This window comes from Hemitrygon akajei, chromosome 21 (genome assembly GCF_048418815.1).
Source record: "Hemitrygon akajei chromosome 21, sHemAka1.3, whole genome shotgun sequence".
Classification (NCBI taxonomy): domain Eukaryota; kingdom Metazoa; phylum Chordata; class Chondrichthyes; order Myliobatiformes; family Dasyatidae; genus Hemitrygon; species Hemitrygon akajei.
The window spans coordinates 7,975,698-8,119,876 of record NC_133144.1 but is presented as its reverse complement, the minus strand read 5'-3'; positions in this window follow the sequence as shown (position 1 = coordinate 8,119,876).

The following is a 144,179-nucleotide window of genomic DNA, read 5'->3' as shown; positions in this document are numbered from 1 at the left end:
GCAGGACTGTCCCCTCCGACAGCGCAGGACTGTCCCCTCCGGCAGCACAGGACAGTCCCCTCCGGCAGCACAGGACAGTCCCCTCCAACAGCACAGGACAGTTCCCTCCGGCAGTACAGGACTGTCCCCTCCGACAGCGCAGGACTGTCCCCTCCGGCAGCGCAGGACTGTCCCCTCCGGCAGCACAGGACAGTCCCCTCCGGCAGCACAGGACTGTTCCCTCTGGCAGCACAGGACTGTTCCCTCTGGCAGCACAGGACTGTCCCCTCAGGCAGCACAGGACTGTCCCCTCTGGCAGCGCAGGACAGTCCCCTCCGGCAGCACAGGACTGTCCCCTCCGGCAGCGCAGGACAGTCCCCTCCGGCAGCACAGGACTGTCCCCTCCGGCAGCTCAGGACAGTCCCCTCCGGCAGCGCAGGACAGTCCCCTCCGGCAGCACAGGACAATCCCCTCCGGCAGCACAGGACAGTCCCCTCCAACAGCACAGGACAGTTCCCTCTGGCAGCACAGGACAGTCCCCTCCGGCAGCACAGGACTGTTCCCTCTGGCAGCACAGGACTGTCCCCTCAGGCAGCACAGGACTGTCCCCTCTGGCAGCGCAGGACAGTCCCCTCCGGCAGCACAGGACTGTCCCCTCCGGCAGCGCAGGACAGTCCCCTCCGGCAGTACAGGACTGTCCCCTCTGGCAGCACAGGACAGTCCCCTCCGGCAGCACAGGACTGTCCCCTCTGGCAGAGCAGGACTGTCCCCTCTGGCAGCGCAAGACTGTCCCCTCTGGCAGCGCAAGACTGTCCCCTCTGGCAGTGCAGGACTGTCCCCTCTGGCAGCGCAAGACTGTCCCCTCTGGCAGTGCAGGACTGTCCCCTCCGGCAGCACAGGACTGTCCCCTCTGGCAGCACAGGACTGTCCCCTCTGGCAGAGCAGGACTGTCCCCTCTGGCAGCACAGGACAGTCCCCTCCGGCAGCACAGGACTGTCCCCTCTGGCAGTGCAGGACTGTCCCCTCTGGCAGCACAGGACTGTCCCCTCTGGCAGCGCAGGACAGTCCCCTCCGGCAGCGCAGGACAGTCCCCTCCGGCAGCGCAGGACTGTCCCCTCCGGCAGCACAGGACTGTCCCCTCCGGCAGCACAGGACTGTCCCCTCCGGCAGCGCAGGACAGTCCCCTCCGGCATCACAGGACTGTCCCCTCCGGCAGCACAGGACAGTCCCCGTTGGCAGTACAGGACTGTCCCCTACGGCAGCGCAGGACTGTCCCCTCCGGCAGCGCAGGACTGTCCCCTCCGGCAGCACAGGACTGTCCCCTCCGGCAGCGCAGGACTGTCCCCTCCGGCAGCACAGGACTGTCCCCTCTGGCAGCACAGGACTGTCCCCTCTGGCAGCACAGGACAGTTCCCTCCGGCAGCACAGGACTGACCCCTCCGGCAGCACAGGACAGACCCCTCTGGCAGCACAGGACAGACCCCTCCGGCAGCACAGGACTGTCCCCTCTGGCAGCACAGGACAGACCCCTCCGGCAGCACAGGACAGACCCCTCCGGCAGCACAGGACTGTCCCCTCTGGCAGTGCAGGACTGTCCCCTCTGGCAGCACAGGACTGTCCCCTCTGGCAGCGCAGGACAGTCCCCTCCGGCAGCACAGGACAGTCCCCTCAGGCAGCGCAGGACAGTCCCCTCCGGCAGCACAGGACTGTCCCCTCCGGCATCACAGGACTGTCCCCTCCGGCAGCGCAGGACAGTCCCCTCCGGCAGCACAGGACAGTCCCCTCAGGCAGCGCAGGACAGTCCCCTCCGGCAGCACAGGACTGTCCCCTCCGGCATCACAGGACTGTCCCCTCCGGCAGCGCAGGACAGTCCCCTCCGGCATCACAGGACTGTCCCCTCCGGCAGCGCAGGACAGTCCCCTCCGGCATCACAGGACAGTCCCCGTTGGCAGTACAGGACTGTCCCCTCTGGCAGCACAGGACTGTCCCCTACGACAGCACAGGACTGTCCCCTCCGGCAGCGCAGGACTGTCCCCTCCGGCAGCACAGGACTGTCCCCTCCGGCAGGACAGGACAGTCCCCTCCGGCAGCACAGGACTGACCCCTCTGGCAGCACAGGACAGACCCCTCCGGCAGCACAGGACTGACCCCTCCGGCAGCACAGGACAGTCCCCTCCGGCATCACAGGACAGTCCCCGTTGGCAGTACAGGACTGTCCCCTCCGGCAGCACAGGACTGTCCCCTCCGGCAGCGCAGGACAGTCCCCTCCGGCATCACAGGACAGTCCCCGTTGGCAGCACAGGACTGTCCCCTACGGCAGCGCAGGACTGTCCCCTCCGGCAGCGCAGGACTGTCCCCTCCGGCAGCACAGGACTGTCCCCTCCGGCAGCGCAGGACTGTCCCCTCTGGCAGCACAGGACTGTCCCCTCTGGCAGCACAGGACTGTCCCCTCCGGCAGCGCAGGACTGTCCCCTCCGGCAGCACAGGACTGTCCCCTCCGTCAGCACAGGACTGTCCCCTCTGGCAGCACAGGACTGTCCCCTCTGGCAGCACAGGACTGTCCCCTCTGGCAGCACAGGACAGTCCCCTCCGGCAGCGCAGGACTGTCCCCTCTGGCAGCACAGGACTGTCCCCTCTGGCAGCACAGTACAGTCCCCTCCGGCAGCACAGGACTGTCCCCTCTGGCAGCACAGGACAGTCCCCTCCGGCAGCGCAGGACTGTCCCCTCCGGCAGCGCAGGACTGTCCCCTCCGGCAGCGCAGGACAGTCCCCTCTGGCAGCACAGGACTGTCCCCTCCGGCAGCGCAGGACTGTCCCCTCTGGCAGCACAGGACTGTCCCCTCTGGCAGTGCAGGACTGTCCCCTCTGGCAGCACAGGACTGTCCCCTCTGGCAGCGCAGGACAGTCCCCTCCGGCAGCGCAGGACAGTCCCCTCCGGCATCACAGGACTGTCCCCTCCGGCAGCGCAGGACAGTCCCCTCCGGCATCACAGGACAGTCCCCGTTGGCAGTACAGGACTGTCCCCTCTGGCAGCACAGGACTGTCCCCTACGGCAGCGCAGGACTGTCCCCTCCGGCAGCGCAGGACTGTCCCCTCCGGCAGCACAGGACTGTCCCCTCTGGCAGCACAGGACTGTCCCCTCTGGCAGCACAGGACAGTCCCCTCAGGCAGCGCAGGAGAGTCCCCTCCGGCAGCACAGGACAGTCCCCTCCGGCAGCGCAGGACAGTCCCCTCTGGCAGCGCAGGACTGTCCCCTCTGGCAGTACAGGACAGTCCCCTCTGGCAGCACAGGACTGTCCCCTCAGGCAGCGCAGGAGAGTCCCCTCCGGCAGCACAGGACAGTCCCCTCCGGCAGCGCAGGACAGTCCCCTCTGGCAGCACAGGACTGTCCCCTCCGGCAGCCCAGGACTGTCCCCTCCGGCAGCCCAGGACAGTCCCCTCCGGCAGCGCAGGACAGTCCCCTCTGGCAGCTCAGGACAGTCCCCTCCGGCAGCGCAGGACAGTCCCCTCTGGCAGCACAGGACTGTCCCCTCCGGCAGCCCAGGACTGTCCCCTCTGGCAGCACAGGACTGTCCCCTCCAACAGCCCAGGACTGTCCCCTCTGGCAGCACAGGACTGTCCCCTCCAACAGCGCAGGACAGTCCCCTCCAACAGCGCAGGACTGTCCCCTCCGGCAGCACAGGACTGTCCCCTCCGGCAGCGCAGGACTGTCCCCTCCGGCAGCACAGGACTGTCCCCTCCGGCAGCACAGGACAGTCCCCTCCGGCAGCACAGGACAGTCCCCTCCGGCAGCACAGGACTGTCCCTTCCGGCAGCACAGGACTGTCCCCTCAGGCAGCACAGGACTGTCCCCTCTGGCAGCACAGGACTGTCCCCTCCGGCAGCACAGGACTGTCCCCTCCGGCAGCGCAGGACTGTCCCCTCTGGCAGCGCAAGACTGTCCCCTCCGGCAGCACAGGACAGTCCCCGTTGGCAGTACAGGACAGTCCCCTCCGTCAGCGAAGGACAATCCCCTCCGGCAGCGAAGGACAATCCCCTCCGGCAGCGAAGGACAATCCCCTCCGGCAGCACAGGACTGTCCCCTCCGGCAGCGCAGGACTGTCCCCTCCGGCAGCACAGGACAGTCCCCTCTGGCAGCGCAGGACTGTCCCCTCCGGCAGCACAGGACTGTCCCCTCCGGCAGCGCAGGAGAGTCCCCTCCGGCAGCGCAGGACTGTCCCCTCCGACAGCGCAGGACTGTCCCCTCCGGCAGCACAGGACAGTCCCCTCCGGCAGCACAGGACAGTCCCCTCCAACAGCACAGGACAGTTCCCTCCGGCAGTACAGGACTGTCCCCTCCGACAGCGCAGGACTGTCCCCTCCGGCAGCACAGGACAGTCCCCTCCGGCAGCACAGGACAGTCCCCTCCAACAGCACAGGACAGTTCCCTCTGGCAGCACAGGACAGTCCCCTCCGGCAGCACAGGACTGTTCCCTCTGGCAGCACAGGACTGTCCCCTCAGGCAGCACAGGACTGTCCCCTCTGGCAGCGCAGGACAGTCCCCTCCGGCAGCACAGGACTGTCCCCTCCGGCAGCGCAGGACAGTCCCCTCCGGCAGCACAGGACTGTCCCCTCCGGCAGCTCAGGACAGTCCCCTCCGGCAGCGCAGGACAGTCCCCTCCGGCAGCACAGGACAATCCCCTCCGGCAGCACAGGACAGTCCCCTCCAACAGCACAGGACAGTTCCCTCTGGCAGCACAGGACAGTCCCCTCCGGCAGCACAGGACTGTTCCCTCTGGCAGCACAGGACTGTCCCCTCAGGCAGCACAGGACTGTCCCCTCTGGCAGCGCAGGACAGTCCCCTCCGGCAGCACAGGACTGTCCCCTTCGGCAGCGCAGGACAGTCCCCTCCGGCAGTACAGGACTGTCCCCTCTGGCAGCACAGGACAGTCCCCTCCGGCAGCACAGGACTGTCCCCTCTGGCAGAGCAGGACTGTCCCCTCTGGCAGCGCAAGACTGTCCCCTCTGGCAGCGCAAGACTGTCCCCTCTGGCAGTGCAGGACTGTCCCCTCTGGCAGCGCAAGACTGTCCCCTCTGGCAGTGCAGGACTGTCCCCTCCGGCAGCACAGGACTGTCCCCTCTGGCAGCACAGGACTGTCCCCTCTGGCAGAGCAGGACTGTCCCCTCTGGCAGCACAGGACAGTCCCCTCCGGCAGCACAGGACTGTCCCCTCTGGCAGTGCAGGACTGTCCCCTCTGGCAGCACAGGACTGTCCCCTCTGGCAGCACAGGACTGTCCCCTCAGGCAGCGCAGGAGAGTCCCCTCCGGCAGTACAGGACAGTCCCCTCCGGCAGCGCAGGACAGTCCCCTCTGGCAGCGCAGGACTGTCCCCTCTGGCAGTACAGGACAGTCCCCTCTGGCAGCACAGGACTGTCCCCTCAGGCAGCGCAGGACAGTCCCCTCTGGCAGCGCAGGACTGTCCCCTCAGGCAGCACAGGACTGTCCCCTCAGGCAGCGCAGGAGAGTCCCCTCTGGCAGCACAGGACTGTCCCCTCCGGCAGCCCAGGACTGTCCGCTCCGGCAGCACAGGACTGTCCCCTCTGGCAGCACAGGACTGTCCCCTCTGGCAGCACAGGACTGTCCCCTCCGGCAGCGCAGGACTGTCCCCTCCGGCAGCACAGGACTGTCCCCTCTGGCAGCACAGGACTGTCCCCTCAGGCAGCAAAGGACTGACCCCTCCGGCAGCGGAGGACTGTCCCCTCTAGCAGCACAGGACTGTCCCCTCAGGCAGCAAAGGACTGACCCCTCCGGCAGCGGAGGACTGTCCCCTCTAGCAGCACAGGACTGTCCCCTCAGGCAGCACAGGACTGTCCCCTCAGGCAGCAAAGGACTGACCCCTCCGGCAGCGGAGGACTGTCCCCTCTAGCAGCACAGGACTGTCCCCTCAGGCAGCAAAGGACTGACCCCTCCGGCAGCGGAGGACAGTCCCCTCAGGCAGCACAGGACTGTCCCCTCAGGCAGCAAAAGACTGACCCCTCCGGCAGCGGAGGACTGTCCCCTCTAGCAGCACAGGACTGTCCCCTCAGGCAGCACAGGACTGTCCCTTCTGGCAGCACAGGACTGTCCCCTCCGGCAGCGCAGGACAGTCCCCTCTGGCAGCAAAGGACTGACCCCTCCGGCAGCGGAGGACAGTCCCCTCAGGCAGCACAGGACTGTCCCCTCAGGCAGCAAAGGACTGACCCCTCCGGCAGCGGAGGACAGTCCCCTCAGGCAGCACAGGACTGTCCCCTCCGGCAGTACAGGACTGTCCCCTCCGGCAGCGCAGGACAGTCCCCTCTGGCAGCACAGGACAGTCCCCTCCGGCAGCACAGGACTGTCCCCTCTGGCAGCGCAGGACTGTCCCCTCTGGCAGCACAGGACTGTCCCCTCAGGCAGCAAAGGACTGACCCCTCCGGCAGCGGAGGACAGTCCCCTCAGGCAGCACAGGACTGTCCCCTCCGGCAGCGCAGGACAGTCCCCTCTGGCAGCACAGGACAGTCCCCTCCGGCAGCACAGGACTCTCCCCTCTGGCAGCGCAGGACTGTCCCCTCTGGCAGCACAGGACAGTCCCCGTTTGCAGTACAGGACTGTCCCCTCCGGCAGCGCTGGACTGTCCCCTCCGGCAGCGCAGGACAATCCCCTCCGGCAGCACAGGACTGTCCCCTCCGGCAGCGCAGGACTGTCCCCTCTGGCAGCGCAGGACTGTCCCCTCCGGCAGCGCAGGACAATCCCCTCCGGCAGCGCAGGACTGTCCCCTCCGGCAGCGCAGGACTGTCCCCTCCGGCAGCGCAGGACTGTCCCCTCTGGCAGCACAGGACAGTCCCCTCCGGCAGCACAGGACAGTCCCCTCCGGCAGCACAGGACTGTCCACTCCGGCAGCACAGGACTGTCCCCTCAGGCAGCACAGGACTGTCCCCTCCGGCAGCACAGGACAGTCCCCTCCGGCAGCACAGGACTGTCCCCTCAGGCAGCACAGGACTGTCCCCTCTGGCAGCACAGGACTGTCCCCTCCGGCAGCACAGGACTGTCCCCTCTGGCAGCGCAGGACTGTCCCCTCTGGCAGTACAGGACAGTCCCCTACGGCAGCACAGGACTGTCCCCTGCGGCAGCGCAGGACTGTCCCCTCCGGCAGCGCAGGACTGTCCCCTCCGGCAGCACAGGACTGTCCCCTCCGGCAGCGCAGGACTGTCCCCTCTGGCAGCGCAGGAGAGTCCCCTCCGGCAGCACAGGACAGACCCCTCCCCCAGCGCAGGACTGTCCCCTCCGGCAGCACAGGACTGTCCCCTCAGGCAGCGCAGGAGAGTCCCCTCCGGCAGCACAGGACAGTCCCCTCCGGCAGCGCAGGACAGTCCCCTCTGGCAGCGCAGGACTGTCCCCTCTGGCAGTACAGGACAGTCCCCTCTGGCAGCACAGGACTGTCCCCTCAGGCAGCGCAGGAGAGTCCCCTCCGGCAGCACAGGACAGTCCCCTCCGGCAGCGCAGGACAGTCCCCTCTGGCAGCACAGGACTGTCCCCTCCGGCAGCCCAGGACTGTCCCCTCCGGCAGCCCAGGACAGTCCCCTCCGGCAGCGCAGGACAGTCCCCTCTGGCAGCTCAGGACAGTCCCCTCCGGCAGCGCAGGACAGTCCCCTCTGGCAGCACAGGACTGTCCCCTCCGGCAGCCCAGGACTGTCCCCTCTGGCAGCACAGGACTGTCCCCTCCAACAGCCCAGGACTGTCCCCTCTGGCAGCACAGGACTGTCCCCTCCAACAGCGCAGGACAGTCCCCTCCAACAGCGCAGGACTGTCCCCTCCGGCAGCACAGGACTGTCCCCTCCGGCAGCGCAGGACTGTCCCCTCCGGCAGCACAGGACTGTCCCCTCCGGCAGCACAGGACAGTCCCCTCCGGCAGCACAGGACAGTCCCCTCCGGCAGCACAGGACTGTCCCTTCCGGCAGCACAGGACTGTCCCCTCAGGCAGCACAGGACTGTCCCCTCTGGCAGCACAGGACAGTCCCTTCCGGCAGCACAGGACAGTCCCCTCCGGCAGCACAGGACTGTCCCCTCCGGCAGCACAGGACAGTCCCCTCCGGCAGCACAGGACAGTCCCCTCCGGCAGCGCAGGACTGTCCCCTCCGGCAGCACAGGACTGTCCCTTCCGGCAGCACAGGACTGTCCCCTCAGGCAGCACAGGACTGTCCCCTCTGGCAGCACAGGACAGTCCCTTCCGGCAGCACAGGACTGTCCCCTCCGGCAGCGCAGGACAGTCCCCTCTGGCAGCACAGGACTGTCCCCTCCGGCAGCACTGGACTGTCCCCTCCGGCAGCGCAGGACTGTCCCCTCTGGCAGCGCAAGACTGTCCCCTCCGGCAGCACAGGACAGTCCCCGTTGGCAGTACAGGACAGTCCCCTCCGTCAGCGAAGGACAATCCCCTCCGGCAGCGAAGGACAATCCCCTCCGGCAGCGAAGGACAATCCCCTCCGGCAGCACAGGACTGTCCCCTCCGGCAGCACAGGACAGTCCCCTCCGGCAGCACAGGACTGTCCCCTCCGGCAGCGCAGGACTGTCCCCTCCGGCAGCACAGGACAGTCCCCTCTGGCAGCGCAGGACTGTCCCCTCCGGCAGCACAGGACTGTCCCCTCCGGCAGCGCAGGAGAGTCCCCTCCGGCAGCGCAGGACTGTCCCCTCCGACAGCGCAGGACTGTCCCCTCCGGCAGCACAGGACAGTCCCCTCCGGCAGCACAGGACAGTCCCCTCCAACAGCACAGGACAGTTCCCTCCGGCAGTACAGGACTGTCCCCTCCGACAGCGCAGGACTGTCCCCTCCGGCAGCACAGGACAGTCCCCTCCGGCAGCACAGGACAGTCCCCTCCAACAGCACAGGACAGTTCCCTCTGGCAGCACAGGACAGTCCCCTCCGGCAGCACAGGACTGTTCCCTCTGGCAGCACAGGACTGTCCCCTCAGGCAGCACAGGACTGTCCCCTCTGGCAGCGCAGGACAGTCCCCTCCGGCAGCACAGGACTGTCCCCTCCGGCAGCGCAGGACAGTCCCCTCCGGCAGCACAGGACTGTCCCCTCCGGCAGCTCAGGACAGTCCCCTCCGGCAGCGCAGGACAGTCCCCTCCGGCAGCACAGGACAATCCCCTCCGGCAGCACAGGACAGTCCCCTCCAACAGCACAGGACAGTTCCCTCTGGCAGCACAGGACAGTCCCCTCCGGCAGCACAGGACTGTTCCCTCTGGCAGCACAGGACTGTCCCCTCAGGCAGCACAGGACTGTCCCCTCTGGCAGCGCAGGACAGTCCCCTCCGGCAGCACAGGACTGTCCCCTCCGGCAGCGCAGGACAGTCCCCTCCGGCAGTACAGGACTGTCCCCTCTGGCAGCACAGGACAGTCCCCTCCGGCAGCACAGGACTGTCCCCTCTGGCAGAGCAGGACTGTCCCCTCTGGCAGCGCAAGACTGTCCCCTCTGGCAGCGCAAGACTGTCCCCTCTGGCAGTGCAGGACTGTCCCCTCTGGCAGCGCAAGACTGTCCCCTCTGGCAGTGCAGGACTGTCCCCTCCGGCAGCACAGGACTGTCCCCTCTGGCAGCACAGGACTGTCCCCTCTGGCAGAGCAGGACTGTCCCCTCTGGCAGCACAGGACAGTCCCCTCCGGCAGCACAGGACTGTCCCCTCTGGCAGTGCAGGACTGTCCCCTCTGGCAGCACAGGACTGTCCCCTCTGGCAGCGCAGGACAGTCCCCTCCGGCAGCGCAGGACAGTCCCCTCCGGCAGCGCAGGACTGTCCCCTCCGGCAGCACAGGACTGTCCCCTCCGGCAGCACAGGACTGTCCCCTCCGGCAGCGCAGGACAGTCCCCTCCGGCATCACAGGACTGTCCCCTCCGGCAGCACAGGACAGTCCCCGTTGGCAGTACAGGACTGTCCCCTACGGCAGCGCAGGACTGTCCCCTCCGGCAGCGCAGGACTGTCCCCTCCGGCAGCACAGGACTGTCCCCTCCGGCAGCGCAGGACTGTCCCCTCCGGCAGCACAGGACTGTCCCCTCTGGCAGCACAGGACTGTCCCCTCTGGCAGCACAGGACAGTTCCCTCCGGCAGCACAGGACTGACCCCTCCGGCAGCACAGGACAGACCCCTCTGGCAGCACAGGACAGACCCCTCCGGCAGCACAGGACTGTCCCCTCTGGCAGCACAGGACAGACCCCTCCGGCAGCACAGGACAGACCCCTCCGGCAGCACAGGACTGTCCCCTCTGGCAGTGCAGGACTGTCCCCTCTGGCAGCACAGGACTGTCCCCTCTGGCAGCGCAGGACAGTCCCCTCCGGCAGCACAGGACAGTCCCCTCAGGCAGCGCAGGACAGTCCCCTCCGGCAGCACAGGACTGTCCCCTCCGGCATCACAGGACTGTCCCCTCCGGCAGCGCAGGACAGTCCCCTCCGGCAGCACAGGACAGTCCCCTCAGGCAGCGCAGGACAGTCCCCTCCGGCAGCACAGGACTGTCCCCTCCGGCATCACAGGACTGTCCCCTCCGGCAGCGCAGGACAGTCCCCTCCGGCATCACAGGACTGTCCCCTCCGGCAGCGCAGGACAGTCCCCTCCGGCATCACAGGACAGTCCCCGTTGGCAGTACAGGACTGTCCCCTCTGGCAGCACAGGACTGTCCCCTACGACAGCACAGGACTGTCCCCTCCGGCAGCGCAGGACTGTCCCCTCCGGCAGCACAGGACTGTCCCCTCCGGCAGGACAGGACAGTCCCCTCCGGCAGCACAGGACTGACCCCTCTGGCAGCACAGGACAGACCCCTCCGGCAGCACAGGACTGACCCCTCCGGCAGCACAGGACAGTCCCCTCCGGCATCACAGGACAGTCCCCGTTGGCAGTACAGGACTGTCCCCTCCGGCAGCACAGGACTGTCCCCTCCGGCAGCGCAGGACAGTCCCCTCCGGCATCACAGGACAGTCCCCGTTGGCAGCACAGGACTGTCCCCTACGGCAGCGCAGGACTGTCCCCTCCGGCAGCGCAGGACTGTCCCCTCCGGCAGCACAGGACTGTCCCCTCCGGCAGCGCAGGACTGTCCCCTCTGGCAGCACAGGACTGTCCCCTCTGGCAGCACAGGACTGTCCCCTCCGGCAGCGCAGGACTGTCCCCTCCGGCAGCACAGGACTGTCCCCTCCGTCAGCACAGGACTGTCCCCTCTGGCAGCACAGGACTGTCCCCTCTGGCAGCACAGGACTGTCCCCTCTGGCAGCACAGGACTGTCCCCTCTGGCAGCACAGGACAGTCCCCTCCGGCAGCGCAGGACTGTCCCCTCTGGCAGCACAGGACTGTCCCCTCTGGCAGCACAGTACAGTCCCCTCCGGCAGCACAGGACTGTCCCCTCTGGCAGCACAGGACAGTCCCCTCCGGCAGCGCAGGACTGTCCCCTCCGGCAGCGCAGGACTGTCCCCTCCGGCAGCGCAGGACAGTCCCCTCTGGCAGCACAGGACTGTCCCCTCCGGCAGCGCAGGACTGTCCCCTCTGGCAGCACAGGACTGTCCCCTCTGGCAGTGCAGGACTGTCCCCTCTGGCAGCACAGGACTGTCCCCTCTGGCAGCGCAGGACAGTCCCCTCCGGCAGCGCAGGACAGTCCCCTCCGGCATCACAGGACTGTCCCCTCCGGCAGCGCAGGACAGTCCCCTCCGGCATCACAGGACAGTCCCCGTTGGCAGTACAGGACTGTCCCCTCTGGCAGCACAGGACTGTCCCCTACGGCAGCGCAGGACTGTCCCCTCCGGCAGCGCAGGACTGTCCCCTCCGGCAGCACAGGACTGTCCCCTCTGGCAGCACAGGACTGTCCCCTCTGGCAGCACAGGACAGTCCCCTCCGGCAGCACAGGACTGACACCTCTGGCAGCACAGGACAGACCCCTCCGGCAGCACAGGACTGACCCCTCCGGCAGCACAGGACAGTCCCCTCCGGCATCATAGGACAGTCCCCTCCGGCAGCGCAGGACAGTCCCCTCCGGCAGCGCAGGACAGTCCCCTCCGGCAGCGCAGGACAATCCCCTCTGGCAGCACAGGACAGTCCCCTCTGGCAGCGCAGGACAGTCCCCTCCGGCAGCACAGGACAGTCCCCTCCGGCAGCGCAGGACAGTCCCCTCTGGCAGCACAGGACAGTCCCCTCCGGCAGCGCAGGACAGTCACCTCTGGCAGCACAGGACAGTCCCCTCTGGCAGCGCAGGACAGTCCCCTCTGGCAGCACAGGACAATCCCCTCTGGCAGCACAGGACAGTCCCCTCCGGCAGCGCAGGACTGTCCCCTCCGGCAGCACAGGACTGTCCCCTCCGGCAGCGTAGGACAGTCCCCTCCGGCAGCACAGGACAGTCCCCTCTGGCAGCGCAGGACAGTCCCCTCCGGCAGCACAGGACAGTCCCCTCCGGCAGCGCAGGACTGTCCCCTCCGGCAGCGTAGGACAGTCCCCTCCGGCAGCGCAGGACAATCCCCTCCGGCAGCACAGGACAGTCCCCTCCGGCAGCGCAGGACTGTCCCCTCCGGCAGCGCAGGACAGTCCCCTCCGGCAGCGCAGGACTGTCCCCTCTGGCAGTACAGGACAATCCCCTCCGGCAGCACCGGACAGTCCCCTCCGGCAGCGCAGGACTGTCCCCTCCGGCAGCACAGGACAGTCCCCTCTGGCAGCGCAGGACTGTCCCCTCCGGCAGCGTAGGACTGTCCCCTCCGGCAGCGCAGGACAGTCCCCTCCGGCAGCGCAGGACAATCCCCTCCGGCAGCACAGGACAGTCCCCTCCGGCAGCGCAGGACTGTCCCCTCCGGCAGCGCAGGACTGTCCCCTCCGGCAGCGCAGGACTGTCCCCTCTGGCAGTACAGGACAATCCCCTCCGGCAGCACCGGACAGTCCCCTCCGGCAGCGCAGGACTGTCCCCTCCGGCAGCACAGGACTGTCCCCTCCGGCAGCGCAGGACTGTCCCCTCCGGAAGCGCAGGACTGTCCCCTCCGGCAGCACAGGACTGTCCCCTCCGGCAGCACAGGTCTGTCCCCTCCGGCAGCGCAGGACTGTCCCCTCCGGAAGCGCAGGACTGTCCCCTCCGGCAGCACAGGACTGTCCCCTCCGGCAGCGCAGGACTGTCCCCTACGGCAGCGCAGGACTGTCCCCTCCGACAGTGCAGGTCTGTCCCTTCCGGCATCCCAGGACTGTCCTCTCCGGCAGCGCAGGACTGTCCCCTCCAGCAGCCCAGGACAGTACCCTCCGGCAGCACAGGACAGTCCCCTCCGGCAGAGCAGGACAGTCCCCTCTGGCAGCACAGGACAGTCCCCTCCGGCAGCACAGGACTGTCCCCTCAGGCAGCGCAGGACAGTCCCCTCCGGCAGCGCAGGACTCTCCCCTCCGGCAGCACAGGACTCTCCCCTCCGGCAGCGCAGGACAGTCCCCTCCGGCAGCGCAGGACAGTCCCCTCCGGCAGCGCAGGACTGTCCCCTCCGGCAGCACAGGACTGTCCCCTCCGGCAGCGCAGGACTGTCCCCTCTGGCAGCACAGGACAGTCCCCTCTGGCAGCACAGGACTGTCCCCTCTGGCAGCACAGGACTGTCCCCTCCGGCAGCACAGGACAGTCCCCTCCGGCAGCACAGGACAGTCCCCTCCGGCAGCGCAGGACTGTCCCCTCCGGCAGCGCAGGACTGTCCCCTCCGGCAGCGCAGGACTGTCCCTTCGGCAGCGCAGGACAGTTCCCTCCAGCAGCACAGGACTGTCCCCTCCGGCAGCGCAGGAATGTCCCCTCCGGCAGCGCAGGACTGTCCCCTCCGGCAGCACAGGACTGTCCCCTCCGGCAGCACAGGACTGTCCCCTCTGGCAGCACAGGACTGTCCCCTCTGGCAGCACAGGACTGTCCCCTCCGGCATCACAGGACAGTCCCCGTTGTCAGTACAGGACTGTCCCCTCCAGCAGTACAGGACAGTCCCGTCCGGCAGCACAGGACAGTCCCTTCCGGCAGCACAGGACTGTCCCCTCTGGCAGCACAGGACTGTCCCTTCTGGCAACGCAGGACTGTCCCCTCCGGCAGCACAGGACAGTCCCCTCTGGCAGCGCAGGACTGTCCCCTCCGGCAGCACAGGTCTGTCCCCTTCGGCAGCACAGGACAGTCCCCTCTGGCAGCACAGGACTGTCCCCTCTGGCAGCACAGGACTGTCCCCTCTGGCAACACAGGACTGTCCCTTCTGGCAGCACAGGACTGTCCCCTCTGGCAAAACAGGACTGTCCCTTCTGGCAGCACAGGACTGTCCCCTCTGGCAGCACAGGACTGTCCCCTCTGGCAACACAGGACTGTCCCTTCTGGCAGCGCAGTATTGTCCCCTCCGGCAGCACAGGACAGTCCCCCCGGCAGCACAGGACTGTCCCCTCTGGCAGCACAGGACTGTCCCCTCAGGCAGCAAAGGACTGTCCCCTCAGGCAGCAAAGGACTGTCCCCTCCGGCAACGGAGGACAGTCCCCTCAGGCAGCACAGGACTGTCCCCTCTGGCAGCGCAGGACTGTCCCCTCTGGCAGCACAGGACAGTCCCCTCTGGCAGCACAGGACTGTCCCCTCCGGCAGCACAGGACTGTCCCCTCCGGCAGCGCAGGACAGTCCCCTCTGGCAGCACAGGACAGTCCCCTCCGGCAGCACAGGACTGTCCCCTCTGGCAGCGCAGGACTGTCCCCTCTGGCAGCACAGGACAGTCCCCTCCGGCAGCACAGGACTGTCCCCTCCGGCAGCACAGGACTGTCCCCTCCGGCAGCGCAGGACTGTCCCCTCCGGCAGCACAGGACAGTCCCCTCCGGCAGCACAGGACAATCCCCACCGGCAGCGCAGGACTGTCCCCTCCGGCAGCGCAGGACTGTCCCCTCCGGCAGCGCAGGACTGTCCCCTCCGGCAGCACAGGACAGTCCCCACCAGCAGCGCAGGACAATCCCCTCCGGCAGCACAGGACTGTCCCCTCCGGCAGCGCAGGACTGTCCCCTCCGGCAGCGCAGGACTGTACCTTCGGCAGCGCAGGACAGTTCCCTCCGGCAGCACAGGACTGTCCCCTCCGGCAGCGCAGGAATGTCCCCTCCGGCAGCGCAGGACTGTCCCCTCTGGCAGCACAGGGCTGTCCCCTCTGGCAGCACAGGACTGTCCCCTCCGGCAGCACAGGACAGTCCCCTCCGGCAGCGCAGGACTGTCCCCTCTGGCAGCACAGGACTGTCCCCTCTGGCAGCACAGGACTGTCCCCTCCGGCATCACAGGACAGTCCCCGTTGTCAGTACAGGACTGTCCCCTCCAGCAGTACAGGACAGTCCCGTCCGGCAGCACAGGACAGTCCCCTCCGGCAGCACAGGACTGTCCCTTCTGGCAACGCAGGACTGTCCCCTCTGGCAGCACAGGACTGTCCCTTCTGGCAGCACAGGACAGTCCCCTCCGGCAGCGAAGGACAATCCCCTCCGGCATCACAGGACAGTCCCCGTTGGCAGTACAGGACTGTCCCCTCCAGCAGTACAGGACAGTCCCGTCCGGCAGCACAGGACTGTCCCTTCTCGCAACGCAGGACTGTCCCCTCTGGCAGCACAGGACTGTCCCTTCTGGCAGCACAGGACAGTCCCCTCCGGCAGCACAGGACCGTCCCCTCTGGCAGCGCAGGACTGTCCCCTCCGGCAGCACAGGACTGTCCCCTCCGGCATCACAGGACAGTCCCCGTTGGCAGTACAGGACTGTCCCCTCCAGCAGTACAGGACAGTCCCTTCCGGCAGCACAGGACTGTCCCCTCTGGCAGCACAGGACTGTCCCCTCCGGCAGCACAGGACAGTCCCCTCCGGCAGCGCAGGACTGTCCCCTCTGGCAGCGCAGGACAGTCCCCTCCGGCATCACAGGACAGTCCCCGTTGGCAGTACAGGACTGTCCCCTCCGGCAGCACAGGACAGTCCCTTCCGGCAGCACAGGACTGTCCCCTCTGGCAGCACAGGACAGTCCCCTCCGGCAGCGCAGGAATGTCCCCTCTGGCAGCGCAGGACAGTCCCCTCCGGCATCACAGGACAGTCCCCGTTGGCAGTACAGGACTGTCCCCTCCGGCAGCACAAGACTGTCCCCTCTGGCAGCACAGGACTGTCCCCTCCGGCAGCGCAGGACTGTCCCCTCCGGCAGCGCAGGACTGTCCCCTCCGGCAGCGCAGGACTGTCCCCTCTGGCAGCACAAGACTGTCCCCTCTGGCAGCACAGGACTGTCCCCTCTGGCAGCGCAGGACTGTCCCCTCAGGCAGCACAAGACTGTCCCCTCTGGCAGCACAGGACAGTCCCCTCTGGCAGCACAGGACTGTCCCCTCCGGCAGCACAGGACTGTCCCCTCCGGCAGCACAGGACTGTCCCCTCTGGCAGCACAGGACTTTCCCCTCCGGCAGCGCAGGACTGTCCCCTCCGGCAGCACAGGACTTTCCCCTCCGGCAGCACAGGACTGTCCCCTCCGGCAGCACAGGACTGTCCCCTCCGGCAGCGCAGGACTGTCCCCTCTGGCAGCACAGGACTGTCCCCTCCGGTAGCGCAGGACTGTCCCCTCCGGCAGCACAGGACTTTCCCCTCCGGCAGCGCAGGATAGTCCCCTCCGGCAGCACAGGACTGTCCCCTCCGGCAGCACAGGACTGTCCCCTCTGGCAGCGCAGGACAGTCCCCGTTGGCAGTACAGGACTGTCCCCTCCGGCAGCACAGGACAGTCCCCTCCGGCAGCACAGGACAGTCCCCTCCGGCAGCGAAGGACAGTCCCCTCCGGCAGCGAAGGACAATCCCCTCTGGCAGCACAGGACAGTCCCCTCCGGCAGCGCAGGACTGTCCCCTCCGGCAGCGCAGGACAGTCCCCTCCGGCAGCGCAGGACAATCCCCTCCGGCAGCACAGGACAGTCCCCTCCGGCAGCGCAGGACTGTCCCCACCGGCAGCGCAGGACTGTCCCCTCTGGCAGCGCAGGACAGTTCCCTCCGGCAGCACAGGACTGACCCCTCCGGCAGCACAGGACTGTCCCCTCCGGCAGCACAGGACTGTCCCCTCCGGCAGCACAGGACTGTCCCCTCTGGCAGCACAGGACAGTCCCCTCTGTCAGCACAGGACAGTCCCCTCCGGCAGCACAGGACTGTCCCCTCCGGCAGCGCAGGACTGTCCCCTCTGGCAGCACAGGACTGTCCCCTCCGGCAGCGCAGGACTGTCCCCTCCGGCAGCACAGGACTGTCCCCTCTGGCAGCACAGGACAGTCCCCTCTGTCAGCACAGGACAGTCCCCTCCGGCAGCACAGGACAGTCCCCTCCGGCAGCGCAGGACAATCCCCTCTGGCAGCACAGGACTGTCCCCTCCGGCAGCACAGGACTGTCCCCTCCGGCAGCGCAGGACTGTCCCTTCCGGCAGCGCAGGACAGTTCCCTCCGGCAGCACAGGACTGACCCCTCCGGCAGCGCAGGACTGTCCCCTCCGGCAGCGCAGGACTGTCCCCTCTGGCAGCACAGGACTGTCCCCCTCCGGCAGCCCAGGACTGTCCCCTCCGGCAGCGCAGGACTGTCCCCTCCGGCAGCGCAGGACTGTCCCCTCTGGCAGCACAGGACTCTCCCCTCCGGCAGCACAGGACAGTCCCCTCCGTCAGAACAGGACTGTCCCCTCCGGCAGCACAGGACGGTCCACTCCGGCAGCGCAGGACTGTCCCCTCCGGCAGCACAGGACAGTCCCATCCGGCAGCACAGGACAGTCCCCTCCGGCAGCACAGGACAGCCCCCTCCGGCAGCGCAGGACTGTCCCCTCCGGCAGCACAGGACAGTCCCCTCCGGCAGCACAGGACAGTCCCCTCTGGCAGCGCAGGACTGTCCCCTCCGGCAGCACAGGGCAGTCCCCTCCGACAGCGCAGGACAGTCCCCTCCGGCAGCGCAGGACATTCCCCTCCGACAGCGCAGGACTGTCCCCTCCGGCAGCGCAGGACTGTCCCCTCCGGCAGCGCAGGACAGTCCCCTCCGACAGCGCAGGACAGTCCCCTCCGACATCGCAGGACTGTCCCCTCCGGCAGCGCAGGACAGTCCCCTCCGACAGCGCAGGACAGTCCCCTCCGGCAGCGCAGGACAGTCCCCTCCGACAGCGCAGGACTGTCCCCTCCGGCAGCGCAGGACTGTCCCCTCCGGCAGCGCAGGACAGTCCCTTCCAGCAGCGCAGGACAATCCCCTCCGGCAGCACAGGACAGTCCCCGTTGGCAGCACAGGACTGTCCCCTCCGGCAACGCAGGACAGTCCCCTCTGGCATCACAGGACTGTCCCCTCTGGCAACACAGGACTGTCCCCTCCGGCAGCGCAGGACTGTCGCCTCCGGCAGCACAGCACAGTCCCCTCCGGCAGCACAGGACTGTCCCCTCCGGCAGCACAGGACAGTCCCCTCCGGCAGCACAGGACTGACCCCCTCCGGCAGCGCAGGACTGTCCCCTCCGGCAGCGCAGGACTGTCCCCTCCGGCAGCGCAGGACTGTCCCCTCAGGCAGCACAGGACTGTCCCTTCTGGCAGCGCAGGACTGTCCCCTCCGGCAGCGCAGGACAGTCCCCTCCGGCAGCACAGGACAGTCCCCTCCGGCAGCACAGGACTGACCCCTCCGGCAGCGCAGGACTGTCCCCTCCGGCTGCGCAGGACTGTCCCCTCCGGCAGCGCAGGACTGTCCCCTCAGGCAGCACAGGACTGTCCCTTCTGGCAGCGCAGGACTGTCCCCTCCGGCAGCGCAGGACAGTCCCCTCCGGCAGCACAGGACAGTCCCCTCCGGCAGCACAGGACTGTCCCCTCTGGCAGCACTGGACAGTCCCCTCCGGCAGCACAGGACTGTCCCCTCAGGCAGCACAGGACAGTCCCCTCTGGCAGCACAGGACAGTCCCCTCCGGCAGCACAGGACTGTCCCCTCTGGCAGCACTGGACAGTCCCCTCCGGCAGCACAGGACAGTCCCCTCCGTCAGCACAGGACAGTCCCCTCCGGCAGCACAGGACTGTCCCCTCCGGCAGCACAGGACAGTCCCCTCCGGCAGCGCAGGACAGTCCCCTCCGGCAGCACAGGACTGTCCCCTCAGGCAGCACAGGACAGTCCCCTCTGGCAGCATAGGACAGTCCCCTCCGGCATCACAGGACTGTCCCTTCCGGCAGCACTGGACAGTCCCCTCCGGCAGCACAGGACTGTCCCCTCCGGCAGCACAGGACAGTCCCCTCTGGCAGCACAGGACTGTCCCTTCCGGCAGCACTGGACAGTCCCCTCAGGCAGCACAGGACAGTCCCCTCCGGCAGCACAGGACTGTCCCCTCCGGCAGCACAGGACAGTCCCCTCCGGCAGCACAGGACTGTCCCCTCCGGCAGCACAGGACAGTCCCCTCCGGCAGCACAGGACAGTTCCCTCCGGCAGCACAGGACTGTCCCCTCCGGCAGCAAAGGACTGTCCCCTCCGGCAGCACAGGACTGTCCCCTCCGGCAGCAAAGGACTGTCCCCTCTGGCAGCACAGGACTGTCCCCTCCGGCAGCAAAGGACTGTCCCCTCTGGCAGCACAGGACTGTCCCCTCTGGCAGCACAGGACTGTCCCCTCCGGCAGCACAGGACTGTCCCCTCCGGCAGCACAGGACTGTCCCTTCTGGCAGCACAGGACTGTCCCCTCCGGCAGCACAGGACTGTCCCCTCAGGCAGCACAGGACAGTCCCCTCCGGCAGCACAGGACTGTCCCTTCTGGCAGCACAGGACTGGCCCCTCTGGCAGCACAGGACAGTCCACTCCGGCAGCACAGGACTGTCCCTTCAGGCAGCACAGGACTGGCCCCTCTGGCAGCAAAGGACTGTCCCCTCCGGCAGCGCAGGACAGTCCCCTCCGGCAGCACAGGACTGTCCCTTCAGGCAGCACAGGACTGGCCCCTCTGGCAGCAAAGGACTGTCCCCTCCGGCAGCGCAGGACAGTCCCCTCCGGCAGCACAGGACTGTCCCCTCCGGCAGCACAGGACAGTCCCCTCCAACAGCACAGGACTGTCCCCTCCGGCAGCACAGGACAGTCCCCTCCTGCAGCACAGGACTGTCCCCTCCGGCAGCACAGGACAGTCCCCTCCGGCAGCACAGGACTGTCCCTTCCGGCAGCACAGGACTGTCCCTTCCGGCAGCACAGGACTGTCCCCTCCGGCAGCACAGGACTGTCCCTTCCGGCAGCACAGGACTGTCCCTTCTGGCAGCACAGGACTGTCCCCTCTGGCAGCGCAGGACTGTCCCTTCTGGCAGCACAGGACTGTCCCCTCTGGCAGCACAGGACTGTCCCTTCCGGCAGCGCAGGACTGTCCCTTCTGGCAGCACAGGACTGTCCCTTCCGGCAGCACAGGACTGCCCCTTCTGGCAGCACAGGACTGTCCCCTCTGGCAGCGCAGGACTGTCCCTTCTGGCAGCACAGGACAGTCCACTCCGGCAGCACAGGACTGTCCCTTCTGGCAGCACAGGACTGTCCCCTCCGGCAGCAAAGGACTGTCCCCTCCGGCAGCGCAGGACTGTCCCCTCCGGCAGCGCAGGACTGTCCCTTCTGACATCGCAGGACAGTCCCCTCCGGCAGGACAGGACAGTCCCCTCCGGCAGCACAGGACTGTCCCCTCCGGCAGGACAGGACAGTCCCCTCCGGCAGCGCAGGACTGTCCCTTCCGGCAGCGCAGGACTGTCCCTTCTGACATCGCAGGACAGTCCCCTCCGGCAGGACAGGACAGTCCCCTCCGGCAGCACAGGACTGTCCCCTCCGGCAGGACAGGACAGTCCCCTCCGGCAGCGCAGGACTGTCCCCTCCGGCAGCGCAGGACTGTCCCTTCTGACATCGCAGGACAGTCCCCTCCGGCAGGACAGGACAGTCCCCTCCGGCAGCACAGGACTGTCCCCTCCGGCAGCACAGGACAATCCCCTCCGGCAGCACAGGACTGTCCCCTCCGGCAGCACAGGACTGTCCCCTCCGGCAGCACAGGACAGTCCCCTCCGGCAGCACAGGACAGTCCCCTCCGGCAGCACAGGACTGTCCCTTATGGCAGCGCAGGACTGTCCCCTCCGGCAGGACAGGACAGTCCCCTCCGGCAGCCCAGGATTGTCCCCTCCTGCAGCGCAGGACTGTCCCCTCCGGCAGCGCAGGACTGTCCCCTCCGGCAGGACAGGACAGTCCCCTCCGGCAGCCCAGGACTGTCCCCTCCGGCAGCACAGGACAGTCCCCTCCGGCAGCACAGGACTGTCCCCTCCGGCAGCGCAGGACAGTCCCCTCAGGCAGCACAGGACTGTCCCTTCTGGCAGCGCAGGACTGTCCCCTCCGGCAGCGCAGGACAGTCCCCTCTGGCAGCACAGGACATTCCCCTCCGGCAGCACAGGACTGTCCCCTCTGGCAGCGCAGGACTGTCCCCTCTGGCAGCACAGGACAGTCCCCGTTGGCAGTACAGGACTGTCCCCTCCGGCAGCACAGGACAGTCCCCTCCGGCAGCGCAGGACAATCCCCTCCGGCAGCGCAGGACTGTCCCCTCCGGCAGCACAGGACAGTCCCCTCCGGCAGCGCAGGACTGTCCCCTCCGGCAGCGCAGGACAGTCCCCTCCGACAGCGCAGGACTGTCCCCTCCGGCAGCGCAGGACAATCCCCTCCGGCAGCGCAGGACTGTCCCCTCCGGCAGCACAGGACAGTCCCCTCCGGCAGCGCAGGACTGTCCCCTCCGGCAGCGCAGGACAGTCCCCTCCGACAGCGCAGGACTGTCCCCTCCGGCAGCACAGGAGAGTCCCCTCCGACAGCGCAGGACTGTCCCCTCCGGCAGCGCAGGACAGTCCCCTCCGACAGCGCAGGACAGTCCCCTCCGGCAGCGCAGGACAGTCCCCTCCGACAGCGCAGGACTGTCCCCTCCGGCAGCGCAGGACTGTCCCCTTCGGCAGCGCAGGACAGTCCCCTCCGACAGCGCAGGACAGTCCCCTCCGACAGCGCAGGACTGTCCCCTCCGGCAGCGCAGGACAGTCCCCTCCGACAGCGCAGGACAGTCCCCTCCGCCAGCGCAGGACAGTCCCCTCCGACAGCGCAGGACTGTCCCCTCCGGCAGCGCAGGACAGTCCCCTCCGGCAGCACAGGACAGTCCCCTCCGGCAGCGCAGGACAGTCCCTTCCAGCAGCGCAGGACAATCCCCTCCGGCAGCACAGGACAATCCCCTCCGGCAGCACAGGACTGTCCCTTCCGGCAGCGCAGGACTGTCCCCTCCGGCAGCGCAGGACTGTCCCCTCCGGCAGCACAGGACAATCCCCTCCGGCAGCACAGGACTGTCCCTTCCGGCAGCGCAGGACTGTCCCCTCCGGCAGCGCAGGACTGTCCCCTCCGGCAGCGCAGGACTGTCCCCCTCCGGCAGCACAGGACAGTCCCCTCCGGCAGCACAGGACAGTCCCTTCCAGCAGCACAGGACAGTCCCCTCCGGCAGCACAGGACAGTCCCTTCGGGCAGCGCAGGACTGTCCCCTCTGGCAGCGCAGGACTTTCCCCTCCCGCAGCCCAGGACTGTCCCCTCCGGCAGCACAGGACAGTCTCCTCCGGCAGCACAGGACAGTTCCCTCAGGCAGCGCAGGACAGTCCCCTCCGGCAGCACAGGACAATCCCCTCAGGCAGCACAGGACAGTCCCCTCTGGCAGCGCAGGACAGTCCCCTCAGGCAGCACAGGACAGTTCCCTCAGGCAGCGCAGGACAGTCCCCTCCGGCAGCACAGGACAGTCCCCTCAGGCAGCACAGGACAGTTCCCTCAGGCAGCACAGGACAGTCCCCTCCGGCAGCACAGGACAATCCCCTCCGGCAGCACAGGACAGTCCCCTCCGGCAGCGCAGGACTGTCCCCTCCGGCAGCACAGGACAGTCCCCTCCGGCAGCACAGGACAGTCCCTTCCAGCAGCGCAGGACAATCCCCTCCGGCAGCACAGGACAGTCCCCGTTGGCAGCACAGGACTGTCCCCTCCGGCAGCCCAGGACAGGCCCCTCCGGCAGCGCAGGACAGTCCCCTCTGGCAGCACAGGACTGTCCCCTCCGGCAGCACAGGACTGTCCCCTCTGGCATCACAGGACAGTCCCCTCCGGCAGCGCAGGACAGTCCCCTCTGGCATCACAGGACAGTCCCCTCTAGCAGCACAGGACTGTCCCCTCCGGCAGCGCGGGACTGTCCCCTCCGGCAGCGCAGGACAGTCCCCTCTGGCAGCGCAGGACAGTCCCCTCCGGCAGCACAGGACTGTCCCCTCTGGCAGTACAGGACTGTCCCCTCCGGCAGCACAGGACAGTCCCCTCCGGCAGCGTCAGGACTGTCCCCTCCGGCAGCACAGGACAGTCCCCTCTGGCCGCGCAGGACAGTCCCCTCCGGCAGCGCAGGACAGTCCCCTCTGGCAGCGCAGGACAGTCCCCTCTGGCAGCGCAGGACTGTCCCCTCTGGCAGCGCAGGACTGTCCCTTCTGGCAGCACAGGACTGTCCCCTCCGGCAGCACAGGACTGTCCCCTCCGGCAGCACAGGACAGTCACCTCTGGCAGCGCAGGACAGTCCCCTCTGGCAGCGCAGGACTGTCCCCTCTGGCAGCGCAGGACTGTCCCTTCTGGCAGCACAGGACTGTCCCCTCCGGCAGCGCAGGACTGTCCGCTCCAGCAGCACAGGACAGTCCCCTCCGGCAGCACAGGACTGTCCCTTCTGGCAGCACAGGACTGTCCCCTCTGGCAGCGCAGGACTGTCCCTTCTGGCAGCACAGGACTGTCCCCTCTGGCAGCGCAGGACTGTCCCTTCTGGCAGCACAGGACTGTCCCTTCTGTCAGCACAGGACTGTCCCCTCCGGCAGCGCAGGACAGTCCCCTCCGGCAGCACAGGACAATCCCCTCTGGCAGTACAGGACTGTCCCCTCTGTCAGCACAGGACTGTCCCCTCCGGCAGCACAGGACTGTCCCCTCTGGCAGTACAGGACTGTCCCCTCTGGCAGTACAGGACTGTCCCCTCCGGCAGCACAGGACCGTCCCCTCCGGCAGCACAGGACTGTCCCTTCCGGCAGCACAGGACAGTCCCCTCCGGCAGCACAGGACAGTCCCCTCTGGCAGTACAGGACAGTCCCCTCCGTCAGCACAGGACATTCCCCTCCGGCAGCACAGGACAGTCCCCTCCGGCAGCACAGGACTGTCCCCTCCGGCAGCGCAGGACAGTCCCCTCCGGCAGCACAGGACATTCCCCTCCGGCAGCACAGGACAGTCCCCTCCGGCAGCACAGGACTGTCCCCTCCGGCAGCACAGGACAGTCCCCTCCGGCAGCACAGGACAGTCCCCTCCGGCAGCACAGGACTGTCCCCTCCGGCAGCACAGGACAGTCCCCTCCGGCAGCACAGGACAGTCCCCTCCGGCAGCACAGGACAGTCCCCTCCGGCAGCACAGGACTGTCCCCTCCGGCAGCGCAGGACTGTCCCCTCTGGCAGCACAGGACTGTCCCCTCCGGCAGCACAGGACAGTCCCCTTTGGCAGCGCAGGACTGTCCCCTCTGGCAGCGCAGGACTGTCCCTTCTGGCAGCACAGGACTGTCCCCTCCGGCAGCGCAGGACTGTCCCCTCTGGCAGCGCAGGACTGTCCCTTCTGGCAGCACAGGACAGTCCCCTTTGGCAGCGCAGGACTGTCCCCTCTGGCAGCGCAGGACTGTCCCTTCTGGCAGCACAGGACTGTCCCCTCTGGCAGCGCAGGACTGTCCCTTCTGGCAGCACAGGACTGTCCCTTCTGGCAGCACAGGAGAGTCCCCTCCGGCAGCGCAGGACTGTCCCCTCTGGCAGCACAGGACAGTCCCCTCCGGCAGCACAGGACAATCCCCTCTGGCAGTACAGGACTGTCCCCTCCGGCAGCACAGGACAGTCCCCTCCGGCAGCGCAGGACTGTCCCCTCCGGCAGCGCAGGACTGTCCCCTCTGGCAGCACAGGACTGTCCCCTCCGGCAGCACAGGACTGTCCCCTCTGGCAGCGCAGGACTGTCCCCTCTGGCAGCACAGGACTGTCCCCTCCGGCAGCACAGGACAGTCCCCTCCGGCAGCACAGGACAATCCCCTCCGGCAGCGCAGGACTGTCCCCTCCGGCAGCACAGGACTGTCCCCTCTGGCAGCACAGGACAGTCCCCTCCGGCAGCACAGGACTGTCCCCTCTGGCAGCACAGGACTGTCCCCTCCGGCAGCACAGGACTGTCCCCTCTGGCAGCGCAGGACTGTCCCCTCCGGCAGCACAGGACAGTCCCCTCCGGCAGCGCAGGACTGTCCCCTCCGGCAGCGCAGGACAGTCCCCTCCGGCAGCGCAGGACAGTCCCTTCCAGCAGCGCAGGACAATCCCCTCCGGCAGCACAGGACAGTCCCCGTTGGCAGCACAGGACTGTCCACTCCGTCAGCCCAGGACAGGCCCCTCCGGCAGCACAGGACTGTCCCCTCCGGCAGCGCAGGACAGTCCCCTCCGGCAGCACAGGACTGTCCCCTCTGGCAGCACAGGACTGTCCCCTCCGGCTGCACAGGACTGTCCCCTCTGGCAGCGCAGGACTGTCCCCTCCGGCAGCACAGGACAGTCCCCTCCGGCAGCGCAGGACTGTCCCCTCCGGCAGCGCAGGACAGTCCCCTCTGGCAGCACAGGACTGTCCCCTCCGGCAGCACAGGACAGTCCCCTCCGGCAGCACAGGACAGTCCCCTCCGGCAGCACAGGACTGTCCCCTCCGGCAGCACAGGACTGTCCCCTCTGGCAGCGCAGGACTGTCCCCTCCGGCAGCACAGGACAGTCCCCTCCGGCAGCGCAGGACTGTCCCCTCCGGCAGCGCAGGACAGTCCCCTCCGGCAGCGCAGGACAGTCCCCTCAGGCAGCACAGGACAGTTCCCTCAGGCAGCGCAGGACAGTCCCCTCCGGCAGCGCAGGACAGTCCCCTCAGGCAGCACAGGACAGTTCCCTCAGGCAGCGCAGGACAGTCCCCTCAGGCAGCACAGGACAGTCCCCTCCCACAGCACAGGACAGTCCCCTCCGGCAGCGCAGGACTGTCCCTTCTGGCAGCGCAGGACTGTCCCCTCCGGCAGCACAGGACTGTCCCCTCTGGCAGCGCAGGACTGTCCCCTCCGGCAGCGCAGGACAGTCCCCTCCGGCAGCGCAGGACTGTCCCCTCCGGCAGCACGGGACTGTCCCCTCCGGCAGCGCGGGACTGTCCCCTCCGGCAGCGCAGGACAGTCCCCTCCGGCAGCACAGGACTGTCCCCTCCGGCAGCACAGGACTGTCCTCTCCGGCAGCACAGGACTGTCCCCTCCGGCAGCGCAGGACTGTCCGCTCTGGCAGTACAGGACTGTCCCCTCCGGCAGCGCAGGACTGTCCCCTCCGGCAGCGCAGGACTGTCCCCTCCGGCAGCACAGGACTGTCCGCTCTGGCAGTACAGGACAGTCCCCTCCAACAGCACAGGACTGTCCTCTCCAACAGCGCAGGACTGTCCCCTCTGGCAGCGCAGGACTGTCCCTTCTGGCAGCACAGGACTGTCCCCTCCGGCAGCGCAGGACTGTCCCCTCCGGCAGCACAGGACTGTCCCTTCTGGCAGCACAGGACTGTCCCCTCTGGCAGCGCAGGACTGTCCCCTCTGGCAGCGCAGGACTGTCCCCTCCGGCAGCGCAGGACAGTCCCCTCCGGCAGCACAGGACTGTCCCTTCCGGCAGCGCAGGACAGTCCCCTTCGGCAGCGCAGGACTGTCCCCTCTGGCAGCGCAGGACTGTCCCCTCCGGCAGCGCAGGACTGTCCCTTCTGGCAGTATAGGACTGTCCCCTCCGGCAGCACAGGACAGTCCCCTCCGGCAGTACAGGACTGTCCCCTCCGGCAGCACAGGACAATCCCCTCTGGCAGCACAGGACTGTCCCCTCTGGCAGTACAGGACTGTCCCCTCTGGCAGTACAGGACTGTCCCCTCCGGCAGCACAGGACAGTCCCCTCCGGCAGCACAGGACTGTCCCCTCCGGCAGCACAGGACAGTCCCCTCCGGCAGCACAGGACTGTCCCCTCTGGCAGCGCAGGACAGTCCCCTCCGGCAGCACAGGACTGTCCCCTCTGGCAGCGTAGGACAGTCCCCTCCGGCAGCGCAGGACTGTCCCCTCCGGCAGCGCAGGACAGTCACCTTCGGCAGCACAGGACTGTCCCCTCCGGCAGCACAGGACAGTCCCCTCCGGCAGCGCAGGACTGTCCCCTCCGGCAGTGCAGGACTGTCCCCTCCGGCAGCACAGGACAGTCCCCCTCTGGCAGCGCAGGACTGTCCCCTCCGGCAGCGCAGGACAGTCACCTTCGGCAGCGCAGGACAGTCCCCTCCGGCAGCACAGGACTGTCCCCTCCGGCAGCACAGGACTGTCCCCTCCGGCAGCACAGGACAGTCACCTCTGGCAGCGCAGGACAGTCCCCTCTGGCAGCGCAGGACTGTCCCCTCTGGCAGCGCAGGACTGTCCCTTCTGGCAGCACAGGACTGTCCCCTCCGGCAGCGCAGGACTGTCCCCTCCGGCAGCACAGGACTGTCCCCTCCGGCAGCGCAGGACAGTCCCCTCCAGCAGCGCAGGACAGTCCCTTCCGGCAGTGCAGGACAGTATCTTCCGGCAGCACAGGAGAGTCCCCTCCGACAGCGCAGGACTGTCCCCTCCGGCAGCGCAGGACAGTCCCCTCCGACAGCGCAGGACAGTCCCCTCCGGCAGCGCAGGACAGTCCCCTCCGACAGCGCAGGACTGTCCCCTCCGGCAGCGCAGGACTGTCCCCTTCGGCAGCGCAGGACAGTCCCCTCCGACAGCTCAGGACAGTCCCCTCCGACAGCGCAGGACTGTCCCCTCCGGCAGCGCAGGACAGTCCCCTCCGACAGCGCAGGACAGTCCCCTCCGCCAGCGCAGGACAGTCCCCTCCGGCAGCACAGGACAGTCCCCTCCGGCAGCGCAGGACAGTCCCTTCCAGCAGCGCAGGACAATCCCCTCCGGCAGCACAGGACAATCCCCTCCGGCAGCACAGGACTGTCCCTTCCGGCAGCGCAGGACTGTCCCCTCCGGCAGCGCAGGACTGTCCCCTCCGGCAGCACAGGACAATCCCCTCCGGCAGCACAGGACTGGCCCTTCCGGCAGCGCAGGACTGTCCCCTCCGGCAGCGCAGGACTGTCCCCTCCGGCAGCGCAGGACTGTCCCCTCCGGCAGCACAGGACAGTCCCCTCCGGCAGCACAGGACAGTCCCTTCCAGCAGCACAGGACAGTCTCCTCCGGCAGCACAGGACAGTTCCCTCAGGCAGCGCAGGACAGTCCCCTCCGGCAGCACAGGACAATCCCCTCAGGCAGCACAGGACAGTCCCCTCTGGCAGCGCAGGACAGTCCCCTCAGGCAGCACAGGACAGTTCCCTCAGGCAGCGCAGGACAGTCCCCTCCGGCAGCACAGGACAGTCCCCTCAGGCAGCACAGGACAGTTCCCTCAGGCAGCACAGGACAGTCCCCTCCGGCAGCACAGGACAATCCCCTCCGGCAGCACAGGACAGTCCCCTCCGGCAGCGCAGGACTGTCCCCTCCGGCAGCACAGGACAGTCCCCTCCGGCAGCACAGGACAGTCCCTTCCAGCAGCGCAGGACAATCCCCTCCGGCAGCACAGGACAGTCCCCGTTGGCAGCACAGGACTGTCCCCTCCGGCAGCCCAGGACAGGCCCATCCGGCAGCGCAGGACAGTCCCCTCCGGCAGCACAGGACTGTCCCCTCTGGCATCACAGGACAGTCCCCTCCGGCAGCGCAGGACAGTCCCCTCTGGCATCACAGGACAGTCCCCTCTAGCAGCACAGTACTGTCCCCTCCGGCAGCGCGGGACTGTCCCCTCCGGCAGCGCAGGACAGTCCCCTCTGGCAGCGCAGGACAGTCCCCTCCGGCAGCACAGGACTGTCCCCTCTGGCAGTACAGGACTGTCCCCTCCGGCAGCACAGGACAGTCCCCTCCGGCAGCACAGGACAGTCCCCTCTGGCAGCGCAGGACAGTCCCCTCTGGCAGCGCAGGACTGTCCCCTCTGGCAGCGCAGGACTGTCCCTTCTGGCAGCACAGGACTGTCCCCTCCGGCAGCACAGGACTGTCCCCTCCGGCAGCACAGGACAGTCACCTCTGGCAGCGCAGGACAGTCCCCTCTGGCAGCGCAGGACTGTCCCCTCTGGCAGCGCAGGACTGTCCCTTCTGGCAGCACAGGACTGTCCCCTCCGGCAGCGCAGGACTGTCCGCTCCGGCAGCACAGGACAGTCCCCTCCGGCAGCGCAGGACTGTCCCTTCTGGCAGCACAGGACTGTCCCCTCTGGCAGCGCAGGACTGTCCCTTCTGGCAGCACAGGACTGTCCCTTCTGTCAGCAGAGGACTGTCCCCTCCGGCAGCGCAGGACTGTCCCCTCTGGCAGCACAGGACAGTCCCCTCCGGCAGCACAGGACAATCCCCTCTGGCAGTACAGGACTGTCCCCTCCGGCAGCACAGGACTGTCCCCTCTGGCAGTACAGGACTGTCCCCTCCGGCAGCACAGGACAGTCCCCTCTGGCAGCACAGGACTGTCCCCTCTGGCAGCACAGGACTGTCCCCTCTGGCAGCACAGGACTGTCCCCTCTGGCAGTACAGGACTGTCCCCTCTGGCAGTACAGGACTGTCCCCTCCGGCAGCACAGGACAGTCCCCTCCGGCAGCACAGGACTGTCCCTTCCGGCAGCACAGGACAGTCCCCTCCGGCAGCACAGGACTGTCCCCTCTGGCAGTACAGGACTGTCCCCTCTGGCAGTACAGGACTGTCCCCTCCGGCAGCACAGGACAGTCCCCTCCGGCAGCACAGGACTGTCCCTTCCGGCAGCACAGGACAGTCCCCTCCGGCAGCACAGGACAGTCCCCTCCGGCAGCACAGGACTGTCCCCTCCGGCAGCACAGGACAGTCCCCTCCGGCAGCACAGGACAGTCCCCTCCGGCAGCACAGGACTGTCCCCTCCGGCAGCACAGGACAGTCCCCTCCGGCAGCACAGGACAGTCCCCTCCGGCAGCACAGGACTGTCCCCTCCGGCAGCGCAGGACTGTCCCCTCTGGCAGCACAGGACTGTCCCCTCCGGCAGCACAGGACAGTCCCCTTTGGCAGCGCAGGACTGTCCCCTCTGGCAGCGCAGGACTGTCCCTTCTGGCAGCACAGGACTGTCCCCTCCGGCAGCGCAGGACTGTCCCCTCTGGCAGCGCAGGACTGTCCCTTCTGGCAGCACAGGACAGTCCCCTTTGGCAGCGCAGGACTGTCCCCTCTGGCAGCGCAGGACTGTCCCTTCTGGCAGCACAGGACTGTCCCCTCTGGCAGCGCAGGACTGTCCCTTCTGGCAGCACAGGACTGTCCCTTCTGGCAGCACAGGAGAGTCCCCTCCGGCAGCGCAGGACTGTCCCATCTGGCAGCACAGGACAGTCCCCTCCGGCAGCACAGGACAATCCCCTCTGGCAGTACAGGACTGTCCCCTCCGGCAGCACAGGACAGTCCCCTCCGGCAGCACAGGACATTCCCCTCCGGCAGCACAGGACTGTCCCCTCCGGCAGCACAGGACAGTCCCCTCCGGCAGCACAGGACAATCCCCTCCGGCAGCGCAGGACTGTCCCCTCCGGCAGCACAGGACTGTCCCCTCTGGCAGCACAGGACAGTCCCCTCCGGCAGCACAGGACTGTCCCCTCTGGCAGCACAGGACTGTCCCCTCCGGCAGCACAGGACTGTCCCCTCTGGCAGCGCAGGACTGTCCCCTCCGGCAGCACAGGACAGTCCCCTCCGGCAGCGCAGGACTGTCCCCTCCGGCAGCGCAGGACAGTCCCCTCCGGCAGCGCAGGACAGTCCCTTCCAGCTGCGCAGGACAATCCCCTCCGGCAGCACAGGACAGTCCCCGTTGGCAGCACAGGACTGTCCACTCCGTCAGCCCAGGACAGGCCCCTCCGGCAGCACAGGACTGTCCCCTCCGGCAGCGCAGGACAGTCCCCTCCAGCAGCACAGGACTGTCCCCTCTGGCAGCACAGGACTGTCCCCTCCGGCTGCACAGGACTGTCCCCTCTGGCAGCGCAGGACTGTCCCCTCCGGCAGCACAGGACAGTCCCCTCCGGCAGCGCAGGACTGTCCCCTCCGGCAGCGCAGGACAGTCCCCTCTGGCAGCACAGGACTGTCCCCTCCGGCAGCACAGGACAGTCCCCTCCGGCAGCACAGGACAGTCCCCTCCGGCAGCACAGGACTGTCCCCTCCGGCAGCACAGGACTGTCCCCTCTGGCAGCGCAGGACTGTCCCCTCCGGCAGCACAGGACAGTCCCCTCCGGCAGCGCAGGACTGTCCCTTCTGGCAGCGCAGGACTGTCCCCTCCGGCAGCACAGGACTGTCCCCTCTGGCAGCGCAGGACTGTCCCCTCCGGCAGCGCAGGACAGTCCCCTCCGGCAGCGCAGGACTGTCCCCTCCGGCAGCACGGGACTGTCCCCTCCGGCAGCGCGGGACTGTCCCCTCCGGCAGCGCAGGACAGTCCCCTCCGGCAGCACAGGACTGTCCCCTCCGGCAGCACAGGACTGTCCTCTCCGGCAGCACAGGACTGTCCCCTCCGGCAGCGCAGGACTGTCCGCTCTGGCAGTACAGGACTGTCCCCTCCGGCAGCGCAGGACTGTCCCCTCCGGCAGCGCAGGACTGTCCCCTCCGGCAGCACAGGACTGTCCGCTCTGGCAGTACAGGACAGTCCCCTCCAACAGCACAGGACTGTCCTCTCCAACAGCGCAGGACTGTCCCCTCTGGCAGCGCAGGACTGTCCCTTCTGGCAGCACAGGACTGTCCCCTCCGGCAGCGCAGGACTGTCCCCTCCGGCAGCACAGGACTGTCCCTTCTGGCAGCACAGGACTGTCCCCTCTGGCAGCGCAGGACTGTCCCCTCTGGCAGCGCAGGACTGTCCCCTCCGGCAGCGCAGGACAGTCCCCTCCGGCAGCACAGGACTGTCCCTTCCGGCAGCGCAGGACAGTCCCCTTCGGCAGCGCAGGACTGTCCCCTCTGGCAGCGCAGGACTGTCCCCTCCGGCAGCGCAGGACTGTCCCTTCTGGCAGTATAGGACTGTCCCCTCCGGCAGCACAGGACAGTCCCCTCCGGCAGTACAGGACTGTCCCCTCCGGCAGCACAGGACAATCCCCTCTGGCAGCACAGGACTGTCCCCTCTGGCAGTACAGGACTGTCCCCTCTGGCAGTACAGGACTGTCCCCTCCGGCAGCACAGGACAGTCCCCTCCGGCAGCACAGGACTGTCCCCTCCGGCAGCACAGGACAGTCCCCTCCGGCAGCACAGGACTGTCCCCTCTGGCAGCGCAGGACAGTCCCCTCCGGCAGCACAGGACTGTCCCCTCTGGCAGCGTAGGACAGTCCCCTCCGGCAGCGCAGGACTGTCCCCTCCGGCAGCACAGGACAGTCCCCTCTGGCAGCGCAGGACTGTCCCCCTCCGGCAGCGCAGGACAGTCACCTTCGGCAGCGCAGGACAGTCCCCTCCGGCAGCACAGGACTGTCCCCTCCGGCAGCACAGGACAGTCCCCTCCGGCAGCGCAGGACTGTCCCCTCCGGCAGTGCAGGACTGTCCCCTCCGGCAGCACAGGACAGTCCCCTCTGGCAGCGCAGGACTGTCCCCTCCGGCAGCGCAGGACAGTCACCTTCGGCAGCGCAGGACAGTCCCCTCCGGCAGCACAGGACTGTCCCCTCCGGCAGCACAGGACTGTCCCCTCCGGCAGCACAGGACAGTCACCTCTGGCAGCGCAGGACAGTCCCCTCTGGCAGCGCAGGACTGTCCCCTCTGGCAGCGCAGGACTGTCCCTTCTGGCAGCACAGGACTGTCCCCTCCGGCAGCGCAGGACTGTCCCCTCCGGCAGCACAGGACTGTCCCCTCCGGCAGCGCAGGACAGTCCCCTCCAGCAGCGCAGGACAGTCCCTTCCGGCAGTGCAGGACAGTATCTTCCGGCAGCACCGGACAGTCCCCTCCGGCAGCGCAGGACAGTCCCCTCCGGCAGCACCGGACAGTCCCCTCTGGCAGCACAGGACAGTCCCCTCCGGCAGCACCGGACAGTCCCCTCCGGCAGCGCAGGACAGTCCCTTCCGGCAGTGCAGGACAGTTCCCTCCGGCAGCACAGGACTGTCCCCTCCGGCAGCGCAGGACTGTCCCCTCTGGCAGTACAGGACAGTCCCTTCCGGCAGCGCAGGACTGTCCCCTCCAGCAGCGCAGGACAGTCTCCTCTGGCAGTACAGGACAGTCTCCTCCGGCAGCACAGGACAGTCCCCTCCGGCAGCGCAGGACTGTCCCCTCCGGCAGCACAGGACTGTCCCCTCCCGCAGCACAGGACTGTCCCCTCCGGCAGCGCAGGACAGTCCCCTCCGGCAGTACAGGACTGTCCCCTCCGCCAGCGCAGGACAGTCCCCTCCGGCAGCTCAGGACAGTCCCTTCCGGCAGTGCAGGACAGTTCCCTCCGGCAGCACAGGATAGTCCCCTCCGGCAGCACAGGACAGTCCCCTCCGGCAGCGCAGGACAGTCCCCTCCGGCAGCACAGGACAGTCCCCTCTGGCCGCGCAGGACAGGCCCCTCCGGCAGCGCAGGACTGTCCCCTCCGGCAGCGCAGGACTGTCCCCTCCGGCAGCGCAGGACAGGCCCCTCCTGCAGCACAGGACTGTCCCCTCTGGCAGCACAGGATTGTCCCCTCCTGCAGCACAGGACTGCCCCCTCAGGCAGCGCAGGACTGTCCCCTCCGGCAGCGCAGGACTGTCACTTCCGGCAGCGCAGGACAGTCCCCTCCGGCAGCACAGGACAGTCCCCTCAGGCAGCGCAGGACTGTCCCTTCCGGCAGCGCAGGACAGGCCCCTCCGGCAGCGCAGGACTGTCCCCTCTGGCAGCGCAGGATTGTCCCTTCCGGCAGCGCAGGACTGTCCCCTCCGGCAGCACAGGACAGTCCCCTCCGGTAGCACAGGACTGTCCCCTCCGTCAGCGCAGGACTGTCCCCTCTGGCAGCGCAGGACAGTCCCCTCCGGCAGCGCAGGACAGTCCCCTCAGACAGCACAGGACTGTCCCCTCAGGCAGCGCAGGACCGTCCCCTCCGGTAGCGCAGGACTGTCCCCTCCGGCAGCACAGGACAGGCCCCTCTGGCAGCGCAGGACTGTCCCTTCTGTCAGCACAGGACTGTCCCCTCCAGCAGTCCAGGACTGTCCCCTCTGGCCCTTCAAACCAGGCTGCCCAGTGACCCACTGATTTAGCCTGAGCCTAATCAGGGTAATTTGCAAGGTCCTATTAACCGGTATGCCTTTGGACTGTGGGAGGAAACCAGAGCACCCGGAGGAAACCCATGTACACACAGGATGAACATACAAACTGTTTTTCTGCCAGAGTTGATCTGCAAACTCTGAGGCCCTGAGCTGTCGTATTCTTGCCTTAACTGCACTGTTACCGTGGCGATTTAATATTGTCCCTAATTTCCTCTGTAAATTATAGTTGAGCCACTTTTCCTGAAGGATAACAATGAATAACTGATATGATTCCTGTATGATTTCTAAATGTATTATGCACTGTCTTCATTCGAGCCTGATACCTTCATCACCTGTCTCATTCTTTCTGATTCTTCACTCTCCATTCTGATGAAGAATTTGACCTGTTATGGTTGCTCTGTCCCACAGGACATCACACAACAAGGTTGACCATTGCTCAGTCTCCATGTCTACGTGATAGCGTAGCAGCTAATGTAATGCGTCATAGCGCAGGTGACCGGGGTTCAGACCCTGTATGTTCTCCTCAGGGCTACACAGGTTTCCCCAGGTGCTCCGGTTCCCTCCCACATTCCGAAGGCATACGGATTAGTAAGGGTCAGTAAGTTGTGGACATGCTACGCTGGTGCTGGAATGCGCGGTGACCCAGCACGTCTTTAGCCTGTGTTGGTCGTGATGCATAGAGTGCATTTCACTTTTCTCCCCTCTACAGGCCATCTTTCCTTTTCTCTGGCTGGTTCCTGAATACTTTGTCTAAAATTAATCTCTTGCACACTCTAAGAATTGCTCCCCCCCCCCCCCCCCACCCAGTACTATGTCCACTTTGGCTGCAGCAAGTTACATTTAAAATCATGCATAATTACAGTGGTAGTCTGGTTGTGTGTCTCTAACTTCCTGGTAATTTCAATCTATTCTTCACTACTGACTCCTTAAGGGTTTCATAGTTGGGGGGGGTGGTGAGGGCAGTATCAGAGTACCTATTCAATAGCAGAGTGGGGGTGTTGTGGGATGAGCTCACACTACCTATTCAATATTCCTAATGTTGTGCTCTGGTAACCAAGGCCACCTCTTGTCTTCACACGTGGCTTAGCTGCTAAGCGCAGCAGAACTGTTTCTGCTGAGAGGAAGCTGTGCCCTCTGCTCGTAGACTTTTCCATTATAGAAAACATCCGCTCCGCACCCACTCTTTGAGGCTTTTCCATATTGGATAGGTTTTAATGAGATCCCCCTCATTCTCCTGAACTCCAGTGAGAACAGGCCCAGAGCCGTTCGGCCCAGAGAGGCAAAGATGGGTGACTGGTGCCTTCAAACCAGTCACTTTAGCAGATGGACTTCGTCTAGGAGAAGGGAAGCTCTGATCTCCAACCTCTGCTGCCTTGTGGCTGTCCCCACTCATGGGGAATAAACCGGGGGAAAATCCAGAGCTGGCAGTCTGACATTGAGTTCAACGCTGACTGGCAACTCCTATAACAGTGCTGGTGCCAAACTGTCTCTGTCTCTGTCGTTCCTTTGGATTCATCAGCTGCGTGCAGAGGGGGAGCCCACTATATGGGCATCGGCTTACTCTCCATGTCGTACTGCCCTGGCTTGCATATTAGACAGTTAGGACACAACATGCATGGATGACCCTGGCCAACAGAGGGGCTCAGCCCAGGAATTTCACTACTGTGTGGTGATGGTGGTGGAAGTGTGGTTTCCTCTTCATGTTCTAAATAGATAACCCTCTATTCTGAGTCTGTGCCCCCAGTCCTACTCCCCCACGGTAGGAAACCTCCTCTCCACATCCATTCCATTTAATATTCGATAGGTTTCCATGAGAGGCTGTCACCACCTCCCCCCAATTCTCCTGAACTCCAGTGAGTACAGGCCCAGAGCCATCAAATGGTCCTCACAGGTAAAACCTTTCATTGCTGCCATCATTCTCATGGACCTCCTCAAGACCCTCTCCAATACCAGCACATCCTTTCTTGGGTAAGGAGCCCAACACAGTAGTCCAAGCGAAGTCTGACCAGCCGCAGCAATACATTCCTGATCATGATATTCCGAGCCAGCTGCCTTTGTCACCGTCACATTGACCTTTTCTTGCAATAAACAAGCTTTCAGAGGAGGTGGAGGAGACAGATACAACTGCAACATTTATAAGGCATTTGGACAGATTGTTAGATAAGGAAGACAGAGGGGGAAGTGGGCAGATAAGATTAGTGTCGCTAGGCACCGCGCTTGGCTGGATGAGGTAGGCTGTAGGAACCATTTCTGTACCGCACCGTTCTGTGATTTAAAGAGCTTGGTTTCTATCAATGCTTTCAAAGACCTCAATAAATTTTAATTAACACTGACGTTCAAAGACATTTAAATACTGTTTAAAATTGAAGGAATTCATTTTAAAATAAACTTAATTAAACTCTTTATGAAGGAATGAAGATAGATAATCAGATTATTTGATGCCAATCTTCCTGAGGACAGTGGTCTCCCTGTGATGAGGCTTCTCTCGTGCCTAATACACTCAGTTCACTGCACAGTCTGACTACGATTCACAGGTGGTAACAGGACCGTCCGGCCCAGCGAGCGAGCGCCGCCCGGTTACACCATGTGACCAACTGACCCTCCAACCCGAGTGCCTTTGGAACGTTGGGGCAGCGAGTCATGGGGAGAAGGTACAATCTCCGCACAGGCACCTTTCCGCTCTTGGCTCTTTCTGCTGAAACAAGTAATGAAGATTCTGAAGAAGGTAAATAAGTGGGTCAAGCCTCATCGGTGGGGAGCGAATACAGGGCTTATCTCCAGAGCTATGACCTTCATCGCACCCTTTTGTCAGTCAGTGATTGGAAGCATCAGCTCCACATCTCCCTCCACAGATGCTGTTGGGCCTGCCGAGCACCTCCAGCTTTTCTTGATTTTCTGTCACATTCTGTCTGTTTCTTTACTTTTTAACTTGCTCAAGGTCTTTCCTGATGGTTTTTTTCTGAAAACAGATGGCATCTCTCACAGAAAGGGTCAATGACTTCCTGCTATATATACAATCCTCCATCTCCTCCGGGGAGAGTGCTTCTGATTAATGCTCTCCCTGCTGCAGTGATTTACGGTTTTTCTTGTTTTCACGGAAACCCATCTATCTTTTTGTGCTAAGCTTTCATTGGTGCTACCCCCTGACGCTGTGGTAACTCAAGTTCACTATTGTTATGGTTACTGCGTGATCCCTGTGGAGTACGGCCCATGGTCAATGGAAGAGAAAAGTTCTGTAAGCTCATCAGTGTCTCGGTATCAAAAATGGAGAGCATTCAACGGCCAAGGCACTCGTTTACTGGTGCCATCTGTCATGCGCTGACTGTTTACTGATGAACAGAGAAAAGCCCGGCATAAATTAGCTGCACAGGAACAGATGAACAGGTTGGAGGCCCCACAGATGCCCGTCCATCTACGTGATCACCACTAATCCGTGGCCTTGCTCCAAAGCACCCATCTTTCTTCAATGTCCCTTGCTTCACAGAAAATTTCCACCTCAGTTTTAAAATTACCAACTGGCCTGGAAAGATTTGGATAGGTCCACGGAAGGCTATGGTCCAGGTGGATGGCAGAGGGCTTAGTCAGAATAACAGTTTGGCATGGAGAAGATAGGCTGAAAGCCCTGTTCTGTGCTGTCATATTGTCTGACTAAATAAGAATATGAAAAGTAGACTTCCCTAGATACACAAAGCAGCATTTAACAATCTGGTCCTCACACCTTCAGAAGCTCATGAAAGCCATTTTTGCTCTAGGTTGGAAGAAGTGAAAAACACAGGGAAATTTGACTTCCATTAAGATACCATAAAACTATGATACACCGGAGTAGAATTAGGCTGTCTGGCCCACGACAGACTTCTCCAGCGTCCTGAGCAACATTCTTGTTTCCGAAGCTGGACCCACTTACCTTCAAGAACAGAAGACCTTGGAGCAGAATGAGGCCATTCAGCCCATCGAGTCTGCTCAGCCATTCCATCATGGCTCACTTACTCTCAACCCCACTCTCCTGCCATCTCCCCTTTACCTTTCACGCTCTGACTAATCAAGAACCTATCAACCTCTGCTTTAAATGAATGTCCCATCCAACGACTATGGTAGAATGGAACATAAGTTAAGATTTTAAAATTTATTTTTATTCAGAGATCTGGCATGGAACAGGCCCTTCCTGTCCAACGAGCCACCACCCGCTGACTTAACCCTGGACAATTTACAATGACCAATTAACCTACTAACTTGTCTTTGGACTGTGGGAGGAAACTGGAACACCCAGAGGAAACTCATGTGGTCACAGGGAGAATGTACAAACTTGGTGGGATGGCACTGGGATTGAAATCTGGACTCCAGCTCCTGAACTTAGCACTAACTGCTGTGCTCCCATAGCGGTCAAGCGCCACCTTGTCCATCACCCACACTGAACTGATCACCTCTTAGCCGCACCCCAACATTCCCATCAAGACTCCCCAGATTCTATCACTCACCTACACACAAGGGACAACTTGCAGTAGGCAATTCATCTACCGTAAACACAAGAAATCCTGCAGATGCTGGAAAGCCAGAGAAACACGGGCAAAACGCTGGAGTAACTCAGCAGGTCAGACAGCATCTATGGAGAGGAATAAACTGTCGACATTTTGGGCTGAGACCCTTCATCAGGAAAGGGGAAGATGCCAGAATAAGAGGTGGGGGAGGGGAAGGAGGACAAGCTAGAAGGTGAGAGATGAAGACAGATGGATAGGGGAGGGGGTATGATGTAAGAGGCTGGAAGCTGGTAGGTGGAAAAGGTAAAAGACTAGAGACAAAGGAAGCTGGTAGGAGAGGAGAATGGATCAACTTGAATACCTTTCAGATGTGGGAGAAAACCAGAACATGAATAGTCAATGTACCAATTTCACAGAGACACTGGCAGAGGTCAGGAGTGAACATAAACCTCTGGTGCAGCGAGAGGCCAAGATACAAGCCGATGGTGAGTCCGTCCCTGGCTCGTATTACGTTCCATCCCCTTTCTCAGCAGCCACAGCACTTTCTGCTGAGTTTGTTTAGTGTGTTGGGTACCAGGGTATCACATCAGTTGGTGTGTTGCCATCACAGTGCATTGCGTTCTAGGGTTCAGCTCCTGTACGTCCTCCCCGCGGATTGCATGGGTTTTCCCTGGGTGCACCGGCTTCCTCCCGCAGTCCCAAGACATTCTGGGTAGGTTAATTGGTCATTGTAAATTGACCTGTGACTAGGCTGGGGCTAATTGGGGTTGTGGGATTGCTAAGGAAGTGTGCTCGAAGGTCTGGAAGGGCCGGCTCGACGCTGTATCACTACTTAAATAAAATAAAATTGAAATACAGATGATGGCAAGATAAGCTAAATGCGTGAGAGATTGCAACAAAGGCTGAGCGTAGTTATCCACAAGCAAATGGTGCTGCGTCATGTGTTCTGTTTATAGCAACCATCCTTTATCCTAGTTTTCTGAATAAAATGTATTTAATTATGTTCCTGGAATATTTGTTGATTCAGAGATATCCACTCATTAATTCTTGCCATGGTGCCTCTGTGCTCCCCGTGGCTCGTCATTGCCTGAATCCATTAGGTTAAGAGAATTCTGAGCAGTTGCTGCAGAAAGTGGATTGGTCTAGTGTTCAAAAAAAATCATTGCATTAACACTGACTGACACGCGCTATGCTCTTTAAATTATCTGTGGAGTGGAATGGTTTAGTACTGAAAGATGTTGATGGCATCGGTTGTAAAGTGAAGTGTCGATTAGGAAGCTGAGCGTGTAGACAGGAGTCACATCTAAAATTAACTTTCCGTTGGGAAAAAGATGCTAAATGTCACCATAGTTCTAATTCGGATTCCTTGTGCTGAATAAATTCCAAATTGGATCAACAAAATTCAATGACCGACATGTAGCAAAGGGAACTGGCTTGGGAAATGCTCCGCTTAAAGCAGGGTTAAGGATTGAAGCGTTCCGCATGGGTAGGAATAGGCTATTTAGAATTTTATTCATTGGAAGTAAATAAGTTCCAATATTTGGTTCATTGGCATTCTGCCCTGCGACAACTGAATTGGAGACGCAAGTGATTTTGTAGATGCTGGAAAGCTAGAGCAACACACACGAAACACTGGAGGAACTCAAAGAACCACGGAAAGTAATAAAGAGATGACACTTCGGACTGCGGCCCTTCATTGCCATAATTCAAATTGAATTTTTGTCATATGGGAGTGGATCAGAATGTATTGATTAATAACAGCATGAGACATAGGAGCAGAATTAGGCTATTTGGCCCATCACGTTTGTTCTGCCATTTGATCATGTTTGATTTACTATCCCTCTATCCCCCCTTCCCCTGCCTCTTCTCTGTAACCTTTGATTTCCTGATCAATCAAGAACCTATTAACCTTCACTTTAAAAATGCCCAATGCCGTGGCTTCCACAGCCGTCTGTGTAAATAAATTCCACAGATTCACCACCCTCCGGCTTAATAAATTCCTTTTCATCTCTCTTCTAAAGGGACGTCCTTGTATTCTAAAGCTGTGGCCTCCGGTCCTAGACTCTTCCACTAGCGAAAACATCCTCTCCACAACCACTTTATCTAGGCTTTCCAAGATGCGATAGGCCTCAATAAGATCCCACTCATTCTTCTAAACTTCGGAAAGTGCAGGCCCAGAGCCATCAAATGCTGGGATTGTTCTCGTGAACCAGTTCTGGAGCCTCTCCAATGCCAGCTAACCTGTTTAATACCTGTTGTTGGAAAAGGAAACCCTGCTCACTGTTGTGCCCTATCTCTTTCCTCCCGTCCCCCTTGAGAGCCTGTCAGAAGCTTATGTTCAAGCTCAACTGTACATGTGTATACAGCCAAACGAAACAACGTTCCTCTGGACAGCATAGAATTCACTCACATAACACAAATAAATGAACAAATAACAAGGTGCATTTACAACACAAGTTAAAAAGTAAAAAATATAACGCTGCTGGTGCTTCATATGCAATGAGACCTGGGTGTTGGCAGGGAGGGAGTTCAGTAGTCTCACAGCCTGGGAGACAAAGCTGTTACCCATCCTAACAGATCTTGTCCTAATGCTACGGTACCTCCTGCCTGATGGTAGAGGGTCAAAGAGAATTTTGGATGGATGGGAGGGATCATTGACAATGCTAAGGGCCTGTGTATGCAGTGCTCCAGATAAGTATTTCTGATGGATAGAAGACGATCACACCAATGAAGAACTACTGTGCTGTGTAACATGTTAACTTGTTCCTTTCGTACATTGACTGCAAACAGTGCCAACTCCCCTTGAACAGAAGGCAGATGGCATCGTCTAGATTCAATTTGGTAGCCAAATTTATTATTCCAATTATTATTTCAATAGATTGAAGAGCATATTTTCTTAGCATATCATTTAAATGATGGAAGAGCCTGCTGCATTCATGAATGGGAACTCTCCCACTGCTATCAACGTCTCAGGTATACAATGTAAAAATTTTATAACTTGCGATTGTGTGAATCTACTTCAATCATAAAGGTGAAGTGATTTGTAAATAGGAATCATCTGAACAACTTGGAAATGACCAAAGTGATAATTTATACTGAAACCCTTGCAGCTAAATCAGAGATTATTTATATTGTGTTGTGAATCATTGTATTTTGCCTCCAGTGAATTCACCAAAGGCAATTGGAAGAGGGCTTCTCTAAACACATCTGAAATTTAACCAAATCTGCCATTCCTGTGGAAGAAATGTGTTCATCTTAATCTTAATCTGCTTCAGCCTGGACCCACGAATGTATCAGAGGTGCTCTGCATGCAAGTATTGATGGTGCCTATTGGGTCTGATTGTTAGTTCTTAGATTAGACAGTTTAATTGTTATTTTCTTTGCAGTTTAATGATTGTCTGCTTGTATTTTATATAATCACTTATATACAAGTAATTGCTTAATATGCATCTAGTGGTGATACAAACAGTAATTCTGGAAAGCTCTGGAGGCGACTTTGTATGCCTTATTTGAATAATGGCTTTCTAATTGATTGACCCTTATCTATGAATTTGAAAGGAATCTCTGTGTATAGAATAGCTGCACTGCAAAGCAGCGCCATCTTAGTTCTTTGTGTCTCTCTCTCTCTTTCAATTAATAAACAAGATGTGTGCCTTTCCTGACTTCTGAAAGAACCTTGGATGGAAACATCCATATCAAACATGTCTATTTTGGATGGAGCTTGGGTTAAGTTGGAATATCGGCAGGATGAAATGTAGGACAATGCCCAGGGGAATGTATCGTACCTTGCCAGCTTCTCTGGAGAACTCAGGCCTCTGCAGTAAGATTTCGTAATGTTTTTTCCAGCCAATCTGTTTGCAGTTAGTTTATTTGCAACACCAGCAATTATTTTTATCTCTGCATTGTTAACTTGCATTACACTTCCAAATTTTGAAGGTCTCTGATGCCTCCCATTGTTGCAAGCTGCTTTGTGTACATAAAATACTTCCTGGGTAACAAAGCAGCTTCTCTGCTTGGCCTGTGACGTATGTTCATAGGGTTAGATCATAAGACCATAAGACAAAGGAGCAGAATTAGGCCACTCGGCCCATCAAGTCTGCTCTGCCATTCCATCATGGCTGACTTATTATCCCTCTCAATCCCATTCTCCAGTCTTCTCTCCTTAGTTTTTGAACCTATCAAGCTCTGCTTTAAATAAACCCAATGACTTGGCCTCCACACTATCTGTGACAATGAATTCCACAGATTCACCACTCCCTGGCTGAAGAAGTTCCTTCTCATCTCTGCTGTATGGCCTCTGGCCCTAGACCCATGTATTATAGGACACAATTTCTCACATCCACTCTGTCCAGGACTTACAATATTCAGTAGGTTTCAATGCAACCCCCATCCTTCCATTCCTCTAAACTCCAGCAAGAGCCATCAGATGCTCTTCATACATCAGCCATGATCTCAGAATGGCAGTGCAGGCTCGAAGGGCTGAATGGTCTACTTCTGCACCTATTGTCTATTGTCTATTCACCGTTTCATTCCCAGGACCATCCTTGTGAACCTCTTCTGGACTCTTGCCAATGCCAGCACATCTTTTGTTAGATACATTTCTGAAAACTGCTCGCAATTCTCCCAAGTGCAGTCAGACCTTATAAGATCTCAGCATTACATCCTTGCTTATATATTCTAGTCCTCTGAAAATGAATGCCTGTGGTAGAATTGTTCCAAATTTGGCCATGGGCTTGTCTCTGACTGGTTTGATTGTATCTTTGTTCTTTGCACAAAGGTCTTGTTTTCACACAGTCTATTTTCCTCTCTCTCTTCACTGTTGTATAATTTATATTCTGTCAGTTTTCTGTCCTACCTACCCGTGATGCTGGTACAAGTGAGTTTTTCATTATGTCAGAACCTCTCTTTACTTGTGCATAAGGTAATGAACACAACTTGACTTGCCCTGGCCACCTCCTGAGGAAAGAATTGCAATCCACTCTAATTCTTTTAATTTTGATTTGAAGGTATTCATTTTGTTAAATTTGGGGTTCGCTGGGAAGGTAGGCATTTATTAATAAGACATTCTGCAGATGCTGGAAATCCAGAGCAACACACATCATTCTCAGAATCATACACATCATACTGAGAAACTCTGCAGGTCAGGTGGCATCTATGGAGTGGGTTAAACAATTGACATTTTGAGCTAAGACCTTTCATCAGGATTGGAAAGGAAGGGGGAAAAGCCAGAATTATTCCACTTAAGAAAGTGTTGGTGCGTTGTTGCCTCTTGAAGCACTGCAGCCTTTCTGATGAAGATAATTTCTGGGTGGCCAACTATTTTATCCTGATCCCCATTCCCATTCTGACCCATGGCCTTCGCTTCTGCCGCGATGAGGCCTCAGTTTCGAGGAGCAACATCTCACATTCCGTCTGGGTAGCCTCCAACCTGACTGCATAAACATCGATTTCCCAGATTCTAGTCATTTTTCCCCCTACCCCTTCCCTCTTCTTCAATTCTGCACTCTGGCCTCTTACCTCATCACCTCACCTGGTACCCCTTCTCCTTCCCCTTCTCTCATGGTCCACTCTCTCCTCCTATCAGATTCCTCCTTCTCCAGCCCTTACCCCTTTCCTCCCAGCTTCTTACTTCAATCCACTCCCCCACCCACCTGGCTCCCCCACCCACCATCCCACCATCTGAATCCGTTCCGATGAGGGTCTTGGCTTGAAATGTTATTCATTTCCATAGATGCTACCTGACCTGCATTTGGTGCTCGTTCTGGATTCTCAGCACCTGCAGAATCTCCTGGTGATAATTTAGATTGGATACCAAGATGGACTAAACATATAATATGCCACTTAAAGGGAACCTTCAGGAGTGGGTATCCTCAGCTACCTGACTGGCCAACATTGAGCCACATGGCATATGTAACAAGGAAGTATCAAAGTCTTCAATCGCTGTGGGCAGGTGGGGTTTGTCAGCCGTGGTTGGCAGCTCATCTAGGAGAGGGAAAACTCTGAACTCAAATCTCTGCTTCCTTTGCGGCTATACCCACTCATAGGGAGGGCTCCTGGAGTAAAACCTTAGAAAAATCTAGAGCTATAGTCGCTATGTTGAATTAAACATTGACTGGCAACTCTGGTAATGCTGCTGGTGACTAGCAGTATCAGCCTCTGCCATTCCTTTGGATTCCCAACTGCACGGAGAGGGGGAGCCTGCGACATGGGAACAACTGGAGCTCCATATTGTACGGCCCTGGCTCACGTACTGGCTGGATACAACATCCATGGTCAACCCCAACCAATGGAGGGCCTCCTAAACTTCCATGAGAGAGAGAGACAGAGATAGAGTGTCCTGACACAGTGTTTTATATTTCTTCAGATAGCAATAAGTAATTAACTACAGTTTCAATTGTTATAATCACCACTTTAACATTTAGGATATAGTCAGGTAAAGTTATAGAATTACATATTTACAATGGTAGCACATCCCAACAGGCAGAAAATACTTTTAGTATTCAATACTGGCATGCAGTCCAGAAGCCTCTGAGTACAAACTTCAGTCGTGTTACAGTGTTGAAGGGTGAATAACGACAGGTGTAGGAGAAGAATCAGGCCACTCAGCCAGTCGAGTCTGTTCTACCAGCTGATTAATTAACCCTCTCAACACCATTGTCCTGCCTTCTCCCCATAACCTTTGGCACTCTGACTAACCAAAACCTAGCAACCTGCACCTGGTGACCTGGCCTCCACAGCTGAATCAATCAGATCCACAGAGTCACTGTCCTCTGGCTAAAGAAATTCCTCCTCATCTCCATTCTAAATGGACGTCCCTCTATTCTGAGGCTGTGTCCTCTGGTCCTAGACTCCCCCACGATTGGAAACATCCTCTCCACATCCACTCTATTTGTGTCCTCTGGTCCTAGACTCCCCCACGATTGGAAACATCCTCTCCACATCCACTCTATCTGTGCCCTCTGGTCCTAGACTCCCCCACGATTGGAAACATCCTCTCCACATCCACTCTTTCTGTGCCCTCTGGTCCTAGACTCCCCCACTATAGGAAACATCCTCTCCACATCCACTCTATCTGTGCCCTCTGGTCCTAGTCTCCCCCACTATAGGAAACATCCTCTCCACATCCACTCTTTCTGTGCCCTCTGGTCCTAGACTCCCCCATGATTGGAAACATCCTCTCCACATCCACTCTTTCTGTGCCCTCTGGTCCTAGACTCCCCCACTATAGGACACACCCTCTCCACATCCACTCTATCTGTGTCTTCTGGTCCTAGACTCCCCGACTACAGGAAACATCCTCCCCACATCCACTCTATCTGTGTCCTCTGGTCCTAGACTCCCCCACTATAGGAAACATCCTCTCCACATCCACTCTATCTGTGCCCTCTGGTCCTAAACTCCCCCACTATAGGAAACATCCTCTCCACATCCACTCTATCTGTGCCCTCTGGTCCTAAACTCCCCCACTATAGGAAACATCCTCTCCACATCCACTCTATCTGTGCCCTCTGGTCCTAAACTCCCCCACTATAGGAAACATCCTCTCCACATCCACTCTATCTGTGTCCTCTGGTCCTAGACTCCCCCACTACAGGAAACATCCTCTCCACATCCACTCTATCTGTGTCCTCTGGTCCTAAACTCCCCCACTATAGGAAACATTCTCTCCACATCCACTCTATCTGTGCCCTCTGGTCCTAAACTCCCCCACTATAGGAAACATCCTCTCCACATCCACTCTATCTGTGTCCTCTGGTCCTAAACTCCCCCACTATAGGAAACATCCTCTCCACATCCACTCTTTCTGTGCCCTCTGGTCCTAGACTCCCCCACTATAGGAAACATCCTCTCCACATCCACTCTTTCTGTGCCCTCTGGTCCTAGACTCCCCCACGATTGGAAACATCCTCTCCACATCCACTCTTTCTGTGCCCTCTGGTCCTAGACTCCCCCACTATAGGAAACACCCTCTCCACATCCACTCTATCTGTGTCTTCTGGTCCTAGACTCCCCGACTACAGGAAACATCCTCCCCACATCCACTCTATCTGTGTCCTCTGGTCCTAGACTCCCCCACTATAGGAAACATCCTCTCCACATCCACTCTATCTGTGCCCTCTGGTCCTAAACTCCCCCACTATAGGAAACATCCTCTCCACATCCACTCTATCTGTGCCCTCTGGTCCTAAACTCCCCCACTATAGGAAACATCCTCTCCACATCCACTCTATCTGTGTCCGCTGGTCCTAGGCTCCCCCACTATTGGAAACATCCTCTCCACATCCACTCTATCTGTGTCCTCTGGTCCTAAACTCCCCCACTACAGGAAACATCCTCTCCACATCCACTCTATCTGTGTCCTCTGGTCCTAGACTCCCCCACTATAGGAAACATCCTCTCCACATCCACTCTATCTGTGCCCTCTGGTCCTAGACTCCTCCACTATAGGAAACATCCTCTCCACATCCACTCTATCTGTGTCCTCTGGTCCTAGACTCCCCCACTATAGGAAACATCCTCTCCACATCCACTCTATCTGTGCCCTCTGGTCCTAGACTCCTCCACTATAGGAAACATCCTCTCCACATCCACTCTATCTGTGTCCTCTGGTCCTAAACTCCTCCACTATAGGAAACATCCTCTCCACATCCACTCTATCTGTGCCCTCTGGTCCTAAACTCCCCCACTATAGGAAACATCCTCTCCACATCCACTCTATCTGTGTCCGCTGGTCCTAGGCTCCCCCACTATTGGAAACATCCTCTCCACATCCACTCTATCTGTGTCCTCTGGTCCTAAACTCCCCCACTACAGGAAACATCCTCTCCACATCCACTCTATCTGTGTCCTCTGGTCCTAGACTCCCCCACTATAGGAAACATCCTCTCCACATCCACTCTATCTGTGCCCTCTGGTCCTAGACTCCTCCACTATAGGAAACATCCTCTCCACATCCACTCTATCTGTGTCCTCTGGTCCTAGACTCCCCCACTATAGGAAACATCCTCTCCACATCCACTCTATCTGTGCCCTCTGGTCCTAGACTCCTCCACTATAGGAAACATCCTCTCCACATCCACTCTATCTGTGTCCTCTGGTCCTAAACTCCTCCACTATAGGAAACATCCTCTCCACATCCACTCTATCTGTGTCCTCTGGTCCTAAACTCCCCCACTATAGGAAACATCCTCTCCACATCCACTCTATCTGTGTCCCCTGGTCCTAAACTCCCCCACTATAGGAAACATCCTCTCCACATCCACTCTATCTGTGCCCTCTGGTCCTAAACTCCCCCACTATAGGAAACATCCTCTCCACATCCACTCTATCTGTGTCCGCTGGTCCTAGGCTCCCCCACTATTGGAAACATCCTCTCCACATCCACTCTATCTGTGTCCTCTGGTCCTAAACTCTCCCACTACAGGAAACATCCTCTCCACATCCACTCTATCTGTGTCCTCTGGTCCTAGACTCCCCCACTATAGGAAACACCCTCTCCACATCCACTCTGTCTGTGTCCTCTGGTCCTAGACTCCCCCACTATAGGAAACATCCTCTCCACATCCACTCTATTTGTGTCCTCTGGTCCTAGACTCCCCCACTATAGGAAACATCCTCTCCACATCCACTCTATCTGTGTCCTCTGGTCCTAAACTCCCCCACTATAGGAAACATCCTCTCCACATCCACTCTATCTGTGTCCTCTGGTCCTAGACTCCCCCACTATAGGAAACATTCTCTCCACATCCACTCTATCTGTGCCCTCTGGTACTAGACTCCCCCACTATAGGAAACATCCTCTCCACATCCACTCTTTCTGTGCCCTCTGGTCCTAGACTCCCCGACTACAGGAAACACCCTCTCCACATCCACTCTGTCTGTGTCCTCTGGTCCTAGACTCCCCCACTACAGGAAACACCCTCTCCACATCCACTCTTTGCAGTCCTTTTTTATATTTGATAGGTTTTAATGACATCCCCCGTCATATTTCTAAGCTCCAGTGAGTACAGGCCCAGAGCCATCAAATTCTTCTCATATATTAACCCTTTCATTCCTGGGATCATTCTCGTGAACCTCCTCAGGACTCTCTCCAATGTTGCCACAACTTTTCTTCAGCATCAGAATGGGCCATGATCACCAGCCACGTCGTTACAGCGAGCCAGAATGTACCTACGTCCAGACAGCATCAGAATGGGCCATGATCACCAGCCACGTCGCTACTGCGAGCCAGAATGTACCTACGTCCAGACAGCATCAGAATGGGCCATGATCACCAGCCACGTCGTTACAGCGAGCCAGAATGTACCTACGTCCAGACAGCATCAGAATGGGCCATGATCACCAGCCAGGTCGCTACAGCGAGCCAGAATGTACCTACCTCCAGACAGCATCAGAATGGGCCATGATCACCAGCCACGTCGCTACAGCGAGCCAGAATGTACCTACGTCCAGACAGCATCAGAATGGGCCATGATCACCAGCCACGTCGCTACAGCGAGCCAGAATGTACCTACGTCCAGACAGCATCAGAATGGGCCATGATCACCAGCCACGTCGCTACAGCGAGCCAGAATGTACCTACGTCCAGACAGCATCTGAATGGGCCATGATCACCAGCCACAAAGTATCAGTTGGAAGTTAAGTTATATACAGGCTTAATTCCTTGAAAATTTGTTTGCATTTTAATTTTTAATCAATCCATAATTAGTGGCTCTCTGTTGGTCGGGGTTGACGATGGATGTTGTGTCTTTCCTTTACGCAAGCCAGGGCCGTATGATATGGAGAATAAGCTATAGCCCATGTAGCAGGTTCCCCCTGTCCAGGCAGCTGATGAATCCCAAGTAAAGACGAAGATCGATACAGTTTGGCACCAGCGGTGTTGCAGGAGTCGCCAGTCAGCGTTGAACTCAATGTGGACTCCAGCTTTGGAATTTTCCTCTGCCATACGCCCTTGCAGTATAACAGAGGTTTGAGATCAGAGTCTTCCTTCTCCTACATGAGCTGCCAACCATGGCTGAGGAGCCCTATATGCCTGGAGTGACTGGTTTTGAGGCACCAGTGACCTATATTTGCCCCTCCTGTCAGTAGAAATGGTTTTACCGGGTTTAGTAGCTAAGCCACGTGTGAAGGCCAGAATCTGGTCTTGGTTGTCAGAGGCTATCTGAGACTTAGCCATTGGGTGTTTATCCCCACTTCCCCACTCTCCCTGGCTCTGACATCCTTAAGGACCCTAATCCATAGTTAAGCAATGTTGTAGCCCCAGAATGATCACTAACAATACCCTTGTCCTTGGTCACTGTAGTGGTTGTGTGTTAGTGAGGTGCTGTCACAGTTACCAAGGCAACAAACTGCACTGCATTTTGTGGATGGCACACGTTCCATGCAGAGTGAATGAATATTTTGAGTGTTTGATCAGTATCAATTGGGTAGATGCTTCAAAATGGCAGAGGTTTCTCAGCTTGTTGTCTCTGCACTTCTCCAGCCAAATGGTCAGGCTTATCACACTCCATAATGGTGCTGGACTTGGTAAGTTGTTTATCGCTGGATGCCTGGCTTTTGTCAGGCTTTCAGACTCGGTATTTATGCGGCTGTCTCAGCTGAGTTTCAGCTCTCTTGTGACCCCCGCGTGGCTGGTGGGCATTTCAGCTGCACTCTGAGCAGTGAGCATAACTGGCTTATGTCGCTTTACAACGGCAGTACTGTGCAATTACATACATTGCTGTAAGTATATATAAAAATAAATTAAAAAGTAGAACAAAAATGGTGAGGTAGTGTTCCTGGGTTCATTATCCATTCAGAGTTTTGATGGCAGAGGGGAAGAAACCAGTGCTGAAACATTGAGTGTGGATCTTCGGGCTCCTGGACCTTCTCCTTGATGGCAGCAATGAGCAGAGAGCATTCCTGGGTGATGGGGGACCTCAATGACGGATTCTGCCTTTTCGAGGCATTGCCTTTTAAAAATGCCCTCGATACTGGGGAGGCTGGTGCCCATGGCACAGCCGGCTGAGTTTACAACTTTCTGCATCTTTTTCCGATCCTGTGCAGTGGCCTCTCCATACCAGATGGTGATGTAACCAGTTCGAATGCTCTCCACTGTAGAAATTTGCGAGAGTCTTTGGTGATGTAACAAGCCCCCTCAAGTCCTAACGAAATCCAGGTGCAATCCTGCCTTCTGTGTAACTGCATCAGTATGTTGGGCCCAGGTTTTGTAGATTATTGATTGGAACTGAGGACATGATTCTGCTGAATTCGTTATCACGTGTATATGCTAAAATACGGTGAAATGCATTGCTTGCTTTAACGAACAATGGCAGCCCGCAGGTGTTGCTACACACTCTGGCACCAACGTAGCAAGCCCACAGTTCTCAGCAGAACAACACAGAACGCAACAAGCAACAAAACAACGGCAGCAAAACACCCCCCTTTCCTCCCTCCACACATACGGAGAGTCCGGCTACAGGGCTGGCCTCCAGTCTCCAGGCTTCCGCCATAGGGCTTCAAGTTCTTGGCTCTGACCTTCGGTACTAACCCCTGGACTAACCAATGACAGGACGCCAAAACCCAGGGTCGAACTCTGGGTACGCCGACTACCCAGCCTTCATGCTTCCTGCTCACACAGACCCATCCAAGGCTGGGACATCTCAACATCCTTTGTCACCCGTCCACATCACCGGCCTTCGAGCGTGGAGCCCAGTATGTGTACGCTGACATGGCCAGCCAGTCCGTTCTCCCGCTAAACCCTCTGTGTGATATCCTTTTCATATTCCTGTCCCCTACCCCAGGATAGAAACTGAATCACTCCACGAGTTCTGCTGGGGTCTGAGAGAGAGACAAGAATGGAGGTTGTTGAAGCTTGACAGATCCTGGTATCCTCCTTAGCCACAGGTGAAGTCCCAGAGGAGAGCGAATAATGAATATTGTTGCTTTGTTTAAGCAGAGCAGCAGGGACAGACTAGTACACTATAGGCTACAGCTCACCATCGAGGATATCTTATGTCAGCGATGCCTCGAAAAGGTGACATCAATCATTAAGCACTCTCACCACCCAGGACATGCCCTCTTCTCAATGTTGCCACCAGGGAAGAGATCCAGCAACCTGAAGGCGCACAGTCTCAAAGATTCAGGAACAGCTTCTTCCCCTCTGTCATCAGATTTCTGAACGGGCATTGAACTCAAGAACACCACCTCACTATTTGCTCCTTTTTCTTGCACTACTTTTTAATTTTTTTATAATTCCTATTTTAACATAGCAATTTTTTATATATTGCAATGTTTTGCTGCTACAAAGCAACATAACATAAGTCAGTGATGATAAACCTGATTCTGATAGGCTACATCAGTGACAGAGAAATTCTTGGAGAAGATTCTTGCGACTGGAATCTACACACATCTAGAAAATCATGGACTTATTGGCATTTGGCATGGTTTTGTACAGTGAAGGTCATGTTTGAATAAGTATTTTTTTGGAAGTGACAAAGATGATTGGGGCTAGGGCAGTGGGGTTATCTGTATGGACCATAAACTTTTGACAGTTTCCTTCGTTGTAAGCCTGCAATGATTTTATTTGCAGAGTTTTAAAGGTTGGGAGGTGATCTGATAGAGGTTTATTAAAGTGAGAGGCAGATAGTCAGAAATCTCAAATATTAGAGAAGATAGATTTAAGGTGAGGGGGGAAGTTTGAAGGGTATTTACAAGCCTAGTTTTTTACACAGAGAGTGGTGGGTGCTTGGACTGGTGTCAGAGGCAGATTAAGAGGCATTTGAACAGAGACATGAATAAACAGGAGATACAGAGGGATAGGGCTCACATTGCAAGCAGATGATATTAGTTTAAATTGGCATTATGCTCGAAGATTCAAAGTATATTTATTATCAAAGCATGTTAACAGAATGCAGCTGGGAGATTCATCCTCCTGCAGGCAGTCACGGAACAAAGAAACAGCATGGAATCTGTTGAAAGAAAACATCAAACACCCAATTCACAAAAAAAGAGCAAGTTGTGCAAACAGCAAAAGGCGAGGAAATAACACACCGAATATTAAACAGGAAACCGCAGAGTCCTCAAAACTGTCTAGCTCAGTTCAATTCAGTCGTTCATTGACTGCAGGCCACAGAGCCAGTCCACGCCAAACTGCCCCTATCAAATTGTGCAAAATAGCAAAAAAAGAGTAAGCAGAAACGAGGAGCACGTGCAACGTGAACCGCAGGGTCCTCCAAAAATGCGACCGGCGCATTAGGGCGCATTACTCTGAACTGATTCCACACATCAGGCTCCTGAACCGGCGAGGATAACTTCCCTCTCCCCAACACTGAACTGATTCCACACATCAGGCTCCTGAACCGACCCCAACTCTGAACTGATACCACACATCAGGCTCCTGAACCGGCGAGGGTAACTTCCCTCACCCCAACACTGAACTGATTCCACACATCAGGCTCCTGAACCGACCCCAACTCTGAACTGATTCCACACATCAGGCTCCTGAACCGACCCCAACACTGAACTGATTCCACACATCAGGCTCCTGAACCGGCGAGGGTAACTTCCCTCACCCCAACACTGAACTGATTCCACACATCAGGCTCCTGAACCGGCGAGGATAACTTCCCTCACCCCAACTCTGAACTGATTCCACACATCAGGCTCCTGAACCGACCCCAACACTGAACTGATTCCACACATCAGGCTCCTGAACCGACCCCAACTCTGAACTGATTCCACACATCAGGCTCCTGAACCGGCGAGGATAACTTCCCTCACCCCAACACTGAACTGATTCCACACATCAGGCTCCTGAACCGGCGAGGATAACTTCCCTCTCCCCAACACTGAACTGATTCCACACATCAGGCTCCTGAACCGGCGAGGGTAACTTCCCTCACCCCAACACTGAACTGATTCCACACATCAGGCTCCTGAACCGGCGAGGGTAACTTCACTCACCCCAACACTGAACTGATTCCACACATCAGGCTCCTGAACCGGCGAGGATAACTTCCCTCACCCCAACTCTGAACTGATTCCACACATCCGGCTCCTGAACCGACCCCAACTCTGAACTGATTCCACACATCAGGCTCCTGAACCGGCGAGGATAACTTCCCTCTCCCCAACACTGAACTGATTCCACACATCAGGCTCCTGAACCGACCCCAACTCTGAACTGATTCCACACATCAGGCTCCTGAACCGGCGAGGGTAACTTCCCTCACCCCAACACTGAACTGATTCCACACATCAGGCTCCTGAACCGGCGAGGGTAACTTCCCTCACCCCAACACTGAACTGATTCCACACATCAGGCTCCTGAACCAACCCCAACTCTGAACTGATTCCACACATCAGGCTCCTGAACCGGCCCCAACTCTGAACTGATTCCACACATCAGGCTCCTGAACCCACCCCAACACTGAACTGATTCCACACATCAGGCTCCTGAACCCACCCCAACACTGAACTTCTTCCACACATCAGGCTCCTGAACCCACCCCAACACTGAACTGATTCCACACATCAGGCTCCTGAACCGACCCCAACTCTGAACTGATTCCACACATCAGGCTCCTGAACCGACCCCACTCTGAACTGATTCCACACATCAGGCTCCTGAACCGGCGAGGATAACTTCCCTCACCCCAACACTGAACTGATTCCACACATCAGGCTCCTGAACCGACCCCAACTCTGAACTGATTCCACACATCAGGCTCCTGAACCCACCCCAACTCTGAACTGATTCCACACATCAGGCTCCTGAACCGGCGAGGGTAACTTCCCTCACTCCAACTCTGAACTGATTCCACACATCAGGCTCCTGAACCGGCGAGGGTAACTTCCCTCACCCCAACTCTGAACTGATTCCACACATCAGGCTCCTGAACCGGCGAGGATAACTTCCCTCTCCCCAACACTGAACTGATTCCACACATCAGGCTCCTGAACCGACCCCAACTCTGAACTGATACCACACATCAGGCTCCTGAACCGGCGAGGGTAACTTCCCTCACCCCAACACTGAACTGATTCCACACATCAGGCTCCTGAACCGACCCCAACTCTGAACTGATTCCACACATCAGGCTCCTGAACCGACCCCAACACTGAACTGATTCCACACATCAGGCTCCTGAACCGGCGAGGGTAACTTCCCTCACCCCAACACTGAACTGATTCCACACATCAGGCTCCTGAACCGGCGAGGATAACTTCCCTCACCCCAACTCTGAACTGATTCCACACATCAGGCTCCTGAACCGACCCCAACACTGAACTGATTCCACACATCAGGCTCCTGAACCGACCCCAACTCTGAACTGATTCCACACATCAGGCTCCTGAACCCACCCCAACACTGAACTGATTCCACACATCAGGCTCCTGAACCGGCGAGGATAACTTCACTCACCCCAACACTGAACTGATTCCACACATCAGGCTCCTGAACCGGCGAGGATAACTTCCCTCACCCCAACACTGAACTGATTCCACACATCAGGCTCCTGAACCGGCGAGGGTAACTTCCCTCACCCCAACACTGAACTGATTCCACACATCAGGCTCCTGAACCGACCCCAACTCTGAACTGATTCCACACATCAGGCTCCTGAACCCACCCCAACACTGAACTGATTCCACACATCAGGCTCCTGAACCCACCCCAACTCTGAACTGATTCCACACATCAGGCTCCTGAACCGGCGAGGGTAACTTCCCTCACCCCAACACTGAACTGATTCCACACATCAGGCTCCTGAACCGGCGAGGGTAACTTCCCTCACCCCAACTCTGAACTGTTTTCCAAAACCCCACAGACTCATCTTCAAAGGCTCTACAATGCACCTTGTTAGTTGTTTTTCATATATTTGCACAAGTTGTCTTCTTTTACACATTGGTTGGTTGTCAGTCTTTGTTAATGTCTTGTTTTTCATGAATTCTATTGTATTTCTTTATGGTTGGGTGAGTGGGAGGGAGGGGGTAGAGGGGCTTGTTCTGCAATGATTTCCGTTCTGCTGAGCCTGCCTTGCTGATCGGGAAAGTGTGGCGCCACCTGCAGGCTGCCCCCAGCATGGCCTCAGATGTGCGGTTGTTGACACATGACACATTTCCCTCTATGTTTCAATGTTTAGTATTGGTGATAGACACATACTGGAGTGACACGACAGCGTAGCAGTTAGCGCAACACTGTTACGGCTTGAAGTTCAATGTTGGTGCTGTCTGTAAGTCCTCCCCATGACCGACTGGGTTTCCTCCCACAGTCCAAAGACGTTCCGTCCGGTTAGTAGGTTAATTGGTCATTGTAAATCATCCTGTGACCAAGCTAGGGTTATATCAATGGGTTTCTGGGCAGTGCAGCTCGTTGGGCCACTGTATCTCTAAATAAATAAATAAACAATCAATCAATTGGAATCTGAATTTGTACATTGCCACTGAATCTCTCCTGTCTTCCTCGCCTCATTTATTGATCTCTTTTTCCCTTTTCCCTCACCTTATCTCTCACTTTCATTGTCCTGGTATATTTGCGATGTTACTGTCTGTTCAGAATCGGAATCAGGTTTATTATCTCTGACATGCATCATGAAATTGGTTGCTTTGCAACAATAGTACCATGGACTGTATTAAAAAAAAACTCAAAGGTGCAATGAGAAATAAAAAAATATAAATAGGTATGACAAAAGGAGAAGAAAAGCAGCTGCTATCAGACCTACAGAACACACACAAAATACTGGAGGAACTCAGCAGGTGAGGCAGAGCCTATGGAACTTAATAAACTGTTAACATTTTGGGCTGAGTTCCTTCATCAGGATTGACGAGGAAGGGGGAAGACAGCAGTATAAAGAGGTGAGGAGAGGGGAAGGAGGACAAGCTAGAAGGTGATAAAACGCTGAAGAAGGAAGAGCAGTAGATGTAGTGTATATGGATTTCAGAAAGGCATTTGATGAGGTACCCCATGCAAGGCTTATTGAGAAAGTAAGGAGGCATGGGATGCAAGGGGTCATTGCTTTGTGGATCCAGAATTGGCTTGCCCTCAGAAGGCAAAGAGTAGTTGTAGATGGGTCATATTCTGCATGGAGGTCGGTTACCTGTGGTGTGCCTCAGGGATCTGTTCTGGGACCTTTATTCTTCATGATTTTTATAAATGACCTGGATGAGGAAGTGGAGGGGTGGGTTAGTAAGTTTTTTGATGACACAAAGGTTGGGGATGTTGTGGATAGTGTGGAGGGCTGTCAGAGGTTACAGCGGGACATTGATAGGATGCAAAACTGGGCTGAGAAATGGCAGATGGAGTTCAACCCAGATAAGTGTGAAGTGGTTCATTTTGGTAGGTTAAATATGATGGCAGAATATATTATTAATGTTAAAACTCTTCACAGTGTGGAGAATCAGAGGGATCTTGGGGTCCGAGTCTATAGGACGCTCAAAGCAGCTACGCAGGTTGATTCTGTGGTTAAGAAGGCGTATGGTGCATTGGCCTTCATCAACTGGGGGATTGATTTTAAAAGCCAAGAAGTAATATTACAGCATTATAGGGCCCTGGTCAGACCCCACTTGGAGTACTGTGCTCAGTTCTAGTCACCTCACTACAGGAAGGATGTGGAAACCATAGAAAGGGTGCAGAGGAAATTTATAAAGATGTTGCCTGGATTGGGGAGCATGCCTTATGAGAAAAGGTTGAGTGAACTTGGCCTTTTCTCCTTGTAGAGAAGGAGGTTGAGAGGTGACCTGATAGAGGTGTACAAGATGATGAGAGGTATTGATCATGTGGATAGTCAGAGCCTTTTTCCCAGAGTTGACATGGTTGCCACAAGAGGACACAGGTTTAAGGTGCTGGGGAGTAGGTACAGAGGAGATGTCAGGGGTAAGTATTTTAGTCAGAGAGTGGTGAGTGCGTGGAATGGGCTGCTGGCAATAGCGGTGGAGGCGGAAAAGATAAGGTCTTTTAAGATGCTTTTAGATAGGTACCTGACACTTAGTAAAATAGAGGGCTATAGGTAAGCCTAGTAATTCCTAAGGTGGGGATATGTTCGGCACAACTTTGTGGGCTAAAGGGCCTGTATTGTGCTGTATGTTTTCTATATTTCTATAAGGGAAGCTGAGTGCGTGGGAAAGACAAAGGCCCGGAGAGAAAGGAATCTGATAGGAGACAAGAGTGGACCATAGGAGAAAGGGAAGGACGAGGGGATCCAGGGAGAGTTGATTGGCAGATGAGTAAGAGGCAAGAGTGGGGAATAGAAGAAAAGGGGAGGGGGAGGGCAAACATTTTTACCAGAAGGAGAAATCAATATTATTTCATTAGGTTGGAGCTACCCAGACGGAAGATAAGATGTTGCTCCTGCACCCTGTGGGTGGCCTCAGTGTGGCAAAGAGGAGGCCATGGACTGACGGGATGTTGGAGCGGGAATGGGAATGGGAATTACGATGGTTGGTCGCTGGGAAGTTCCAGTTTTGGCAGATGGATTGGAATGCTCGATGAAGTGATCCCCACACTGTATTTATGACGGTTTCAACAATATAGAGTGGACCACATTGGGAGCACCTGACACAATACACGGCCGCAGCAGTTTCACAGATGACATGTTACCTCACGCGGAAGGACTGTTTGGGGCCCCAGTTGGAAAGTGGAGTGGGTGAGGAAAGTAGATATGTTTCGTGGTAGGATCCCTTCGGAGATGGTCGAAGTTGTGGGGAATATTGGATGTGGAGGCTCATGGGGTGTAGGTAATAACAAGAGGAACTCTATCTCTGCTTAGGCGCCAAGAAGATGGAGTAAGCGTGGAGTTGTGGGTGAAGGCAGCATCAACAATGGAGGAAGGGAAACCCTGTTCTTTGCAGAAGGAGGACATCTCTTTCCTCAGGAGAGGAAAGCCACATCCTGGAAACAGATGAGGTGTAAATGAGGGAACTGAGAAAAGGAAACAGCAATTTTTCAGCAGACTGGGTGGGAAGAGATATAATCAAGCAAGCCATGGGTATCAGGTTTATAAAAGATGTCAGTTGACAGCTTGTGAAGGGGATGGAGACAGCGAAATTGAGAAAGAAGAGGGAGGTGTCAGAAATTGACCAAGCTAATGGCAGGGTGGAAGCTGGAGTCAAAGTTGACAAATTGACAAGCTCAGCATGGAGACACCAATGCAGTCATTAATGTAGTGGAGAGAGAGCGTTGAAGAGCATTATCAGGGAAGGCTTGGAACTTGGACTGTTCTGCACAGCCAACAAAAAAGGCAGCCATAGCTGGGTGCCCATGGTAACCTTTGAGTCTGGAGGAAGTGGGAGGAGCTGAAGGAAAAATTGTTGAGGATGAGGACCAGTTCTGACAGATGGAGGAGGGTGTTGGTGGAGGGGAACCAGTTGGCTCCTTTTAGTGAGAAAGAAGCAAAGAGCTTTAAGGGCTGTTTGATGGGGGACAGAAGTATTTAGGGACTGGACATCCATGGTGAAAATGAGGTGATCAGGGCCAGGGAATTGAAAGATGGTGAGGAGATTGAGAACAGATGAAGTATTGTGGATGTAGGTGGGAAGGGACTTAACTGAGGGGGATAGAATGGAATTGAGGAATGAGGACACGAGTCCAGTGGGGCAGGAGCTGGCAGAGATGCTGGGTCTACCTGGACAGTCAGGTTTGTGGATCTTGGGTAGGAGGTAGAAGTGAGCTGTGTGGGATAAGGGAACTCTGAGTTTGGTGGCAGTGGATAGGAGCTCTCCATAGTTGATGAGGTCAGTGATGGTGTTAGAGACAGTTTGTTGAAGGCCCCGAGTGAGGCCCTCTTCAAGGGGTAGGTACGAGGAGGTGTCTGAGAGTCACCGCCTGCCCTCAGTAAGGTACAAGTCAGTTACCACCCTGCAACAGCACCCCCTTGTCTGCAGGTTTCATGGTAAGTTTGGGATTGGTGCAAAGAGAGTGGAGGGTGATGCATTCAGAGGGGGTGAGGTTTGAGGAGGAGAGAGGGTATCTGTTGCGTACTTTTTTGCTGCTGTACGTTTTACCGTCGTCTTGTAACCCTCTTCAGCTTGGTTTTTAATGCAAGAAGCAAGGTTCTCTACGTTGCAGAATGTCAGTTGTGTTTGTTTTCCGATTCCAGTTGATTATCACTGAGATTTGTTGTGGAATTTGTTCCTCAGCCTGGAATTATAACGCTGGGCCTGTTTGCTCTTTTGCTGTTCAGGAGTGGCCTTTTGTGCTTTAGAGCTGCTGTCAGATTAAATTTGAGATTTTAGTTTCAATGAGGTTGGCATTTAAAATTCTTCCCTGCAGTCTTGTTGGGAGCCATCCAGTTCCATCTTTAATTCTTTTTGGAAGGGAGAAATGATACAAAAAGAATATAAAAGCAAGGATGTGATGCTGGGGTGTTATAATTCATTGGTCAGACAGCACATGGGCGACTGTGAGCAGTTATGGGTGCCTTACTCAAGAAAAGATGTGCTGGCATTGGAGAGGGTCAAGAGGAGGTTAATGAGAATGATCCCAGGAATTAAAGGGTTAATGTGTGAGGAGTGTTTGATGGCTCAAGGTCTGTATTCACTGGAGCTTAAAAGAATGAGGGCCATCTCATTGAAACCTATCAAATATTGAAGTTCTGGATAGAGTGGATGTAGAGAGAATGATTTCTATAGTGGGGGAGTCTAGGACCAGAGGGCACAGCCTCAGAATAGAGGGACGTCCATTTAGACAGAGATGAGAAGGAATTTCCTGAGCCAGAGGGTGGTGAATCTGTGGAATTCATTGTCACCGGCCAAGTCATTGGGTATATTTAAAGCAGAGGTTGATAGGTTCTTGATCAGTCAGGGCATCAAAGGTTATGGGGAGAAGGCAGGAGAATGAGGTTGAGAGGGAAAATAAATCAGCCAGGATGGAATGGTGGAGCAGACTCGATGGGCTGAATGGCCTAATTCTGCTCCTATGGTTTACGATCAATCACCTTGTCCCTGTGACCGTACAGGTTTCCTCTGGGTGCTTCACTTCCCTCCCACATTCCAAAGACGATTAGCTTAGTGGTCATGTAGGTGTAATTGGGTAGTGTGAGCTTGTCGGGTTAGAAGAATTTGTTACCATGCTGTATCTCTAAATAAAAATGAAAATAAAAAAATAAAATGGTATTGTTCTCAGTGAAAGAAGCTGTATTAGTTGTATGTCCGTGTATTGTGAAGTGTTGGGCTACCCCGTGTACAACATTCGATAACCTCTCTGCACAAGAACATGCACACAAGACACTGGAGGAACTCAGCAGGCCAAGCGACATTATGGAAACAAAGGACAGTCGACGTTTCAGGCGGAGAGCCTTCAGCAGCACTGGAGAAGGGTCTCGGCCGAAACGTCAGCTACTCTTTCCCACTGAGCTACTGAGTTCCTCCAGCATTTTGTGTGTGTTGCTCGAACCTCCAGCATTTGCAGATTTTCTCCTGTTTGTACACAAGTTCCCACGTCCGTGAAGAGGTAAATATGATTTGCACCCCTGATGCTGGCTGAGTGGTGATGGTTGACCAGGCTAACTCCCCGTGCGTGTATTTGAAATGGGTTCTTCAGAATCCCCCTGAGGTGATGGTTAAGTTCAGTTTATTGTCATTCATCTGTGCACATGCGTAGTGCCAAGCGAAACAACTTTCCTCCAGACCAAGGTGCACATATAACACACATGCATAACACATAAAGTAATATTACCACAAAAAACAAGGTGAATCTATGACACATTCAATAAGTGAATAGCGGAACAGTATTGACATTTCACATGTGATGAGACCTGCGAGATGATGACCTGTTCAGTGGACTCGTGGCCTGGGGAAGAAGCTGTTTCTCATCACAACAACTCTTGCCCTGATGCTATGGTCACTCCTGCCTGATGGTAGGGGACCAAGGAGATTGCTGGACGGATGGACAGGATCATTGACAGTGGTCAGGGCCCTGTGAGCATAGACTCCTGAGGTCTTCAACTGAACATAATTTCACCAAGATGGCATCCCCCCACCCCCCCAGTACATCTCTGAGTAAGGTACCCCAAATATAATCCCCCCACAGTACAGCACTGGGTCAGACTAGATATAATGCCCCCTCAGTACAGCCCTGAGTGAGTCACCCTAGATATTATAGATAGATTTGATAAGATACCCCATGCAAGGCTTCTTGAGAAAGTAAGATGGCATGGGATCCAAGGGGAACTTGCTATGTGGATCCAGAACTAGCTTGCCCACAGAAGGCAAAGAGTGGTTGTAGATGGGTCATGTTCTGCATGGAAGTCGGTCACCAGTGGTGTGCCACAGGGATCTGTTCTGGGACCCCTTTTTTTCATGATTTTTATAAATGACTTGGATGAGGAAGTGGAGGGATGGGTTAGTAAGTTTTTTGATGACACAAAGGTTGGGGGTGTTGTGGATAGTGTGGAGGGCTGTCAGAGGTTACAGCGGGACATTGATAGGATGCAAAACTGGGCTGAGAAGTGGCAGATGGTGTTCAACCCAGATAAGTGTGAGGTGATTCATTTTGGTAGGTCAAATATGATGGCAGAATATAATATTAATGGTAAGAGTCTTGGCAGTGTGGAGGATCAAAGGGATCTTGGGGTCCGAGTCCATAGGACACTCAAAGCTGCTGCGCAGGTTGACTCTGTGGTTAAGAAGGCGTACAGTGCTTTGGCCTTCATCAATCGTGGGATTGATTTTAGAAGCCAAGAGGTAATGTTGCAGCTACATAGGACCTTGGTCAGACCCCACTTGGAGTACTGTGCTCAGTTCTGGTTGCCTCACTACAGGAAGGATGTGGAAGCCATAGAAAGGATGCAGAGGAGATTTACAAGGATGTTGCCTGGGTTGGGGAGCATGCTTTATGAGAACAGGTTGAGTAAACTCGGCCTTTTCTCCTTGGAGCAGCGGAGGATGAGAGATGACCTGATAGAAGTTTATAAGATGATGAGAGGCATTGATCATGTGGATAGTCAGAGGCTTTTTCCCAGGGCTGAAATGGTTAGCATGAGAGGGCATAGTTTTAAGGTGCTTGGAAGTAGGTACAGAGGAGATGTCAGGGGTAAGTTTTTTACGCAGAGAGTGGCGAGTGTGTGGAATGGGCTGCTGACGACGGTGGTGGAGGCAGAAACAATAGGGTCTTTTATGAGGCTCCTGGATAGGTACATGGAACTTAGAAATGTAGAGGGCTATGGGTCATCCTGGGTAATTTCTAAGATAAGGGCATGTTCAGCACAGTATTGTGGGCCAAAAGGCCTGTATTATGCTGTAGGATTTCAATGTTTCTATATAATGGCCCCCCAGTACAGCCCTGAGTGAGTCACCCTAGATATAATGCCCCCCCAGTACAGCCCTGAGTCACTCCAGATGTAATGATTTAAGACAAGAAACAATGACATCATCTTCTATCCCAGAGATACAAATATTTCCCTCTGACCCAGATTCGAGACTGACATTATGTCTTCGATACAGGGCTAGATTTCATTTGCATCAATCTGTTCGCTCTCTCTGAACAGTTGTTCTCTAATACATTTTTCATCCCCAATCAATAGCATCTGCCACTCACCCTAACAATCCCTGCTGTTGGAGGGCCATAAATCTTTGTGGCTGTTTAATAGATAACATGTTTGGCAAGGGCTCACCGTTTGACAGAGAGTGCACTCAGTGCAAAATTACACACACTCTGATACCCCATTGTCAGCCTCCAATTTCCAACGTTTGCTGTAATTCCCATCTGGAGATGACGAGGTTTAATAATGTAGCGAACAGAATTGGGTCCTTACTGTGATCTAGTCCCAGTGCGCATATGCACTTCAGGTGAGAGGGGGTAATTTCAAAGGGGATGTGAAGGGCAAGTCTTTTACACGGAGAGTGGGGGTACCTGGGATCATGGTAGATGGTAGACACTGGGTAAGTTGGTACCTATGAGGAACTAGAACACAATTTTATAATACTGTAGTATTATCCCAGAGTGTTTCTGTTCTAATTTGTCCTGTGTTCCATTGAAATGATTAATTTGCTACTGTGGCGACCCACTTCCTAGCGCACTCGAACCGGCTCACAAATAGCCAGCGCCCCGGCATAAAGGCCAGTCCCAAAAGGGCGCCAAGTCTGCTTCACCAGCAAGGGGAAAAGCCCGTGCGGGACTGTGAATACGTGCCCTCTACAGCATCCGCGCCCGGGGAGGGCGGGATCAGGGAGGCTTTAAAGCGAGGCCGCGAAGTTCGAATAAAATCTTTTTGTAACTGCAGTTCATCGACTCCGTGTCGTAATTTCAGCGCTGCATGTAGCACACTGCTACACTACTCAGTTAAATGGTAGTTTGGCTTTCTGATACATTTTAACTTTCTATGAGCCTTCATTGGGGCAGCCATTTAAGTGGGCCAAGGTGTACTGTTCACAAACCATCCCAATTAAATGGAATCCTCTGTAATTTTTTTAAATCAATAATTATCTTCCATGGGTGGAAGTGAGACCCTGAGGGTTCCTGATAAATATCTCCCATGGGTGGAAGTGAGACCCTGAGGGTTCCTGATAAATATCTCCGATGGGTGGAAGTGAGACCCTGAGGGTTCAGATAAATATCTCCCATGGGTGGAAGTGAGACCCTGAGGGTTCCTGATAAATATCTCCGATGGGTGAAAGGGAGACCCTGAGGGTTCCGATAATTATCTCCCATGGGTGGAAGTGAGACCCTGAGGGTTCAGATAAATATCTCCCATGGGTGAAAGGGAGACCCTGAGGGTTCCGATAATTATCTCCCATGGGTGAAAGGGAGACCCTGAGGGTTCAGATAAATATCTCCCATGGGTGGAGAGGGTTCAGATAAATATCTCCCATGGGTGAAAGGAAGACCCTGAGGGTTCAGATAAATATCTCCCATGGGTGGAAGGGAGACCCTGAGGGTTCAGATAATTATCTCCCATGGGTGGAAGTGAGACCCTGAGGGTTCAGATAAATATCTCCCAGGGGTGGAAGGGAGACCCTGAGGGTTCCGGCAATTATCTCCCATGGGTGGAAGAGAAACCCTGAGGGTTCCTGATAAATATCTCCCATGGGTGGAAGGGAGACCCTGAGGATTCCGATAATTATCTCCCATGGGTGAAAGGGAGACCCTGAGGGTTCCTGATAAATATCTCCGATGGGTGGAAGTGAGACCCTGAGGGTTCTGATAATTATCTCCCATGGGTGGAAGGGAGACCCTGAAGGTTCAGATAAATATCTCCCATGGATGGAAGTGAGACCCTGAGGGTTCCAGCAATTATCTCCCATGGGTGGAAGTGAGACCCTGAGGGTTCAGATAAATATCTCCCATGGGTGGAAGGGAGACCCTGAGGGTTCAGATAAATATCTCCCATGGGTGGAAGGGAGACCCTGAGGATTCTGATAATTATCTCCCATGGGTGAAAGGGAGACCCTGAGGGTTCAGATAAATATCTCCGATGGGTGGAAGTGAGACCCTGAGGGTTCTGATAATTATCTCCCATGGGTGGAAGGGAGACCCTGAAGGTTCAGATAAATATCTCCCATGGATGGAAGTGAGACCCTGAGGGTTCCAGCAATTATCTCCCATGGGTGGAAGTGAGACCCTGAGGGTTCAGATAAATATCTCCCATGGGTGGAAGGGAGACCCTGAGGGTTCAGATAAATATCTCCCATGGGTGAAAGGGAGACCCTGAGGGTTCAGATAAATATCTCCCATGGGTGGAAGGGAGACCCTGAGGGTTCCGGCAATTATCTCCCATGGGTGGAAAGGAGATCCTGAGGGTTCAGATAATTATCTCCCATGGGTGAAAGGGAGACCCTGAGGATTCCGATAAATATCTCCCATGGGTGGAGAGGGTTCAGATAAATATCTCCCATAGGTGAAAGGAAGACCCTGAGGGTTCAGATAAATATATCCCATGGGTGAAAGGGAGACCCTGAGGGTTCAGATAAATATCTCCGATGGGTGGAAGTGAGACCCTGAGGGTTCCGATAATTATCTCCCATGGATGGAAGGGAGACCCTGAGGATTCCGATAATTATCTCCCATGGGTGAAAGGGAGACCCTGAGGGTTCCTGATAAATATCTCCGATGGGTGGAAGTGAGACCCTGAGGGTTCTGATAATTATCTCCCATGGGTGAAAGGGAGACCCTGAGGGTTCAGATAAATATCTCCCATGGGTGGAAGTGAGACCCTGAGGGTTCTGATAATTATCTCCCATTGGTGAAAGGGAGACCCTGAGGGTTCAGATAAATATCTCCCATGGGTGAAAGGGAGACCCTGAGGGTTCAGATAAATATCTCCCATGGATGGATGTGAGACCCTGAGGGTTCCGGCAATTATCTCCCATGGGTGAAAGGGAGACCCTGAGGGTTCCGATAATTATCTCCCATGGGTGGAAGTGAGACCCTGAGGGTTCCGATAATTATCTCCCATGGGTTGAAGGGAGACCCTGAGGGTTCAGATAAATATCTCCCATGGGTGGAAGGGAGACCCTGAGGATTCAGATAAATATCTCCGATGGGTGGAAGTGAGACCCTGAGGGTTCCGATAATTATCTCCCATGGGTTGAAGGGAGACCCCAATATTTCTCTCAGCTGTCCTTTGTTGGGACTTGCAGCCAGCTGCCCCGCTGTGCATTGCGTCGTGCACCTTGTTCTGGAGGAATGGTGTTTTGCGTAGAGTGTACATGTGTATGCTTGAATGACAATAAATATGAAATTGAAATGGATAAATGCAGTGCATTTCTCCTTGTACCTTGAAAAACATTTCTTCCCCAATTATTGCCACCAAATTAACTCAAAAGCAAAGAGCCATAGACACTGGTAAGTAGAAAGAGAACATCTTATCGCTGTTTGTGGAGTGTGTTCACATATTGCCAGACAATTTCTGTGCTTTCACCAGACTTTGAAAGCAGTTTAAGTGGCTGTAGAAAGCCTGGAGCCCCCTCAAGCAAGAGGCTTGATTGATTTCCCTCCCTGTTACTGAGGGATCAAGCAGTTGCGGCTTTGGCGAAGAAGATCAGCTCGTCACAGGCTGGCACTAAAATCAAGGCAGCTGCTGTGTCCTTGCTCGTTCCAGGTTTGTTTCACTTCACGTCAGCCCCTTTTCCCAGTGTTACAGCTACCGGAGCAGAGTTGGATGTATACTGAAGGGTCTCAGTTGATGCAGACAATAAACACTTTTTATTTTCTCACATAAAATAAAACCAAAATTACAGAAAATACTCAGCTCATCATAAACACAAGAGATTCTCAATTGCCAAAGCCTACTTGTGCGTTTGGGGAGAGATTAAAAGCGCTGTAGCAGAATCAGTGCATTGTCAGTGATTCTTCCTATCCGTCCAGCAATTATTACGCCCCTCCCCACCATCAGGCGGGAGGTACCATAGCATTGGGACAAGGACTGCTGGGATGGGAAACAGCTTCCTTCCCCAGGCTGTAAGAAATCCCTGCCACCGCCCAAGAAATCCAAAGCAACATCCAAAATGCCGGAGGAACTCAGCAGGTCAGGCAGCCTCGATGGAAATGAATCAACAGTCAAAATTTCAGGCTGAAACCTTCCCGCGTTCTGATGGTCTCGGCCTCAGAAGTTGACTATTTATTCTGCTGAGTTCCTCCAGTATTTTGTGTGTTTTGTTTTTGTTCTTTTTGTATTTTCCTTATTTCATTTTGTATAATATTTTGTGAATATGTATTTTCTGAGCAACAGAAAAGATGCTTTGGGCCAAGACCTTCATCAGGACTGGACAGGAAGAGGGAAGATGCCAGAATAAGGAGGTGGTGGGAGGGGAAGGAGGACAAGCTCGAAGGTGTTGGGTGAAGCCAGGTGGGTAGGAAAAGGAATCTGATGGGAGGGGTGGGTGGGCCATGGGAGAAAGGGAAGGAGGACAAGCACCAGGGGGAGGTGACAGGCAGGCAAGGAGAAGAGGGAAGGGGCCAGAGTGGGGAGTAGAAGAAGGAAGGTGGAGGAAATAAAAATACTGGAAGAAGAAATCAATGTTCATATCGTGAGGTCAGAATATGAAGTACATCAGGTAAAATTATCAGAATCAGAATCAGGTTTATTATCACCGGCATGTGACGTGAAATTTGTTAACTTAGCAGCAGCAGTTCAATGCAATGCATAATCTAGCAGAGAGAGAGAAAAAAATAAATAAACAAGTAAATCAATCACGTATATTGTATAGGTTTTTAAAAAATGTGCAAAAACAGAAATACTGTGTATTTAAAAAAAGTGAGGTAGTGTTCAAAGCTTCAATGTCCATTTAGGAATCAGATGGCAGGGGGGAAGAAGCTGTTCCTGAATCACTGAGTGTGTGCCTTCAGGCTTCTGTATCTCCTTTCTGAGGGTAACAGTGAGAAAAGGGCATGCCCTGGGTGCTGGGGGTCCTTAATAATGGATGCTGCCTTTCTGAGACACCGCTCCTTAAGGATGTCCTGGGTACTTTCTAAGTTAGTGCCCAAGATGGAGCTGACTAGATTTACAACCTTCTGCAGTTTCTTTCAGTCCTGTGCAGTAGCCCCTCCATACCAGACAGTGATGCAGCCTGTCAGAATGCTTTCTACTGTACAACTATAGAACTTTTTGAGTGTATTTGTTCCCATGCCAAATCCCTTCAAACTCCTAATAAAGTATAGCCACTGTCTTGCCTTCTTTATGACTACATCAATATGTTGGGACCAGGTTAGATCCTCAGAGATCTTGACGCCCAGGAACTTGAAACTGCTTGCTCGCTCCACTTCTGATCCCTCTATGAGGATTGGTATGTGTTCCTTCATCTTACCCTTCCTGAAGTCCACTGTGGTAACTTCCACTTTATAAAAGACCACTCGACAATTTTATGGCTAAAATAACATCTTTATCCGGGACGGCAAATGATATTTACAATACAGAGGCTTCCAGGTACCTCGTGCGGCATGGGTGGAGGAACTAGGAGTATACTGGGAGTATACTGGGAGTACAATGCATACTGGGAGTAAAAAGATCGGAAGTAAAAACCCCGCCAACCCCGGATCCTGCCTCTTGTTACCAACAGCTTCTCGATTAGTGTTAACTTACTTTTAATAATACTCACATTACAACATCCACAATCAGCTCTTTCATCTTACTGACGTTGAGTGCCAGGTTGTTGTTGTAACACCACTCCACTAGTTGGCATATCTCACTCCTGTACACCCTCTCATCTCCATCTGAAATTCTACCAACAATGGTTGTATTGTCAGCAAATTTATAGATGGTATTTGAGCTATGCCTAGCCACACAGTCATGTGTATAGAGAGAGTAGAGCAGTGGGCTAAGCACACACCCCTGAGGTGTGCCAGTGTTGATCGTCAGCGAGGAGGATATGTTATCACCAATCCACACAGACTGTGGTCTTCTGGTTAGGAAGTCGAGGATCCATTTGCAGAGAGAGGTACGGAGGCCCAGGTTCTGCAGCTTCTCGATCAGGATTATGGTAATGATGGTATTAAATGCTGAGCTATAGTCGATGAACAGCATCCTGACGTAAGTGTTTGTGTTGTCCAGGTGGTCTAAAGCCGTGTGGACAACCATTGAGATTGTGTCTGCCATTGACCTATTGTGGTGATAGGCAAATTACAATGGGTCCAGATCCTTGCTGAGTCAGGAGTTCAGTCTAGTCATAACCAACCTCTCAAAGCTTTTCATCACTGTCGATGTGAGTGCTACTGGGCAGCTCACATTAATCTTCTTAGGCACTGGTAGAATTGTTGCTTTTTTGAAGCAAATGGGAACTTCTGCCCGTATCAGTAAGAGGTTGAAAATGTCCTTGAATACTCCCGCCAGTTGGTTGGCACAGGTTTTCAGAGCCTTACTGGGTACTCCATCGGGACTTTCCGCCTTGCGAGGGTTCACTCTCTTTAAAGAGTTGCCGTGCATCTGATATCACCTCCAGCTTCGTTCGAAGTTGTCTCTTCCTCCTTGAAATATACCTTCACAAATCATACCTGCTTTTCTGGTACAGGCTGAGTTGCCAGACTTGAGTGCCACAGATCTGGCCCTCAGCAGACGACGTACCTCCTGGTTCATCCACGGCTTTTGTTTTGGAAATGTACAGTAAGTCTTTGAAGGTAAGACTAGGTTTATTTGTCACAATAGAAAGATACAGCAAAAATGCACCAATTGCATGAAATCAAATCAGTAGGGATACGCTGGAGGTTGCCTGCAAGTGTACTATGTTTCTGGTGCCAACAGAGTGCGCTCACAACTCACCAACACTAGCAGTGTGCACACAGCTCACCAACCCTAACAGTGTGCTCACAACACACTAACACTAACAGTGTGCTCACAACTCACCAACCCTAGCAGTGTACTCACAACACACCAACCCTAACAGTGAGCTCACAACTCACTAACACTAACAGTGTGATCATACCTCAGCAACCCGAACAGTGAGCTCACAACTCACTAACACTAACAGAGTGAACACACCTCACCAACCCTAACAGTGTGCTCACAACTCACCAACCCTAACAGTGTGCTCACACCTCACCAACTCTAGCAGTGTACTCACAATACACTAACACTAACAGTGTGCTCACACCTCACCAACCTTAACAGTGTGATCACACCTCACCAACCCTAGCAGTGTGATCACAACTCACCAACCCTAACAGTGTGCTCACAACTCACCAACCCTAACAGCGTGCTCACAAGTCCCCAACCCTTGCAGCGTGCTCACAACTCACGAACCCTAACAGTGTGCTCACAACTGTCCAAATGTACTATGGACATGTGGTCAATGTTTAGGGATATCTTGCAGGATGTTAGGGATAAGTTTGTCCTGGTGAGGAAGATAAAGTATGGTAGGGTGAAGGAACCATTGGTGACAAGTGAAGTGGAAAATCTAGTCAGTTGGAAGAAGACAGCATACATGAGGTTTAGGAAGCAAGGATCAGATGGGTCTATTGAGGAATATAGGGTAGCAAGAAAGGAGCTTAAGAAGGGGCTGAGAAGAGCAAGAAGGGGGCATGAGAAGGCCTTGGCCAGTAGGGTAAAGGAAAACCCCAAGGCATTCTTCAATTATGTGAAGAACAAAAGGATGACAGGAGTGAAGGTAGGACTGATTAGAGATAAAAGTGGGAAGATGTGCCTGGAGGCTGTGGAAGTGAGTGAGGTCCTCAATGAATACTTCTTTTCAGTATTCACCACTGAGAGGGAACTTGATGACGGTGAGGACAATATGAGTGAGGTTGATGTTCTGGAGCATGTTGATATTAAGGGAGAGGAGGTGTTGGAGTTGTTAAAATACATTAGGATGGATAAATCCCCGGGGCCTGATGGAACATTCCCCAGGCTGCTCCACGAGGCGAGGGAAGAGATTGCTGAGCCTCTGGCTAGGATATTTATGTCCTCGTTGTCCATGGGAATGGTACCGGAGGATTGGAGGGAGGCGAATGTTGGCTCCTAGTTCAAAAAAGGTAGTAGGGATAGTCCAGAAAATTATAGACCAGTGAGCCTTACATCTGTGGTGGGAAAGCTGTTGGAAAAGATTCTTAGAGATAGGATCTATGGGCATTTAGAGAATTATGGTCTGATCAGGGACAGTCAGCATGGCTTTGTGAAGGGCAGATTGTGCCTAGCAAGCCTGATAGAGTTCTTTGAGGAGGTGACCAGGCATATAGATGAGGGTAGTGCAATGGATGCGATCTACATGGATTTCAGTAAGGCATTTGACAAGGTACCACACGGTAGGCTTATTCAGAAAGTCAGAAGGCATGGGATCCAGGGAAGTTTGGCCAGGTGGATTCAGAATTGTCTTGCCTGCAGAAGGCAGAGGGTCGTGGTGGAGGGAGTACATTCAGATTGGAGGGTTGTGACTAGTGGTGTCCCACAAGGATCTGTATTGGGACCTCCACTTTTTGTGATTTTTATTAACGACCTGGATGTGGGGATAGAAGGGTGGGTTGGCAAGTTTGCAGATGACACAAAGGTTGGTGGTGTTGTCGATAGTGTTGAGGATTGTGGAAGATTGCAGAGAGACATTGATAGGATGCAGAAGTGGGCTGAGAAGTGGCAGATGGAGTTCAACCCAGAGAAGTGTGAGGTGGTACACTTTGGAAGGACAAACTCCAAGGCAGAGTACAAAGTAAATGGCAGGATACTTGGTAGTGTGGAGGAGCAGAGGCATCTGGGGGTACATGTCCACAGATCCCTGAAAGTTGCCTCACAGGTAGATAGGGTAGTGAAGAAAGCTTATGGGGTGTTAGCTTTCATAAGTCGAGGGATAGAGTTTAAGAGTCGTGATGTAATGATGCAGCTCTATAATACTCTAGTTAGGCCACACTTGGAGTACTGTGTCCAGTTCTGGTCGCCTCACTATATGAAGGATGTGGAAGCATTGGAAAGGGTACAGAGGAGATTTACCAGGATGCTGCCTGGTTTAGAGAGTATGGATTATGATCAGAGATTAAGGGAGCTAGGGCTTTACTCTTTGGAGAGAAGGAGGATGAGAGGAGACAGGATAGAGGTATACAAGATATTAAGAGAATAGACAGAGTGGACAGCCAGCGCCTCTTCCCCAGGGCACCACTGCTCAGTACAAGAGGACATGGCTTTAAGGTAAGGGGAGAAAAGTTCAAGGGGGATATTAGAGGAAGGTTTTTCACTCAGAGAGTGGTTGGTGCGTGGAATGCACTGCCTGAGTCAGTGGTGGAGGCAGATACACTAGTGAAGTTTAAGAGACTACTAGACAGGTATATGGAGGAATTTAAGGTGGGGGGTTATATGGGAGGCAGGGTTTGAAGGTCGGTACAACATGATGGGCCGAAGGGCCTGTAATGTGCTGTACTATTCTATGTTCTATTTTCTAACTCAGTAACCCTAGCAGTGTGCTCACAACTCACCAACAGTAACAGTGTGCTCACAACTCACCAACCGTAACAGTGTGCTCACAACTCAGTAACCCTAGCAGTGCGATCACAACTCACCAACCCTAGCAGTGTGATCACAACTCACCAACAGTAGTTGTGAGCACACTGTTACGTAACAGTGCTCACAACTCACCAACCGTAACAGTGTGCTCACAACTCGGTAACCCTAGCAGTGTGCTCACAACTCACCAACCCTAGCAGTGTGATCACAACTCACCAACCCTAACAGTGTGATCACAACTCACCAACCCTAGCAGTGTGCTCACAACTCACCAACCCTAGCAGTGTGATCACAACTCACCAACCCTAGCAGTGTGATCACAACTCAGTAACCCTAGCAGTGTGCTCACAACTCACCAACCCTAGCAGTGTGATCACAACTCGGTAACCCTAGCAGTGTGCTCACAACTCACCAACCGTAACAGTGTACTCACAACTCGGTGACCTTAGCAGTGTGATCACAACTCACCAACCCTAGCAGTGTGATCACAACTTGGTAACCCTAGCAGTGTGCTCACAACTCACCAACCCTAGCAGTGTGATCACAACTCGGTAACCCTAGCAGTGTGCTCACAACTCACCAACAGTAACAGTGTGCTCGCAACTTGGTAACCCTAGCAGTGTGATCACAACTCACCAACCCTAGCAGTGTGCTCACAACTCACCAACCCTAACAGTGTGATCACAACTCACCAACCCTAGCAGTGTGATCACAACTCACCAACCCTAACAGTGTGATCACAACTCACCAACCCTAGCAGTGTGATCACAACTCACCAACCCTAACAGTGTGATCACAACTCGGTAACCCTAGCAGTGTGATCACAACTCACCAACCCTAGCAGTGTGATCACAACTCGGTAACCCTAGCAGTGTGATCACAACTCACCAACCCTAACAGTGTGATCACAACTCGGTAACCCTAGCAGTCTGCTCACAACTCACCAACCCTAACAGTGTGATCACAACTCGGTAACCCTAGCAGTGCACCTAAAGGAACTCATGGGAACAAGATGAGAGTGTAACTGTGAGAAGTGGCAGGAATGGAAACCCACTGTCAATGAAACAGTGTTAACCCTATGGCAACAGCCAAGGCCACCTTTATGGACAGGAATGTAGTCAGGTTGAAACACTGCCTCTGCTTCTCTGCCTTGCCTCGTCTGCTGAGTATTTTCTGCATTTTTTTTAGTAGATTTCCGGTATCTGTAAGTTTTGATATTCTTTCGCTCGACAGCACTAATTATTCTGCAGACAGAGTTCTGTAGGCAGCTGCGGTGATGATGCTGCTGTTATATTGAATTGTCATTGTCCCTGACTGCAATCTCACACCAGAGACTATATCACTGTCTCTTTGTTCTACATTTACCCGTTCAGTTCGCCCGACTCTCACAAAAATGTCTTCAGACACCATTGTGAATGGACACATCTTCCATGTCATCCAGGAGTAGAGAGCGGTAAGTGTAACATTTTTCAGAGCCAAAGATTGGGGTTCAATTCATTTTTATGTCTACAAGGAGTTTGTATGTTCTCCCTGTGACTGCCCAGTTTCCTCCACATTCCAATTGTGTATGGTAGGTAAGGGTTAGAAAGTTGTGGGCTTGTTATGTTGGTTCTGGAAGTGTGACAAAACCTGCGGGCATCCCTCAGAAGCTGCTGGGTAAACTGTCTCGTTGAGTTTCAACATCTCTCTGTGTAACTGGATCCTAGACTTGACAGAAAGATCATTGTCAGTTCACGTTGTCAGCAACCTCTCAAGCTCCATCACGCTGAGCACTGGTGCCCCCCCCCCCCCAGGGCTGTGTACTCAGCCCGCTGCTGTTCACTCTGCTGACGCATGACTGTCCTGCTTGGTCCAGCTGAAAATGAATCACCCAGTTTGCTGAAGACACAACAGTGGTGAGGCTCATCAACACAACAGATAGGAGGTTGTACACTGGTGTGAGCTCAACGACTTGAGTCACAATGTGGCCAAGGCTGAAAAGGTGATTGTGGTCTTTAGGAAGGTGCAGGCTTACTGCATGTCGATGGTTCCTCCCTGGAGAGAGTTAGGAGCACCAAGTTTCTGGGAGTTCACATAACAGACGATCTCTCCTCTGTCCTCAGCACCATCTCTTTGGTCAAAAGAGCACGGCAGTATCTCCACTTCCTGAGGAGGTTGAGGTGAGGAAGGATTCAAAACCACTCCCATTCTAACGAATTCTTACAGCAGCACCATTAAGAACATACTGACCATCATCGTCTGGTGCAGGACGATGCATCACGATGGTGCATCATCGTCTGGTGCAGGACGATGCATCACGATGGTGCATCATCGTCTGGTGCAGGACGATGCATCACGATGGTGCATCATTGTCTGGTGCAGGAATTGCACGGCATCTGACTCCAAGACCCAACAAAGGATTGCGAGGACTGCTGAGAGGATTATTGGGTCTCTCCTCCACCCATCCAGGATATTTATCAGGAGTGCTACACAGATAGGGCCTTTCCATCCATCCGACAGACTCTATGATCAGGCGGGAGACACCATGGCATTAGGACAAGGAATGTTAGGTTGGGGAACTGCTTCGGGAGACCGCTGAACTGCCTGTCACCACCCAGGTCTCATCAGATATAAAATACCAGCAGTGAGGTACTGTCTACTTTTCAAGTTGTGTTGTGAATGCACCTTATGCTAAACGTCAATCTTCTGGGATATATTTTATCCTATGATTCGCCTACCGACACAACTGTTCGACGAAGCAATAGCCACAGCTCTACACACTGTCCTTACACATCTGGAGAAGAGGGATGCTTATGTGAGAATGCTGTTCTTGGACTACAATTCAACACTGTAATCCCATCCAGGCTTGACAGGAAGCTCAGAGACCTCAGTCTTGACCCTGCCATGTGCAGATGGATCCTGGACTTCCTGTCCGATCATCGGCAGGTGGAAGGAGTGGGCTCTCTCACCTCCACCTCTCTAACTCTCAATACAGGAGCCCCTCAGGGCTGTGTGCTAAGTTCCTTTCTTTGCTCCCTGTATACTCAGGATAGTTGCCACCCACAGTTCTAATCTGCATCTCGAATGTGATGATACCTCTGCAGCCTCACTTGTAAATTTGCCAACGACACTACATTGATTGGCCTAATCTCAAACAATAATGAGGTAGCCTACAGGGAAGAAGTCATCTCTCTGACACAGTGGTGTCAAGAAAACAACTTCTCCTTCAATGTTACAAAAACAAAGCAGCTGGTTGTGGACTACAGGAGGAATGGAGACAGGCTAGACCCGATTGACATCAGTGGATCTGGGGTTGAGAGGGTAAACAGCTTCAAGTTCCTCATCATCCACATCACCAAAGACCTCACGTGGTCTGTACACACCAACTGTGTGGTGAAAAAAGCACAATAATGCCTCTTTCACCTCAGACGGTTGAGGAAGTTTGGTATGGGCCCCCTAAATTCTAAGAACTTTTTATAGGGGCTCAATTGAGAGCGTCCTGACTGGTATGGGATCTGTACTCCCTTAATCACAGGACTCTGCAGAGAGTGGTGCGGACAGCCCAGCGCATCTGTAGTTGTGAACTTCCCATGACTCAGGACATTTGTGAGGACGTGTGTGTAAAAAGGGCCCAAAGGATCACTGGGGACTTGAGTCTCCCCAACCACAAACTGTTCCAGCTGCTACCATCTGGGAAACGGTACCGCAGCATAAAAGCCAGGACCAACAGGCTTCAGGACAGCTTCTTCCACCAGGCCATCAGACTGATGAACTCAAGCTGATCCAAGTGTACTCTATATTACATTGACTGTTCTATTTATTACAATTTATTATAAATGACGATGATTGCACATTGCATGTTCAGATGGAGACGTAAAGATTTTTACTCCTCATGTATATGAAGGATGTAAGAAATAAAGTCAATTCAAATTCAAATTTGTTACTTTATTTGTAGTAATACTCATTGTAAGTAAATTATATGCACTATGTTGTGCACCTTGTTCCAGGAATATTGTTTCGTTCGACTGTATACATTTGTGAGATTGAATGACAATAAACTTGAACTTGAATATATTCAGGTTGTGTTGGTTGTAATGCAAACAACACATTTTACTACTTGTTTCAATAATCTTTACATCTTTAACAGGGAAACACATTTAATTTAGGACTGCAATTACCATGTTACTCTCATTCAAACAACAGCTTATTATAAAAATAAGAGATTCTGTAGATGCTGGAAATCCAGAGCAACGTACACACAAAATGCTGGAGGAACTCAGCAGGTCAGGCAGCATCGATGGAGAGGAATAAATTGTCAACTTTCAGGCCAAGACCCTTCCTCAGGACTGGAAAGGAAGGGAGAAAATGCCAGTATAAAAAGGTGGGGGGAGAGGGAGGAGGTCAAGCTGGAAGGTGATAGGTGAAGCCAAGTGGGTTGGGGAGGGGGGATGAAGTAAGAATCTGGGAAGTGAGAGGCGGAAAAGGTAAAGGGCTGGAGAACAAGGAATCTGACAGAAGAGGAAAGTGGACCAGGGGAGAAAGGGAAGTTGAAGAGCATCAGGGGGAGGTTTTAAGCAGATGAGGTGAAGAGGTAAGGGGCCAGAGTGGAGAAATGATGAAGAGGGAAGGGGGAGTGGGAAGCAATTACTGGAATGTGGAGAAATCGATGTTCATGTCATCAGGTTGGAGGCAAACTAGACAGAATATGAGATGTTGCCGAAGTGGAGGCCACATGTCAGATTGAGAGTAGCGTTGGAATTGAGTCACTTTGCACTATTTTTATATGCTGCAATTTACATTAATTTTAATGTCCTTGCTCTGTACTGCCGCAAGAAAACATCAAAGTTCACATCAAATAAATCAATGATAGTAAGTCTGGTTCTGCTTTGGGCTGGATATGGGTGCAGTGAAGTTAAATCTTGACAATGGCTTGGCTTGAAACACTTGTTAGAAACGTAATGAAAACTGATTAACAAATTGTTTACATTAACATTCAACCAAAAATACATTATCCTTTTGTATTCTCTGCATCTTCCATTTTGAGAGGACTAGAGTACAACAGCAAGGATGCAATGCCGTGACTTTATAAGGCATTGGTCAGACCGTGCTCGGAGCAGAAAGAGCAGGTTTGGGCCTCTTATCAAAGAAAAGATTAACCAGGGGAGGCTCAGGAGAAGCATCTTGATGGCACTGGGACTGGTACTCATTGGAATTTAGAAAAATGAGGGGTGACCTCATTGAAACCTATTGAATGTTGAAAGGCCTCGATAGAATGGATGTAGAGAATATATTTCTTTTAGTGAGGGAGTCTTGGACCAGAGGACATAGCCTCACAGAGACAAATCTCCTACCCCAGGACAGACCCCTCCCTCCCTCCCACCCACTCACACACAGAGACAGGTCTCCACCCCCAGGACAGACCCCCCCCCACCCACTCACTCACACACAGAGACAGGCCTCCCACCCCCAGGACAGACCCTCCACCCTCCCTCCCACTCACTCACAGAGACAGGTCTCCCACCCCAGGACAGACCCCTCTCTCCCTCCCACTCACACACACACAGAGACAGGTCTCCCACCCCAGGACAGAACCCCCCTCCCACACACTCACACAGAGAGACAGGTCTCCCACCTGCAGGACAGAACCCCCCTCCCACACACTCACACAGAGAGACAGGTCTCCCACCTGCAGGACAGAACCCCCCTCCCACACACTCACACACAGAGACAGGTCTCCCACCCCAGTACAGACCCTCCACCGTCCCTCCCACTCACTCACACACAGAGACAGGTCTCCCACCCCAGTACAGACCCTCCACCGTCCCTCCCACTCACTCACACACAGAGACAGGCCTCCCACCCCCAGGACAGACCCCTCCCTCTCTCCCTCCCACACACTCACACACAGAGACAGGTCTCCCACCTGCAGGACAGAACCCTCCCTCCCTCCCACCCACTCACACACAGAGACAGGTCTCCAATCCCAGTCTGAACATTCACCTCTGATCTCTCATTAACAAGGAGTTTTCATGAACAGATCTGAATTGAATTGACTTTATTTCTTACATCCTTCACATGCATGAGGAGTAAAAATCTTTACCTTATATTTCTGTCTAAATGTGCAATTTATAGTAATTTGTAATAAATAGTATGTACAACAGACAAGTCAGTATAGCATAGAAGTGCAATTGTGTCAGTGTGAATTAATCAGTCTGCTGGCCTGGTGGAAGAAGCTGTCCTGGAGCCTGTTGGTCCCAGATGGTAACAGCTGGAACGGTTTGTGGTTGGGATGAGTCGGGTCCCTAATGATCTTTCGGGCCCTTTTTACACACCTGTCTCTGTAAATGTCCTGAATCATGAAAAGATCACAACTACGAATGTGCTGGGCTGTCTGCACCACTCTCTGCAGAGTCCTGCAATTGAGGGAGGTACAGTTCCCGTACCAGGCAACGATGCAGCCAGTCAGGATGTTCTCAGTTGTGCCCCTGTAGAAAGGAATTGGGGGCCCTCACCAAACTTCCTCAACCGTCTGAGGAGAAAGAGGCGCTGTTGTGCTTTTTTCACCACACAGCCCATATGTAAAAACCACTTGGGATCCTCAGTGATGTTTATGCCGAGGAACTTAAAGCTGTTCACCCTCTCAACCCCAGGTTCATTGATGTCGATAAGGATTAGCCCGTCTCCATTCCTCCTGTAGTCCACAACCAGCTCCTTTGTTTTTGAGACATTGAGGGAGAGGTTGCTTTCTTGACACCGCTGTGTCAGGGTGATGACTTCTTTCCTGTAGGCTGCCGGTCACTTGAGGTATTTTGTTTTTCACACCATTCTCTGCAAACCTTAGAGTCTGCTGTACGTGAAAATCCCAGGAGATCAGCAGTTTCTGAGATACTCAAACCACCCCGTCTGGCATCAACAATCTATTTACAGTCAAAGTCACTTAGATTGCATTGTTTCCCACTCTGATGGTTGGTCTGAGCAACACCTGAACCTTCTGACCACGTCTGCATGCTTTTATGCATTGAGTTGCTGCCACATGATTGGCTGATTAGATATTTGCATAAACAAGAAGGTGTATTGTTGTCGCTAATAAAACGGCCACTGAGTATAGGTAGCTCTTCCCTGACTAGTAACATCTTCACCTTGTTTACTCTATCTAAACCAGTCACAGTACCTCAGTTCAGTTTGTCAGTAGGTGGGAGCTGGTGTGGTGAGGAAGGAAGGAGTTTTGTTTTTATTGTATTGTTTGATTATTATTTTATTGATTTATTACGTTTGCTCAGTACGCCTCTTCTTTCCTTTTTATTTCACATTTAAATCTCTTTCCTCTGGCAATTAAGGAAGAAAGAAAAGGAGAAGCTAAGTCAGATGTATCAGTATTACGGTGGAGTAAAGGGAATTACAGAGGCAAGAGAGAGGAGCTGGCCAGAACTGACTGGAAAAGAACACTAGTAGAGATGCCGGCAGAGCAGCAATAGCCGGAATTTCTGGAAGCAGTTCCGAAGGGACAGGATATATATATCCCAGACAGAAAGAAGTACTCTAAAGGCAAGACGACATAACTGTGGCTAACAAGAGAAGTCAAAGCCAACATAAAAGCCAAAGAGAGGGCATATAATAGAGCAAGAATTAGTGGGAAGTTAGAGAATTGGGAAGCTTTTGTAAACTAGCAGAAGGCAACAAAAAAAGCCATTAAGAACTAAAAGATAGAATATGAAAGTAGGCTAGCCAATAATGTTAAAGAGGATGACTAAAAATTTCTTCAGATAAGTAAAATGTAAAAGGGAGTTGAGAAGGGATATTGCACCACTGGAAAACAATGCTAGAAAGGTAATAATGGGGGCAAGGAATTGGCAGATGAACTGAATAAGTATTTTGCATCAGCCTTCACTGTGGAAGACACTAGCAATATGGTGGAAGTTCCAGAGGTCAGGGGGCATGAAATGTGTGAAGTTACCATCACTAGAGAGAAGGTTCTTGGGAAAATTGAACGTCTGAAGGTAGTTAAGTCACCTGGACCAGATGATGAACACCCCAGGGTCCTGAAAGAGGTGGCTAAAGAGATTATGGAGACATTAATAATGACATTTCAAGAATGAGTAGATTCTGGCATGGTTCCAGAAGAATAGAAAATTGCAAATGTCTTTTCAGTCTTCAAGAAGAGAGAGAGGCAGAAGAAAGGAAACTAAAGATTCGTTAGTCTGGCCTCAATGGTTGGGAAGATGTTGAAGTCAATCATCAAGGATGTGTCTCAGGGTACTTGGAGGCCCATGATAATAAAGGCCATTGTCAGCATAACTTCCTCAAGGGAAAATCTTGCCTGACAAATCTGTTGGAATTCTTTGAAGAAATAACAAGCAAAGGTCAATCGGTTAATGTTGTGTAATTGGATTTTCAGAAACCCTTTGACAAGGAGCCACACGTGAGGCTGCTTAGCAAACTACAAGCTCATGGTATCACAGAAAAGATTCAACATGGATAAAGCAGTGGCTGATAGTCAGGAGGCAAAGAGTGGGAATTTGCGATATATGTCAATGATTTTGATGATGGAATTGAAGGTTTTGTTGCAAGAAGATGGGTGGAGGGGCAGGTCGTTTTGAGGAAGGAGAGAGGCTACAGAAAGACTTAGAAAGATTTAAAAAATGGGCAAAGAATTGGCAGATGGAATACAGTGGTGGGAAGTGTATGGTCATGTACTTTGGCAGAAGAAATGAAAGGGTTGACTATTTTCTAAATGGAGAGAAAATACACAAAAACAGACCTGCAAAGGGACTTAGGAGACCTTGTTCAGGATTCCCTAAAGGTAAATTTGCAGGTTGAGTCTGTGGTGAAGAAGGCAAAAGTATTCATTTCAAAAGGACTAGAATATAAAGGCAAGGATGTAATGTTGAGGCTTTATAAAGCACTGGTGAGCCTTCACATCATGAGCAGGTTTGGGTCCTTTATCTTAGATAGGGCGTGCTGAAACCGGAAAGCTTTCACAAAGATTGAACGGTTTGTTATGTGAAGACTGTTTGATGGCTCTGAGCCTGTATTCACTGGAATTCAGAAGAATGAGGGGAGATCTAATTAAAAACTATTGGATGGTGAAAGACCTTGACAAGAGTGAATGTGGGGAGGATGTTTCCTTTGGTGGGAGAGTCTAAGACCAGAGGACACAGCCTCAGAACAGAGGGTATCCTTTTAGAACAGAGATGAGGAGATGTCTTAGGCCAGAGGGTGGTGAATCTGTGGAATTCATTGCCACAAGCTGCTGTGGAGGCCAAACCTTTATATATATTTAAGGCAGAGGTTGATAGATTCTTGATTGGTCAGGGCATGAAGGGATATGGGAAGAAGGCAGGAGATTGGGGCTGAGAGGAAAATTAGAACAGCCACGATGGAATGGCAGAGCAGACCTGATGCCTAATATGGCCTAATTCTGCTCCTATAATTTATGGTCTTAAGGGCTTAAAGCTCAAAGTAAGTTTAATTCCATATATATAATATACACCTTGAGATTCATTTTCTTGCAGGAATAGACGGGAAAACGAAACACTATAGAATGTACATGTACAGATATACAAGGACTGCCAAACATCTGGTGTGCAAAAGAGGACAAATTATGTAAATATTGAAAATAGTACATAGAAACATAGAAAATAGGTGCAGGAGTAGGCCATTTGGCCCTTCGAGCCTGCACCGCCATTCAGTATGATCATGGCTGATCATCCAACTCAGAACCCTGTACCTGCTTTCTCTCCATACCCCCGATCCCCTTAGCCACAAGGGCCATATCTAGTAAACAAGTAATACTGAGAATGTGAGCAGCAGAACCCCGAAAGTGAGTGGACAGTCTGTGGAGTCTGTTCAGCGTTGACGAGAGAGAAGCCGGTCTAGGAGTCAGTCATCTGACTGCAGGATAACAACTGCTCCCGAACTTGCAATCATGAGACCTGGGACTCCTGCACCTCTTGCCTGATGATGGAAGCCTTGGTATTAACCTAATGGCAGTAATCTTGCAGTTAGCGATTCAACAGAAATGGTGTTTCGTGGTTGCTGGTGTTTTCTTTGAGGAAGAGCAGTCTTTGAGGAGATGAAAGTGGCAGATGTGATGATACATCTGCAGAATCACTTGTAAGAAAATTCAATCTGACTGACTAAAATATTGTTGCAATATAAACCTTTCATTGCGTCAGCTGAGGCAAGACACAGACGATGTCTTTCAGCTGTCATGTACAGAAAAATAAACACAATTACTTTGTAATGTTCCTCTGGTAGAGATGCAACCTTCATCGATCCTCACAGTTCTGATTCTGTGAGTTGTTCATGAAAGCTGCAAATCTAGGTCACTCATTATCATCTGACTAGTGGTATGCTTAATAAGACTACCAGAAATAAGAGGGTTTCAATGCCTGCTTGCTCTGTTGTCCTGTTGCTGCCTTGCTTTCTTGTTCCAATATGCAACGATAAAATTAATTCTAAAGGTATGAGTTCTATATTCACGTATTCCAACCTGCACCTTTATGGAGGGTAAGGTGCAGCCAACAGCTTTGCACTCTGGTGTGATCATCGCCTCGGTACTGAACAGTGTGATCCAGTACAGATTACAGGCAGATAACACAAGCCTAAGAAATGAACTTGCTGCTTTGGACTAGTCTACAAAACACAAGAGCAGAATTAAGCTACCGGTATTTATTATTCCTCTCAACCCATTTCTCCTGCCTTCTCCCCTAACATTTGACACCCTTCCTAATTAAGAACCTATTAATCTCTGCTTTAAGTATACCCAGTAACTTGGCCTGCACAGCTGTCTGTGGCAATGAATTCCACAGATTCACCAGCCTCTGGCTAAATTCCTCCTCACCTCTGTTCTAATGCAATGTCCTATTCTGAGACAGTCCCTCTGGTGTGAAACTCCCCCACTCTTGGAATCACCCTCGCCACTTACAGCATCCCCTGATTTAATCCTAGCCTAATCATGGGACAATTTAAAATGACCACTTAACCACTGTGGGAGGAAACCGGAGCACCCAGCAGCAATCACACATTGCACGAGGAGGACATGCAAACTCCCTACAGAGGTAATCAGATTGAACTTTGAAGTGTAATGGCATTGCTCCATTTGCCAAACACCCTGCCCTGTGCCAAACCCATGCCAGGCCAGTCCTCAGTGATCATGGTTGACCAAGTCCCTGAGCGGTGTGGTCCTGATGATCAGATCTCTGAGTTTTCCATCAATAACTCTCGGAGACTGGAAGTGAACGATAGACTTTTATTAACAGCAAAAGGGAGCACGACATCTCGAAGACTGATGGAGGAGCAGTGCCCCAATCGCCTTTATACAGGGGTCTGTGGGAGGAGCCACAGGAGCAGTCAGCAGAGGGGCGTGTCCAGACAAGTCCAGACAGGTATACATAGTGTTATGACCCCAGCCCCCTCCTTTGTGAGATTCGCAAGAGCCCTAGTCAAGGGGGGGGTCAAATGACCCAAGAGAGAGAGGGAGACATGCTGAAGACCATGTTCCCCAGGGAAGCAGAATAAAGCGACTCTTTGACTATTGTCTCATGAAAACCACGTGTAAAGCCCTCGGGCAAAGTGGGCTGGTCGCTCAACAAGACAAAAGCCTCGGACATAGCCATTGTCTTGGGAGACACCTTTGTGGGATAAGGAATTGGCCTACGTGCAAAATCTCAGGGCAATGTGAGATGGGTGAAAGGGGAAGGATTGCCTCGCCCCCCCACCCTGATGGACATCTACAACCCTGCCAGTCCAGATAAAAAGGTGGGCTGCCGAGGCAGGGCGCCAGACGCACCAGAAGATACGCGAGAATTCCTGCGACTGCATTTAGAGAGCGACAGCCGGTGGTGGGGTTCGTGTGCGTCCTTCCCTTGCCCGGGATTGGCGACTTCACCATGGAAGAACGGCCTAGCTACAGGGGAAGCCACGGATGAGAGTCCATTCCCCAACGAGACTTCCGACTACCTCCTACAGGTTGGAAAACCTGTCGGGTAAATGTGTCATTCTCTCTCTCTTTCTAACAAAAGTGCACCAACGCGACACCACAACCGACGGCGGCTGGTGGAACTGCAGTGACTGCAAAAAGACTTTTAAATATCCAGTAAACAATATATATCTACATTACCCCTAGACAACTGTAGAGCTTATTTCTAATTGATTATTACTATACCTGTGCTTTAGATTGAGTTGTGACGATGTATATGATCTGAATGTTTTGTATTAACCATACGTTTGTGCCCCTTTATAAATAAAAACGTTTGAAAATAGTATCATCAGGCTTCGGTGGCTCCATCTATCTTTGCTGGAAAACTACCCGGTTACTGGGGAACGTAACAATAGTTTACCACATTCACCCCCCCCTTTGTTTTAAAAGAGAGTCCCCATGGGGCAAAGTTTCTGACAAGTATATTTACAGGTTAAGTCTATCAGGCGGTCGAGTCCGTCGCTGCGATCTACGTAGCACCGGTGACGGTGGTTGTGCTGGCTCCGGCCTGACTTGAGGTGCCAGCCCGTTAGGCATCAGTAATCCTACACGCGTGTGTGTCGTGCCCGGTATGGGAGTGTCGTGAGGAGTCTGTGTAGGGTTTGGTGTGCGCGGTGTCTCATGGGTATATACATCGGTGGGTACGGGGTTCATAGTCACCGTGGAGTGTTCAGGGTGGGGGTCTGGTGCTCCTGCGGGCGCCAGGTCACGGACGGAGACCGTGTCCTCCCGCCCATCAGGCAAGACCACGTAGGCATACTGGGTTCGCATGAAGTAGGTGAACCCTCTCGACCAGTGGGGAGTATTTATTGCTCCTCGCATGTTTCCAGAGCAGCACTGGCCCTGGGGATGTCAGCCAAGCTGGTAGGGTGGTCCCAGTGGCGGACTTCCTGGGAAAAGAGAATAGGCGCTCGTGAGGGGTGGCATTGATGGACGTACATAACAGGGAGCGGATGGAGTGGAGTGCCTCGGGGAGGACCTCCTGCCAGCAAGAGACCGGCAATCCCTTTGACTTAAGGGCTAAAAGTGTGGCCTTCCACACTGTGGCATTCTCCCTCTCCACCTGTTCATTCCCCCGGGGATTATAGCTCGTGGTCCGACTAGTAGCAATGCCCCTAGCCAGCAGGTACTGGCGCAGCTCGTCACTCATAAACAAGGACCCTCTATCACTGTGGATATAGCAGGGATATCCAAACAGAGTGAAGAGCTGGCGCAGGGCTTTTATGACGGACGTGGCAGTGGTATCGGGGCAGGGGATGGCAAAGGGGAACCACGAGTACTCATTGATTATGTTGAGAAAGTAGACATTGTGGTTGGTGGAGGGAAGGGGGCCCTTAAAGTGAACACTCAGTTGCTCAAAGGGGTGGGTGGCCTTGATAAGTTGTGCCTTTTCAGGATGGTAGAAGTGTGGTTTGCACTCAGCGCAGATTTGGCAGTCCCTGGTCAACTTCCTGATGTCCTCAAGGGAGTAAGGCAGGTTCTGGGCTTTCACGAAATGGAAAAGTCGGGTGACCCCCGGGTGGCAAAGATCTACATGGAGGGCATGTAGCTGGTCGAGCTGCCTGCTGGCACACACTCCCCGGGATAGGGCATCAGGGGGCTCATTGAGCCTTCCAGGCCGGTACAGGATGTCATAGTTGTAGGTGGAGAGTTCTATTCTCCATCTCAAAATTTTATCATTTTTGATTTTGCCCCGCTGTTGGTTGCTAAACATGAACACAACTGAGCACTGGTCGGTCAGCAAGGTGAACCTTTTGCCGGTGAGATAGTGCCTCCAGTGCCTAATAGGTTCCACTATGGCCTGGGCTTCTTTCTCCATCGTGGAGTGCCGAATTTCAGGGCCTTGAAGGGTACGAGAGAAGAATGCTACCGGCCTTCCTGCCTGATTGAGGGTAGCAGCCAGCGCGAAGTCGGAGGCGTCACTCTCTACTTGGAAGGGAATGGTCTCGTCCACCGCATGAATTGTTGCTTTGGCAATGTCCCCTTTAATGTGGCTGAAGGCCGCGCGGGCCTCGGCTGAGAGGGGAAATGTGGTGGACTTGACTGGGGGTGGGCCTTGTCTGCGTAATGGGGAACCCATTAGGTGTAATAGGAAAAGAAGCCCAGGCACCGTCTGAGGGCTCTGAGGGTGGTGGGAAGAGGGAGTTCCAACAGGGGGCGCATATGGTCGGTGTCAGGGCCAATGACCCTGTTCTCCATGACATACCCAAGGATAGCAAGTCGGGTGGTTCCGAACACACACTTGTCTCTGTTATAGGTCAGGTTAAGAGCTTTGGCTGCTTGGAAAAATCGTTGGAGGTGGAGTCGTGATCCGGCCAGTTGTGACCGCAGATGGTGATGTTATCCAGATATGGGAACGTGGCCTTCAGGTTGGCGAACAGCGGTGGGGGAGGGATCTTGAGGGCGGAGAGGCTGCAAGTGGTGTCAGTAGCGCGGCTGTTGGCATGTTGCTGGTTGGATGTGCGGGTTGGTGTGTGTGGGGGCAGTAGCGGGGTATGTGATGAATTCCCACAGAACTAGGGATTTCTGACAGTGATTGGTGGGAGGGGCCCGTCATACTCCATTGTCACACTTTTCAAGTGGCTCTGGAAGTCAAGCCCCAATAGCACAGGGGCACACAGTTGAGGCATGACCAGTAACGCAAGGTCCTGATACTCTGCCCTGCACCACTAGTGTCGCTACACGACCCCCCCGGATGTCTGTTATATGCGACCCAGAAGCCATGGCGACCCTCTGGCTTACTGGCCGTGTCACGAGTCCGCAGCGTTGCACCGTGTTCGAGTGAATAAAACTCTCAGTGCTGCCTGTGTCAAACAGGCATCTAGTCCTGTGCTTCTCCACCAGGATGTCCATCATTGACCTTGCGAGCTGGTGTGGAGCGCTTTGGTCGAGGGTCACGGAGGCCAGAGTTGAATCACTGTCTTGGTGCCTGGTAAGCACCCGTGGGTCAGAGGCGGGGCGAGGTGGCGCTGACAAAGATGGCTGCTCCCATGCCTCGCACGCAGCGGGCAGGCAAGATGACGATCCCCATGCCTCGCACGCGGCGGGCAGGCAAGATGGCAGCGACAAAGATGGCTGCCCCCATGCCTCGCACGCAACAGGCAGGCAAGATGACGACCCCCATGCCTCGCACGCGGCAGGCAGGCAAGATTACGACCCCCATGCCTCGCACGCGGCGGGCAGGCAAGATGACGACCCCCATGCCTTGCACACGGCGCTGCTCAACCCCGCTTGCGGTTTGGACTTACAGGCCTTGGCGAAATGGCCCTTCTTTCCGCAGCTGGAGCAGGTAGCTTCTTGGTCCGGGCAGCGTTTTCAGGGGTGCATTTCGAGTCCGCAGAAGTAACACTGTGCGGACTCGCGACTGGCAGCAGCCGAGGTTGATTCGCCAGCGGGTTGCGGGGACTTCACGGACTCGCGACTGGCAGCAGCCGAGGTCGACTCACCGGCGGGTGGTGGGGTCTGCAGCATCCACGGGGCCGGCGGAAGATCGATTGCCTGGAGAGCGTCAGCATTGTGCAGAGCGGCCTCCAGCGTGTCGGCCAGCTCGATCGTCGACTGTACACTGACCTGATCCCCGTAACGAAGGCATCTCGTACCAAGAGCTCCGCATGTCGTTCCACCGTCAGTCCCCTGCAATCACAGGCCCGCACAAGTGTCTGTAGGGCCCGGACAAACTCAGCGCTCAACTATCCAGCCCGCTGCTGCCGTGTCGCTAAGCGATGTCTCGCGTAGACGGTGTTCACCGGCAGCAGGCATTGTCTTTTGAGGGCATCCAGCAAACCCGGGTAGTCGGTTTGGTCCCTGAACATCGAGTAGACCCTTGGACTGACCCTGGAGAGGAGAACTCTGTTCATCGTGGCAGGCTCAGTCACTTGAATCTCCTCCAGGTACGATTTGAAGCATGCTAGCCAGAGTTTGAAAGCATTGCCGGCTTCCTAGGATTGAGGGTCAAGATCCAATCTGTCCGGTTGGAAAATGTTCTCCATGTTTGAAAATTGCTGTTAAAAAATTGATGCACCATCAGTAACTCTCGGAGTCTGGAAGTGAACGATAGGCGTTTATTAACAGCAAACGGGAGTACGACATCTCGAAGACTGACGGAGGAACAACGCCCCAATTGCCTTTATTCAGGGGTCTGTGGGAGAAGCCACAGGAGCAGTCAGCAGAGGGGCATGTCCAGACAAGTCCAGACAGGTATACGTAGATTACCACAACCACTACCACCTCCATCCCTTATGCTTAGCTCACTGTCCTCACCAGCCTCCCGTGCTTTGAACTATCCCTCACTCTATCTCACTGTCCTCACCACCCCCACAACCTCCGACTGATCCCTCTGTCCATCTCACTGTCCTCACCACCTTCACAATCTCTGACCGATCCCCCTGTCCATCTCACTGTCCTCACCACCCTCACAATCTCTGACCGATCCCTCTGTCCATCTCACTGTCCTCACCACCTTCACAATCTCTGACCGATCCCTCTGTCCATCTCACTGTCCTCACCAGCCTCCCGTGCTTTGAACTATCCCTCACCCTATCTCACTGTCCTCACCACCCCCACAACCTCCGACTGATCCCTCTGTCCATCTCACTGTCCTCACCACCCTCACAATCTCTGACCGATCCCTCTGTCCATCTCACTGTCCTCACCACCCTCACAATCTCGGACCGATCCCTATGTCCATCTCACTGTCCTCACCACCCTCACAATCTCTGACCGATCTCTCTGTCCATCTCACTGTCCTCACCACCCTCACAATCTCAGACCGTTCCTCTGTCCATCTCACTGTCCTCACCACCCTCACAATCTCTGACCGATCTCTCTGTCCATCTCACTGTCCTCACCACCCTCACAATCTCTGACCGATCTCTCTGTCCATCTCACTGTCCTCACCACCCTCACAATCTCTGACCGATCCCTCTGTCCATCTCACTGTCCTCACCACCCTCACAAACTCTGACTGATCCCTCTGTCCATCTCAGTCCTCATCACCCTCACAATCTCTGACCGATCCCTCTGTCCATCTCAATATCCTCACCACTCTCACAATCTCAGACCGATCCCTCTGTCCATCTCACTGTCCTCACCACCTCACAATCTCAGACCGATCCCTCTGTCCATCTCACTGTCCTCACCACCCTCACAATCTCTGACCGATCCCTCTGTCCATCTCACTGTCCTCACCACCCTCACAATCTCTGACCGATCTCTCTGTCCATCTCACTGTCCTCACCACCCTCACAATCTCTGACCGATCCCTCTGTCCATCTCACTGTCCTCACCACCCTCACAATCTCTGACCGATCCCTCTGTCCATCTCACTGTCCTCACCACCTTCACAATCTCTGACCGATCCCTATGTCCATCTCACTGTCCTCACCACCCTCACAATCTCTGACCGATCTCTCTGTCCATCTCACTGTCCTCACCACCCTCACAATCTCTGACCGATCTCTCTGTCCATCTCACTGTCCCCACCAGCCTCACAATCTCTGACCGATCTCTCTGTCCATCTCACTGTCCTCACCACCCTCACAATCTCTGACCGATCTCTCTGTCCATCTCACTGTCCTCACCACCCTCACAATCTCTGACCGATCTCTCTGTCCATCTCACGGTCCTCACCACCCTCACAATCTCTGACCGATTCCTCTGTCCATCTCACTGTCCTCACCACCCTCACAATCTCTGACCGATCCCTCTGTCCATCTCAGTCCTCATCACCCTCACAATCTCTGACCGATCCCTCTGTCCATCTCAATATCCTCACCACTCTCACAATCTCTGACCGATCCCTATGTCCATCTCACTGTCCTCACCACCCTCACAATCTCTGACCGATCCCTCTGTCCATCTCACTGTCCTCACCACCCTCGCAATCTCTGACCGATCTCTCTGTCCATCTCACTGTCCTCACCACCCTCACAATCTCTGACCGATCCCTCTGTCCATCTCACTGTCCTCACCACCCTCACAATCTCTGACCGATCTCTCTGTCCATCTTACTGTCCTCACCACCCTCATAATCTCTGACCGATCCCTCTGTCCATCTCACTGTCCTCACCACCCTCACAATCTCTGACCGATCCCTCTGTCCATCTCACTGTCCTCACCACCCTCACAATCTCTGACCGATCCCTCTGTCCATCTCACTGTCCTCACCACCTTCACAATCTCTGACCGATCCCTCTGTCCATCTCACTGTCCTCACCAGCCTCTCGTGCTTTGAACTATCCCTCACTCTATCTCACTGTCCTCACCACCCTCACAGTCTCTGACCGATCCCTCTGTCCATCTCACTGTCCACACCACCCTCACAACCTCCGACTGATCCCTCTGTCCATCTCACTGTCCTCACCACCCTCACAATCTCTGACCGATCTCTCTGTCCATCTCACTGTCCTCACCACCCTCACAATCTCTGACCGATCTCTCTGTCCATCTCACTGTCCTCACCACCCTCACAATCTCTGACCGATCTCTCTGTCCATCTCACTGTCCTCATCACCCTCACAATCTCTGACCGATCCCTCTGTCCATCTCACTGTCCACACCACCCTCACAATCTCTGACCGATCCCTCTGTCCATCTCACATTCCTCACCACCCTCACAATCTCTGACCGATTCCTCTGTCCATCTCACTGTCCTCACCACCCTCACAATCTCTGACCGATCCCTCTGTCCATCTCACTGTCCTCACCACCCTCACAATCTCTGACCGATCCCTCTGTCCATCTCACTGTCCTCACCACCCTCATAATCTCTGACCGATCCCTCTGTCCATCTCACTGTCCTCACCACCCTCACAATCTCAGACCGATCCCTCTGTCTATCTCACTGTCCTCACCACCCTCATAATCTCTGACCGATCCCTCTGTCCATCTCACTGTCCTCACCACCCTCACAATCTCTGACCGATCCCTCTGTCCATCTCACTGTCCTCACCACCCTCACAATCTCTGACCGATCCCTCTGTCCATCTCACGGTCCTCACCACCCTCACAATCTCTGACCGATCCCTCTGTCCATCTCACTGTCCTCACCACCCTCACAATCTCTGACCGATCTCTCTGTCCATCTCACTGTCCCCACCACCCTCACAATCTCTGACCGATCCCTGCGTCCGTCTCACATTCCTCCCCACCCTCACAATCTCTGACCGATCCCTCTGTCCATCTCACTGTCCTCACCACCCTCACAATCTCTGACCGATCCCTCTGTCCATCTCACTGTCCTCACCACCCTCACAATCTCTGACCGATCCCTCTGTCCATCTCACTGTCCTCACCACCTTCACAATCTCTGACCGATCCCTCTGTCCATCTCACTGTCCTCACCACCCTCACAATCTCTGACCGATCCCTCTGTCCATCTCACTGTCCTCACCACCCTCACAATCTCTGACCGATCCCTCTGTCCATCTCACTGTCCTCACCACCCTCACAACCTCCGACTGATCCCTCTGTCCATCTCACTGTCCTCACCACCCTCACAATCTCTGACCGATCCCTCTGTCCATCTCACTGTCCTCACCACCCTCACAATCTCTGAGCAATCCCTCTGTCCATCTCACTGTCCTCACCACCCTCACAGTCTCTGACCGATCCCTCTGTCCATCTCACTGTCCTCACCACCCTCATAATCTCTGACCGATCCCTCTGTCCATCTCACTGTCCTCACCACCCTCATAATCTCTGACCGATCCCTCTGTCCATCTCACTGTCCTCACCACCCTCACAATATCTGACCGATCCCTCTGTCCATCTCACTGTGCTCACCACCCTCACAATCTCTGACCGATCCCTCTGTCCATCTCACTGTCCCCACCACCCTCACAATCTCTGACCGATCTCTCTGTCCATCTCACTGTCCTCACCACCCTTACAATCTCTGACCGATCCCTCCGTCCATCTCACTGTCCACACCACCTCACAATCTCTGACCGATCCCTCTGTCCATCTCACTGTCCTCATCACCCTCACAGTCTCTGACCGATCCCTCTGTCCATCTCACATTCCTCACCACCCTCACAATCTCTGACCGATCCCTCTGTCCATCTCACTGTCCTCACCACCCTCACAATCTCTGACCGATCCCTCTGTCCATCTCACTGTCCTCACCACCCTCACAATCTCTGACCGATCCGTCTGTCCATCTCACTGTCCTCACCACCCTCACAATCTCTGACCGATCCCTGCGTCCGTCTCACTGTCCTCACCACCTCACAATCTCTGACCGATCCCTCTGTCCATCTCACTGTCCTCATCACCCTCACAATCTCTGACCGATCCCTTTGTCCATCTCACTGTCCTCACCACCTCACAATCACTGACCGATCCCTCTGTCCATCTCACTGTCCCCACCAGCCTCACAATCTCTGACCGATCCCTCTGTCCATCTCACTGTCCCCACCAGCCTCACAATCTCTGACCGATCCCTCTGTCCATCTCACTGTCCACACCACCCTCACAATCTCTGACCGATCCCTCTGTCCATCTCACTGTCCACACCACCCTCACAATCTCTGACCGATCCCTCTGTCCATCTCACTGTCCCCACCAGCCTCACAATCTCTGACCGATCCCTCTGTCCATCTCACTGTCCCCACCACCCTCACAATCTCTGACCGATCCCTCTGTCCATCTCACTGTCCTCACCACCCTCACAATCTCTGACCGATCCCTCTGTCCATCTCACTGTCCTCACCACCCTCACAATCTCTGACCGATCTCTCTGTCCATCTCACTGTCCCCACCAGCCTCACAATCTCTGACCGATTCCTCTGTCCATCTCACTGTCCACACCACCTCACAATCTCTGACCGATCCCTCTGTCCATCTCACTGTCCTCACCACCCTCACAATCTCTGACCGATCCCTCTGTCCATCTCATTGTCCACACCACCCTCACAATCTCTGACCGATCCCTCTGTCCATCTCACTGTCCACACCACCCTCACAATCTCTGACCGATCCCTCTGTCCATCTCACTGTCCTCACCACCCTCACAATCTCTGACCGATCCCTCTGTCCATCTCACTGTCCTCACCACCCTCATAATCTCTGACCGATCCCTCTGTCCATCTCACTGTCCTCACCACCCTCACAATCTCAGACCGATCCCTCTGTCTATCTCACTGTCCTCACCACCCTCATAATCTCTGACCGATCCCTCTGTCCATCTCACTGTCCTCACCACCCTCACAATCTCTGACCGATCCCTCTGTCCATCTCACTGTCCTCACCACCCTCACAATCTCTGACCGATCCCTCTGTCCATCTCACTGTCCTCACCACCCTCACAATCTCTGACCGATCCCTCTGTCCATCTCACTGTCCTCACCACCCTCACAATCTCTGACCGATCCCTCTGTCCATCTCACTGTCCGCACCACCCTCACAATCTCTGACCGATCCCTCTGTCCATCTCACTGTCCTCACCACCCTCACAATCTCTGACCGATCTCTCTGTCCATCTCACTGTCCCCACCACCCTCACAATCTCTGACCGATCCCTGCGTCCGTCTCACATTCCTCCCCACCCTCACAATCTCTGACCGATCCCTCTGTCCATCTCACTGTCCTCACCACCCTCACAATCTCTGACCGATCCCTCTGTCCATCTCACTGTCCTCACCACCCTCACAATCTCTGACCGATCCCTCTGTCCATCTCACTGTCCTCACCACCCTCACAATCTCTGACCGATCCCTCTGTCCATCTCACTGTCCTCACCACCCTCACAATCTCTGAGCAATCCCTCTGTCCATCTCACTGTCCTCACCACCCTCACAGTCTCTGACCGATCCCTCTGTCCATCTCACTGTCCTCACCACCCTCACAATCTCTGACCGATCCCTCTGTCCATCTCACTGTCCTCACCACCCTCACAATCTCTGACCGATCCCTCTGTCCATCTCACTGTCCTCACCACCCTCACAATCTCTGACCGATCCCTCTGTCCATCTCACTGTCCTCACCACCCTCACAATCTCTGACCGATCCCTCTGTCCATCTCACTGTCCTCACCACCTTCACAATCTCTGACCGATCCCTCTGTCCATCTCACTGTCCTCACCACCTTCACAATCTCTGACCGATCCCTCTGTCCATCTCACTGTCCTCACCACCCTCACAATCTCTGACCGATCCCTCTGTCCATCTCACTGTCCTCACCACCCTCACAATATCTGACCGATCCCTCTGTCCATCTCACTGTCCCCACCACCCTCACAATCTCTGACCGATCTCTCTGTCCATCTCACTGTCCTCACCACCCTCACAATCTCTGACCGATCCCTCCGTCCATCTCACTGTCCACACCACCTCACAATCTCTGACCGATCCCTCTGTCCATCTCACTGTCCTCATCACCCTCACAATCTCTGACCGATCCCTCTGTCCATCTCACTGTCCTCACCACCCTCACAGTCTCTGACCGATCCCTCTGTCCATCTCACATTCCTCACCACCCTCACAATCTCTGACCGATCCCTCTGTCCATCTCACTGTCCTCACCACCTTCACAATCTCTGACCGATCCCTCTGTCCATCTCACTGTCCACACCACCCTCACAATCTCTGACCGATCCCTCTGTCCATCTCACTGTCCTCACCACCCTCACAATCTCTGACCGATCCCTCTGTCCATCTCACTGTCCTCACCACCCTCACAATCTCTGACCGATCCGTCTGTCCATCTCACTGTCCTCACCACCCTCACAATCTCTGACCGATCCCTGCGTCCGTCTCACTGTCCTCACCACCTCACAATCTCTGACCGATCCCTCTGTCCATCTCACTGTCCTCATCACCCTCACAATCTCTGACCGATCCCTTTGTCCATCTCACTGTCCTCACCACCTCACAATCACTGACCGATCCCTCTGTCCATCTCACTGTCCCCACCAGCCTCACAATCTCTGACCGATCCCTCTGTCCATCTCACTGTCCCCACCACCCTCACAATCACTGACCGATCCCTCTGTCCATCTCACTGTCCTCACCACCCTCACAATCTCTGACCGATCCCTCTGTCCATCTCACTGTCCTCACCACCTTCACAATCTCTGACCGATCCCTCTGTCCATCTCACTGTCCACACCACCCTCACAATCTCTGACCGATCCCTCTGTCCATCTCACTGTCCACACCACCCTCACAATCTCTGACCGATCCCTCTGTCCATCTCACTGTCCCCACCAGCCTCACAATCTCTGACCGATCCCTCTGTCCATCTCACTGTCCCCACCACCCTCACAATCTCTGACCGATCCCTCTGTCCATCTCACTGTCCTCACCACCCTCACAATCTCTGACCGATCCCTCTGTCCATCTCACTGTCCTCACCACCCTCACAATCTCTGACCGATCTCTCTGTCCATCTCACTGTCCCCACCAGCCTCACAATCTCTGACCGATTCCTCTGTCCATCTCACTGTCCACACCACCTCACAATCTCTGACCGATCCCTCTGTCCATCTCACTGTCCTCACCACCCTCACAATCTCTGACCGATCCCTCTGTCCATCTCACTGTCCACACCACCCTCACAATCTCTGACCGATCCCTCTGTCCATCTCACTGTCCACACCACCCTCACAATCTCTGACCGATCCCTCTGTCCATCTCACTGTCCTCATCACCCTCACAATCTCTGACCGATCCCTTTGTCCATCTCACTGTCCTCACCACCTCACAATCACTGACCGATCCCTCTGTCCATCTCACTGTCCCCACCAGCCTCACAATCTCTGACCGATCCCTCTGTCCATCTCACTGTCCCCACCAGCCTCACAATCTCTGACCGATCCCTCTGTCCATCTCACTGTCCACACCACCCTCACAATCTCTGACCGATCCCTCTGTCCATCTCACTGTCCACACCACCCTCACAATCTCTGACCGATCCCTCTGTCCATCTCACTGTCCCCACCAGCCTCACAATCTCTGACCGATCCCTCTGTCCATCTCACTGTCCTCACCACCCTCACAATCTCTGACCGATCTCTCTGTCCATCTCACTGTCCTCACCACCCTCACAATCTCAGACCGATCCCTCTGTCCATCTCACTGTCCTCACCACCCTCACAATCTCTGACCGATCCCTCTGTCCATCTCACTGTCCTCACCACCCTCACAATCTCTGACCGATCCCTCTGTCCATCTCACTGTCCTCACCACCCTCACAATCTCTGACCGATCTCTCTGTCCATCTCACTGTCCTCACCACCCTCACAATCTCTGACCGATCTCTCTGTCCATCTCACTGTCCTCACCACCCTCACAATCTCTGACCGATCCCTCTGTCCATCTCACTGTCCTCACCACCCTCACAATCTCTGACTGATCCCTCTGTCCATCTCAGTCCTCATCACCCTCACAATCTCTGACCGATCCCTCTGTCCATCTCAATATCCTCACCACTCTCACAATCTCTGACCGATCCCTCTGTCCATCTCACTGTCCTCACCACCCTCACAATCTCAGACCGATCCCTCTGTCCATCTCACTGTCCTCACCACCCTCACAATCTCTGACCGATCTCTCTGTCCATCTCACTGTCCTCACCACCCTCACAATCTCTGACCGATCCCTCTGTCCATCTCACTGTCCTCACCACCCTCACAATCTCTGACCGATCCCTCTGTCCATCTCACTGTCCTCACCACCCTCACAATCTCTGACCGATCTCTCTGTCCATCTCACTGTCCTCACCACCCTCACAATCTCTGACCGATCCCTCTGTCCGTCTCACATTCCTCACCACCCTCACAATCTCTGACCGATCCCTCTGTCCATCTCAGTCCTCATCACCCTCACAATCTCTGACCGATCCCTCTGTCCATCTCACTGTCCTCACCACCCTCACAATCTCTGACCGATCTCTCTGTCCATCTCACTGTCCTCACCACCCTCACAATCTCTGACCGATCTCTCTGTCCATCTCACTGTCCTCACCACCCTCACAATCTCTGACCGATCTCTCTGTCCATCTCACTGTCCTCACCACCCTCACAATCTCTGACCGATCTCTCTGTCCATCTCACTGTCCTCACCACCCTCACAATCTCTGACCGATCTCTCTGTCCATCTCACTGTCCTCACCACCCTCACAATCTCTGACCGATCCCTCTGTCCATCTCAGTGTCCTCACCACCCTCACAATCTCTGACCGATCCCTACGTCCATCTCACTGTCCTCACCACCCTCACAATCTCTGACCGATCCCTCTGTCCATCTCAGTCCTCATCACCCTCACAATCTCTGACCGATCCCTCTGTCCATCTCAATATCCTCACCACTCTCACAATCTCTGACCGATCCCTATGTCCATCTCACTGTCCTCACCACCCTCACAATCTCTGACCGATCCCTCTGTCCATCTCACTGTCCTCACCACCCTCGCAATCTCTGACCGATCTCTCTGTCCATCTCACTGTCCTCACCACCCTCACAATCTCTGACCGATCCCTCTGTCCATCTCACTGTCCTCACCACCCTCACAATCTCTGACCGAACCCTCTGTCCATCTCACTGTCCTCACCACCCTCACAATCTCTGACCGATCCCTCTGTCCATCTCACTGTCCTCACCACCCTCACAATCTCTGACCGATCCCTCTGTCCATCTCACTGTCCTCACCACCCTCACAATCTCTGACCGATCCCTCTGTCCATCTCACATTCCTCACCACCCTCACAATCTCTGACCGATCCCTCTGTCCATCTCACTGTCCTCACCACCCTCACAATCTCTGACCGATCCCTCTGTCCATCTCACTGTCCTCACCACCCTCACAATCTCTGACCGATCCGTCTGTCCATCTCACTGTCCTCACCACCCTCACAATCTCTGACCGATCCCTGCGTCCGTCTCACTGTCCTCACCACCTCACAATCTCTGACCGATCCCTCTGTCCATCTCACTGTCCTCATCACCCTCACAATCTCTGACCGATCCCTTTGTCCATCTCACTGTCCTCACCACCTCACAATCACTGACCGATCCCTCTGTCCATCTCACTGTCCCCACCAGCCTCACAATCTCTGACCGATCCCTCTGTCCATCTCACTGTCCCCACCAGCCTCACAATCTCTGACCGATCCCTCTGTCCATCTCACTGTCCACACCACCCTCACAATCTCTGACCGATCCCTCTGTCCATCTCACTGTCCACACCACCCTCACAATCTCTGACCGATCCCTCTGTCCATCTCACTGTCCCCACCAGCCTCACAATCTCTGACCGATCCCTCTGTCCATCTCACTGTCCCCACCACCCTCACAATCTCTGACCGATCCCTCTGTCCATCTCACTGTCCTCACCACCCTCACAATCTCTGACCGATCCCTCTGTCCATCTCACTGTCCTCACCACCCTCACAATCTCTGACCGATCTCTCTGTCCATCTCACTGTCCCCACCAGCCTCACAATCTCTGACCGATTCCTCTGTCCATCTCACTGTCCACACCACCTCACAATCTCTGACCGATCCCTCTGTCCATCTCACTGTCCTCACCACCCTCACAATCTCTGACCGATCCCTCTGTCCATCTCATTGTCCACACCACCCTCACAATCTCTGACCGATCCCTCTGTCCATCTCACTGTCCACACCACCCTCACAATCTCTGACCGATCCCTCTGTCCATCTCACTGTCCTCACCACCCTCACAATCTCTGACCGATCCCTCTGTCCATCTCACTGTCCTCACCACCCTCATAATCTCTGACCGATCCCTCTGTCCATCTCACTGTCCTCACCACCCTCACAATCTCAGACCGATCCCTCTGTCTATCTCACTGTCCTCACCACCCTCATAATCTCTGACCGATCCCTCTGTCCATCTCACTGTCCTCACCACCCTCACAATCTCTGACCGATCCCTCTGTCCATCTCACTGTCCTCACCACCCTCACAATCTCTGACCGATCCCTCTGTCCATCTCACTGTCCTCACCACCCTCACAATCTCTGACCGATCCCTCTGTCCATCTCACTGTCCTCACCACCCTCACAATCTCTGACCGATCCCTCTGTCCATCTCACTGTCCGCACCACCCTCACAATCTCTGACCGATCCCTCTGTCCATCTCACTGTCCTCACCACCCTCACAATCTCTGACCGATCTCTCTGTCCATCTCACTGTCCCCACCACCCTCACAATCTCTGACCGATCCCTGCGTCCGTCTCACATTCCTCCCCACCCTCACAATCTCTGACCGATCCCTCTGTCCATCTCACTGTCCTCACCACCCTCACAATCTCTGACCGATCCCTCTGTCCATCTCACTGTCCTCACCACCCTCACAATCTCTGACCGATCCCTCTGTCCATCTCACTGTCCTCACCACCCTCACAATCTCTGACCGATCCCTCTGTCCATCTCACTGTCCTCACCACCCTCACAATCTCTGAGCAATCCCTCTGTCCATCTCACTGTCCTCACCACCCTCACAGTCTCTGACCGATCCCTCTGTCCATCTCACTGTCCTCACCACCCTCACAATCTCTGACCGATCCCTCTGTCCATCTCACTGTCCTCACCACCCTCACAATCTCTGACCGATCCCTCTGTCCATCTCACTGTCCTCACCACCCTCACAATCTCTGACCGATCCCTCTGTCCATCTCACTGTCCTCACCACCCTCACAATCTCTGACCGATCCCTCTGTCCATCTCACTGTCCTCACCACCTTCACAATCTCTGACCGATCCCTCTGTCCATCTCACTGTCCTCACCACCTTCACAATCTCTGACCGATCCCTCTGTCCATCTCACTGTCCTCACCACCCTCACAATCTCTGACCGATCCCTCTGTCCATCTCACTGTCCTCACCACCCTCACAATATCTGACCGATCCCTCTGTCCATCTCACTGTCCCCACCACCCTCACAATCTCTGACCGATCTCTCTGTCCATCTCACTGTCCTCACCACCCTCACAATCTCTGACCGATCCCTCCGTCCATCTCACTGTCCACACCACCTCACAATCTCTGACCGATCCCTCTGTCCATCTCACTGTCCTCATCACCCTCACAATCTCTGACCGATCCCTCTGTCCATCTCACTGTCCTCACCACCCTCACAGTCTCTGACCGATCCCTCTGTCCATCTCACATTCCTCACCACCCTCACAATCTCTGACCGATCCCTCTGTCCATCTCACTGTCCTCACCACCTTCACAATCTCTGACCGATCCCTCTGTCCATCTCACTGTCCACACCACCCTCACAATCTCTGACCGATCCCTCTGTCCATCTCACTGTCCTCACCACCCTCACAATCTCTGACCGATCCCTCTGTCCATCTCACTGTCCTCACCACCCTCACAATCTCTGACCGATCCGTCTGTCCATCTCACTGTCCTCACCACCCTCACAATCTCTGACCGATCCCTGCGTCCGTCTCACTGTCCTCACCACCTCACAATCTCTGACCGATCCCTCTGTCCATCTCACTGTCCTCATCACCCTCACAATCTCTGACCGATCCCTTTGTCCATCTCACTGTCCTCACCACCTCACAATCACTGACCGATCCCTCTGTCCATCTCACTGTCCCCACCAGCCTCACAATCTCTGACCGATCCCTCTGTCCATCTCACTGTCCCCACCACCCTCACAATCACTGACCGATCCCTCTGTCCATCTCACTGTCCTCACCACCCTCACAATCTCTGACCGATCCCTCTGTCCATCTCACTGTCCTCACCACCTTCACAATCTCTGACCGATCCCTCTGTCCATCTCACTGTCCACACCACCCTCACAATCTCTGACCGATCCCTCTGTCCATCTCACTGTCCACACCACCCTCACAATCTCTGACCGATCCCTCTGTCCATCTCACTGTCCCCACCAGCCTCACAATCTCTGACCGATCCCTCTGTCCATCTCACTGTCCCCACCACCCTCACAATCTCTGACCGATCCCTCTGTCCATCTCACTGTCCTCACCACCCTCACAATCTCTGACCGATCCCTCTGTCCATCTCACTGTCCTCACCACCCTCACAATCTCTGACCGATCTCTCTGTCCATCTCACTGTCCCCACCAGCCTCACAATCTCTGACCGATTCCTCTGTCCATCTCACTGTCCACACCACCTCACAATCTCTGACCGATCCCTCTGTCCATCTCACTGTCCTCACCACCCTCACAATCTCTGACCGATCCCTCTGTCCATCTCACTGTCCACACCACCCTCACAATCTCTGACCGATCCCTCTGTCCATCTCACTGTCCACACCACCCTCACAATCTCTGACCGATCCCTCTGTCCATCTCACTGTCCTCATCACCCTCACAATCTCTGACCGATCCCTTTGTCCATCTCACTGTCCTCACCACCTCACAATCACTGACCGATCCCTCTGTCCATCTCACTGTCCCCACCAGCCTCACAATCTCTGACCGATCCCTCTGTCCATCTCACTGTCCCCACCAGCCTCACAATCTCTGACCGATCCCTCTGTCCATCTCACTGTCCACACCACCCTCACAATCTCTGACCGATCCCTCTGTCCATCTCACTGTCCACACCACCCTCACAATCTCTGACCGATCCCTCTGTCCATCTCACTGTCCCCACCAGCCTCACAATCTCTGACCGATCCCTCTGTCCATCTCACTGTCCTCACCACCCTCACAATCTCTGACCGATCTCTCTGTCCATCTCACTGTCCTCACCACCCTCACAATCTCAGACCGATCCCTCTGTCCATCTCACTGTCCTCACCACCCTCACAATCTCTGACCGATCCCTCTGTCCATCTCACTGTCCTCACCACCCTCACAATCTCTGACCGATCCCTCTGTCCATCTCACTGTCCTCACCACCCTCACAATCTCTGACCGATCTCTCTGTCCATCTCACTGTCCTCACCACCCTCACAATCTCTGACCGATCTCTCTGTCCATCTCACTGTCCTCACCACCCTCACAATCTCTGACCGATCCCTCTGTCCATCTCACTGTCCTCACCACCCTCACAATCTCTGACTGATCCCTCTGTCCATCTCAGTCCTCATCACCCTCACAATCTCTGACCGATCCCTCTGTCCATCTCAATATCCTCACCACTCTCACAATCTCTGACCGATCCCTCTGTCCATCTCACTGTCCTCACCACCCTCACAATCTCAGACCGATCCCTCTGTCCATCTCACTGTCCTCACCACCCTCACAATCTCTGACCGATCTCTCTGTCCATCTCACTGTCCTCACCACCCTCACAATCTCTGACCGATCCCTCTGTCCATCTCACTGTCCTCACCACCCTCACAATCTCTGACCGATCCCTCTGTCCATCTCACTGTCCTCACCACCCTCACAATCTCTGACCGATCTCTCTGTCCATCTCACTGTCCTCACCACCCTCACAATCTCTGACCGATCCCTCTGTCCGTCTCACATTCCTCACCACCCTCACAATCTCTGACCGATCCCTCTGTCCATCTCAGTCCTCATCACCCTCACAATCTCTGACCGATCCCTCTGTCCATCTCACTGTCCTCACCACCCTCACAATCTCTGACCGATCTCTCTGTCCATCTCACTGTCCTCACCACCCTCACAATCTCTGACCGATCTCTCTGTCCATCTCACTGTCCTCACCACCCTCACAATCTCTGACCGATCTCTCTGTCCATCTCACTGTCCTCACCACCCTCACAATCTCTGACCGATCTCTCTGTCCATCTCACTGTCCTCACCACCCTCACAATCTCTGACCGATCTCTCTGTCCATCTCACTGTCCTCACCACCCTCACAATCTCTGACCGATCCCTCTGTCCATCTCAGTGTCCTCACCACCCTCACAATCTCTGACCGATCCCTACGTCCATCTCACTGTCCTCACCACCCTCACAATCTCTGACCGATCCCTCTGTCCATCTCAGTCCTCATCACCCTCACAATCTCTGACCGATCCCTCTGTCCATCTCAATATCCTCACCACTCTCACAATCTCTGACCGATCCCTATGTCCATCTCACTGTCCTCACCACCCTCACAATCTCTGACCGATCCCTCTGTCCATCTCACTGTCCTCACCACCCTCGCAATCTCTGACCGATCTCTCTGTCCATCTCACTGTCCTCACCACCCTCACAATCTCTGACCGATCCCTCTGTCCATCTCACTGTCCTCACCACCCTCACAATCTCTGACCGAACCCTCTGTCCATCTCACTGTCCTCACCACCCTCACAATCTCTGACCGATCCCTCTGTCCATCTCACTGTCCTCACCACCCTCACAATCTCTGACCGATCCCTCTGTCCATCTCACTGTCCTCACCACCCTCACAATCTCTGACCGATCCCTCTGTCCATCTCACTGTCCTCACCACCCTCACAATCTCTGACCGATCCCTCTGTCCATCTCAATATCCTCACCACTCTCACAATCTCTGACCGATCCCTCTGTCCATCTCACTGTCCTCACCACCCTCACAATCTCTGACCGATCCCTCTGTCCATCTCACTGTCCTCACCACCTTCACAATCTCTGACCGATCCGTCTGTCCATCTCACTGTCCTCACCACCCTCACAATCTCTGACCGATCCCTCTGTCCATCTCACTGTCCTCACCACCCTCACAATCTCTGACCGATCCCTCTGTCCATCTCACTGTCCTCACCAGCCTCCCGTGCTTTGAACTATCCCTCACTCTATCTCACTGTCCTCACCACCCTCACAGTCTCTGACCGATCCCTCTGTCCATCTCTCTGTCCACACCACCCTCACAACCTCCGACTGATCCCTCTGTCCATCTCACTGTCCTCACCACCCTCACAATCTCTGACCGATCTCTCTGTCCATCTCACTGTCCTCACCACCCTCACAATCTCTGACCGATCTCTCTGTCCATCTCACTGTCCTCACCACCCTCACAATCTCTGACCGATCTCTCTGTCCATCTCACTGTCCTCATCACCCTCACAATCTCTGACCGATCCCTCTGTCCATCTCACTGTCCACACCACCCTCACAATCTCTGACCGATCCCTCTGTCCATCTCACATTCCTCACCACCCTCACAATCTCTGACCGATTCCTCTGTCCATCTCACTGTCCTCACCACCCTCACAATCTCTGACCGATCCCTCTGTCCATCTCACTGTCCTCACCACCCTCACAATCTCTGACCGATCCCTCTGTCCATCTCACTGTCCTCACCACCCTCATAATCTCTGACCGATCCCTCTGTCCATCTCACTGTCCTCACCACCCTCACAATCTCTGACCGATCCCTCTGTCCATCTCACTGTCCTCACCACCCTCACAATCTCTGACCGATCCCTCTGTCCATCTCACTGTCCTCACCACCCTCACAATCTCTGACCGATCCCTGCGTCCGTCTCACATTCCTCCCCACCCTCACAATCTCTGACCGATCCCTCTGTCCATCTCACTGTCCTCACCACCCTCACAATCTCTGACCGATCCCTCTGTCCATCTCACTGTCCTCACCACCCTCACAATCTCTGACCGATCCCTCTGTCCATCTCACTGTCCTCACCACCCTCACAATCTCTGACCGATCCCTCTGTCCATCTCACTGTCCTCACCACCCTCACAATCTCTGACCAATCCCTCTGTCCATCTCACTGTCCTCACCACCCTCACAGTCTCTGACCGATCCCTCTGTCCATCTCACTGTCCTCACCACCCTCATAATCTCTGACCGATCCCTCTGTCCATCTCACTGTCCTCACCACCCTCACAATCTCTGACCGATCCCTCTGTCCATCTCAGTCCTCATCACCCTCACAATCTCTGACCGATCCCTCTGTCCATCTCACTGTCCTCACCACCCTCACAATCTCTGACCGATCCCTCTGTCCATCTCACTGTCCTCACCACCCTCACAATCTCTGACTGATCCCTCTGTCCATCTCAGTCCTCATCACCCTCACAATCTCTGACCGATCCCTCTGTCCATCTCACTGTCCTCACCACCCTCACAGTCTCTGACCGATCCCTCTGTCCATCTCACTGTCCTCACCACCCTCATAATCTCTGACCGATCCCTCTGTCCATCTCACTGTCCTCACCACCCTCATAATCTCTGACCGATCCCTCTGTCCATCTCACTGTCCTCACCACCCTCACAATATCTGACCGATCCCTCTGTCCATCTCACTGTGCTCACCACCCTCACAATCTCTGACCGATCCCTCTGTCCATCTCACTGTCCCCACCACCCTCACAATCTCTGACCGATCTCTCTGTCCATCTCACTGTCCTCACCACCCTCACAATCTCTGACCGATCCCTCCGTCCATCTCACTGTCCACACCACCTCACAATCTCTGACCGATCCCTCTGTCCATCTCACTGTCCTCATCACCCTCACAGTCTCTGACCGATCCCTCTGTCCATCTCACATTCCTCACCACCCTCACAATCTCTGACCGATCCCTCTGTCCATCTCACTGTCCTCACCACCCTCACAATCTCTGACCGATCCCTCTGTCCATCTCACTGTCCTCACCACCCTCACAATCTCTGACCGATCCGTCTGTCCATCTCACTGTCCTCACCACCCTCACAATCTCTGACCGATCCCTGCGTCCGTCTCACTGTCCTCACCACCTCACAATCTCTGACCGATCCCTCTGTCCATCTCACTGTCCTCATCACCCTCACAATCTCTGACCGATCCCTCTGTCCATCTCACTGTCCCCACCAGCCTCACAATCTCTGACCGATCCCTCTGTCCATCTCACTGTCCCCACCAGCCTCACAATCTCTGACCGATCCCTCTGTCCATCTCACTGTCCACACCACCCTCACAATCTCTGACCGATCCCTCTGTCCATCTCACTGTCCACACCACCCTCACAATCTCTGACCGATCCCTCTGTCCATCTCACTGTCCCCACCAGCCTCACAATCTCTGACCGATCCCTCTGTCCATCTCACTGTCCCCACCACCCTCACAATCTCTGACCGATCCCTCTGTCCATCTCACTGTCCTCACCACCCTCACAATCTCTGACCGATCCCTCTGTCCATCTCACTGTCCTCACCACCCTCACAATCTCTGACCGATCTCTCTGTCCATCTCACTGTCCCCACCAGCCTCACAATCTCTGACCGATTCCTCTGTCCATCTCACTGTCCACACCACCTCACAATCTCTGACCGATCCCTCTGTCCATCTCACTGTCCTCACCACCCTCACAATCTCTGACCGATCCCTCTGTCCATCTCACTGTCCACACCACCCTCACAATCTCTGACCGATCCCTCTGTCCATCTCACTGTCCTCACCACCCTCACAATCTCTGACCGATCTCTCTGTCCATCTCACTGTCCCCACCAGCCTCACAATCTCTGACCGATTCCTCTGTCCATCTCACTGTCCACACCACCTCACAATCTCTGACCGATCCCTCTGTCCATCTCACTGTCCTCACCACCCTCACAATCTCTGACCGATCCCTCTGTCCATCTCACTGTCCACACCACCCTCACAATCTCTGACCGATCCCTCTGTCCATCTCACTGTCCACACCACCCTCACAATCTCTGACCGATTCCTCTGTCCATCTCACTGTCCACACCACCTCACAATCTCTGACCGATCCCTCTGTCCATCTCACTGTCCTCACCACCCTCACAATCTCTGACCGATCCCTCTGTCCATCTCACTGTCCACACCACCCTCACAATCTCTGACCGATCCCTCTGTCCATCTCACTGTCCACACCACCCTCACAATCTCTGACCGATCCCTCTGTCCATCTCACTGTCCTCATCATCCTCACAATCTCTGACCGATCCCTTTGTCCATCTCACTGTCCTCACCACCTCACAATCACTGACCGATCCCTCTGTCCATCTCACTGTCCCCACCAGCCTCACAATCTCTGACCGATCCCTCTGTCCATCTCACTGTCCCCACCAGCCTCACAATCTCTGACCGATCCCTCTGTCCATCTCACTGTCCACACCACCCTCACAATCTCTGACCGATCCCTCTGTCCATCTCACTGTCCACACCACCCTCACAATCTCTGACCGATCCCTCTGTCCATCTCACTGTCCCCACCAGCCTCACAATCTCTGACCGATCCCTCTGTCCATCTCACTGTCCCCACCACCCTCACAATCTCTGACCGATCCCTCTGTCCATCTCACTGTCCTCACCACCCTCACAATCTCTGACCGATCCCTCTGTCCATCTCACTGTCCTCACCACCCTCACAATCTCTGACCGATCTCTCTGTCCATCTCACTGTCCCCACCAGCCTCACAATCTCTGACCGATTCCTCTGTCCATCTCACTGTCCACACCACCCTCACAATCTCTGACCGATCCCTCTGTCCATCTCACTGTCCTCACCACCTTCACAATCTCTGACCGATCCCTGCGTCCGTCTCACTGTCCTCACCACCTCACAATCTCTGACCGATCCCTCTGTCCATCTCACTGTCCCCACCAGCCTCACAATCTCTGACCGATCCCTCTGTCCATCTCACTGTCCTCACCACCTTCACAATCTCTGACCGATCCCTGCGTCCGTCTCACTGTCCTCACCAGCCTCCCGTGCTTTGAACTATCCCTCACTCTATCTCACTGTCCTCACCACCCTCACAATCTCTGACCGATCCCTCTGTCCATCTCACTGTCCTCACCACCCTCACAATCTCTGACTGATCCCTCTGTCCATCTCACTGTCCTCACCACCCTCACAATCTCTGACCGATCCCTCTGTCCATCTCACTGTCCTCACCACCTTCACAATCTCTGACCGATCCCTACGTCCATCTCACTGTCCTCACCACCCTCACAATCTCTGACCGATCCCTCTGTCCATCTCACTGTCCTCACCAGCCTCACAATCTCTGACAGATCCCTCTGTCCATCTCACTGTCCTCACCACCCTCACAATCTCTGACCGATCCCTCTGTCCATCTCACTGTCCTCACCACCCTCACAATCTCTGACCGATCCCTCTGTCCATCTCACTGTCCTCACCACCCTCACAATCTCTGACCGATCCCTCTGTCCATCTTACTGTCCTCACCACCCTCACAATCTCTGACCGATCCCTCTATCCATCTCACTGTCCTCACCACCCTCACAATCTCTGACCGATCCCTCTGTCCATCTCACTGTCCTCACCACCACCCCAAGTTGCTGACCAATCCCTATGCCTGTCTCACTGTCCTCACCACCACCCCAAGTCGCTGACCAATCCCTATGCCTGTCTCACTGTCCTCACCACCACCCGAAGTCGCTGACCAATCCCTATGCCTGTCTCACTGTCCTCACCACCACCCGAAGTCGCTGACCAATCCCTATGCCTGTCTCACTGTCCTCACCACCACCCGAAGTCGCTGACCAATCCCTATGCCTGTCTCACTGTCCTCTCCACCTCCCCAATTCGCTGACAACTCCCTATGTCTATCTCTCTGCCCCTGCCTCCCTCCTATGCTCTGACCGTTGTTTGTCTTCCTTCCCACGGTGCTCTAGAACACTGAACTCTCTGCTACCCCTGTTGCATTCACCTACCCCTAACTGGTTACCCAGACCCAGATGACGCAACATTCTCTCTGGAATGTGACGTTTTTTTCCCAAGCACAGAGACTTCGGTGTGCCTGATTCACTAGGCCAATTTGTGTTGGAATAACTTGTTCTTGCAAATCAAGGTGCAGATCTTGAGCAACACACATAAGATGCTGAACGGACTCAGCAAGTCAGGCAGCATCTATGGAGCCGAATAAACAGTTGGGTTAATGGCAGGATTTTAGCAGTGTGGAGGAACAGAGGGATCTTGGGGTCCATCTCTAGATCCCTTGAAATTGATGCACGAATTGTTAGGGTGGTTAAGAAGGTGTTGACAACATGCTGCAGCTCTATAAGACTCTGGTTAGACCACACTTGGAGTACGGTGTTCAGTTCCAGTTGCTTTATTATAGGAAGGATGTGGAAGCTTTTGAGAGGCTTCAGAGCAGATTTACCAAGATGCCCTTGTCCTTTGTCCCTGTCTGAAATGTCAACTGTTTATTCCCTCTACAACACACACAAAATGGTGGAGGAAAACAGCAGGCCAGGCAGCATCTATGACTAATGACTAAACTGCTGATGTTTCAGTCCAAGACCCTTCTTCAGGACTGGAAAGGAAAGGGGGAAAATGCCAAAATGGAAAGGTGGGGGGAGAGAAGGGGGACAAGCTAGAAAGAGATAGGTAAGGCGGGTGGGTGTGAAGGAAAATTACATATTTACTATTTCAGATAATTTACAGGGAGGCCCTTTTCTTTGCTCCCCACCATCAATTTCACATGTGGCCCTGCTCCCCGAATAAGTAATAAATATTTAAGACAAACACTGTCCAAGAAACAGCATCTTGATGTTTTGAAAATATTAACGTATTAGGAAAAATGAGATTCAACACAGATAGCCAAGGGAAGTATTTATCCCAGTGAATAAAACTATGGTCAGATGCTCTCTATCAAAAGGTGACAGAAACTGGATGAAGAAAGCTTATTGTGCCTGATGCGATGACAACAGTTATTGCCTCAGGGAGCTGCTACTACAAAGTATCTGTTCAGTATAACTTATCAACAATGACATTTTGAAAGATAAAGCAAATGAGACCAGATGCAGTTTGTTCCACGTATTTCATTTAGACTCGGCAGAAACTCATCTTCTTAAAGTAGACAAGTCCCAATTTGGACTAGTTTCAAAGTGGACTAGTCTCAATGTGGTCAACTAAGAATGGACTAGATTCAAAGTGGACAAGCCTCAATCTGGACTCGTTTCAATCTGGACCAGTCAAAATGGACTGGTCTCAAAGTGGTCTAGTTTCAAAGTGGACTAGTCACAATTTGGACTAGTCTCAAACTAGATAAGTCCCAATCTGAACTAGTCTTAAAGTGGACATATCTCAAAGTGGACTAGTTTCAAAGAGGACTAGTTACAAAATGGACTAGTTTCTATCTGGACAAGTCTCAATCTGGAGCTAGTCTCAATCTGGAGAGGTCTCAATCTGGACTGGTTTCAAAGTGGACTAGCTTCTATCTGGGTTAGTTTCAAAGCAGACTAGTCACAATTTGGACTAGTCTTAAAGTAGACGTCCCAATCTGAAATAGTCTTAAAGTGGACCAATCTCAAAGTGGACTAGTTTCAAAGTAGACTAGTCTCAATATTGACAACTAAGAGTAGACTAATCTCAAAGTGGATGAGTTTCAATCTGGACCACTCTCAATCTGGACCAATCTCTGGACTATTTTCTCTCTGAACTAGTCTAGAGCTAGATTAGTCTCTCTCTGAACTGGTCTCAATCTGGATTAGTCTCAATCAGAACTAGTATCAATCTGGACAAATCTCAAAGTGGACTAGTTTCAATCTGGACTAGTCTCAAAGTACACTAGTTTCAATCTGGTCTACTTGAAGTGGAGGAGTCTCAATCTCGATTAGTCTCAATCAGAACTAGTCTCAAACTGGACATATCTCAAAGTGGACTAGTCTCAAAGTGGTGGAATCTTAATCTGGATTTGACTCAATATGGATCTGCGTTAGTCTCAACTTAGATTCATCTCAATTTGGACGAGCCTCAATCTGGACTAGTTTCAGTCTAGACTAGGCACAAGGTGGACTAATCTCAATCTGAACTACTCAAAGTGGACTAGTCCCAATATGGACTAGTCCAAGTCTGCACAAGTATCAAAATGAAAGAGTCTCACTCAGGCCTAGACTTAATCTGGATTGTCTCAATCTCGATTAGTATGAATCTGGAGTAGTCTTAATCTGGATTACTCACAAAGATGTATAGACTCAGTCTGGACTAGCCACAATCTGGAGAAGTCTCAATTTCAAGAAACCTTGATCTGGACTAGTGTCAAACTGGATTAGTCTCAATCTGGACTAATCTCCATCATAACTAGTCTCAATCTGGATTAGTTACATCCTGAACTAACCTTAATAAGGACTACCTCAATCTGGAGTAGCCTCAAAGTGGACTAGTATCAAACTAGACTTGTCTCAATATGGACTAGAATCAAAATGGACGAGTCACTAAGTGGACTAGTCTCAACCTGGACTAACCTTCATGCGAACTAACATCTGGATTAGACTCAATATGGATTCAACTCAAGGTCGACTAGTCTCAATTTGGACTAGCCTAAGTATGGATTAGTCTCAATCTGGAGCAATTTCAAGTTGGAATAGTCTCACCTGGACTAGCCTCAATCAGGACTACTCTCACCTGGACTAGTCTCAATCTGATACAGTCTCAAGGAGGATAAATTGCAAATTAGACTAGCCTAAAATTGACAGATTGAAATCTAGACTAGTCTCAATCTGCACTTGTCTCAAAGTGGAATCGCATCAAAGTGGGCAAGTCTGAATCTGAATTTGTCTCAATTTGGACTAGTCTGAAAGTGACCTAGTCTCAATCTGGACTAGTGTCAAAGTGGACTAGTCACAATTGTCCAGTGTCAAAGTGGAGGAGTCTCAATCTGGACTAGTTTCAGTCTGGACCAGACTCAATCTGGAACTAGTATCAATTTGCACTTGTTTCAATTTGGATTAGTTTCAACCTGTTCTAGTCTCAAAGTGGACTTGTCTCAATCTGGACTAGTCTCAAGGGGCCAGTCACAAAGTGAACTAGTCTTAATCTGCACTGGTCTCAAAGTGGACTAGTCTCAGTCTATATGAGTCTCAATCTGACCAAGACTCAATCAGGGCTAGTCTCAAAGTGGAGTAACCTCATTCTGGACTAATCCTAATGTGGATTCGTCTCGATCAGTAATTGTCTCAACCTAGACTAGTCTCAATCTGGATTGAACTACATCTAGATTAGTCTCAATCTGTAGTTGTCCCAAAGTGGAAACATACCAAAGTGGACAGGTTTGAATCTGGAATTGTCTAAATCTGGACTAGTTTCAAAGTGGACTAGTCCTAAAGTGGAGTCATCTCAATCTGCACTAGTCTCAAAATGGAATTGTATCAAAGTGGGCAAGTCTGAATCTGGGTTTGTCTCAAGCTCAACTTGTCTCAAAGTGGACTGGTCTCAATCCGGTCTAATCTCAGAGAGGGTATGTCTCAAATTGGACTAGCCTGAAAGTTGACAGGCCTTAATCTAGATTTGTCTCAATCTGTACTTGCCTCAAAGTGGAATCGTATCAAAGTGGGAAAGTTTCAATCCTGTCTTTTCTCAGTGTTTCAATCTGAATCTTGACTAATCTCAAAGTGGACAGGTCTCAAACTGCACGAGTCTCAATCTGGTTTTGTCTCGACCTGGACTATTTTAAGGTGGACTAGTTTCAAGGATTGTTTGTCTAACAGTGGACAAGTTTCAGTCTGGACTAGTCTCAAAGTGGACGAGTCACAGTTCTGACTAGCCTCACTCTGGACTAGTCTCTATCTGGATTAGTTGAAGTCTGGATGAGACTTGATCTGGATTAGTCTCAGTCTGGATTTGACTCAAATTGGACTATTCTCAATCTGGATTCGACTCAAAGTGGACTATTCTTAATCTGGACTTGACTCAAAGTGGACTAGTCTCATTCTGGGCCTGCCTGAAAGTGAACTAGTTTCAATCTGGACTAGTCTGAATCTATACTAGTCTCAATCTGGTCTAGCGTCTAGTTGCATGAGTCTCAGTCTGGACTTGTCTGAATTTGGACTCAACACAAAGTGAACTATTCTCAATCTGGACTATTCTCAATGTGGACTAATCTCAAAGTGGTCAAGTCTCTATCTCGAATTTTCTCAAAGTAGACTGATCTTAATCTGGACTAGCCATCTGGATGAGTCTCAATGTGGACTAGACTCAAAGTGGACTCTCTTAATCAGGACTAGACTCAAATTGGACTATTTTCAATCTGGAATAGTATCAAATTGGACTGTTCTCAATCTGGACTAGACTCAAAGTGGACTAGTCTCATTCTAAATGAGTCTGAAAGTGAACTAGTGTCAATCTGCACTAGTCTCAATCTGTACTAGTTTCAAAGTGGACTAGTCTGGATCTATAATAGTCACAATCTGGACTTGCCTCTAGCTGCACAAGTCTCTGTCCAGAAAAAATATGAATCTGGACTAATCTCAAAGTGGACACGTCTCAGTCTACATGGGTCTCAATCTCAATTTATCTTGACCTGGACTATCTCAAGATGGACTCGTCTTGAAGGTTGCTGGTCTAAAAGCGGACTACTTTCAATCTGGACTATTCTCAAAGTGGATGAGTCACAAAGTGGACTAGTTTCAATCTGAACTACTCAAAGAGGAGTACTCGCAATGTGGACTAGCTCCAATCTGCTCAAGTGTCAAAGTGGACGAGTCTCAATCTGCACCAGTCTCAATCTTGCCTAGTCACAAGGTAGATATTTCTCAATCCAGACTAGCATGAATCTGGAATAGTCTTAATCTGGACTACTGTGAAATAAGAATAGATTCAATCTTGACTACCACAATTTGGACGAGTCTCATTCTGGACTAGTCTGAATCTTGACTACTCTCAGTCTAGGTGATTCTCAAACTGCTGTAGTCTCAAAGTAGTCAAGTCTCAATCTGACTACCTTTAATCAGGACTGCTCTCCAGCTGAGCGAGTCCCAATCTGTACTCGTCTCTATGTGGATGAGTTTCAATCTAGACTAGTTTCAAAGTGGACTAGACTCAATCTCGACTCATTATGGACTATCTTGAAATTGGACAAGTAAGATGGATTGAATTCAATCTGGATTAGTTTCAAAGTGGGCAAATTTCATTCTGGACTTGTCTCAAAGTGGACTAATCTCAAATTGGACTTGGTCAATTTTTACTCGTCTGAAAGTGGAATCGCGGTAATCTCAAAGTGGAATAGTCTCGATCTGAACTAGTCTCAAGCTGGACTAGTTTAAAGTGGAGTTGTTGCAATCTGGATTAGTCTCAAGATAGACTAGACTGAATCTGTATAAGTCTGAACCTGCACTAGTCTGAAATGGGGTTTGTCTCTGCATGAGTCTCATTCTGGACTAGTCTGAATCAGGATTAGTCTCAACGTAGACTTGTCTCAAATTGGACTATTCCCAATCTGGATTAGTTACAATCTGGGCTAGTTAAAAGTATACAAGTCTCAATCTGAAATGGCCTCAGTCTGAACTAGTCTCAATCTGTACTTGTCTCAATCTATACTGGTCTCAACCTGGACTAATCTTAAACTGGACTACTGTCAAATTTTATTCTTGTGAAGATGGAACCATTGCAAACTAGATTCATCTCAATCTGGAACAGTATCAAAGTGGATAAGTGTCAATCTGAACTAGTCTCAATATGGACTAGTCTGAATCCGGACCAGTTTCATAGAAGATAGAACACAGAAATCTACAGCACATTACAGGCCCTTCGGACCACAATGTTGTTCTGCTCACGTAACCTACTCTAGAAACTGCCTGGAATTACCCTACCACATAGCCCTCTATATTTCTAAGCTCCATGTACCGATCTAAGAGTCTCTTACCGCCTCTACCACTGTAGCTTGCAGTGCAATCCACACACCTACGCCTCTCTGTATAAAAAAACTTACCTCTGACACCCCTTTGTACCTACTTCTAAAAAGCAGCTTAAAACTATGCCCCCTTGTGTTAGACATTTCAGCCCTGGGAAAAAGCCTTTGGCTATCCACATGATCAATGCCTCTTACCATCTTATACACCTCTATCAGGTCACCTCTCATACTCAGTCGCTCCAAGGAGAAAAGGCCGAGTACACTCAACTTATTCTCATAAGGCACACCCTCCAATCCAGGCAACATCCTTGTAAATCCCCTCTGCACTCTCTCTTTTGTATCCACATCCTTCCTGTAGTAAGGTGACCAGAACTGAACACAGTTCTCCAAGTGGGGCCTAACTAAGGTCATGTATAGCTGTAACATTACTTCATGGCTCTTGAACTCAATCCCATGGTTGATGAATGCCAACACATCATATGCCTTCTTAACAACACTGTTAACCTGCGCAGCAACTTTGAGTGTCCTATGGACATGGACTTCAAGATCTCTCTGATCGTCCACACTGCCAAGAGTCTTACCATTAATATTACATTCTGTCTTCAAATTTGACCTACCAGAATGAACCACTTCAACTTATCTGGGTTGAACTCCATCTGCCACTTCTCAGTCCAGTTCTGCATCCTATCGATGTCCCTCTGTAACCTCCAAACTATCCACAACACCCCCAACTTTTGTGTTATCAGCAAATTTGCTAACACACCCTTCTATTTCTTCATCCAGGTCATTTATAAATCTCACAATGTGGAAGGGTCCCAGAATAGATCCCTGTGGAACACCACTGGTCACCGACTTCCATGCAGAATACAAATCATGTACAACCACCCTTTGCTTTCTGTGGATAAGCCAATTCTGGATCCATAAAGCAAGGTCTCCTTGGACCTCATGCCTCCTTACTTCCTGAATGAACTTTGCATGGGGAACCTTATCAATTACCTTCATCAATGTGTTTTGTTACATCCTCTAAGAATTCAATCAGGCTTGTAAGACATGACCTGCCCTTGACAAATCCATGCTGACTATCCCTAATCAGATAATGTCTCAATCTGGACTAGGCTCAATCTGGTCTAGATTCTGCCTGCATGAGTCTGAATCTGCACTGGTCGCTAAGCGGACAAGTGTCAATCTGAAATAGTCACAAGGTGTACTAGTCTCAGATTTTACGAGTCTTAATCTCAAAAGGGTCAAGGCTCAATCTGGAATTGTCTCTAAATGGACCTTGTCTCAATCTGGACTAGTGACAATCTGGATGAGTCTCAATCTGAACATCTCAAAATGGACTATTCTCTATCTAGACTTACTTCAAAGTGGACTAGTCTCAATCTTGACAAGTCTCAAAGTGGGCTCGTGTCAATTCGGATTAGTCTCAAAGTGGAATTGCTTCAATCTTGATTAGTCTCAATCTGGACTAGTCTGAATCTGCGCTGGTCTCAATTTGAATTAGTCTCAATCTGCACTAGTCTCCAAGTGGTTTAGCATCAATCTGGTCTGGTCAAAATGATGACTAGTCTCAAATTTAACTAGTCTCAAAGTGTATAAGTCTCAGTCTGATCTTGTCTCAAAGTTCAAAATCTGAACTAGTCATGATTTGGATCAGTCTCAATCTGGACCAATCCTAAAGTCTGAAAGTCTGAAGGAAAATGTCTCAATCTGGATTATTCTGAATCTAGACTATTATCAATGTCAATAAATCTCAATCTGGACTAGTCTCGAGGTGGAATTGCCTCAAAGTGGACTATTCTCAATCGAGTCCCAAAGAGGAGTCGTCTCAAAATGGAACAGACTCAATCTGGACAAATTTCAAAATTGGCTCATCTCAAATTCTATTGGCTTCAGGGTGGAATCATCACAGAGTGGACTAGTCTCCATCTGGACCAGTCTCTAAGTATACTAGTGTCATACTCAACAAGTGTCAAGCTGGACTAGTCTTAAAGCGGACTTGTCTCTACGTGCACAAGTCTCAATATGGACAAGTCTCTACATGCCTGAATCTCAGTCTGGACTAATCTGAATCTGGATTAGTCTTGAAGTGGACAACTTTCAGTCTGTACTAGTCTCGATGTGGACGAGTCTTAAAGTGGACTACTTTCAATCTAGACGCATCTCAAAGTGGGCCAGTCTCAAAGTGTCACAGCTCTTCTGAGAAGACAGATGTAAAATCTGTAAATAAATAAAATAATTTCTAAATAAATAAAATAAAAATATTTAATTTCTCTGGTATTTCATATTCCTGATTTTTGATTTAATCAAGTTTGTTGCTTTCTCTTTGTGCTCTCCACAGAAGGTCCTGCAGTTGCTGCACTTGCTTTAAGCTAGCCTTCTCTCACCTTCTGCATCCTCCTCCTTGATCAAGCTGAACACGAGAGATTCTGCAGATGCTGGAAATCCAGAGCAACACACACAAAAAGCTGAAAGAACTCAACAGGCCAGGCAACAACAATGGAAGTGAATGTTTCAGACCAAGACTCTTAATCAGGACTGGAAAGGAAGAGTGAAGAAACCAGAATAAGATTCAAGATTCAAGATTCAAAAACTTTATTGTCATTGTCATCAGCTCTGCAGGGCAGAATGAGACAGCGTTTCCCAGGAGCAGTGCAATCATAACATAACAAATGCAACACTAAATAATAAACATAACAATAAATAGTAAAACACAACAGCCACATGTCAGTTAAAATCAAGTTATAAGTGTCCAGTGCAAGTTAACAGTGTCCAAAGCAGAGTCAGATAGAGCAGCTATTTAGCAGTCTGACTGCCTGTGGGAGGAAGCTGTTCAGTAGCCTTGTGGTTTTAGTTTTGATGCTCCTGTAACGTTTACCTGATGGCAGAAGAACAAACAGTTCATGGAGAGGGTGTGAGGGGTCTTTAATGATGTACCGTGCCTTCTGGAGGCATCGACTCTGAAAGAGGTCTTGGACAGAAGGTAGGGAGACCCCAATAACCTTCTCTGCTCCCTTAACCACCCTCTGCAAGGCTTTTTTGTCGGCAGCTCTGCAGCTGGAGTACCAGGTTGTGATGCAAAAGGTCAGCACACTCCCAACCACGTCTCTGTAGAATGTAGTTAAGATGTTAGTGGGGAGTGATGCTTGTTTAAGCTTCCTCAGAAAGTGCAATCTCTGCTGGGCCCATTTCACAATCCCAGTGGTGTTCCTAGACCAGGTGAGATTGTCCGAGATCTGCACCCCAAGGAACTTGATGTTTTCCACTCTCTCCACAGTGGAGCCGCTGATGCTGAGGGGTGTGTGCTCAGGCTGAGACCGTCTGAAATCAACAATCATCTCCTTGGTTTTGATGACATAAGCATCAAGTTGTTGTCACTGCACCAGCTGTCTAGGTGTTTAACCTCCTCCCTGTACATTGTTTCATCATTTTTGCTGATGAGCCCCACCACTGTGGTATCATCAGCAAATTTAATGATCAGGTTCTCCTTGAATCTGGCTGCACAGTCATTTGTTAGCAGTGTAAACAACAATGGGCTAAGCACACAGTCTTGTGGGGATCCAGTGCTCAGTGTGATGGAGTCAGAGATGTTCGTGCCAACACGGACTGACTGTAGTCTCTCTGTCAAGAAATCCAGAATCCAGTGACACATGGCAGTGTTAAGGCCAAGCAGCGACAGTTTCTCCACTAGTCTCTGTGGGATGATGGTATTGAACGCTGAACTGAAATCAATGTACAGGATTCTGGCATAAGTGTCTTTGTTGTCCAAGTGAGAGAGAACTGTGTGCAGTGTGGTGGATATTGCGTCCTCCGTAGAGCGATTTGGACGATAAGCAAACTGTAGAGGATCCAGCGATGAGGGGAGGCTGGCTGTGATATGGGCTTGACAAGCCATTCAAAACATTTCATCACTATGGGGGTCAGGGCAACGGGACGGTAATCATTCAGACAGGCTACAACTGATTTCTTTGCTACTGGGATGATTGTGGAGGTTTTGAAGCATCTGGGGACAATGGCTTGACTGAGGGAGATGTTGAAAATGTCTGTCAGGACATCTGCTAATACATCAGCACATTCCTTGAGCACACATCCAGGGATATTGACGGGACCTCCCTCTTTTCGTGGGTTAACCCTGGCAAGGGTCCTCCGTGTTTGCTCTGAATCAATGATTGGAGCCGGCTGGTCAGATGGTAAGAAGGGACTGGCTCTCCCCCTTGCTGTAGTGTTTGATGCTTCGAAGCATGCAAAGAATTTGTTGAGCCTGTTAGGAAGAGAGACGTCGCTGTCATCAGTTTTCTGCCTGATCTTGTAGTCTGTCAGAGCTTGAATTCCCTGCCACATCCGTCTGGTGTCACCTGTGTCACAGAAGTGTCCATGTATTTTGCTCGCGTAGGCCCTTTTCGCTTTCCTGATCCCTAGTGAAAGCGCAGTCCTGGCTGAGCGAATTGCACTCCTGTCCCCCGATCTGTAGGCTGTGTCACGGGCCTTCAGTAGTGAACGCACCTCTGGTGTCATCCATGGCTTTTTATAACCACGTGCGGTGAAGGTTTTCATCACAGTGACATCCTCCGTGCATTTGGCTCCGTAGCTGATTACTGCCTCCGTGTACTCGTCAGTGTCTGTATGGTCATCATAGGAGGCTGCTGTTTTGAATATGTCCCACTCTGTGTGTAAAAAACAGTCTTGTAGTGCTGAGGCCGCTCCTTTTGGCCAGACCCTTATCTGTCTTTTCTCTGCTCTCACACGTTTAAGCAGTGGTTTATATGCTGGTGTTAACATGACAGATATGTGGTCAGAGTGGCCAAGATGGGGGCGGGGGACTGCTTTGTATGCCTGTGCTGTGTTTGTATAAACCAAGTCCAGTGTGTTGTCTCCCCTGGTTTTGAAATCCACATATTGCAGGAATTTGGGGAACACAGTCTTTAAGCTGAAGTCCCCAGCAATCACCACAAAGCTGTCAGGATGTGTAGTCAGTAGCTCACTGATGGCTTCACATAGGCCTCCCAGTGCTTCGTTAGCATTAGCCTCAGCATTGGCACTGGGAGCTACGTAAACAGCTGCCACAAGCACGATGGTGAATTCCCTCGGCAGACAGAACGGCCAGCATTTCACAATGAGAAATTCAGCCAGCGGTGAGCAGCTACTGTAGCGTTCACACACCAGTCTTTATTGATATAAATACACAGACCTCCTCCTCAGCTCTTACCGGAGCTAGCTGCCTCTCTGTCCACACGAAACAATGTCATTCCCTCTAGATGTATTGCCGCATCTGGTATGTTGTCGTGGAGCCAGGATTCCGTTAAGATATACACACAGCAGTCTTTAAACTCCTTGCGTGTTTCTCTCAGCCGACGCAGCTCATCCAGCTTGTTGTCGATGGAGCGGACATTTGAGAGCAGGAGGGACGGTACCGCTGGCCTGGTGGGGTTAGCTTTTAGCCTAGCATGGATGCCAGCCCTCTTACCCCTCCTCTGTCTTCCCTCACAGTGCTTACACTTCCTCCTCCCTCGGGAAGCAGCCAGCTTGGTAGCGGATAGTAGTCCATAGCGGTGTAAACTGTCCATGTCACACCAGAACTCGTCAGTTTTTCCAACATAGTATGCCCTGATGTTAACGAGCATATTCCGACTGTATGTTACAGAACAAACACTAGATACACATCGCTCCCCAAGGGGTCGCTGCATCCATGCACGCCGCCATCATAAGAAGGTGGGGGAAGGGGAAGGAGGACAAGTGATACTCCTAGCAGTTGATAGATGGGATGATGCTGGGTGGAAAGTGGATGGATGGCTGGGTGGGGGATGGGGATGAAATAAGAAGCTGGGAGGTGAAGCTAAAAGAAATGGTAAAGATCCAAAAGCCAGTAATCATCAACGAATCAGAAGTGGAGGGGGTCAGTAACTTTAAATTCCTGGGTGTTACCATCACAGAGGACCTGTCCTGGACCCATCACATGAATATTATTGTGAAGAAAGCATCACAGTGCCTCTACTTCCTCAGGAGTCTGTGGAGGTTCAGCGTGTCATCAAAAACCTTGGCAAACTTCTATAGATGTGAGGTGGAAAGTGTGCTGACTGGCTGCGTTATGGCCTGGTATGGGAACACCAATGCCTTTGAGTGGAAAATCCTACAAGAAGTAGTGGGTTCAGCCCTGTATGTCATTGGGTAAAACCCTCCCAACCATTGAGTACATGAAACATTGTTGTAGAAGAGCAGCATCCATCATCAAAGATCCTCAGCACCCAGGCCTTGCGCTTTTGTTGCAGCTGCCATCAGGTAGAAGCTACAAGAGCCTCCGGACTTGCACCACCAGGTTCAAGAACAGTTACTACCCCTCAGCCATCAGGCTCTTAAACAAAAGGGGATAGCTACACTCAAGTAAGGACTTTGTTATATTGTTATTTCATGTTCGTTATTTATTGATATTTATTTATATCTGCATTTGCACAGTTTGTTTACAGTTCCTGATGTTTACAGTTTACAGATCCTGTTTACAGTTACTGTTCTATAGATTTGCTAAGTAGCTTGCAAAAAAAGAATCTCAGGGTTGTATATGATGACATGTTTGTACTCTGATGATAAATTTTACTTTGAACTTTGAAGATGAAAGAATCCAATAGGAAAAGGAGAAAGTGAAGGGGGAAGGATTCCAGAGGGAGATGATAGGCAGGTGAAGAGAAGGGGGAAGAATGAATCCAGAATGGAGGATAGAAAAAGAGTCAACAGGGAGTGTGGAGAAATTACCAGAAGTTGGAGAGGCTGGAGACTACCCGGACAGAAAATGAGGTGTTCCCGGTCAATGGCTTCCTCTACTGTCATGATGAGACAATGGTGAGAGACAGAATTAGAATCTCAGACTTCAGCTCATCAACTCTGGCCTGGAGCTTAAAATCCAGACACTATAGATGTGGTCACAATGGATCTTAACAATTTCCATCAACACCCTCAACCCCTCCTCCTACACCCTCCCCATATACAACTCCTCACCTGGCCTGCCATGCCTGCATTCAGACGGACATTCGATGAATGTTTTTCTTTTACTCACTAGGGCTCAACCTCATGAAAGGTCCAACTTTCTCCATGAACACTGAACCCAGAAGATGCTCTGGTCAAGATTAATTCTCATTCAACCACACACTTGGATACAGCTAATCGAAACAACATGCTGTCTTTGTAACTGCCTATTCCTCACCACCAGACAGAGACGTGTTCACTAACTTTTGATCATCACTTGGAGATGCCACCACACCTGCAGAGGGACCCTTCCTCTCTCAGGAAGATACTGATATCTCTCTATTCCTCTCTTGCGGGAAGAAACCTCTGCCATTGTCCTTCTTCAGTAATGCCTTCCTTTTGAAAGTGAAGAAAAGGAATGGTCTTTGCTGGCAGGCTGTGATTAAGCATTTTAATTTATGATAAACTAACAAAACTAACAAAACTTGAAACATCCATTGTCCGTTTTAGAACTGAAGCTGTCACTTTGTATTGCTTGCAATGCTAAAGAAATATTTCATTGTGGCATTCAGTTGTTTAACATCAAATTTAGGGATTATCTCCTTGACTGTAGGATTCCAACACCACACAAAGTCTATGGCAGAATCCATGGGGGTGAAGTTAAAAAGTTCAAAGTTCAAAGTAAGTTTATTATCAAGGTGCATGCTGTGCATCTCACCATATCCAACCTTGAGATTCATTTTCTCTTGGGCATTCACAGTAGAACAAACAAATTAAACAGGGCCAATGAGAAACTACACACAAAGACTGGCAGACAATCAATGTGCAAAAGATGAAATATAAAGAAAACTAAATAGTAATAAATAAGTAAATATATAATACTCAGAACATGAATTGTAGCATCCCTGAAGGTGAATCAATTTAAAGTAGGGATCTGACTTTTTGTTCAGGAAGGTATTCCATTTCAAAAATACCCTCTCCTGACAAATTTCTGAAAAAATGGCCAGAAGTATGTGTTTGCCTTTTCTGTTTTTGTTTTGATCATCCCTCGTGTCTCTGAGAGAGTAATGGTGTATTTAAACGATTGAAGGATTTAACAGAGCCGAGTACGGGATTAGCGTGCTGGAGCAGGTGAGGAGCAGTGTAGATGAGAGCTTTGAGAAATATTCCCCATTACTAATGCACAAATGCTCTTTTTAAAATTATAGTTCCAGCTGTCTGACAAAATCAGAGCTTGTCGATCCGATTTATAGCCCCACATCAGCCATTTAATATATTTGGCATGTTTCATGGGCTGTTAATCAAACGAGTATTCTTTATCCCTCTCAATTCCCTAGTCCTGTGAGGAAGGCACGTGACTCAGAAGCATAGTGGTATGTTCTTTGTGACCCTGCACTGGTCAAGTTCAACCACAGATGTTGCTCCTAGCTGCCTAGCGAAGTTGATACACAAGTCAGTATGGAAGCCAAAGCAGTACAATATAACCATATAACAATTACAGCACGGAAACAGGCCATCTCAATCCTTCTAGTCCGTGCCGAACGCTTACTCTCACCTAGTCCCACTGACCCGCATAACCCGCCCATAACCCTCCATTCCTTTCCTGTCCATATACCTATCCAATTTTTTTTAAATGGCAATATCGAACCTGCCTCTACCACTTCTACTGGAAGCTCGTTCCACACAGCTACCACTCTCTGAGTAAAGAAGTTCCCCCATGTGTTACCCCTAAACTTTTGCCCCCTAACTCTCAGCTCATGTTCTCTTGTTTGTATCTCCAGTACTCTCAATGGAAAAAACCTATCCGTGTCAACTTTATCTATCCCCCTCATAATTTTAAATACCTCTATCAAGTCCCACCTCAACCTTCTATGCTCCAAAGAATAAAGACCTAACTTGTTCAACCTTTCTCTGTAACTTAGGTGCTGAAACCCAGGTAATATTCTAGTAAATCTCCACTGTACTCTCTCTATTTTGTTGACATCTTTCCTATAATTCGGTGACCAGAACTGTACACAATACTCCAAATTTGGCCTCACCAATGCCTTGAACAATTTTAACATTACATCCCAACTCTTATACTCAATGCCCTGATTTATAAAGGCCAGCATACCAAAAGTTTTCTTTACCACCCAATCCACATGAGATTCTACCTTCGGGAAACTATGCACCATTATTCCTAGATCACTCTGTTCTACTGCGTTCCTCAATGCCCTACCATTTACCATGTATGTCCTATTTTGATTAGTCCTACCAAAATGTAGCACCTCACACTTTTCAGCATTAAACTCCATCTGCCATCTTTCAGCCCACTCTTCTAACTGGTCTAAATCTCTCTGCGAGCTTTGAAAATCTACTTCATTATCCACAACACCACCCATCTTAGTATCATCTGCATACTTACTAATCCAATTAACCACCCCATCATCCAGATCATTAATGTATGTGACAAACAACATTGGACCCAGTACAGATCCCTGAGGCACACCACTAGTCACCGGCCACCAACCTGACAAACAGTTATCCACCACTACTCTCTGGCATCTCCCATCCAGCTATTGTTGAATCCATTTTACTACTTCAATATTAATACCTAACGATTGAACTTTCCTAACTAACCTTCTGTGTGGAACCTTGTCAAAGGCCTTACTGAAGTCCATATAGACAACATCCACTGCTTTACCCTCGTCAACTTTCCTAGTAATCTCTTCAAAAAATACAATAAGATTTGTCAAACATGACCTTCCACGCATAAATCCATGTTGACTGTTCCTAATCAGACCCTGTCTATCCAGATAATTATATATACCATCTCTAAGAATATTTTCCATTAATTTACCCATCACTGACGTTAAACTTACAGGCCAATAATTGTTAGGTTTACTCTTAGAACCCTTTTTAAACAATGGAACCACATGAGCAATACACCAATCCTCCGGCACCATCCCTGTTTCTAATGATATTTGAAATATTTCTGTCAGAGCCTCTGCTATTTCCACACTAACCTTTCCATGGTCCTAGGGAATATCCTGTCAGGATCCGGAGACTTGTCCACTTTTATATTCTTTAAAAGCTCCAGTACTTACTCTTCTTTAATCATCATAGTTTCCATAACTACCCTACTTGTTTCCCTTACCTTACACAATTCAATATCCTTCTCCTTAGTGAATACCTAAGAAAATAAATTGTACAAAATCACCCCCATCTCTTTTGGCTCCACAAATAGCTGTCCACTCTGATTCTCTAAGGGACAAATTTTATCCCTCACTATCCTTTTGCTATTAATTTGACACCTTACTTGCCAAAGCAGCCTCATATCTTCTTTTAGCTTTTCTAATTTCTTTCTTAAGATTCTTTTTACATTCTTTATATTCCTTGAGCACCTCATTTACTCCATGCTGTCTATATTTATTGTAGATCTCTCTCTTTTTCTGAACCAATTTTCCAATATCCCTTGAAAACCATGGCTCTCTCAAACTTTTAACTTTTCCTTTCAACCTAACAGGAACATAAAGATTCTGTACCCTCAAAATTTCACCTTTAAATGACCTCCATTTCTCTATTACATCCTTCCCATAAAACAATTTGTCTCAATCCACTCCTTCTAAGTCCTTTCGCATCTCCTCAAAGTTAGCCTTTCTCCAATCAAAAATCTCAACCCTGGGTCCAGTCCTATCCTTCTCCATAATTATATTGAAACTAATGGCATTGTGATCACTGGACCCGAAGTGCTCCCCAACACATACCTCCGTCACCTGACCTATTTCATTCCCTAACAGGAGATCCAACACTGCCCCTTCTCTAGTCGGTACCTCTATGTATTGCTGCAAAAAACTACCCTGCACACATTTTACAAACTCCAAACCATCCAGCCCTTTTACAGAATGGGCTTCCCAGTCTATGAATGGAAAATTAAAATCTCCCACAATATTTGTGCTTACTACAAATATTTGCTATCATCTTACAAATTTGCTCCTCCAATTCTTGCTCTCCATTAGGTGGTCTATAGTACACCCCTGTAAGTGTTACTACACCTTTCCCATTCCTCAATTCCACCCAAATAGCCTCCCGAGATGAGCCCTCTAATCTATCCTGCCAAAGCACCACTGTAATATTTTAAAGCAATGCAACACCTTCCCCTCTTGCCCCTCTGATTCTATCACACCTGAAACAACGAAATCCAGGAATATTTAGTTGCCAATCACATCCCTCCTGCAACCATGTTCCACTAATAGCTACAACATCATATTTCCAGGTATCAATCCATGCTCTAAGCTCATCCACCTTTCTTACAATGCTCCTAGAATTAAAATAAATGCATTTTAGAAATTCAACACTTCTTACTCTCTGTTTATCCCTAACAACTTTACTATCTTCTTTTTCTTCCTTCTTCCCTACATCTTCGGTCTGAGCTGTCCCCTTCTTTATCACCTGCCTATTCTCCCTCACACACTGTCTACAAGCTTTCTCTATTTGTGAACTAACCTCCTCTTCAATTTGCTTCCCACTCCCCAACCATTCTAGTTTAAAGTTTCCCCAGTAGCCTTAGCAAATCTCCCCGTCAGGATATGGAGAGCAAGCTGTTGTCCATACAGCAGGCTCCCCATGTCTACACAGCTGATGAACACAAAGGAATGGCTGAGACTGATACAGTTTGACATCAGTGTTGTGGCAGGAGATAACTATGAATCCAGCTCCAGACTTCTCCTCAACGTTTACTCCCAAAGCCTTCCCCATGAGGGAGTATAGCCATGAGGCAGCAGAGGTTTGAGAACTAAATTTTCCTTCTCCTAGATGAGCTGCCAACCACAGCTGGCAAGCCCCATCTGCTCGAAGCGACTGGTTTTAAGGTGCCAGTCTTACCCGTCTCCTGTCAGTAGAAACGGCTGCACTGGCATTAGGAACTAAGCCCTGTCTTTACCCCGTCTCCTGTCAGTAGAAACGGTTGCACTGGCATTAGGAACTAAACCCTGTCTTTACCCCGTCTCCTGTCAGTAGAAACGGTTGCACTGGCATTAGGAACTAAACCCTGTCTTTACCCCGTCTCCTGTCAGTAGAAACGGCTGAACTGACATTAGGAACTAAACCCTGTCTTTACCTCGTCTCCTGTCAGTAGAAACGGTTGCACTGGCATTAGGAACTAAACCCTGTCTTTACCCCGTCTCCTGTCAGTAGAAACGGTTGCACTGGCATTAGGAACTAAACCCTGTCTTTACCCCGTCTCCTGTCAGTAGAAACGGCTGCACTGACATTAGGAACTAAACCCTGTCTTTACCCCGTCTCCTGTCAGTAGAAACGGTTGCACTGGCATTAGGAACTAAACCCTGTCTTTACCCCATCTCTTGTCAGTAGAAATGGTTGCACTGGCATTAGGAACTAAACCCTGTCTTTACCCCATCTCTTGTCAGTAGAAACGGTTGCACTGGCATTAGGAACTAAGCCCTGTCTTTACCCCGTCTCCTGTCAGTAGAAACGGTTGCACTGGGATTAGGAACTAAACCCTGTCTTTACCCCATCTCCTGTCAGTAGAAACGGTTGCACTGGCATTAGGAACTAAACCTTGTCTTTACCCCGTCTCCTGTCAGTAGAAACGGTTGCACTGGGATTAGGAACTAAACCCTGTCTTTACCCCATCTCTTGTCAGTAGAAACGGTTGCACTGGCATTAGGAACTAAACCCTGTCTTTACCCCGTCTCCTGTCAGTAGAAACGGTTGCACTGGGATTAGGAACTAAACCCTGTCTTTACCCCATCTCTTGTCAGTAGAAACGGTTGCACTGGCATTAGGAACTAAACCCTGTCTTTACCCCGTCTCCTGTCAGTAGAAACGGTTGCACTGACATTAGGAACTAAACCCTGTCTTTACCCCGTCTCCTGTCAGTAGAAACGGTTGCACTGACATTAGGAACTAAACCCTGTCTTTACCCCGTCTCCTGTCAGTAGAAACGGTTGCACTGGCATTAGGAACTAAACCCTGTCTTTACCCCATCTCCTGTCAGTAGAAACGGTTGCACTGACATTAGGAACTAAACCCTGTCTTTACCCTGTCTCCTGTCAGTAGAAACGGTTGCACTGGCATTAGGAACTAAACCTTGTCTTTACCCCGTCTCCTGTCAGTAGAAACGGTTGCACTGGCATTAGGAACTAAACCTTGTCTTTACCCCGTCTCCTGTCAGTAGAAACGGTTGCACTGACATTAGGAACTAAACCCTGTCTTTACCCCGTCTCCTGTCAGTAGAAACGGTTGCACTGGCATTAGGAACTAAACCCTGTCTTTACCCCGTCTCCTGTCAGTAGAAACGGTTGCACTGGCATTAGGAACTAAACCCTGTCTTTACCCCGTCTCCTGTCAGTAGAAACGGTTGCACTGGCATTAGGAACTAAACCCTGTCTTTACCTCGTCTCCTGTCAGTAGAAACGGCTGCACTGACATTAGGAACTAAACCCTGTCTTTACCCCGTCTCCTGTCAGTAGAAACGGTTGCACTGACATTAGGAACTAAGCCCTGTCTTTACCCCGTCTCCTGTCAGTAGAAACGGTTGCACTGACATTAGGAACTAAGCCCTGTCTTTACCCCGTCTCCTGTCAGTAGAAACGGTTGCACTGACATTAGGAACTAAACCCTGTCTTTACCTCGTCTCCTGTCAGTAGAAACGGTTGCACTGACATTAGGAACTAAACCCTGTCTTTACCCCGTCTCCTGTCAGTAGAAACGGTTGCACTGACATTAGGAACTAAACCCTGTCTTTACCCCGTCTCCTGTCAGTAGAAACGGTTGCACTGACATTAGGAACTAAACCCTGTCTTTACCTCGTCTCCTGTCAGTAGAAACGGTTGCACTGGCATTAGGAACTAAACCCTGTCTTTACCCTGTCTCCTGTCAGTAGAAACGGCTGCACTGACATTAGGAACTAAACCCTGTCTTTACCCCGTCTCCTGTCAGTAGAAACGGTTGCACTGGGATTAGGAACTAAACCCTGTCTTTACCCCGTCTCCTGTCAGTAGAAACGGTTGCACTGGCATTAGGAACTAAACCCTGTCTTTACCCCATCTCTTGTCAGTAGAAACGGTTGCACTGGCATTAGGAACTAAACCCTGTCTTTACCCCATCTCTTGTCAGTAGAAACGGTTGCACTGGCATTAGGAACTAAGCCCTGTCTTTACCCCGTCTCCTGTCAGTAGAAACGGTTGCACTGGCATTAGGAACTAAGCCCTGTCTTTACCCCGTCTCCTGTCAGTAGAAACGGTTGCACTGGCATTAGGAACTAAACCTTGTCTTTACCCCGTCTCTTGTCAGTAGAAACGGTTGCACTGTCAGTAGAAACGGTTGCACTGGCATTAGGAACTAAACCCTGTCTTTACCCCATCTCCTGTCAGTAGAAACGGTTGCACTGACATTAGGAACTAAACCCTGTCTTTACCCCGTCTCCTGTCAGTAGAAACGGTTGCACTGACATTAGGAACTAAACCCTGTCTTTACCCCGTCTCCTGTCAGTAGAAACGGTTGCACTGGCATTAGGAACTAAACCCTGTCTTTACCCCGTCTCTTGTCAGTAGAAACGGTTGCACTGACATTAGGAACTAAACCCTGTCTTTACCCCGTCTCCTGTCAGTAGAAACGGTTGCACTGGCATTAGGAACTAAACCCTGTCTTTACCCCATCTCCTGTCAGTAGAAACGGTTGCACTGACATTAGGAACTAAACCCTGTCTTTACCCCGTCTCCTGTCAGTAGAAACGGTTGCACTGACATTAGGAACTAAACCCTGTCTTTACCCCGTCTCCTGTCAGTAGAAACGGTTGCACTGACATTAGGAACTAAACCCTGTCTTTACCCCGTCTCCTGTCAGTAGAAACGGTTGCACTGGCATTAGGAACTAAACCCTGTCTTTACCCCGTCTCTTGTCAGTAGAAACGGTTGCACTGACATTAGGAACTAAACCCTGTCTTTACCCCGTCTCCTGTCAGTAGAAACGGTTGCACTGGCATTAGGAACTAAACCCTGTCTTTACCCCATCTCCTGTCAGTAGAAACGGTTGCACTGACATTAGGAACTAAACCCTGTCTTTACCCCGTCTCCTGTCAGTAGAAACGGTTGCACTGGCATTAGGAACTAAACCCTGTCTTTACCCCGTCTCCTGTCAGTAGAAACGGTTGCACTGGCATTAGGAACTAAACCTTGTCTTTACCCCGTCTCCTGTCAGTAGAAACGGTTGCACTGACATTAGGAACTAAACCCTGTCTTTACCCCGTCTCCTGTCAGTAGAAACGGTTGCACTGACATTAGGAACTAAACCCTGTCTTTACCCCGTCTCCTGTCAGTAGAAACGGTTGCACTGACATTAGGAACTAAACCCTGTCTTTACCCCGTCTCCTGTCAGTAGAAACGGTTGCACTGGCATTAGGAACTAAACCCTGTCTTTACCTCGTCTCCTGTCAGTAGAAACGGCTGCACTGACATTAGGATCTAAACCCTGTCTTTACCCCGTCTCCTGTCAGTAGAAACGGTTGCACTGACATTAGGAACTAAGCCCTGTCTTTACCCCGTCTCCTGTCAGTAGAAACGGTTGCACTGACATTAGGAACTAAGCCCTGTCTTTACCCCGTCTCCTGTCAGTAGAAACGGTTGCACTGACATTAGGAACTAAACCCTGTCTTTACCTCGTCTCCTGTCAGTAGAAACGGTTGCACTGACATTAGGAACTAAACCCTGTCTTTACCCCGTCTCCTGTCAGTAGAAACGGTTGCACTGACATTAGGAACTAAGCCCTGTCTTTACCCCGTCTCCTGTCAGTAGAAACGGCTGCACTGACATTAGGAACTAAACCCTGTCTTTACCTCGTCTCCTGTCAGTAGAAACGGTTGCACTGACATTAGGAACTAAACCCTGTCTTTACCCCGTCTCCTGTCAGTAGAAACGGTTGCACTGGCATTAGGAACTAAACCCTGTCTTTACCCCGTCTCCTGTCAGTAGAAACGGTTGCACTGACATTAGGAACTAAGCCCTGTCTTTACCCCGTCTCCTGTCAGTAGAAACGGTTGCACTGACATTAGGAACTAAACCCTGTCTTTACCCCGTCTCCTGTCAGTAGAAACGGCTGCACTGGCATTAGGAACTAAACCCTGTCTTTACCCCGTCTCCTGTCAGTAGAAACGGCTGCACTGGCATTAGGAACTAAACCCAGTCTTTACCCTGTCTCCTGTCAGTAGAAACGGTTGCACTGACATTAGGAACTAAACCCTGTCTTTACCCCGTCTCCTGTCAGTAGAAACGGCTGCACTGGCATTAGGAACTAAACCCTGTCTTTACCCCGTCTCCTGTCAGTAGAAACGGTTGCACTGACATTAGGAACTAAACCCTGTCTTTACCCCGTCTCCTGTCAGTAGAAACGGTTGCACTGACATTAGGAACTAAACCCTGTCTTTACCCCGTCTCCTGTCAGTAGAAACGGTTGCACTGACATTAGGAACTAAACCCTGTCTTTACCCCGTCTCCTGTCAGTAGAAACGGCTGCACTGGCATTAGGAACTAAACCCTGTCTTTACCCCGTCTCCTGTCAGTAGAAACGGCTGCACTGGCATTAGGAACTAAACCCTGTCTTTACCCCGTCTCCTGTCAGTAGAAACGGCTGCACTGGCATTAGGAACTAAACCCAGTCTTTACCCTGTCTCCTGTCAGTAGAAACGGTTGCACTGACATTAGGAACTAAACCCTGTCTTTACCCCGTCTCCTGTCAGTAGAAACGGCTGCACTGGCATTAGGAACTAAACCCTGTCTTTACCCCGTCTCCTGTCAGTAGAAACGGTTGCACTGACATTAGGAACTAAACCCTGTCTTTACCCCGTCTCCTGTCAGTAGAAACGGTTGCACTGACATTAGGAACTAAACCCTGTCTTTACCCCGTCTCCTGTCAGTAGAAACGGTTGCACTGACATTAGGAACTAAACCCTGTCTTTACCCCGTCTCCTGTCAGTAGAAACGGCTGCACTGGCATTAGGAACTAAACCCTGTCTTTACCCCGTCTCCTGTCAGTAGAAACGGCTGCACTGGCATTAGGAACTAAACCCTGTCTTTACCCCGTCTCCTGTCAGTAGAAACGGCTGCACTGGCATTAGGAACTAAACCCTGTCTTTACCCCGTCTCCTGTCAGTAGAAACGGCTGCACTGACATTAGGAACTAAACCCTGTCTTTACCCCGTCTCCTGTCAGTAGAAACGGTTGCACTGGCATTAGGAACTAAACCCTGTCTTTACCCCATCTCTTGTCAGTAGAAACGGTTGCACTGGCATTAGGAACTAAACCCTGTCTTTACCCCATCTCTTGTCAGTAGAAACGGCTGCACTGGCATTAGGAACTAAACCCTGTCTTTACCCCATCTCTTGTCAGTAGAAACGGCTGCACTGGCATTAGGAACTAAACCCTGTCTTTACCCCGTCTCCTGTCAGTAGAAACGGCTGCACTGGCATTAGGAACTAAACCCTGTCTTTACCCCATCTCTTGTCAGTAGAAACGGCTGCACTGGCATTAGGAACTAAACCCTGTCTTTACCCCGTCTCCTGTCAGTAGAAACGGTTGCACTGGCATTAGGAACTAAACCCTGTCTTTACCCCGTCTCCTGTCAGTAGAAACGGTTGCACTGGCATTAGGAACTAAACCCTGTCTTTACCCCGTCTCCTGTCAGTAGAAACGGTTGCACTGACATTAGGAACTAAACCCTGTCTTTACCCCGTCTCCTGTCAGTAGAAACGGCTGCACTGGCATTAGGAACTAAACCCTGTCTTTACCTCGTCTCCTGTCAGTAGAAACGGTTGCACTGACATTAGGAACTAAACCCTGTCTTTACCCCGTCTCCTGTCAGTAGAAACAGTTGCACTGACATTAGGAACTAAACCCTGTCTTTACCTCGTCTCCTGTCAGTAGAAACGGTTGCACTGGCATTAGGAACTAAACCCTGTCTTTACCCCGTCTCCTGTCAGTAGAAACGGTTGCACTGACATTAGGAACTAAACCCTGTCTTTACCCCGTCTCCTGTCAGTAGAAACGGTTGCACTGACATTAGGAACTAAACCCTGTCTTTACCCCGTCTCCTGTCAGTAGAAACGGTTGCACTGACATTAGGAACTAAACCCTGTCTTTACCCCGTCTCCTGTCAGTAGAAACGGCTGCACTGACATTAGGAACTAAACCCTGTCTTTACCCCGTCTCCTGTCAGTAGAAACGGTTGCACTGACATTAGGAACTAAACCCTGTCTTTACCCCGTCTCCTGTCAGTAGAAACAGTTGCACTGACATTAGGAACTAAACCCTGTCTTTACCTCGTCTCCTGTCAGTAGAAACGGTTGCACTGGCATTAGGAACTAAACCCTGTCTTTACCCCGTCTCCTGTCAGTAGAAACGGTTGCACTGACATTAGGAACTAAACCCTGTCTTTACCCCGTCTCCTGTCAGTAGAAACGGTTGCACTGACATTAGGAACTAAACCCTGTCTTTACCCCGTCTCCTGTCAGTAGAAACGGTTGCACTGACATTAGGAACTAAACCCTGTCTTTACCCCGTCTCCTGTCAGTAGAAACGGTTGCACTGACATTAGGAACTAAGCCCTGTCTTTACCCCGTCTCCTGTCAGTAGAAACGGTTGCACTGACATTAGGAACTAAACCCTGTCTTTACCCCGTCTCCTGTCAGTAGAAACGGTTCAACTGACATTAGGAACTAAACCCTGTCTTTACCTCGTCTCCTGTCAGTAGAAACGGTTGCACTGACATTAGGAACTAAACCCTGTCTTTACCCCGTCTCCTGTCAGTAGAAACGGTTGCACTGACATTAGGAACTAAGCCCTGTCTTTACCCCGTCTCCTGTCAGTAGAAACGGTTGCACTGACATTAGGAACTAAGCCCTGTCTTTACCCCGTCTCCTGTCAGTAGAAACGGTTGCACTGACATTAGGAACTAAACCCTGTCTTTACCCCGTCTCCTGTCAGTAGAAACGGTTCAACTGACATTAGGAACTAAACCCTGTCTTTACCTCGTCTCCTGTCAGTAGAAACGGTTGCACTGACATTAGGAACTAAACCCTGTCTTTACCCCGTCTCCTGTCAGTAGAAACGGTTGCACTGACATTAGGAACTAAGCCCTGTCTTTACCCCGTCTCCTGTCAGTAGAAACGGTTGCACTGACATTAGGAACTAAACCCTGTCTTTACCCCGTCTCCTGTCAGTAGAAACGGTTCAACTGACATTAGGAACTAAACCCTGTCTTTACCTCGTCTCCTGTCAGTAGAAACGGTTGCACTGACATTAGGAACTAAACCCTGTCTTTACCCCGTCTCCTGTCAGTAGAAACGGTTGCACTGACATTAGGAACTAAACCCTGTCTTTACCCCGTCTCCTGTCAGTAGAAACGGTTCAACTGACATTAGGAACTAAACCCTGTCTTTACCTCGTCTCCTGTCAGTAGAAACGGTTGCACTGACATTAGGAACTAAACCCTGTCTTTACCCCGTCTCCTGTCAGTAGAAACGGCTGCACTGACATTAGGAACTAAACCCTGTCTTTACCCCGTCTCCTGTCAGTAGAAACGGTTGCACTGACATTAGGAACTAAACCCTGTCTTTACCCCGTCTCCTGTCAGTAGAAACGGTTGCACTGACATTAGGAACTAAACCCTGTCTTTAACCCGTCTCCTGTCAGTAGAAACGGTTCAACTGACATTAGGAACTAAACCCTGTCTTTACCTCGTCTCCTGTCAGTAGAAACGGTTGCACTGACATTAGGAACTAAACCCTGTCTTTACCCCGTCTCCTGTCAGTAGAAACGGTTGCACTGACATTAGGAACTAAACCCTGTCTTTACCCCGTCTCCTGTCAGTAGAAACGGTTCAACTGACATTAGGAACTAAACCCTGTCTTTACCTCGTCTCCTGTCAGTAGAAACGGTTGCACTGACATTAGGAACTAAACCCTGTCTTTACCTCGTCTCCTGTCAGTAGAAACGGTTGCACTGACATTAGGAACTAAACCCTGTCTTTACCCCGTCTCCTGTCAGTAGAAACGGCTGCACTGGGATTAGGAACTAAACCCTGTCTTTACCCCGTCTCCTGTCAGTAGAAACGGCTGCACTGGGATTAGGAACTAAACCCTGTCTTTACCCCATCTCTTGTCAGTAGAAACGGCTGCACTGGGATTAGGAACTAAACCCTGTCTTTACCCCGTCTCCTGTCAGTAGAAACGGCTGCACTGGGATTAGGAACTAAACCCTGTCTTTACCCCGTCTCCTGTCAGTAGAAACGGCTGCACTGACATTAGGAACTAAACCCTGTCTTTACCCCGTCTCCTGTCAGTAGAAACGGTTGCACTGACATTAGGAACTAAACCCTGTCTTTACCCCGTCTCCTGTCAGTAGAAACGGTTGCACTGACATTAGGAACTAAACCCTGTCTTTACCCCGTCTCCTGTCAGTAGAAACGGTTCAACTGACATTAGGAACTAAACCCTGTCTTTACCTCGTCTCCTGTCAGTAGAAACGGTTGCACTGACATTAGGAACTAAACCCTGTCTTTACCCCGTCTCCTGTCAGTAGAAACGGTTGCACTGACATTAGGAACTAAACCCTGTCTTTACCCCGTCTCCTGTCAGTAGAAACGGTTCAACTGACATTAGGAACTAAACCCTGTCTTTACCTCGTCTCCTGTCAGTAGAAACGGTTGCACTGACATTAGGAACTAAACCCTGTCTTTACCTCGTCTCCTGTCAGTAGAAACGGTTGCACTGACATTAGGAACTAAACCCTGTCTTTACCCCGTCTCCTGTCAGTAGAAACGGCTGCACTGGGATTAGGAACTAAACCCTGTCTTTACCCCGTCTCCTGTCAGTAGAAACGGCTGCACTGGGATTAGGAACTAAACCCTGTCTTTACCCCATCTCTTTTCAGTAGAAACGGCTGCACTGGGATTAGGAACTAAACCCTGTCTTTACCCCGTCTCCTGTCAGTAGAAACGGCTGCACTGGGATTAGGAACTAAACCCTGTCTTTACCCCATCTCTTGTCAGTAGAAACGGCTGCACTGGGATTAGGAACTAAACCCTGTCTTTACCCCGTCTCCTGTCAGTAGAAACGGTTGCACTGACATTAGGAACTAAACCCTGTCTTTACCCCGTCTCCTGTCAGTAGAAACGGCTGCACTGGCATTAGGAACTAAACCCTGTCTTTACCCCGTCTCCTGTCAGTAGAAACGGTTGCACTGACATTAGGAACTAAACCCTGTCTTTACCCCGTCTCCTGTCAGTAGAAACGGTTGCACTGACATTAGGAACTAAACCCTGTCTTTACCCCGTCTCCTGTCAGTAGAAACGGTTGCACTGACATTAGGAACTAAACCCTGTCTTTACCCCGTCTCCTGTCAGTAGAAACGGCTGCACTGGCATTAGGAACTAAACCCTGTCTTTACCCCGTCTCCTGTCAGTAGAAACGGCTGCACTGGCATTAGGAACTAAACCCTGTCTTTACCCCGTCTCCTGTCAGTAGAAACGGCTGCACTGGCATTAGGAACTAAACCCTGTCTTTACCCCGTCTCCTGTCAGTAGAAACGGCTGCACTGACATTAGGAACTAAACCCTGTCTTTACCCCGTCTCCTGTCAGTAGAAACGGTTGCACTGGCATTAGGAACTAAACCCTGTCTTTACCCCATCTCTTGTCAGTAGAAACGGTTGCACTGGCATTAGGAACTAAACCCTGTCTTTACCCCGTCTCCTGTCAGTAGAAACGTTTGCACTGACATTAGGAACTAAACCCTGTCTTTACCTCGTCTCCTGTCAGTAGAAACGGTTGCACTGGCATTAGGAACTAAACCCTGTCTTTACCCCGTCTCCTGTCAGTAGAAACGGTTGCACTGACATTAGGAACTAAACCCTGTCTTTAACCCGTCTCCTGTCAGTAGAAACGGTTCAACTGACATTAGGAACTAAACCCTGTCTTTACCTCGTCTCCTGTCAGTAGAAACGGTTGCACTGACATTAGGAACTAAACCCTGTCTTTACCCCGTCTCCTGTCAGTAGAAACGGTTGCACTGACATTAGGAACTAAACCCTGTCTTTACCCCGTCTCCTGTCAGTAGAAACGGTTCAACTGACATTAGGAACTAAACCCTGTCTTTACCTCGTCTCCTGTCAGTAGAAACGGTTGCACTGACATTAGGAACTAAACCCTGTCTTTACCTCGTCTCCTGTCAGTAGAAACGGTTGCACTGACATTAGGAACTAAACCCTGTCTTTACCCCGTCTCCTGTCAGTAGAAACGGCTGCACTGGGATTAGGAACTAAACCCTGTCTTTACCCCGTCTACTGTCAGTAGAAACGGCTGCACTGGGATTAGGAACTAAACCCTGTCTTTACCCCATCTCTTGTCAGTAGAAACGGCTGCACTGGGATTAGGAACTAAACCCTGTCTTTACCCCGTCTCCTGTCAGTAGAAACGGCTGCACTGGGATTAGGAACTAAACCCTGTCTTTACCCCGTCTCCTGTCAGTAGAAACGGCTGCACTGACATTAGGAACTAAACCCTGTCTTTACCCCGTCTCCTGTCAGTAGAAACGGTTGCACTGACATTAGGAACTAAACCCTGTCTTTACCCCGTCTCCTGTCAGTAGAAACGGTTGCACTGACATTAGGAACTAAACCCTGTCTTTACCCCGTCTCCTGTCAGTAGAAACGGTTCAACTGACATTAGGAACTAAACCCTGTCTTTACCTCGTCTCCTGTCAGTAGAAACGGTTGCACTGACATTAGGAACTAAACCCTGTCTTTACCCCGTCTCCTGTCAGTAGAAACGGTTGCACTGACATTAGGAACTAAACCCTGTCTTTACCCCGTCTCCTGTCAGTAGAAACGGTTCAACTGACATTAGGAACTAAACCCTGTCTTTACCTCGTCTCCTGTCAGTAGAAACGGTTGCACTGACATTAGGAACTAAACCCTGTCTTTACCTCGTCTCCTGTCAGTAGAAACGGTTGCACTGACATTAGGAACTAAACCCTGTCTTTACCCCGTCTCCTGTCAGTAGAAACGGCTGCACTGGGATTAGGAACTAAACCCTGTCTTTACCCCGTCTCCTGTCAGTAGAAACGGCTGCACTGGGATTAGGAACTAAACCCTGTCTTTACCCCATCTCTTTTCAGTAGAAACGGCTGCACTGGGATTAGGAACTAAACCCTGTCTTTACCCCGTCTCCTGTCAGTAGAAACGGCTGCACTGGGATTAGGAACTAAACCCTGTCTTTACCCCATCTCTTGTCAGTAGAAACGGCTGCACTGGGATTAGGAACTAAACCCTGTCTTTACCCCGTCTCCTGTCAGTAGAAACGGTTGCACTGACATTAGGAACTAAACCCTGTCTTTACCCCGTCTCCTGTCAGTAGAAACGGCTGCACTGGCATTAGGAACTAAACCCTGTCTTTACCCCGTCTCCTGTCAGTAGAAACGGTTGCACTGACATTAGGAACTAAACCCTGTCTTTACCCCGTCTCCTGTCAGTAGAAACGGTTGCACTGACATTAGGAACTAAACCCTGTCTTTACCCCGTCTCCTGTCAGTAGAAACGGTTGCACTGACATTAGGAACTAAACCCTGTCTTTACCCCGTCTCCTGTCAGTAGAAACGGCTGCACTGGCATTAGGAACTAAACCCTGTCTTTACCCCGTCTCCTGTCAGTAGAAACGGCTGCACTGGCATTAGGAACTAAACCCTGTCTTTACCCCGTCTCCTGTCAGTAGAAACGGCTGCACTGGCATTAGGAACTAAACCCTGTCTTTACCCCGTCTCCTGTCAGTAGAAACGGCTGCACTGACATTAGGAACTAAACCCTGTCTTTACCCCGTCTCCTGTCAGTAGAAACGGTTGCACTGGCATTAGGAACTAAACCCTGTCTTTACCCCATCTCTTGTCAGTAGAAACGGTTGCACTGGCATTAGGAACTAAACCCTGTCTTTACCCCGTCTCCTGTCAGTAGAAACGGTTGCACTGACATTAGGAACTAAACCCTGTCTTTACCTCGTCTCCTGTCAGTAGAAACGGTTGCACTGGCATTAGGAACTAAACCCTGTCTTTACCCCGTCTCCTGTCAGTAGAAACGGTTGCACTGACATTAGGAACTAAACCCTGTCTTTACCCCGTCTCCTGTCAGTAGAAACGGTTGCACTGACATTAGGAACTAAACCCTGTCTTTACCCCGTCTCCTGTCAGTAGAAACGGCTGCACTGACATTAGGAACTAAACCCTGTCTTTACCCCGTCTCCTGTCAGTAGAAACGGTTGCACTGACATTAGGAACTAAACCCTGTCTTTACCCCGTCTCCTGTCAGTAGAAACGGTTGCACTGACATTAGGAACTAAACCCTGTCTTTACCCCGTCTCCTGTCAGTAGAAACGGTTGCACTGACATTAGGAACTAAGCCCTGTCTTTACCCCGTCTCCTGTCAGTAGAAACGGTTGCACTGACATTAGGAACTAAACCCTGTCTTTACCCCGTCTCCTGTCAGTAGAAACGGTTCAACTGACATTAGGAACTAAACCCTGTCTTTACCTCGTCTCCTGTCAGTAGAAACGGTTGCACTGACATTAGGAACTAAACCCTGTCTTTACCCCGTCTCCTGTCAGTAGAAACGGTTGCACTGACATTAGGAACTAAGCCCTGTCTTTACCCCGTCTCCTGTCAGTAGAAACGGTTGCACTGACATTAGGAACTAAGCCCTGTCTTTACCCCGTCTCCTGTCAGTAGAAACGGTTGCACTGACATTAGGAACTAAACCCTGTCTTTACCCCGTCTCCTGTCAGTAGAAACGGTTGCACTGACATTAGGAACTAAACCCTGTCTTTACCCCGTCTCCTGTCAGTAGAAACGGTTCAACTGACATTAGGAACTAAACCCTGTCTTTACCTCGTCTCCTGTCAGTAGAAACGGTTGCACTGACATTAGGAACTAAACCCTGTCTTTACCCCGTCTCCTGTCAGTAGAAACGGTTGCACTGACATTAGGAACTAAGCCCTGTCTTTACCCCGTCTCCTGTCAGTAGAAACGGTTGCACTGACATTAGGAACTAAGCCCTGTCTTTACCCCGTCTCCTGTCAGTAGAAACGGTTGCACTGACATTAGGAACTAAACCCTGTCTTTACCCCGTCTCCTGTCAGTAGAAACGGTTCAACTGACATTAGGAACTAAACCCTGTCTTTACCTCGTCTCCTGTCAGTAGAAACGGTTGCACTGACATTAGGAACTAAACCCTGTCTTTACCCCGTCTCCTGTCAGTAGAAACGGTTGCACTGACATTAGGAACTAAGCCCTGTCTTTACCCCGTCTCCTGTCAGTAGAAACGGTTGCACTGACATTAGGAACTAAACCCTGTCTTTACCCCGTCTCCTGTCAGTAGAAACGGTTCAACTGACATTAGGAACTAAACCCTGTCTTTACCTCGTCTCCTGTCAGTAGAAACGGTTGCACTGACATTAGGAACTAAACCCTGTCTTTACCCCGTCTCCTGTCAGTAGAAACGGTTGCACTGACATTAGGAACTAAACCCTGTCTTTACCCCGTCTCCTGTCAGTAGAAACGGTTCAACTGACATTAGGAACTAAACCCTGTCTTTACCTCGTCTCCTGTCAGTAGAAACGGTTGCACTGACATTAGGAACTAAACCCTGTCTTTACCCCGTCTCCTGTCAGTAGAAACGGCTGCACTGACATTAGGAACTAAACCCTGTCTTTACCCCGTCTCCTGTCAGTAGAAACGGTTGCACTGACATTAGGAACTAAACCCTGTCTTTACCCCGTCTCCTGTCAGTAGAAACGGTTGCACTGACATTAGGAACTAAACCCTGTCTTTAACCCGTCTCCTGTCAGTAGAAACGGTTCAACTGACATTAGGAACTAAACCCTGTCTTTACCTCGTCTCCTGTCAGTAGAAACGGTTGCACTGACATTAGGAACTAAACCCTGTCTTTACCCCGTCTCCTGTCAGTAGAAACGGTTGCACTGACATTAGGAACTAAACCCTGTCTTTACCCCGTCTCCTGTCAGTAGAAACGGTTCAACTGACATTAGGAACTAAACCCTGTCTTTACCTCGTCTCCTGTCAGTAGAAACGGTTGCACTGACATTAGGAACTAAACCCTGTCTTTACCTCGTCTCCTGTCAGTAGAAACGGTTGCACTGACATTAGGAACTAAACCCTGTCTTTACCCCGTCTCCTGTCAGTAGAAACGGCTGCACTGGGATTAGGAACTAAACCCTGTCTTTACCCCGTCTCCTGTCAGTAGAAACGGCTGCACTGGGATTAGGAACTAAACCCTGTCTTTACCCCATCTCTTGTCAGTAGAAACGGCTGCACTGGGATTAGGAACTAAACCCTGTCTTTACCCCGTCTCCTGTCAGTAGAAACGGCTGCACTGGGATTAGGAACTAAACCCTGTCTTTACCCCGTCTCCTGTCAGTAGAAACGGCTGCACTGACATTAGGAACTAAACCCTGTCTTTACCCCGTCTCCTGTCAGTAGAAACGGTTGCACTGACATTAGGAACTAAACCCTGTCTTTACCCCGTCTCCTGTCAGTAGAAACGGTTGCACTGACATTAGGAACTAAACCCTGTCTTTACCCCGTCTCCTGTCAGTAGAAACGGTTCAACTGACATTAGGAACTAAACCCTGTCTTTACCCCGTCTCCTGTCAGTAGAAACGGTTCAACTGACATTAGGAACTAAACCCTGTCTTTACCTCGTCTCCTGTCAGTAGAAACGGTTGCACTGACATTAGGAACTAAACCCTGTCTTTACCCCGTCTCCTGTCAGTAGAAACGGTTGCACTGACATTAGGAACTAAACCCTGTCTTTACCCCGTCTCCTGTCAGTAGAAACGGTTCAACTGACATTAGGAACTAAACCCTGTCTTTACCTCGTCTCCTGTCAGTAGAAACGGTTGCACTGACATTAGGAACTAAACCCTGTCTTTACCTCGTCTCCTGTCAGTAGAAACGGTTGCACTGACATTAGGAACTAAACCCTGTCTTTACCCCGTCTCCTGTCAGTAGAAACGGCTGCACTGGGATTAGGAACTAAACCCTGTCTTTACCCCGTCTCCTGTCAGTAGAAACGGCTGCACTGGGATTAGGAACTAAACCCTGTCTTTACCCCATCTCTTTTCAGTAGAAACGGCTGCACTGGGATTAGGAACTAAACCCTGTCTTTACCCCGTCTCCTGTCAGTAGAAACGGCTGCACTGGGATTAGGAACTAAACCCTGTCTTTACCCCATCTCTTGTCAGTAGAAACGGCTGCACTGGGATTAGGAACTAAACCCTGTCTTTACCCCGTCTCCTGTCAGTAGAAACGGCTGCACTGGGATTAGGAACTAAACCCTGTCTTTACCCCATCTCTTGTCAGTAGAAACGGCTGCACTGGGATTAGGAACTAAACCCTGTCTTTACCCCGTCTCCTGTCAGTAGAAACGGTTGCACTGACATTAGGAACTAAACCCTGTCTTTACCCCGTCTCCTGTCAGTAGAAACGGCTGCACTGGGATTAGGAACTAAACCCTGTCTTTACCCCGTCTCCTGTCAGTAGAAACGGCTGCACTGGGATTAGGAACTAAACCCTGTCTTTACCCCATCTCTTGTCAGTAGAAACGGCTGCACTGGGATTAGGAACTAAACCCTGTCTTTACCCCGTCTCCTGTCAGTAGAAACGGCTGCACTGGGATTAGGAACTAAACCCTGTCTTTACCCCGTCTCCTGTCAGTAGAAACGGCTGCACTGGGATTAGGAACTAAACCCTGTCTTTACCCCGTCTCCTGTCAGTAGAAACGGCTGCACTGACATTAGGAACTAAACCCTGTCTTTACCCCGTCTCCTGTCAGTAGAAACGGCTGCACTGACATTAGGAACTAAACCCTGTCTTTACCCCGTCTCCTGTCAGTAGAAACGGCTGCACTGGGATTAGGAACTAAACCCTGTCTTTACCCCGTCTCCTGTCAGTAGAAACGGCTGCACTGACATTAGGAACTAAACCCTGTCTTTACCCCGTCTCCTGTCAGTAGAAACGGCTGCACTGGGATTAGGAACTTAACCCTGTCTTTACCCCGTCTCCTGTCAGTAGAAACGGTTGCACTGGCATTAGGAACTAAACCCTGTCTTTACCCCGTCTCCTGTCAGTAGAAACGGTTGCACTGGCATTAGGAACTAAGCCCTGTCTTTACCCCGTCTCCTGTCAGTAGAAACGGTTGCACTGACATTAGGAACTAAACCCTGTCTTTACCTCGTCTCCTGTCAGTAGAAACGGTTGCACTGGCATTAGGAACTAAACCCTGTCTTTACCCCATCTCCTGTCAGTAGAAACGGCTGCACTGACATTAGGAACTAAACCCTGTCTTTACCTCGTCTCCTGTCAGTAGAAACGGTTGCACTGGCATGAGGAACTAAGCCCTGTCTTTACCCCGTCTCCTGTCAGTAGAAACGGCTGCACTGGCATTAGGAACTAAACCCTGTCTTTACCTCGTCTCCTGTCAGTAGAAACGGCTGCACTGGCATTAGGAACTAAACCCTGTCTTTACCCCGTCTCCTGTCAGTAGAAACGGTTCAACTGACATTAGGAACTAAACCCTGTCTTTACCCCGTCTCCTGTCAGTAGAAACGGTTGCACTGACATTAGGAACTAAACCCTGTCTTTACCCCGTCTCCTGTCAGTAGAAACGGTTGCACTGACATTAGGAACTAAACCCTGTCTTTACCCCGTCTCCTGTCAGTAGAAACGGTTGCACTGACATTAGGAACTAAACCCTGTCTTTACCCCGTCTCCTGTCAGTAGAAACGGTTGCACTGGCATTAGGAACTAAACCCTGTCTTTACCCCGTCTCCTGTCAGTAGAAACGGTTGCACTGACATTAGGAATTAAACCCTGTCTTTACCTCGTCTCCTGTCAGTAGAAACGGTTGCACTGACATTAGGAACTAAACCCTGTCTTTACCTCGTCTCCTGTCAGTAGAAACGGTTCAACTGACATTAGGAACTAAGCCCTGTCTTTACCCCGTCTCCTGTCAGTAGAAACGGTTGCACTGACATTAGGAACTAAACCCTGTCTTTACCCCGTCTCCTGTCAGTAGAAACGGCTGCACTGGCATTAGGAACTAAACCCTGTCTTTACCCCGTCTCCTGTCAGTAGAAACGGCTGCACTGGGATTAGGAACTAAACCCTGTCTTTACCCCGTCTCCTGTCAGTAGAAACGGTTGCACTGACATTAGGAACTAAACCCTGTCTTTACCCCGTCT